Source organism: Natator depressus, chromosome 5, assembly GCF_965152275.1.
Source record: "Natator depressus isolate rNatDep1 chromosome 5, rNatDep2.hap1, whole genome shotgun sequence".
NCBI lineage: Eukaryota > Metazoa > Chordata > Testudines > Cheloniidae > Natator > Natator depressus.
In genome coordinates this window covers 34,701,440-34,832,020 of record NC_134238.1, presented here as the reverse complement: position 1 = coordinate 34,832,020, position 130,581 = coordinate 34,701,440, and the positions used below count along the sequence as shown (strand labels likewise).

Sequence of the window (130,581 nt, the reverse complement as noted above, 5' to 3'; positions counted from 1 at the left end):
CACAGAGCCTTAATCAGAACAGATTATGGCTGCCAACCTTTTGGGTCATCATCAAAATCAGAATTTAAAAAGTTGTATTTAGTACAAACCCAGGCACTATGAATTGCATGCAGTGTATTTATTACAACACCTGCCCCCTGAACCTGCAGGCTCCACACCAGCCCCCAGGGCAGGGGCTTTGCACCCTCTTCACTGTGGGGATGGAGCAGTCCAGTGCTAAGAGGATGCTAAGCCCCTGCCCCCGGGGACTGCTGTGGAGCCTGCAGGTTCGGGGTGTGAACAGACTGGAAATTGCTTACCCCCACCACTCCAGAGCTTAACTGCGGGGCAGAAAGGCTTCCATGTGCCAGCGTTGTGCAGAGCTTTGGCACATGCAGGGCTTGGCTCCTCCTGGCCAGCGCCCCCAGACAGAGCGTCTTGGGCTTTCCGGGGGGTGATGGTCCAGCTAGAGGCAGTGGGGGCAGGAAGGAGCCTGCCAGCCAGGCTGTTGATGAGCTGAGCATGCTGACCAAGGGCTGGTTCTCTGCACAGCACTAGGAGTGGGACATGCCCTGCTGAGGGTAGAAGGGGGATATGGAGGAGCAGTAGGGCTGGGAGGAGGTGAAGGGGCAAAGCAGGGACAGCAAGAGGGGAAGCACGTAAAGGACTCCACCACCAGCCTTGCACATCCACCCCCATTGTCAGCCATTGGATCCCCCCCCCCACTCACCTCTGGTGGGCAGGCAGCTGGTGAGCAGGGATCCGGCCAGCTGCAGGACCCACCAGTACTGATGAGGGGGAGACAGAAAATATGGGACAATTTGCCCGATTTTAAGAAAAAGTCGGGACACCTGCAGGAGGGCTTAAATACGGGACTGTCCCTTTAAAAAGGGACATCTGGTCACCCTACCCTTTATCCGCTTCACTCATCTCGGCCTCTTGCCAGACTCCCTAGCCCAGGGCAGGATCCCAAAGCTTACCCCCCACACACACACTCCCCAAAACCAGACTTCCCCCCCCTTGTCCCTGACAACTCTCCCTCCCTCTAGAGAGTGACTGCAGGCTCCTTCCCTGCAACCTCTTCCCTCTTTTGTTCCCTTCCCTTTTTTTTTTAAGTGGTAAAGCAGATTTAACTGAATGGTCTATAGCCACCACCAAATGTCATTCTTTACTACTTAGCAGTTTATAGTGTCACTTGGCCCTGTGCCCTTCAGGTAACGTAACAATGCCTTTCTAGCACTACCCTATTTCCCTGATACTTTTACTAAATAACATGATGTAACTTGTTCCCTTAAGATGTTTCAATTTCTCAGAAAACTTCTTTCTTTATGAAAGTCCTTAAAACCCATGGAAAGTGACCCATTGTTTCTTTCACCTTCCAGAGTGCACATAGCTGTAGCTCACGAAAGCTTATGCTCAAATAAATTTGTTAGTCTCTAAGGTGCCACAAGTCGTCCTGTTCTTTTTGTGGATACAGATTAACACGACTGCTACTCTGAAAATAGTCCATCTTTGTGTCTATTTATTTGAAAAAGATTTTTGTTTAAGCTGCAATGGCTAGTTAGGACTCTAAACAAAAGCAATTCATTTTTACTATCCAGGTCCTGAAGTATATCATTAGCCTCCATTCTGAGGCACAATTCAAAAAAGTCGTCTTCCTCTTTTTTTCCCTAAGTCCAAATTTTTTGCCATTCCTCTTTTAAATTTTTCTGCAGTAGACTTTTGAATTCCTGTGAACTCAAGGGTCTTTCTATGTCAATCTTTCCATTTCTTTGAGTGTTTTTTGCTGCTTTGTCCGCCATTTCATTCCCTGTTACCCTGATATGCATTGGGATCCAAGTTAATGCTGCAAGAATCCCCATCTGTACTAACTCTCATATTAGAGATATAATTTTATTGATTAAATCACTTCTACATGCTGAGACACCCTTTTTTTAAATTTCCACATGGCCTGAGATTGAATCCAACAAAAGGACCACTGCTGGACACACATCCCAAATTTAATTTAGTGCTAGTGTAATTATTACTAATTTGGCTATCATGATAATTACAAAATTGGATATTTTTTAGATGGACTAATTCCAAATTTTGGTATACAATATGTTGTCCCTACTCTGCCTGGTTTTTCTTTTTTGGACCTGACTGTATTATTTGACAAAACCTACTCCATTTTTCATCTATATCTTGGTACACTGCAGTTTTAATACCTACTGTCTCTTTTTACCCTTAGGTTTATAAAATAAATCTAAATCCACATTTAGACATTTGATTTTCCATCCATAACTAATTTTCCCATGACTAAAAGTATTGACATTGTTCAGTTTTTCCTTGTCTTTTAATTTCTGCCTCTGTACTTCAACTCAAATAGCATGTTGAGTTCTAACATCACATTTTATAGTTTACCTATCAAATTCCCACCAATCCTCATACTTGTTTGGTGCTTTCAGTATTACAATTCCCATTAACTTTGGCCCCAAAAGTTAGGTCCAGTAGTTTCATTCGCAGTGTAACTGATATTTCACTAGAAGCTATCTGTAATGGACATCATCATCACTCCCACAACTGCATTGGTCATTGGGGCACCATCACTGATGAGCAATCAACCTATTGTCTCCACCCCTGACAATTATGTGTCAGTGTTTGAGTCTCTGCAAAGTCCATTCCTGTCCACTCTTTTATGCTGTCAATCCATCTCTTCTTCTGTCTACCTCTTCTTCTCTTCCCTGGTAATAGGACAGATGATCTTGTTACATAGCCGTACCACTTCAGCTTGTGCTACTTCATGGTCGTCAGGAGGTCTTCATATGACCCAGCGCATTGGGTGATGATGTTGCGGACCTCTTCATTAGTGATGTGGTCAAAGTAGGAGATGTCCAGGATTTTACAGAAGTATCTCATCTCTACTACCTGTATTTTCCGTTCAAGTTCTGCCATAAGGGTCCATGTCTCACACGCATATAGAGAAATGGAGCTGACCAATGCGTGCAGCAGTTTCAGTTTGGATTCCATGCATGTGATCCTGCATGCCCCCACCGTGTTGTGTCAGGAAGACATGGTGCCAGGTACCAATAGAGCCAGGGCCATCCCAGGGGGCCAGCCATGCATGGAGGGTGGAGAGAGCTCCAGGCAGGGAGGGTTGGATCAGTCGGTCACCCCCTCTGTGTGAGAGATGTACCGGAGTGTGTGTGTCACCCTTCCCTATGTGGACCATAAAACCTTAAAGATGAAAAGGTAAATAAAAAAAATCCAGCTACGCAGTATTTCTTTTTAACAGGGGCTCAGTCAAATTTGAACGTTTGTACGATTGATTGCCGTTCAACTTGCTTGAATACGAGTAATTTTACCAGGTGTCCTGTATTCAGCATAGGAAAATATGGTCACCCTACTACAGGGAGCAAAAGAAGCTCTGGTGATAAACCCAGAGGGGTAGGAAAGAGTCCAGGGAAACTGCAACTGAGACTGAGCAGACCTGGATTGCTAGTCCTAGGAACCTCGGACTGGAACTGGGAGTTGCGGGCAAGCCTGATTTCCCTACTAACCACTGGGAAGCTGGAATGGAAGACCATCTGAGGAAGCATCTGTACAGCTTTGTCCAGTGAGACTTTGATACCCCGGAAGGGGAGACTGTATAGTGACCTGACCAGAGGGCCTAATAATGAAGAGGGAGCACTTCGAGTCATGAAGAGAGAGAGGGCCACGCTGCAAGCAACCAATGACAAAGAGTGCCATATGGGGCAAAAGCAAATTCCCAGACCTAGCCACAAGGAAGTGCACCTGCTGTGAGTGGAGCCCTTTACATCCCCCTAACCACCTGATTTGTATGTTGTATTCCTGTCCCATCCCCTCACCCACCCTTTGTCTTTCATCTTTTTAGACTACAAACTCTGGGACAGGGACTGTGTTCCTATATGTTTGTACGGCAGTTAGTACAATGGGACCCTGATCCTGACTGAGATAGGCATGCTACAATAAGAACACCACCACTAGGGGTAAGGTTCCCTCAATATATCCAATACCAAACTGAGTCCTTGGGAGATTTTCGTTTGATCACACTTATTCATCCAAGAATGAAACTTATCTGAGAGAGTCTTAAACCAACAGTGACACTTTCAGAAGTGGGTTAGTAGGCAGAAAATTGAAACCTCCTTGCACAGTATGTAATCCTAGCATGTCTGAGTCATATCTGTCTACTTTACTGTCAACGTTTTCCCTACTGCTAGCACTGCAGAACCAATTCAGCCGTGAAAGAGTGGGTTGGATTTTATTCTGCCTTATGCATGATCAACACCAATGTTTGTTTGCTAAATTCTGATTGCAGAATGCTTATTACTGCAAATTATGTAAGAGGGAGAAAGAATTTAGCTTGATTCTCAGATTTCAAATTGAGCTTGCAAAACTGGCTGAAAAAACCTGTTTGGACAAATAAACTGAGTAAACAGGATCTAAAATAAAATGTTAAATATGGAACCCTATAATGTTATTCTTAAGTCACTTTTCTAACTATAACTACACTTTTTAAAAAATGCTACTAGTTAGGATTTGATCTGGTCCACCATATGAAAATATCTATATATAAAATATATTAGCATATGAAGGAAATAAAGAGGAGACATAAAAAGGCAAATAGCAATAGGAGAAGCAGACACAAGAGCCACTAAGGATGAAAGAAAGGAACCATAGAGGACCACAGAGGTTGTCTAAACGAACACTTAGTTCATGATAAGCTAGGATATGAATCTGCCCCATGCTAACTTGCCATGCACTTAGCTGAGGTGTCTTTGTGGAGCCTGTTGCCATGCACTAAAAGTTCCCATGTGCCTTTTGACAAGCAGGGTATATCAAAGTGCATTAGGGAATTTTTAGAGTGTGCTGGCAGGGTCCTATGGACACTTTAGTGTACAATAGGCTAATGAGGGGTACAGTTAGCTCCTGGCAAGCTGGAGTGTAAGTGTTCATTTAGACAAGCCCACTGAATAAGGGCAAAGCAGTGGTGGAGCAGAGGTTAGGAATATAGAAATCAGAGATGGAAAAGACAGATCTCCAAATATGGTGAGGCTTTTGGAGCAAAGATCATGTCTACATCTAGCTTTGTATAGCTCCTGGCACATTAAGGCACCAATCCTGTCTGGAGCCTGTGTACTGTGACGGGGTCGGGCCAGATGGCTATAGGAGAGTAATTTTTTTTTTATAGGAGAGTAATTTTTTTATTTGCATAACACACTTACAAAGTAAAAACAGCAGCATATGCAATGTGTAACACAGCAACCAATCACAATCGTTTTCTCATTAGCTTCGGGGAGGGAAGTGTTCAAACTTGCCTGGTCCCAGAGCGGGGGGCTTCCTTGACTCTCGTGGTGTTCCACCCTTCCGAGTTACCTGGTGGCCCAGAGCAAGGGGGCTTCAGCGACTCTCATGGTCTTCCACCCCTTCAAGTTACCTGGCGCTATGCCCGAGTGTCACCAACAATTCCCTCCTCTGAAAACACCCAACAAGAGGGGCAGGCTTGGGGTGGACAATCCGGGGCGGGGGCACGTGCACCCATGTGTGAAAGGACCCCTCTAAGGTGGTGGTGTCCGCAGCAGCAATGGCTGGGGCCCCTTACTCTCTCCCCCAATCAAAGGGTCAGACAAAGGGACCCAGATGGGGACACCGAGCAGAGAACCTCAGACAGCGCCCACCGCTCCTCAAAAGCTTCAAGGGAGTTGGTGGACGCCACCCAGAGGAACTCCACCCAAATATGTGAACGGACCAAGAATCGGAAAATGGCCCCACAGTCACAGGAAACTCCATCGGCCAACCTCCTCTCTCTGGTTTTATAGATGGCCATTTTAGCCAGGGCCAGGAGGAGGTTAACTAGGAGATCCCGTGACTTTGTGAGGCCACGGATGGGGAGTGCATAAATAAAAAGGTGAGGGGAAAAATACAACCAAAAACTTAATAGGAGATTTGTGAGGAGCTGGAACAGGGGCTGCAGCCTGGTGCACTCCAAATGTATGTGCGCCATGGTTTCCCTCACACCACAAAAGGGACAAGTATCTGGGATGGGGGTGAACCACGCCAAGTACACGCCTGTGCTCACAGCTCCATAAAGGAGCCGCCAACTGATGTTCCCGACGGGCCTCGGAACCAAGGTGGAATATAGGCTGGCCCACCGGGGCTGCTCACCCTCCAAAGGTGGCAGAAGGTCTCGCCACTTTGTGTCAGGGCGGGACACTAGGGTGAGGGCGTGAAGGGTGTGGAACACGAGTGTGTATAGATGTTTCCTTGGCACGGTTTGGAAGCGTACCGGCTGTAGTTCATGCAGCCGGCTCGCAGTGAAGGAGTCAGGGGGTCAATTGGGTCTGCGGGGCAGGGGTCCAATTAAAAGGTCCGGCGGGCCCGGGGTAGAGGGGTGAGCGGGGTGTGCCCTCGAGCAGGACCCGGTCAAGGTAAGCTTGAGCAGCGGGAGGCAAAGCGGCCTTTGTCTCCTGAAGTACGCGCCAGGGGGTGCGAGGTCTGGAGAGCCCCATGCACAGGGCGAGCGTCAGGGGATCCAGCCAGTCTCCCTGGTCGTAGTCCAGGAAGTCTCCGACTCTCGTGACTTCTGCCAGGATCAAGGTCTGGCGCACCGAGCGGGACTCTGCCACCTGCACACGGAGCTGCGGGTTGTGTAGCAGGGGCTCCATGAGGAGATCTACCCCCTTGGTGGCCGCCACAGACCTGGTCGTTAAAAACAGTTTCCAAGTCCGGAGGAGGTCCTGGTAGAAGACGGGCAGCCCTGAGAGGTCTCGTGGAAGACCTCCCGGACAGAGATAAAAGAGCTGCTGGTCATATCGGAGCCCTCGGATGCGGCGCAGGATGGCGTGCGCCAGTGTGCTCCACACCGAACTGTCTGCACCATAGAGGAGCCTGTGCAGGCTCTACTGTAGGGCCTGGAGGCGGAAGACACGGACCTGAGTGCGTAGACACTTCAGGCCCTGTCCTCCTTCCTTCAGGGGTAGATGAAGAACCCCTACAGGGGCCCAGTGCGTTCCTGACCAAAAGAACCCCAGAATCGATATCCGGAGGTTGGTCAGGAAACCCGGGGCTGGGACCAGGTTGTTGAGCCGGTACCAGAGCATGGACAGGACTAGTTGATTAAGCTCCAGCTCTCTCCCTCGGAGGGAGAGACATCGGGGTAGTCCCGTCCATTTCCAGAGCTGCTCTATCACCCCGCCGTCTAAATTTTCCCAGTTCTCCAGCAGAGAGGGATGTGTGGCAGAAAGGTAAGCGTTGAGGTAGAGCAGCGGACCCGCGCTCCCCGGATGGTCTGAAGCACGGGTGGGAGGGAGCTCGCCTGCCGCCAGTCTCCTACCACCAAGCCAGAGCTCTTGACCCAGTTGACCCGGGCGGAGGAGGCTGCCAAATAGATGGCCTGGCAAGCCTCCACCCGCGCCAAGTTGCCGGGGTCCTGGATCACGAGGAGCACGTCATCAGCGTATGCCGACAGGACCAGCTGCAGCTCCGGCTCCCTCAGCACCAACCCTGTCAACCTCCAGTGGAGGAGACAAAGGAAGGGTTCGATCACCAGAACGTACAATTGGCCTGAGAGGGGGCACCCCTGCCGTACTCCTCGCCCGAAGCTGACCGGTTCGGTCAGGGTCCAGTTGAGCTTAACCAGACACTCTGCGGAAGTGTACAGCACCCGGAGAAAACCCACAAACTGCGGTCCAAAGCCAAACGCCTGCAGAGTGCTCAGGAGGTACCCATGGTCCACCGTATCGAACGCCTTCTCCTGATCTAGGGACAGGAGGGCGAACGACACACTGTCTCTACGCCCGAGTTCCAAAAGGTCCCGAACCAGAAATAGGTTATCAAAGATACTGCGGTCCGGGACGGTGTAGGTCTGGTCTGGGTGGATCACATCCACCAGAACAGACCCTAGCTGCAGCAAGATTGCTTTCACTACGATTTTGTAGTCCGTGCTGAGGAGGAAGACGGGACACCAATTTCATAAATTGCGGAGGTCCCCCTTCTTCGGCAATAAGGTGAGCACAGCTTGCCTGCACGAAAGAGGGAGGACCCCGCTCTGCAGAGACTCGGCCCAGACGGTGACTAGGTCTGGGCCGAGGACGTCCCAAAACACGCGGTAGAACTCCATGGTCAGCCCGTCCATGCCTGGAGACTTATTAGTGGGCATACGACAGAGGGCTTCCGAGAAGGTGAGAGGCAATTCTAGCCAGTCTCGATCGCTCGCGCTGACTGTAGGGAGCTCCTCCCAAAGCACTCTGCAAGCGCTAGGGTCGGTCGGATCCGGGGAGAAAAGACTTGCGTAGAAGGCTCAGGCCCTCCCATACATCTCCGCTGGTTCCATGAGGGGGGTGCCGTCTTCTGCCAGGTGACGTGTTTCTTAGCCCCCCTCATTTTCTCCAGGGCATAGAAGAAGCGGGAGGCGGATGCGGGATCGAACAAAGGCGCCCCGGGCCCGATGGTCCTCGAGGGCCTGGAGCTCCTCCCGCTTCTCCTGGCATGCTCCGCAGAGGAGCGGATCTTCGGGGCTGGCAGCCAAACGCCTCTCCAGCTCTAAGACCTCCCATTCCAACTGCTCTATCGCCGCAGTTCTCCGTTGGCTGGTGCCCCGGGTGTAGTCGCGGCAGAAAAGCCGGGCGCGCACCTTCCCCAGGTCCCACCATCGCTGCGCCGAGGGAAAGGCATGCCACTGCCCTCGCCAGGCCAGCCAGAATTCCCAGAAGGACGTCACAAAGCCTTCATCCTCCAACAGGCTGTTGTTAAAATGCCAATAGGCCGGCCCCGGCCTCTCCGCACAGAGAGAGGCTGTTACGGTGGCGGTCAGAAAATGGGGCCAGCCGAATGCTGGAGGAGTGGGCTCGTGAGAGATGGAAGCATGATAAATAAATGCGGTCCAACCGGGAGTGGCTCGACTGATGGGTTTCCACCCGGACAAAGGTGAACGTGGAAGTGTCATCTGGGTGGTGGTCACGCCAGATGTCCACGAGGGAGTGATATTCAACTATCTCCCGGAGGGTGTCCTCAGCGGCCGGGCACTGCTCGGTCCCCGAGCGGTCTTGCTCCTTGAGAGTGGTATTAAAATCCCCTCCCAGGACCAGGAACTCGTGAGAATCTAAGGAGCCGAGGAAGGCGGACGCCTGCTGATAAAATTGCAGCCGCTCCGGGCTCGATGTCGGGGCATAGACGTTAACGAGGTTAACCACGAGCCCCTCTATACGGACCTGGAGATGCAGCAGGCAACCCGGCATGGCCTCGGCGACCCCTAGCATCTTGGGCCGTAGGTCGGGAGAGAACAGGGTCGCCACTCCAGCCTGCCAAATCGTGGAATGGCTAAAGTAGACCCTGTCCCCCCACTCCAGCCACCAACTGTCTTCGGCGGTCAGATCCATATGGGTCTCCTGCAGGAAAGTCAGAGTACCCTCCCTCCCAAAGGAAGGAGAGCACCTGGGACCTGCGGAGAGTCCAGGGGCTCCTCGGAGGTGGTGGCAGAAGCAGCAGTTAGGGGGAGGGAGCATGGGGAAAAGAGGGGTGGAGTGAGGTCACCCAAATCCAGATTTGCTGGCAAAAGGTCGTCCTCCCCCTGGGCGACCGGGGTCAGATCTCCTCGAACATGGAGGAGATGACACTTTCCGCCACGACGGTTGCTTCGGGGTTCACAGGGGCTTCGAGTAGTGTCAGGACAGAAGGGGCTTCCTCGAGGGTCTTGAGGGGAGGGGAGACGCTACCTTCCGGTGCTACCACGTCTTTGCCGGCTGACACTGGTGGATAGGACGCACTCGTGGGAAAAGCAGAAGGTTTGGCATCAGTGTCCCACTTCCTGGTCTTCCGGGGGGGCCTCTGCCTCGGGTAGATGAGGCAGAGCTCGAGCCTTCCGCTTGCCTTGCTTCCCCTGGACTAGGGCCCAGCCCTCCATGGCATCATCTGGGGGCTGGTTGGCAGGGGTTGTGTCAGGGGGTAAAGGCGATGGCTCGGGGACTTGTGGGGGGAACGGTGGGGCGGCATAAGGGAAGGAGGATTCTCCCTGGGGCAGGCTCTCTCCCAGGCCTGGTGGTATCTCTGCCACACCCTCCTCCATAGGCCCCGCCAGATTGTCAGCAGCAAGGGCGGGGCTCTCCCGCTCGTCTGAGCATTGTAGGGGAGGTGTCCCTTGGGCCTGAGCGGGAGAGGTGGTGGTCCAAAGAGGAGGGGGGCAGGTTCGGGTATCGGGCGACCAAGGGTGTCGGCAATGACGGAGCCGATGTCCTGCCGGGTCTCGGGGATCCCAGATGCCCCTCCTTGCCAGGCTAAGGGGCAGTCCCTCCGGACATGCCCTGACGCCCGGCAGAGGTAGCACCGGGCTTCCCCCATGGAGAAATATACCCGATAACAGGCCCCCTGGTGGGGGACTAGGAGGGACCCCTCAAACACCTCTCCGTCACGCACCGCCGACGGCAGTAGAAGCTGCACTTGCCGGCGGAACGAAAAGATGTGATGGAGGGTGGGGTCCTTCAGCCCAACGGGAGAGGGCAGATGACAGAAACAGGTTTCCCCAGGGTGGAAAGGGCAGGTAACAGGGCAGCATTGGGGAGAAAAGGAGGAACAGAGGTCAGGACCAGGTGGACGCCCAGGTCCTCTAGTGGCTCTAGGGGGACAAACACCCCCCCACCGCCAGGCCCCTTTCCACTGCCTCCTGGGCGGCAGCCTCCGATGCTAAGAAGAAATTGACCTTCCCATACATTTTGGAGGCCGCCACAATGGCCAAGGGCCCTACCACCCTCGCCAACGCCCGCACATAGGTCTCCATATGGGGCGAGGCGGGCACCAGGAGGCATCGAACACCGTACTCCGTGTCACACCCCCTGAGTCCCTACAAACACAGTCACAACACAGTCAAGGCCTCCCCCACACGAGAGCACAGTTCGAAAGTTACTCAGTCTTGAGCCCCCTCCACAGTGATTTGTAAGTTCCCCGGGTTGTGTTCCTCTGGTAGACGGCTGTTTCTCTGTCTGTTCCAGGTTTTCTTTTTTGCACTCCAGAAATGCCGGAGCAAGTGATAAGATTCCTCTCAACCAGAGATGGGTCAGCAGACAAACAGCAAGCAGCTGGGTCTGGGGGCTGGGTCCTTCCACTCCCCCCCTCCGGGGAAGCGGGCCGGCTGGCCCCCCCTCTCTTGGGGGGGGGCTTTCAGCTGGAGCAGCAGCAACGTCCGAGGGCGGGCAGGTGCTAACAGCCAGTCGGCAGCCGGCCAGCACTCTAGCAACAGCGGAGAAAGAAAAAAAACAACAAAAGAAAAAGAAAGGGGGGAGAGTGTCTGGCCCGGTCCGGGGGGGAAGCTGACAGCAGGGGCAAAAAGCAAGGAAAGCCCAGGCCAGAGGGCAGCAGCAGGAGAGCAGGCTAAGTAGTTCCCTTTTCCCTGGGTAAGAACAATCAGGAACCTTCTGGAGACAATTAAGACAGGCTGATTAGAACACCTGCAGCCAATCAAGAAGCAGCTAGAATCAATTAAGGAAGGCTAATCAGGGCACCTGGGTTTTACAAAGAAGCTCACTTCAGTTTGTGGTGTGCATGTGAGGAGCTGGGAGCAAGAGGCACTCGGAGCTGAGAGTGAGAACGCGGACCGTTGGAGGACTGAGGTGTACAAGCATTATCAGACACCAGGAGGAAGGTCCTATGGTGAGGATAAAGAAGGTGTTGGGAGGAGGCCATGGGGAAGTAGCCCAGGGAGTTGTAGCTGTTGCACAGCTGTTCCAGGAGGCACTCTAGACAGCTGCATTCCACAGGGCCCTGGGCTGGAACCCGGAGTAGAGGGTGGGCCCTGGTTCCCCCCCAAATCCTCCCAACTCCTGGTCAGACACAGGAGGAGTCGACCTGGACTGTGGGTTCAGAAAAATGGCCAAGCTGAGGGCTGCTGTGAAGCTCCAAGGCGAGAAAATCTGCCAATAAGCGCAAGACCCACCAAGGTAGAGCAGGAACTTTGTCACAATACATACATACAATAAAGTAAATATTAAAAAATCTTCATCAGCTTTTCCAACTCCCAGACAGTACAGAATAATTTCCTGTGTTCGTGAGAATTTTGTCCCTCTAGATGTCAATGACTCAAGCCCTGAAGTTTCCACCACTTTCAGGAAATTCCTCCCAATATACAGCCTAATTTCTCCTTTGCTCAGTTTCATCTGATTTAGTTATGCCACTGTCTATACAATTGCTGTTTGCCATCTGAACAAGTTCTCTCTTGTGTCCTTCAGACACTTGTATACTGTTGTCAGACCAATTTTGGTCATCATGTTGCCAAAGTATACATATTTAATTATCTTAATCTTTCCTCCTAAGTTATTCTCTCCATCCCTTGTCAAGTAATGTTGCTTTTTCTGAATTTACTCTCCTTTGTCAATATCTTTCTGGTACACAGAACTGAACACAGAATTTTAAATAGTCTTACCTGCTCTGAACAGCATGGATCAATGTAACCAAAAGTTAAGAAGGAAAGGGCAATAATGGGCTATGTCTGCTTCTCTCCTCCTGCCTTTCTGTTGATGGTAATTAACCAGCTGTGTAGGTGCAAGCAACTTGGTTTCAGTTTTAGGGATGAAGATTCCTCCCCCTTGCTCCCTTGTAAATCCCACAGTCTTTGTAGTGTCAAGAGTGGACCTTCATTTTTTTTTTTTTTTTTTAATAGCTCAGATGCAGCAATCTTATGCAGACGAAGCTTCTATTTTAACCTCTCTCAATATGAAGTAGGTAATTATATAACAATAGGTACATTGTATAGTGTCTCTCTTCCTGGAAATCATCTGTTGGTTTACGTACACCTACAGTTACTACAAAGAAACATATCATTGGAAGGGTTTGTTGGAAATTTGACAGTAGCAGTTTTTCTCCCCAATATATTTTTAAACCTGTGAACTATGGGCTTCATATACAGTGCTTTTTAAGAAGTCTTGACCACACAGTAGGGAGAAGTCACAAGTTGTGTTATCTGGCAGCCCATGTTTCCTAGTGGAACAAATTTCTGCTTAATGCAGCCTTGTACAACATAACATGCTGCAGTACAACAAATAAGAGATGTCAAAACCATGTGTGAATTCAGAGGAAGTGCTATGTGGTGGTGTGACAGAGTGGACTAGGCCCTTGCTGGAGGCCTCAGTATCCTGCCATATCTGTCCCAGGAAAGGAGCAGTAGAGGATTCCTCCAAGCAGCCTACAGTGGCAGCAGGGAGCAGCCAGTCAGGGCCCAGGGGGGCCATATAAAAGGAGCTGCAGAACCAGAGAGAGTCAATTCCTTGCTGGAGCCAGAGGAATGCAGTTGGTGCTCTTGGCTGGCCAAAGGGATAGCTTAGTGCTGGCAGGGACTGAGGTGGTGAGGCAGAGCTCCTGGTTGGCTGCTGGGCCTAAACTTAGATGAGCCATGAGGTAAGAGTGAAACTTTGGCGAAGACTGGGCCCATGGGGAAACTGAACTACTTAGTGGCCCAGCTGGGGACAGAAGGAACCAAGAGGGCAAAACCATTGCCTGCAGGAAGGAAGCCCTGGGGGCACAGCCCAATACCAGGGTGTGGACTATTTAGACTGCAGACACACCTAACCAGAAGGGGTACTTGTGAGAGGTGGGTGCCATGCTGTTACAGGTTATGAGCAAGTCAAGACTGACTAACATATAATTACAGAAATTAGGGGGCGGGGGGGCTTTGAGTCCATCCTCTCCCCAACCCAGAAACACCAAAAGTTCCTTACAATATGTTTTAAAAAACCCAAGCAATGGGGCTTCCGTTATTTCCCTTCAGAGACTATTCCACGGTGAACAAGATATCATAGGACTGGATCTTCTGCTCGAGTGGAAAACACTCTCTGAGGGAACTCTGTAGGAGGAAAACTCCTCAAGAATCCTATTGTGGAGTTCCTCCTCTGTCATTCCATTGGGGGCTGGGTTTGCACAACCTGTGCAATAGGCTATGAAGTTCTGGGATCTGCAAGAGGCCAGAGCCATCTTCATGTATGCCCTATGCCTCCAATTGGCTCTGATCTCTCACAGCACCAGCCCTTGCTCTATTTCCTGCCCCACCTCTGAAGGGCTGGGTAGATGGGCATCTCAGCATATTTGATGTTTGTCTTAAAGCCCCAGCTCTTGCATTAATTTGATAAGGTGAGGCTCTCCTTTCTTCTTTTAAAAAAAGAAAAAAAAAAAAAAAAAGATTTCTGAGCTTCCTGGTTGTGGAGAAGACCCTTAAAATGTGAGCCAAGTACTCCCTAAAGCAGAGGTGGGCAAACTACGGTCTGCAGGCCACATCCAACTGGGGAGGCTAGCCCCCGACCCCTCCTCTACTGTTCCCCCTCAGGCTCAGCTCACTGTGCTGTCAGCGCTCTGGGCAGCAGGGCTGCAAGCTCCTGCTGGGCAGCACAGCAGCGTGGCTGGCTCCGGTTGGGCAGCACCGGTGCCAGTCCTGCTGCTCTGAGCAGCATGGTAAGGGGGCGGGGAGTGGGGGTTGGATAAGGGGCAGGAGGTTGCAGGGGGCAGTCAGGGAACAGGGAGCAGTTGGATGGGACGGTCAGGGGACGGGGAACAGGACAGGTTTGTTAGGTGTGGGAGTCCCGGGGGGCTTGTCAGGGGTGGGGGTGTGGATAGGGTCAGGGCAGTCGGGGACAGGGAGCGGCGGGTTCGATAGGGGGTGGGACCCTGGGGGGCTGGTTAGGGAGCTGTTAGGGGACGAGGAGAAGGGGGGTTGGATGGGTCAGGGGTTCTGAGGGGGGTAGTTGGGGGTGGGAAGTGGGAGGGGGCAGTAAAGGGGCAAGGGCCAGGCTGTTTGGGGAGGCACAGACTTCCCTACCCGGCTCGTCTTACAGTTTCCGAACCCCGATGTGGTCCTCGGGCCAAAAAGTTTGCCCACCCCAACCCTAAAGGCTCAGAAACCAGAAGACAAATAAAATGAGCCCAACATCTATTTTAAAAAGCTCATGGGGTTTTTTTTTGTTTTTTTTAATGCTTGTGGTTGGCAGCACTCCTCCCACACAGAGAGGTCACAGGGGCAGAGTGGGAAAGACAATCCCATCCATTCTTAGCAAATTTTTCCCAAGAGTCCGCTCAACCTAAATGTTTCCTTTCTTCACCCCCTCCAGTTACTCCAAGTTATATCTGAAAGTTTATATTGGCTTATATGTTCAATTAATGTGAGCTCAGTGTTGGAATTATTAAAAATTAATATGAGACCAGACAATCATGAATTGCCTTTATTAAGTTCAAAGGCCAATAGTATTTTATACAGTTGCTCTAAACGTGTCTAATAGCTTCAACATAAGCAGTCACTACTCCCAATATAGCAACAAACTATTCATAAGCATATGATCAATATAATTACATATAGGCCACACCTAGGGAACACTGGCTCATCCCCGTGTGCTCCAACATTATTGCACAGGATCTGACAAATGAGTCTGAAATTCCTAACTCTTTTTATACCCTTCAACAAACAAATGATGTCATAGCTAATTACCTCTTTAGCTAACAACTCATTTGAGACAGTTTACCCTAATTTTTAACTTTAATCCAGGTAAGATTTACAACCTCCTTTCTTCCAAGGTCTGTTCTCCCTGTCTCATCCTCTCCTGGCTGCTGACCGACAGCTTTTTCATTGCACCTGAGTTTACATAGGCTTTACTTTTAAAATAACACTGGTAGGTGGGGTGAGAATAGTCCATATTTGCATCTTTTCAGACAGATTCTTTTTGTCTTCTTTAAAACCATCTGCATTCACCCCCATCAGTCAGAGGCCTTCTTTTCAGAAACTTTCCCTTATCTTATTACCGTAGTTATTTTTGAACCAGACATCCTCCCTATTCCATTCCTTCTGGCCTTATAACTTATTTTCAAAGCCTTCCTTCTACTTGCTAGTCAGGGTCTTTATTGACAACATATATATTTTCTTAATCAAATGGAAACTAACTCTAATTCTCTAATTTCATATTTATTCTACACTAAGGTATTACATATGGCATAACACCTACTAGACAGTAGATTAAAGTACAGATTACAAGAACATTATTGATGGAAATGGTAAGGGAGATGGCCACGTCTGGGCCCTTTCCTTTGAGTAAATCTGAGAATTTAAAAAATGTTGAATTATTAGTTACATCCTGTCAGCACATCAATATTTATGGAGACTATAACAAACAATATGGAAAGAAACTGTGTAAAGCAATAATTCAGGAAAAGTATCGCTGTTTCAGAAAGGTGTTTTACAACATGCTTAAATATTTTTTCTAAATTGGGGCCCTATGGGTCCTGACTCTTATGAAATGGAAATCTCAAAATATTTCACCTTGTTTAACCTGTTTGCTTCAGTAAATGGGTTTTGTACTCTTACAAGGACAGACAACTGCTTTGTGTTACAGAAAGTACAGTCTGTATATTTTAAAAGGCCACAATCCAGATAAGTTACTTTTATATTCCAATTTGAGACTGTGGTCCAAGATGTTACTTGAGGCAACTCTACTGAATTGCACCATTTATACCAACAGAGAATTTGGCCCAGAATCTATAACCATAGGTGTAAGTTTCATTTTCACTAATAAGATTCAAAATGAAGCAATTAAAACTAGGGTAGATCTGGTACAGGACTGGAACTTATACTAACATTTGCAACTGTCCTGACCTACTAAAAAAACATGTTTCATATGAATGAAAACAAAACTTACTCACATTGTAGGATGCATCATTATTGCACAAAAGTTATTCAATTTACCTGTAAAAGAATGAATCTCTACCACATTATTGGGTTGATGTGACTACTTGTCTCAAATGAGTAACATCTTATTTCTTTTACTTTCATTTGCAACATGAATTTCAAATTATGTGTTTCTCCTGAGTATTCAGTATATGTAAAATAAAATAGCAGCCCTCACTCAATATTACTGTCTTGATGGTCACACAGCAGGATTGTACCCCGGCCCTGAGTAGTGAATCATGAAGACCCTCCATGTACTGATATCCCTGTTTCTGTATGGAAGTGGCTTCAGCCACTTTTACACCACCACTGCCCACACAGACCCTACAGGTACCTTTCCACATATCCAAGCCCCGCACAAGGGTGGGGGATGAGATTGTGTGAACTGGAAGGGACACATCATCCCTACTCCAGACCCATGGAAAATCTTCAGAAAAGATAGTACAGCCAGTAAGCAGTGCACAGTGATAGGGCAGCTCCGTTACAACCACATTAATGAAAATTCATGTGAAGACAGAAAAATTAGTCTTAATCATGAAGAAATTGTTCTATTCTTCTGAGTAACTAATACAAGTACATGGTGTGATAGGATGTTCACCCCCAGTCTTGCCCTGAAGTGGTTAATGTAAACTAAGAAGGGGGCCAATTAACCAGACAGGAAGTCAGGGCACTGTAGTGAAGTAGTCTGCAGTCAGTCCTTGGAAGAAAGGACAGGGGAGTCTGCTTGGGGGCTACAGAGCCAAAGTAGCCTATAGTTAATCTCTGGGAGGAAGATGTTTTGGGCAGGGTGGGTTTGATTTAAATCAAAATCAATTTAAATCCTGATTTTAAATCTCTAGTCAGGAAGACTCTATTTAATCATGGATTTCTACATAAGAAGTGCATTCTTGTTGGTTGGTATAACCTTAATACATATTCTTCACAACTCAGAGATAGATGTAGGTTTAATTTTTAGAAGGTACACACTATACATTTTTAAAGTGATTTATTTTGAAAACTTTTCAGATTAGTTTTACAGCTATATCAGAAAAGGAATGATTGTTTGGTTATTTCATTTACCAAAGGTAACTGAAGAAGATATTTATGAAGTCACTGGGAGGTGAACTATCTCCAAATCAACAGGTTAATAGTTGAAGGATTTTCTTGCTATGCTGTATTAGGAGGAGAACATCACCAGACAAACATTTACATTGATTTATTTAACTAAAACAACAACATTATGTATTCTGGATTTTTTTCTTCAACAGCAAACATATAATATTTTAACAAAACAAGCATTTGAATTTAGTTAAACATTCAAGTTTTTTTTAAAATCAGGTTTGGTTTTGTTAAACAATTTTAACTAAAATAGTTAAATGAAATTTTTTTTTAAAAAAAAATTAAATTGACTGTCAGCCAGGTCAACATGAGAAACTTAAAATATTGGCTTCTGCAGCTAACTCATCATCTTCACCTTCATTTTCCTGTTTGTTCATAATCTGGAAAAGAAAACCCAGCTTTCCTGCTTTTTCAGGTCCCAAATGATTTCTCAATTTGGAATGAATTAATCCAAAGGAAGAAAATATTCTTTCTACACTGGCAGAAGAAGCTACTGCTGTTTAAAAGTGAGATTGTCACTTCAACAGTCTGAATCCAAGTGCTTAAGTGACTTCCACCAGTTCAAAACATCATCAGCAAACATATATTTCTTGAATCGTTCTTATTTCCAAACTGGGTCTCTTTTACTGCCTGCTGCCATTATAGGTTTTCCCTTCTAGTGAGAGAATGGTATGGTAGATCTCAATTCAATGAAGGCTACACTGAGAGAGACCTCAAGACTACTGGAATATGCTGCTCAAACAGTTTAACTTTTGTTTCTACTGCCTGTCCCTCCCTTCTCACATTTTATCTCCAGACTTCTTCTCTTTATCCAGATCTATTCTGCCCCAACAATCTTCTATTCATAGGCGCCAACTTTCCCCGGTGCAGGTGGGTGCTCACGCCCCCCTGCCACTGGCCCTGCCCCGACTCCACCCTTTCCCCGCCCCCATTCCAACCCCTTCCCCAAAGTCTCTGCCCCATCCCTGCCCCTATTGGACCCCTTCCCCAAATCCCTGCCCAGGCCCCGCCTCTTCCCTGAGCGTGCTGCGTTCCCCCGCCTCCCCAGCGCTTGCCGTGTGAAACAGCTGTTTTGCGGCACAAGCGCAGGGAGCTAGGGGGAAAAAGCGGGCATGCAGCGCACTCAGGGGAGGAGGCGGAGGTGAGCTGGGGCGGGGCGGGGAGCTGCCGGTGGGTGCCAATTTTTACCTGTGGGTGCTCCGGCCCTGGAACACCCACAGAGTCAGCATCTATGCTTCTATTCATTGAACTTTTTGAAACTTTGCACTTTTAGAGAGAGGTACAAAGGGATTGACACTCTGTACACAAATAGGGTTGAGGTCTGTTATTTGTCACCTCTATAGATTTTCATTATTTATTTAAAAACATTTTTGCTGTTAACCATCATGTTATCCCTGGAGACACAAATCCACAGTTTGAGAACTGCAAAACTCAGCATCTCTGATGGTATCTTCCAGACTGAGCACTGAATCCCATAGGGTACATAGAAAGATTAACCTAAATAATCTATACAGAAGCCCCTGATACCCCATAAGATTGGGTCTCTAATCCATGAACTACTGGAACTCATTTACAAAGCTTTTCTTAAACATTACATGAATATATAGTCTCATACTATAGAATTTATAATTCCTATTCCATGATGAGATATCTTTGAGCTATAATGTATCTTTATCTTTAGACAGGTTTTTCCCAAAAAGCATTTTATCAAAAAAATCAGATTTAAATTTAAAAAAATCCATTTATTTATTTAAATCATTGATTTTTATCCACCATGGTTTTGGGGCTGGCAAATGCAGAGAAGCAGGGGCCAGGAGATTAGGAAAGGCTCAGGGAGGAAGCAGTAAGGTCCAGAATGGAACAGGCTTTGGCTGCTGATTAGAAGGTCCTTGAACTGGAAGCCAGAGTAGAGGGCAAGCCTGGGTTCCCCTACCCAGGGGCAAGTGGCACCATCTGGGCAGTGAATGGGAAGACTGCCTGAGCCTGTTTGTAAGAAGGGATTTTGGTGCCCCAGAAGGGGAGGGCACATGTAACTTGGTCATAGGGCTAAACCATGAACACAGAGTATCTTGCCAGGCTAAGAGCCAGCAAGAGAAGGCTGGGTGTATAGCGAGAGGCAGAAAGAAGGTGTCAGACCTGCAATCAGCTAATCCCCAGAGCGATCAGGTGAGGCACACTTACGGTGAGCAAACCCAGTGACATGGAAATAATTTACTGTAGAGTCCTTAAACTGCCTGTGAAGTATAACAATTCTTTATCAGGGGAGCCAGGAGCCACCCATGCAACATGTGACTGCAGTCTGATGTAGTGCTAGGGTGGAGGAGGACTTTTTGTTCCACCCCACTCTGGAAACATCAGAAATGGCTTCATAGATTCCAAAGCCATAAGCCCCCTGCCCTGACCCCTGAGCCCTCCCCACACACACCCAGCCCTCTGCCCTCATCCCTGCACCCCCACACACCCCAGCCCCGTGCCCTGACCTCTCCCCCCCGCACAACCCCAGCCTTGACTCCAGCACCCCCCACACATACCCAGCCCCCCCATGCCCTGACTCTTGCACCCCACCCTGAGCACCAAACGGGAGCTTCTGCACCCCCCCACACATTCCCACCTGCACCACTCACACCAAATGGGAGCTGTCCAGGTAAGCACTCTACACCCAAACCTCCTGCCCCAACCCTGAGCCCCCTCCCTCATTCTAGCTCCTGGCCAGACCCTGCACCTCAACCCCCAGCCTGCTCCTTCACCCCCCAGCCCTGTTCTCAGCACACTCCCACCCCTCATCTCCGTGCAGAGAGAGAAAGAGAATGGCTAGAACCAGGGAGAAGGTAGGTACCTACTCTGTGTGGGCAGGGCTGGGATCCCAGACCGGCAGTGGGCTGAGCGGGGCCAGCAGCCAGGACCCTGGCTGGCAGGAGCTGGCGGATGGAACCCCAGACCGGCAGTGGGCTGAGCCGCTCAGCCCACTGCCGGTCTGGGGTCCCAGCTGCCAGCCCCGCTCAGCCCACTGTCGGTCTGGGGTTCTGGCTGCTGGCCCCTTGCCAGCCAGGGTCCCAGCCACAGGCCCCACTCAGCCCACTGCCGGCCTAGGTGAACAGAACCCCAGGCCGGGAGCGGGCCGGCGGTGTAAGATCAGCATTTTAATTTAACTTTAAATGAAGCTTCTTAAACATTTTGAAAACCTTGTTTACATATGACAATAGTTTAGTTATATAATATATAGATTTATAGAGAGAGACCTTCTAAAAAATGTTAAAGTGTATTATTGGCACGCGAAACCTTAAAGTGAATAAATGAAGACTCAGCACACCACTTCTAAAAGGTTGCCGACCCCTCCACTAGAAGAAGGGAGAAACTGGAGAGAGAAGAAGAAAAAAAAGATATATTAGAAGAAACACAAAGGAGAACTAGAGAATACAAGAGAAGTATATACCAGATCCTTGGTCACCTAGATACTCACAGTTGTCACAATAGTTTGCTCTTTCCATCTCGCACATCAGTAGTATTAGAGGGCCTACAGGCCAAGTTATAGCCTTAGCTACACTTGTGCATACTCCCTGCCTCAGATTATGCTTTAAGTGTCACCTGTGTAAACAAACCGATGGCTAATGGGGTAACACAAGCGATCTCTCAGGACATAATCCTAAAACAATGTGGTTGCATAGCTATCACTGAAAGCATAATCTGAACACCAATTAAAAGGTGGCAAATTCAAGACTGATGAAATACTTTTTCGTACAATCCATAGATTGTGGCACTCAGGGCTGCATGAAATAATTGAAGCTAAGAATTTAAATTTGCAAGATTCAAAAAGGATGTGAAGATAGATATATAAGATAAATATCCAGAGTTATTAGTTGATACTAACACATTTTGGAAGGGATGTTAAACCTCATGCTTCAGGGTTTAAGCCCATCTTTAACTGTTAGATCAGGATGAGACCTAACGTGGAATAATCTGCCCTTCATATCTACCCACTGCAGGATTCTTATACTTTCCTCTGATGCAGCTGGTGCTGGCCACTGTTGGAGACTGTGATGAAGTATATACCCTATCCTGGTTCTGAAAGGATTAATGTCAACCTGAGAGGCCAGTTAATCCATGTGGCTGCACATGGAGGTGGACCAGCCCCACTAAAGATGAGTCCCAGCTGGTGAAGCTTGGTGATGACAATAAAGAAAGGACATCAGTAACAGAAAGTTAGTGAGGGTGGGGCTGGAGGTAGCGAAGCCTGGGACCAGACTGATTGTTCTAAGTCAGGAGGAAGCGAAGCCCAGTGATGGTAAAGCCTAAGAGGCATTTGGATTGAAGTTTGAGGCCGCAGGGAGAGAAAAGAACTCCGATGCTCTGGGACTAGAGAGTGGAGAGACTGAGAGAGTTAAGGAGGAAGTCCAGAGGAAGAGCTGGCCCTGGGATCCTCTCCTAGGTAGAAAAGTCAAGCAGGAGGCTAGGAGAGACCCAGAGTAGTCACTAGGGGTGTAGCAGACGCTGGTGGTGAGGAGCCCTGATAAAAAGGCAGGATTTGGACTTCCAGGAAGAGAGCCCTGGGAGGCATTCAGTGGAGGAAGAGAGCAAGGCAAACCTAAAAGGAAAGACAGCTCAAATCTGAGGAGGCCGGAAGTTGGTTTAAGTTTATACCTTCAGTTGGGGATTTGTTGGGGGATTCCAGAGGATAACCTGCCCCTGAAACAGGGGTGAATTTAGAGAAACTATGGAAGAAGCCTACTGACCAGCTATGGTAGAAAGGAGTCTTGGAGACAGAAGCAAGGAGTCTTCAGGAGCAGACCTGGGGTGCTGGCTATAGGGTCCCTAGACTGGAGCCCAGTGCAATAGGCAGGCCTGGATTCCCTTACCAGCCACAGATAAGATGGCGTGAAACCACTGAGAAAGGGATATGGACGACTGGCAGCCCTGAGAAAAGGATGTATGGACCACTGGGCCCAGAATTGTGGGTGGCAGACCAGACAGAGGGATGAGTCATTTGTTTTTGTTGGACTTTCTGTTACCACAAAAAGAGCAGTCTAAACATGCCCTGTCAAAGAGCTGAGTCCTGAGAAGCAGCAGACCACCACAGGACTGAAGTAGCCATCAGCAGGAGACACTAGAAGAAGAAAGCTGAATATGTCACACCAAGCTGTGAGGAGACATGCCAGCTGTGAGTCAACTCTTCCACAGAGATATATTGGAGTAGATAGACCTTAAGTCTGATCCAGTATGTCAATTCTGATGTGGATGCAGAAGTGTAACCAATATAATAATTTAGCCTGCACACCCTCTGTCATAGTTCAGGGCAACTGCACCTGTATTTCCCCTTCCATGGTCCACCGAGGGCAACCACTCTAGCCTCCCAGCTCCTCAGCTGTCACCTCTTGGGTAGAGAACTGTGCCTCTCTCCCTCCTGACCAGGGTTTTTCCAGGCTGCAGTTTTCTGTGATATTCCCACCAAGCCAGACGGCCTCAGAACGGGTTGCATGGTAACTTGTAACTGCTGGCAATTAAAGTTGTTCATGGCCTCTGGAGAAAAAGCAAAGCATCTTAGGCAATGTCTATACTACAGTGGTAAGTTGACCTATGCTACACAACTCTAGTTATGTACCTTAGGTCGAGTTATCGCAGGGTCTACACCGTAGGGGGTCGACGGGAGACTTTCTCCCGTCGATTTACCTTACTCTTCTCTTTGGGGGTAGAGTACAGGGGTCGACTGGAGAGCGATCTGCTGTCAAGTTGGCAGGTCTTCACTAGACCTGCTAAATCGATCACCGGTAGATTGAGCTCAGATCATCGATCCTAGCTGTAATGTAGATATAGCCTAAGCAAACACATTTATTCTTAAGGTGAAAGCTTTACTGAGAAAACATACACCCAAACTCCAACAAGGGCTCTGGTAGGACTCAGTCCTTTACACCCCACAAACGGGTTTTTTTGTGGTTACACATAGGTGACAGTCTTAGCTCAGAACTGGCACACCCATGAATCTTTCCTTTATACAGCTTTGGGCCTTTGAGCTTGAGACTGCACAAGAGGTAATCAGAAGACAATGGTCCTCTCCTCAGGATGTATTTTCAAAAAGCTGGGTTTTTGCATAACCAATGCAAGAAGGGCTGGGGGTCCAATGGGTCCATCTAGCCCACTATTCTGTCTGAAGCATCTGGCAGTAGCCACTGTCAAAGAGAATGAAGAAAATAAGACCATTTCAAGTGATCCATCCCCTGTCATCCAGTCCCAGCTTCTGGCAGTTAGAGGTTTAGAAACATCTGGAGCATAGGGTTGCATCCCTGACCATCCTGGCTGATAGCTATGGCCCTACCAAATTCACGGGCCATGTCACAGACCATGAAATCAGACCTTCGCCATAAAATCTAGCTATTGGAGGGATAGGGCTAGGGGTGCTCCAGCCGGGGGCTCCTACCATTCACTGGGCTCCAGCTGCTATCTGCCAGGCTGGGGAGGGACAGGACTTCTGTTAGGGGGCTTATTCCTTCTCCCACTTACATCCCTGGTTCTTCTCGCATGAACAGAGAGCAACAATACCCGAAGTCCAAAGGTGCAAACAATTTGATGTTTATTGGGGTGAACTTCCAGCAAGCATGATTCCAGTTTCCTTCCTTAGTGTCCCCCTTCCCAGCTCTGACACCACAGAGCCTTACACCTGTGTCCCTGTTCCCATTCCTGCCCTTAGCCAAACATGATTCCAATTTCCCCACTCCCATTCCCTGTTCCCATCTCCCCCACCCACCCCCTCACTTCCTGATTGACTGCAGACTATATAGTAAAACTTGAATTCTGCTTAGCTATACCTTAACCAATCATTTTCCTGAAATTTAACTAACCAATCCTAACATATTGTAACATGATTATGTAACCAATTATATCCCACCACCTTAATTAGTTTACACCCAGCAAAATTAATTATACAGCAGACAGGAACAACCACAGAACCAGACAGAGATTATACAGACAAACAATAGCAAAGTGGGAACTATAATGACAAAACAATACAGAAGTGAGGATTTCACATCCCAGCTATTGATAAGTGAGTTCTTGCCAGACAGGATGCTATCAAACTAAATTTCCTTTTACATTTTCTAGGCACTTCCCTTTCTCTGGAGGTGATAGGAATACAATCCTGTCCTGATAGTGCCTAACAGCCCAATAGCACCTTATTTCAATATGACTGGTTTGGAATGTGAGGATGTGACCGTACACTTCCCAGCTTATGGCTGCCTCTGCTGCTTAGCCAAAGGCCTTAGCCTAAGAACAGGGCCTCAGACTGTCACAGTAAGAGAAGGCCCTTACACCAGCAGACAGTGATTTTGATTTTTTTATATCTCTATAACTAGCCAAGTGATAAGAATACACCTAAATACTTAAAGTACAGGCCTTTGCAGACAAGCCTGAATATCTATATCCTAACAACTTCCTCTTCCCCTGCACAGCTGCTCTTGGGGGGAGAAACTGCAAAGTTTACCATTCATTTGCAAACTTAACACCATTAATTTGGGCTTGAATAGGGACTGGGAGGGGCTGGCTCACAACAAAAAGCAGTTTTCCCTCTCTTGGTGTTGACACCTCCTCATCAATTATTGGGAGTGGACCACATCCACCCTGACTGAATTGGCCTTGTCAGCACTGGTTCTCCACTTGTAAGGTAACTCCCTTCTCTTCATGTGCCAGTATATTTACACCTGTATCTGTAATTTTCACTCCATGCATCTGAAGAAGTGAGTTTTTTACCTACAAAAGCTTATGCCCAAATAAATCTGTTAATCTTTAAGGTGCCACTGGCCTCCTTGTTTTTGTGGATACAGACTAACACCTACCCCTCTGATAAATAGCAGTATCCTCCCACAGCAGCCTGGGTGGCGATGGCATGGCCTAGCAGTTCAGGTATGCACCCAGAGTCCTTCATGGGGTTGCTGGTACTCAGGAGTTAGCCTGGGCTAGCTAGGTTAAAGCTAGCTTGCTATGGACGCCAGCTCCAGTCTCACCAGCTGATTGCAAAGTAGACATACCTTGTGTGACAGGTTTCAGAGTAGCAGCCGTGTTAGTCTGTATTTGCAAAAAGAAAAGGAGTACTTGTGGCACCTTAGAGACCAACCAATTTATTTGAGCATAAGCTTTCGCGAGCTACAGCTCACTTCATCGGATGCATAAAGTGGAAAATACAGTGAGGAGATTTATATACACACAGACCATGAAAAAATGGGTGTTTATCATACACGTTGTAAGGATGTGTACGATAAACTTTATGCATCCGAGGAAGTGAGCTGTAGCTCACGAAAACTTATACTCAAATAAATTGGTTAGTCTCTAAGGTGCCATAAGTACTCCTTTTCTTCTTGTGTGACAAGACATCCCTGATTTCAAGTGGAATGCCCCAAAGACCCTTTTTCCCACCCCCTCCAGTTGAAAGTGGATTACAAATCTATGAAACCCCCTCCTTGGCTACAGGAGGGTTAGCACAGTCCAACAACTGTCCCTCCCCCGCACACAGAGGTCTGCTGGCAGACTCAGAATAATCCAACCCCCACCCCCGTTAGAACCCCCCACAAACGCCTCTGACCCCGCGGCTACAGGTCCGACAGCACGGTCTGACCCGCACGGACAAGGCCGAGGTAGACCCCTAGAACTGCAGGAGGAACAGAACATTCCATACGCATCCCCGCGGATTGGAACGTTCTAAACCCCTCCACCACCCCTCAGATGCAAGAAGGAATAGAACCTTCCGCTGCCCCCATCATACGGGGGGGTAAACTCCTACCATTCCCCTCCACCCGCTTAAGGGCCAGGCAGAATATTCCAAACAGCCGCGTGGGGGGGAGCGCCCTGCAGGCACAATGAAACCGCTGGGGTTCCCGCCTCTCCCGCTAGCAGTGACCCCGCAACCCTAGAATTCTGGCATCCCGGAAGCTCGTTACGGGAAGCCCCGCCTCCTTCGTGACGTCAGGCCCCTGGGGGGCTTGGGCCAATGGGTATCCGAGTTGGGTCTGGGAGGACGACAGTGACCCGTGCTGCCTGTACAGGACGGGATCGGGAATATGGTCCAGGCCTGGGCTGACGCCGCTACTTAGCGAATGGGTGAGCGGGACCCGTACCATGGCTGGGCTGTGAGGGAGGCGGCGGGTAGGGTGGGGGCTACCCAGGAGTGTCAAGGAACTGGGTGGGGGGGTTGGACTGGGGCTGTTTGCGGCTCCTTTCGCCCTGGGGCCCCTCCTCGTATGCTCTTCACGCCCTTCCCCCGCCGTCCGATAACATGCTGGGGCTGCAGGCCCCACAGACTCCCCTCTTGCCGCCCTGGGTGTTTCTGTGCGGGTCCCCGAGCCGGTTCTGCTGGGCCCGCTCGGGGCGGCGCGCGCCTTGGGTGGGGCGAGCGTGCTGGTGAGGAGCCAGTCGAGCAGACCCTCCGCGGTGGCCTTGAGACGGTCCGTTAACTGGCCCCGTGACCCCGGCGGAGCCGGGAGCAGAGCGGCAGCCCCGGGCCGGGGGAGGGAGGATAGGGGGTGTCTGGCAAGCGCCCGCTCGGCCGCCGCGCTGTGCCGCCCGCTGATCGTGCCCGGAGCTGGGGAGCGCTGCCCCGGCGGGCGGGTGCCCGGTGAACTGAGCTAACGGCGTTTTTACTAGTGCTCCCGCTTGCTCTGCCGATGTCCTGACTTCCCCAGTGCGCCTGCACGGGGAGCCGGAGCCTGCAGCCCCGTGGCGTGGGTTTAAAAGGCGACATGACTGCACGCTTGCGAGCCCTTTTTTCCTGTCCCCTTAAACTACTTCTTAATTATTCTGGTCTTTCCATCACATTCAGAAAGGCAGACGTGTAATGCCTGGAAAGAGGCGGCCTGTGACGTCCTCTTCTACTCCTATTTATAACCCAATCCCTGACATAAATGAAATGGCAGCCTAGTTTGGCACCAAAATACCCTCTAAGATAACTTAATGCCCGCATTCATACTGCTTTCATAACAGCCAATAATAAAATGCTACAATGTGTCCGAGTCGCTTGTATGCAAGGTGTAATTAGGCTAGAGGATTTTTTAGTGCTCTGAAAGGGTGATCCTGTAGAGTGGGAAGCTGACCTGGGAGTTGCAAGGCATTGGTTCTGTTCCCAGTTCTGCTGCTTGCCTGCTGTGTGGCCTTGGGTAAATCAGTTTGCTTCTTTGTACCTGTTTTCCCATATATGAAATGGGATTAGCTGTGCTTTGACTTCCTTTATAAAGCTCTCTGACCTTTTTAGAGGAAAAGTGCAAGGATAAGAGACAAGTATGATACTTTTTAATATAGGTAACTTCTGAACTGAAATACACTATGATGTGGTTGGGGGGAGAGAATGGAAATTTAAATGTTTTAAATCTGTAACCAGATCAAGAGAGCACAGAATTGAAAATGGAGATAGATTCCTGGAAGTAAAGTATTAATAAAAAACAAAGCTTCATTATTTAACTACAAATATGAAAATAAGAGCTTTTTCTCTAAGGTGGTGTACAGTTTTTCCTTCTATATACTGTATCTACTTAAAGATAACAAATTTGTATGATTCTACTCTGGGTGAAATTGGTACTATTGTAATCAACTAGCTTTCTGCCTACATCTATTAAGTCATATGTTTACTTCAATAAATTAAGATTATACTACTACCTACTCTTTTTAACATTGGAGAGCTAGTACCACCATATGAGAGGTAACTGATTTTTTTTCTGCCCCCCTTCTTATAAATAAAACTGTTTGCTGATGGATGAGCCCAAAAGAACAAACTCGATTTTCAAATACAAGATTGAATATCTAGGGCTGGTAGTTAGAAAACATTTTTTTATTTGTAAACCGAATAGACTAATCCCTATTGGTGACTTCAAGTTCAAAACGTGTGCTGTTTTTTACATAGTTTAAAGTCTGAAAAGTGACTGCAGTTTACAGAAAGTTATCTGTATAGTACATATGTTATCTCATAAAAAGTGTTGAGATCTGCAGTATAGGGATATAATAGTAGTTGAATTATGTTCCTTAATTTATTGCAAACAAAAATTTAGTGTAATTGACTTCAGTTTGACCAATTTTTAAGGTGTTGGTAATCACTGACTTTTTTCATTATGTCAGTACTGAGATACTATAGGAAAACGTAAGATGACTACAGCATGTTCCCTTTAAAGGAGCTGAAAGAGACAAACTAAAGAACAGTCTTGTGGTAGAAAAGGCAAAAACACTGCTTGATACACATTTGCCACATGTTGATTTGATACTTACAATGTGAAATGGATTTAAGATTCCACCATGAGGTGTAAGGCAAGTGTGTGTGTTGCGGGCGGGGGATGTATGTCTGTATTTATCAGTGAACTCAATCTATTTGAATATACTTTATAGTAATACCAAGAAAATTTATAGAAAAACAACTTTGCAGTAGCATGTAGAAGATTGTCCAGAAAAGTTGAAATGACACTTATATTCTTATTTGAATTCATGAAAAGTTGTCAGAACGTTTACATTCTTATTTGAGCAAACAAGGAAAATAGACCAGTTGGCTAGTAATGGTAACATAACAGCCTTGATCCCTTGCTTGTTAGGCAGACAGAGCTGTGAAAGCAATTTGTGAGGCCCTTGGAATCATCACTTCTTTGATATCTTTTTCCTTTTCCTTCCTTGTCATTTTGTGGCTGACTGAAATAAGTTAGGAAACCTCTTTTTGTGCAGCAGTTTGGGACAATCTAGTATGTATTTGCTTCCTGTCACGCACTGCTGATCCGCACTTAAGACGCCTGTGTTTCTCTGCTGACCAATCAGTTCTGCTCAACACTGAAAATGAAAACTGGCCTTCCCTAGGTTTTGTTCACTGGGCCCTCTACTTGCTAAATTCTCCCTCGAGTTTTCTAGTATCACATTATTTATAGAGTACACATGTTGGACTTTTGTATGTCCTTGACTTGTGAAGTGCACATTAGGGAGCAACTGCTGTTCAGTGCCATTTATTGTACATGGGGAAACTAAGGTGGAAGGTCAGTCTTTTTCAGATGTACCAGTCAGTCAAGACACCCAAAATTGTAAGTAGAAGTCAGATCAGAAGCTTGTTTCTGGGATTGGTGACGAAAAGCAACCACACAACATAGACCAGTGTTTCTTTTTGTCCCAATTGAGTTTGTGGATAAGAGGCAGCAACAGCAATGTCTCTGTTCTCCTCATCCCCAGCATAAAGCCTTAAAGCCACAGAGCAGGATGGATTGATTTTAATCAGAGCAAATTAAATCACTGATTTTAACCATGATTTCAATCAGCAAGCAGGAAACCTTGATTTAAATTATTTAAAGTTTAATCTTGTTTTGCATTTTTACTTTTTGATTATTCTCTTAAAGAGAGGTTGACTCTCTGTTGTGAACCGTGAAAACACATTGAACTAATTATAGTCTTTACACTAAATACTTTTTTGTTAACCAGGAGGATACACTCTATCTATATAGTTATATATCTTAACATACATCTATTCAGATTCTTGTCTTACTTTTTTATGTTAGATAATGCTGAATGATGCATTTCCTATTTATTAGATTAATTTTTTTATTCAAGCTCTATTTGTATGGAAATTGGAATTCAATTAAAAATGCACAAACTTTTTTTATTAAATAAAACTTAAATGCGCTGGATACATATTTTTTCTTATTAAAACATGATTTGCATTTACAATTGATTTATTAAACGAAAAGTATTATGCATATTGAATTGAGCTGAAGACCATGTCCTCCATGAGTTTAGAGCTAATAGATTTTATCTTATACCTAGTTTTTATTCATAGAATGGAAAAAGAAAACAATCTTTCCTACGTTTTCAACTCACAGTTGGTTTTATTTGAGCAAACTAGTCGTTGAGGTGTACTAGTGGAATAAGCAGAAATGAAGAAAATAATCTTTTTGTACAGGCAGAAGAGGCTATTGCTGTCAAAAGCTGGTTTAGCTCTTCAACAAACTCTTGTTCCATGTGCTTAGCCAGTGACTTCCACCAGTTCAGTGCTTTGACTTTCTTTAAAACTTGGCAGCAAACATGTACTACTTAATCTTTTGAAATTATTTTAGTAGTTATAGTTAGGTGAAGCTTTGACATAGATTGTCATAATTTCAAATTTAATATTAAATAGTTTTATTTTAAATTTTTAACAGAAAAAATCTGATGATTTTATTTTTTACCCATCCTGGAGTAGAGGCTCTATCACAAACCCATATTCACTTAAGCATCTTCTCCCTTTCCACCCCAGTCTTTTAACAAGAAATCATGGTCTCTGAATCTAGAGTGGTGTTTGGTTTTTGAAGTGATGAGAAAAGTACGTAACAAGTAATAAGTGAACTGAATGACAAAACATAAGTCCAACCATGGAAGATACATACAAGTATGTCTAGTAGTTCAACACGACTTTATTTTTAAAGACTTAATTTTTAATTTAAAAAAAAAAAAAGGCAGCCAAATTGCTTTTTGGGCATGTAACTTTAACATTCAGAGGACCATTAATAAATCATTTTAAAAAAATGAAATTAAAAAATTCTAACATGGACTACAATAACAGGTTTGCTGATGCAGAAGCTAGTAATTTCAGCCATTCTCATGAGAGAAGATAGCCTTGACATCTAAGATTGTGGGTAATGAATGGGAGGGAGAATCTTTTTGGGGACATGGAGAAATCCTTGCCAGTTGCCTGGATTCAGGTAAGCACTGAGTCATTATAATTATGAAGCGGTAATCCAGTGGAATCACAAACTGCTTGTTTCACTACTGATTTGAAACTACTAACTTCTGTCTCCATGTTCCTCAAAAATAGTTTGTCACTATTTACGACTTTCCTTGAGGTTAAATGTACCTGAAAATTTGTGTACTAGATATACTTGAAAAAAATAGGTTGTAACTGTAGCAATGTTACTTATTAATTTTGTTAGCTTTGAGGCCTCATCGTACCCCTTTTGAAATCAATGAGGAGTTTGCTGCTCGCTTTAGTGAGAGCAGCACTGATCATGATAGACCTGTTTCTCTACTGCCTTTTTACACTTATGCAAAACAAGTGGGGGGGTGAGGGGGAGAGACAATACTGTTCTGATTTGGTAGTGTTTTATAGCCCCTTCCAGGGTGGATTTGATTTAAATCACTAGTCAGGAAGACTCAATTTAATCATGGATTTCTACATAAGAAGTGCATTCTTGTTGGTTGGTATAACCTTAATACGTATTCTTCACAACTCAGAGATAGATGTAGGTTTAATTTTTAGAAGGTACACACTATACATTTTTAAAGTGATTTATTTTGAAAACTTTTCAGATTAGTTTTACAGCTATATCAGAAAAGGAATGATTGTTTGGTTATTTCATTTACCAAAGGTAACTGAAGAAGATATTTATGAAGTCACTGGGAGGTGAACTATCTCCAAATCAACAGGTTAATAGTTGAAGGATTTTCTTGCTATGCTGTATTAGGAGGAGAACATCACCAGACAAACATTTACATTGATTTATTTAACTAAAACAACAACATTATGTATTCTGGATTTTTTTTCTTCAACAGCAAACATATAATATTTTAACAAAACAAGCATATGAATTTTTGAATTTAGTTAAATATTCAAGTTTTTTAAAATCAGGTTAGGTTTTGTTAAAATTGTTTTTAACTAAAATAGTTAAATGAAATATTTAAAAAAAAACACAAAAATTAAATAGACTGTGTCAGCCAGGTCAACATGAGAAACTTAACATATTGTCTTCTGTAGCTAACTCAGTCATCTTCACCTTCATTTTCCTGTTTGTTCATAATCTGGAAAAGAAAAACAAGCTTTCCTGCTTTTTCAGGTCCCAAACAATTTCTCAATTTGGAATGAATTAGTTCAAAGGAAGAAAATATTCTTTCTACACTGGCCGAAGAAGCTACTGCTGACTTTCTTTAAAACATCATCAGCAAACATATTTCTTGAATGGTTCTTATTCCCAAACTGGGTCTTTCTTACCACCTGGTGCCATTATAGGTTTTCCCTTCTAGTGAGAGAATGGTATGGTAGATCTCAATTCAACAAAGGCTACACTGAGAAAGATCTCAAGACTTCTGGAATATGCTGCTCAAACAGTTTAACTTTTGTTTCTACTGCCTGTCCCTCCCTTCTCACATTTATCTCCAGACTTCTTCTCCTTGTCCAGATCTATTCCGCCCCCAACAATCTTCTATTCATTGAATTTTTTGAAACTTTGCACTTCTAGAGAGAGGTAAGGGATTTACTCTGTGTACACAAATTTGCAGAGGGACAATACAGTTGAGGTCTGTTATTTCTCACCTCTATGTATTTTATAATTTATTTATTTAAAAACATTTTTGCTATTAACCATCATGTTATCTCTGGAAACACAAATCCACAGTTTGAGAACTGCAAAACTTAGCATCTCTGATGGTATCTTCTAGACTGAGCACTGAATCCCATAGGGTAGATAGAAAGATTAACCTAAATAATCTATACAGAAGCCCCTGGAACCCTACAAAATTGGGTCCCTAATCCATGAACTATTGGAACTCATTTACAAAACTTTTCTTAAACATAACATGAATATATTGTCTCATACTATAGAATTAGAATTTATAATCCCTATTCCATGATGAGATATCTTTGAGCTATAATGTATCTTAATTAAAACTATCTTTAGGTTTTTTCCTCAAAAAGCATTTTATCAAAAAAAATCCAATTTTAAATTTAAATCTGTTTTTTTAATTTTTTTTTTTTTAAATCATTGATATTTATCCACCCTGGCCACTTCACACTCTGTACAGATAAATGCTCCATTTTGTGCAAATGTGGGCCCACTTCTCCACTATATGTCTACTGGATGGCTATTTGCTCCTTACATTGTAAAGATATGTCTGTTGCCTGTGATCAGCAGAGAGTTTTAGTAGAGTTCTTTGTTCTTCTCATCTGTAAGACCAGGGTTCAAGTCCCAGCCAGCCTGCTGTCTATTCTGGAGAAGTAGTAGGGTCTCCATAGTTTAAGGCTGTTTTTGAACCCCTTTGTAATTGAAAAAAAGAAGAGAGAAATTCTTATGCTTTCAAATCTTTAGGATTAGATCCCACTTTCAACTAGAATACCTTCTGAAATTTTTGAATATTTATTTAAACATTAAGACTTTAAAAGTAGCTTTTTCTAATAATGTTTTCAGTCTAATCTTTGTGTCTGTCTATCTGTCCAGCAAAATCAAATTATCTGTTTTAGAGTTTTGTACAGACCCTCACCACTGTAGCATCTGAGTGCCACTTCTCAAATGCAAAAAAATGCATATTTCAGAACACCACAGAATTAACTCTGGTCCAGAATAAATACAGTTCTTTCATCGTTAGTCTGAAAATACAAATATGGCTCCAAATCCTTCTAAAAATAAATATAGAAACTGTGGGGACCCCTTAATCTCTGCAGATCAAATTGCAGGACTGGGGTCTACCTAAGTTAACATACTGGTCAATGTCAAATGCAGGTGCACATACTTAACTTTATCATAAATTGATAACATTCTGTACTTTCCCACCAATTTACATATACAATATTAATCTCAAGAAACAGCAATTAGTAGTATTTTCTCCCAAAAAATTCTACCTGTGTGGTGCCATTGTGCTAGGTGCTGTACAGACAAATGACAAAGAAGATAGTCCGTACTCTAGCGCCCTCACAATCTACATGACAACGGGTAGCCAAACAGAGTTTGAGCAGGTTGGGATGATGAGAGAACCATATACTGAAGAGAATGTAGCAAAAATGGCAGCTCCACTTAGCAGTTGCCTATCCAGTGTCAGATGAGAGCAATCTGCAGGCATTATGACAGAGGCAGGTTTTATGGAGAGGATGTAAACGAAGACAAGGTGACCAGCTATATGAAGTTTGAGATTTTGCTATGTGTAATTTCTAGGTGACACTTCCTTTCTGATTTATGAAGAATGTGACTATTTATTGTTCTGATGAGTGTGTCTAAGAGGTGATATTTTACTAGCTGTTGGAAAACAGTGGCCAAAGTAAAAAGCATGTGAGTGATCAAAACTGAAAATTTAGGAAAAGGAACCAACTTATTCTTTGAACATGTGTTTAATATGTATGGGGTAGTAAGATTTTTTTTATTGATTTTTTTTTTTCCCTGGAACATTCTCTATAACTTGTGTAGTTTTTTGTTTCTGCATTGAAAAGATTGCTAACAGTACTCAGCAGTTATCTAGTGCTTCGTCCTCATGGGGTTGTACAAATATTAAGTAAGCGTTCCAAATATTTTACCTTGTGAAGTAGCTAAATAAATCCCATTTTTTCCAGGTAGGGAAATTTAGACACATGTCCAGATTTCCAAGTGTACTCAGCATAGGAGTGCTGCTTTAAATTATTCTGAACATTAAAGACCCCCAAGAAGCTATACACCAACTGGGGATTGTTAATATGTAGTTTTGACTATGATGGGGGACTCTAGAGAGTCCTGTAGAACTTGCCTAACATTAGTTCTGTTCCATCTGCCTACTTCTCACACTGGGAAAATCTCCATTGAGGGTGTTTTGCACTGCTTAAGTAGGGCACTGCAGTTGAATCAGCTCATTATCTAGCTCTAGGGTTAAGGGATTTGCTGTGGGCCATGTAGCAAGCCAGTGGCTGAGCCAGACTAGAACTTGTGATGTCTGACTTTTAAAGCCACCCATTATTTTCTCACCCAGAATTCTTTGTGCAATTTTGTCCAATAAAATGTGGGAAATGAAGTTGGATGAGGCCTTCCCTGAGTAAAGGGAGTGCACTGGGAAATCCAGAAGAGAGAATGTGAGTGGGTTTTTTGTTTTAATAATTATCGTGGAATTTTCTCTCTGAGTGTGAAATGTGGAGAGGGTGATAGTGATGTGGTAGTGAAAGTTTACCTATTGCATTGCCAGTCTCCTGAGCTATTCCTTCCATACCATTTTCTAATTTTGAGTGTACTTTTTTAAGGCTAACATTTCCACTTATTCCAGAAAACACTGAACATGAGGGGAAAAAATAACTGTAAACAGAGGTCTGTATGCAGTTCATTGGTCCCTTGCAGAAATAAAATGCACTTTTATAGAATAGCTTGTATTTTCAGTCACTGTAACAATCCTAGTTTGTGGTAAACACTACAGTAAATTAATTGCTGTACACTCCCATACTATGATTGTTTGAATATGCTATTTATAGATTGCAAAGATGAGTGGCCATTGAGTTTAAGATGCATGGAATTTAAGTACAGCCTGGTTTATAACCAAACAGGACTAAATTCTTCCCTACATTGGTTACTTTCCCATAGGAGAGTAGTTCCCCTTCCTACCCCTCTCCCCCTTCCCAGTGAAATAGTCTAGATCCTATCAGCAGAAGCTTTGTGGCCAAATGTCCCCCCTGACTGCAGCTGACACTGGAACCGCCCTCAGTAGTGCTCCTCTAACTATGGGGGGAGAAGACTCTCTGTAGTAATTAGGCTGCTTTGCCATTTGCATTACGGAGTGAGAAATCCAGAATAGGCCTGCTAGCTCCACCCCTTAAGAAGGAGAAGGGTCTGCAACCCATCTATATGAAGGGGAAAGCGTACGATGGAATGCTTCCAGGTCTCCAAATCTAGATCTGGAGCTGCAGGTTGGAAGCAGGGAAGAGCATGAGAGGTTAGAACTTTCAGACTTGGAGGAATGTAAAACGAGTCTACTCAAAGGCTATAAAATGATTGTTATATTTTGAGATTATTAAGCAATTTGTAGTGTGTTTCTCTTTTGTGAACACTTAGCAGTGAAAATTAGCAGACTGTTAGTCACTAAATATGAAGTTTGCCCCCAAACATGAAAAGGTAAATTTAAATTCTAATCATGAATGGGAGGTGTTTGGTTTTGCAGTGGAGTCTTCACCTCTGAAAAACAGGTTTTAAATGGCAATTACTTTAAAAGTGAAGTAACTCTGGTAACCTTAGGCCTGGTCTACAATACGAGTTAAATCCGAATTAACTCTATACCCGTCCACACAACGAAGCCATTTTTTCGACATAAAGGGCTCTTAAAACCGATTTCTGTACTCCTCCCCAACAAGGGGATTAGCGCTGAAATCGACATCGTCGTTTCGAATTAGGGTTAGTGTGAACGCAATTCGAAGGTATTGGCCTCCGGGAGCTATCCCACAGTGCACCATTGTGACCGCTCTGGACAGCACTCTGAACTCAAATGCACTGGTCAGGTGTACAGGAAAAGCCCTGGGAACTTTTGAATCTCATTTCCTGTTTGGCCAGGTGAGCTCATCAGCACAGGTGACCATGCAGAGTTCATCAGCAGAGATAACCATGCAGTCCCAGAATCGCAAAAGGGCTCCAGCATGGACCGAACGGGAGGTACAGGATCTGATCGCTGTGTGGGGAGAGGAATCCGTGCTATCAGAACTACGTTCCAAAAGACGAAATGCCAAAACATTTCAAAAAATCTGAGGCCATGAGGGACAGAGGCTACATCAGGGATGCAACACAGTGCCACATGAAACTTAAGGATCTCAGACAAGCGTACTAGAAAACCAAAGAATCGAATGGATGCTCCGGGACAGAGCCCCAGACATGCAGCTTCTACGCTGAGCTGCATGCAATTCTAGGGGGGGCCGCCACTACTACCCCACCCCTGTCCATGGACTCCGATGATGGGGTACTCTCCGCCATGCCTGAGGATTTTGCAGATGGGGAAGATGAGGAGGTCAATGAGTTTGGGGAGCGCACACAGCACACCGTTCTCCCCGACAGCCAGGATCTTTTTATCACCCTGACTGAAATACCCTCCCAACCCAACGAAGCCGGAGAAGGGACCTCTGGTGAGTGTACCTTCTTAAATATAATATATATGTTATAAAAGCAAACGTTTTTTAATGATTAAGTAGCCCTGAGGACTTGGGATGCATTTGTGGCCAGTACTGCTACTGGAAAACTCTGTTAACGTGTCTGGGGAAGAAGCAGAAATCCTCCAGTGACATCTCCAGGAGAGCTTCATGGAGGTACTCTAAAAGCCTTTGCAGAAGGTTTCTGGGGAGAGCAGCCTTATTCTGTCCTCCATGGTAGGACACTTTACCATGCCATTCTAATAGCAAGTAATCTGGTATCATTGCATGACAAAGCCTGGCAGCGTATGGTCCCGGTGTTTGCTGGCATTCAAGCAACATCCGTTCTTTATCTCTCTGCGTTATCCTCGGGAGAGTGATATCGTTCATGGTAACCTGGTTGAAATAGGGGAATTTAATTAAGGGCACATTCAGAAGTAACCATTCCTACTGGGCTGTTTGCCTGTGGCTGAAAAGAAATCCTCCCCGCAGTTAGCCATGCGGTGGGGGGGGGGGCGGGGGCATGGCATTGGCGCTGAGCTGTTCGCATTTGGCCAGCAGGGATCTTCCCTGATATCAGCCAGGTGGTGGGGGGAGGGGAAAAGCGATCATCCCAGAGAATTGGATGGGGGGAGGGGGTTAGTTTGGTTTCTGCTGCTGCACATTAACAGGAAAACCGCAGCTCTAAATGGCCAACTCAATGGGCTTTGCTTGGTATGGGAAAGGAGGGCGCTGCTGTTATGAAGGTTGCAGAAGCCGAAAGACTGTGGCTTACCATGGCCGCCTGCAAGCCGAATTCTGTTGCCTGGCACTGTGTGTGTGATCTCTAACACCAAAGCCGCAGGCACTCAATATAAGATGCAAAATGCTACCTTGTACCAAAATCACATGTGCTATGTGTTGTTCACCGTGAAAGAGTATAGCCATTGTTCTGTAATGTATCTTTTTAAATACTTCACTTCCTGTTTTTCCTCCAGCAGCTGAAAATGTTTCAAGCCTTTGGGACGGAGGAAGGAGGCTATCTCAGATCAGGCGGCGAAAAAAACGCACATGCAATGAAATGTTCTCTGAGCTCATGCAGTCTTCCGGCACTGACAGAGCTGCGTGGAGGGACACAATAGCAGAGTACAGGACAGTGGCCAGTGAACGTGAGGAGAGGTGGCGGCAAGATCAGAGGAGGCATGAGGCAACACTGGGCTACTGCGGGATCAAACGGACATGCTCCGGCGTCTGGTGGAGGTTCATGAATGGCAGCAGGATCACAGACTGCCACTGCAGCCCCTGCTTAACCGCCCTCCCTCCTCCCCAAGTTCCATAGCCTCCTCACCCAGATGCTGAAGAACGTGGGGTGGGGGGGGAGGCTCCGGGCACCCAACCACTCCACCCCAGTGGACAGCCCAAGCAACAGAAGGCTGGCATTCAACAAGTTTTAAAGTGGCCTTTTCCTTCCCTCCTATCCTCCTCCCACACCCCCACCTGGGCTACCTTGTGAGTTATCTCCCAATTAATAAAGAATATATGTTTTTTAAATGATAGTGACTTTATTTCCTTTGCAAGCAAGCTGTGATCGAAGGGGGGAGGGCAGGTGGCTTACAGGGAATTTAGAGGCATCCAAGGGGGTGGGATTTCATCTAGGAGAAACAAACAGAAGTGTCACACAGTACCCTGGCCAGTCATGAAACTGTTTTTCAAAGCTTCTCTGATGCGCAGCGCTTCCTGCTGTGCTCTTCTAACCGCCCTGGTGTCTGGCTGCGTGTATTCAGCAGCCAGGCGATTTGCATCAACCTCCCACCCCGCCATAAATGTCTCCCCCTTATTCTCACAGAGAGTGTGGAGCACACAGCAAGCAGCAATAATGATGGGAATATTGGTTTTGCTGCGGTCTGAGCGAATCAGTAAACTGCGCCAGCAACCCTTTAAACGTCCAAATGCACACTCTACCACCATTCTGCACTTGCTCAGCCTATAGTTGAACAGCTCCTTACTACTGTCCAGACTACCTGTGTACGGCTTCATGAGCCAGGGCATTAAGGGGTAGGCTGGGTCCCCAAGGATAACTATAGGCATTTCAACATCCCCAACAGTTATTTTCTGGTCTGGGAAGTAAATCCCTTCCTGCAGCCATTTAAACAGACCAGAGTTCCTGAAGACACGAGTGTCATGCACCTTTCCCGACCATCCCACGTTGATATTGGTGAAACGTCCCTTATGATCCACCAGTGCTTGCAGCACTATTGAAAAGTACCCCTTGCGGTTTATGTACTGGCTGCCCTGATGGTCCGGTCCCAAGATAGGGATATGTGTTCCGTCTATAGCCCCACCACAGTTAGGGAATCCCATTGCAGCAAAGCCATCTAGTATGACGTGCACATTTCCCAGAGTCACTACCTTTGATAGAAGCAGCTCAATGATTGTGTTGACTGCTTGCATCACAGCAACCCCCACAGTAGATTTGCCTACTCCAAATTGATTACCGACTGACTGGTAGCTGTCTGGCGTTGTAAGCTTCCACAGGGCTATTGCCACTCGCTTGTGAACTGTGGGGGCTGCTCTCTTCTTGGTATTCTTGCGCTTCAGGGCAGGGGAAAGCAAGTCACAAAGTTCCATGAAAGTGCCCTTACGCATATGAAAGTTTCAAAGCCACTGGGAATCATCCCAGACCCACAACACTATGCGGTCCCACCAGTCTGTGCTTGTTTCCCGAGCCCAGAATCAGCATTCCATGGCATGAGCCTGCCCCATTAACACCATGATCTCCAAATTGCAGGGGAACACAGTTTTAGAGAAATCTGTGTTCATGTCCTCATCACTGCGCTTCCGTCGCCTCCTCGCCTGGTTTTTCAGGTGCTGGTTCTGCGTAAAAGGCACAATAATGCACGAGGTGTTTACAATAGTCATAACTGCTGCGGTGAACTGAACAGGCTCCATGCTTGCTGTGCTATGGCGTCTGCTCCTGCTTGGGCAATCCAGGGAAAAGGGCACGAAAGGATTGTTTGCCATTGCTCTGACGGGGCGGGCAACCGACAACATGGCTTACAGGGTTGGCTTACAGGGAATTAAAATCAACGAAAGGGGTGGCTTTGCGAGAAACAGAATGGTCCCCTCAAGGATAGAACTCAAAACCTCAAAGATAGAACTCAAAACTGGGTTTAGCAGGCCATTGATTCACAGAGGGAGGGAGGAGAAAATGAATACAAAACAAATCTGGTCTATTTCTTGTTTTGATCCACTTCATCTATCTTTATACATCTTGCTGGCAGCAGACTGTGCAGTATGGCTGCTGGCCATCGTCATCTCCTGGCTTCTCATTAAAAGACAGTGCAGTAGGACTGCTGGTAGGACTGAATCGCCATGAGACGAAACTTAAAAGGGTAATGACCTGGCTGAGTCACTCCCATGTTTGCCCAGGCGCCCCGACCTCATCGAGGTCGGTTAAAAGAGCACCCAGGAATATGTCGACGACGGCTACCAGTCATGCTGCACTGTCTGCTGCCAAAAGGCAATAAGCTGCTGCTGTGTAGCAATGCAATACCGCGTTTGCCAGCACCCAGGAGACATACGGTGATGGTTAGCTGAGCGGGCTCCATGCTTGCCATGGTATGGCGTCTGCACAGGTAACCCAGGAAAAAAGGCGCGAAACGATTGTCTGTCGTTGCTTTCACGGAGGAAGGGAGGGAGGCAGGTATGGGGGACCTGACGATATGTACCCAGAACCACCCGCGACAATGTTTTAGCCCCATCAGGCATTGGGATTTCTACCCAGAATTCAAATGGGTGGCGGAGATTGCGGGAAATGTGGAACAGCTATCCACAGTGCAACGCTCCGGAAGTCGACGGTTGCCTCGGTACTTAGAGCATTTGTGTGGGGACACACACAATCAACTGTATAAAAATGCTTTCTACAAAACCGACTTCTATAAATTCGACCTAATTTCGTAGTGTGGACAAGGCCTTAGTCTAATCCTTAGGGTTTTGTTTTAATGATCCCAGAATTCCAAGCTCAAAAAAGAAAGACTTGGAGACAGACAGAAGTCTAGAAACCCAACAGCTTTCCTAAAGAATGAAATACTTTGCTTCCATACTTTGCCGCATATGAAATAGAAGTTTGAATGTACAGACTTGAGTTCAGTGCGTAGACGCACAGTTTTAATTCCATGCCCGTCTATTTATATCACGTAGGCTTGCTGGTTTTCCTGCAGTGATTGGGAAAAAAGGGATGTTCTTTTCCTTCTCCCATCCTGACTTTCTGCACGGTATCAAGGGTTGCAGCAATAAAGGGAAGCTGGTGGTCACACAAATGCAGTAAATGGAAACTACATAAAATCTTTGTTTTTTACAGGAACTGTAAGCAAAATGTCTTCTCGATGGAGCTGGGTGATGAACGCTGTATATATTTTCGTGAGCATTTGCTCTCTTGGAGGTAAGACTAAATGAAAATGTTGGACAAGTCATGGACTTATTAGAGCAGCAAGCTGTTGCTACTGATGTTTATGTTGCAGTAGTGCCTAGTGGTCCCAATGAGGAATTAGGGCACCATTGTGCTAGCTATTTGTAGAAACAAATAATCCAAAGAGACAGAGTTCTCGCTCAATTATGGCAGCTGGCATTGATGTCCTTTTAGCCAGCTCATCTCAAAAAAAAAAACAAATTAAAATTAGTTCCAGGTGCTGCACCTGAAGCTCTGTGGTCACATTTTCCTATGGTCCCTCCCTTGTTGCTGTGGGAAGAGCAAAGCAAAAGGCAGAAATTGACTATACAGGGGTAGCACTGGAACAAATTGGGCACAGTGCTGTCAAACGCAGAGTTAACCTGGAAAAATAGATGTTTCTTAAAATTGTCAGTTATAGCAGTCTTCTTTAATATGTAACATTCTAGGTAAAACATTCATACATACAGAATTCCTCACCTTAAATTACACATCTAAGAACGAAATAAAGGAGAGATTGAGAATTAGTTTTTGGAGGCACTTCCGTCTTTGAATTATACCTCTTAAAAGGTGCTACCGGAAAGCACTTTAATCCCAAAAGATATGGCTTTCTTCCCCTTTTATAATTTTTGTCTTTTTTTTTTTTTTTTTTGGCTCCACCATCTTCTATCTGATCGATAGCAGATGCTGTTATTGATTAGATTAAAATTTAGATTAGATTATTTTTTTGTCTCGTACTGTAATTTTCTGTTTCCCTCTCTGCTTGGTTTTTCACCTCTTTTTTTCTTTCTTTCCTTTGTCCTTCTGTTTTCTCTCTGTCCCTTTCCTACCTTGCAGACACACATGTTGTGTTTTCTTTATCTCCCTAGAATACAGCCTCTAATGCGGGAATGCTGTCCTGCTTAGTTGGCTGCATTACTGCAGCACTTCTGTGTGCTTTGCTCCCTACTTTGCCCATATACTTCCAGCAAAGGAAGGGAAGCTGCAGACTGGGTCACTAGATGTGACATAGTGGTTCTCATGCAGGCTGGCTCACTCATAACCATTGCTTCCTCTTCAGGAAAATTGAGAGCAATATCCTAGTACGTCTCTTCAGTGGGATAATTTATCTGGTGTCATTCATGGATACTAAGGGCTAAGTAGCAACTTTAAATCTGTAATTCTTAGACTAGTGATCTATTAATTTATGCTTAATTTGCATACTGAATAACTGAACAGATTTTTAAAAAGTGGGTTTGTAACTCATTTAGTACCTGAGGCCTACAATAGTATATGTAATCAATAAATCCTGTGCCGGTTGTGGTAATTCTTACATTGGTTCTGCATTTCAGTACACAGACTGTTTGTACTTTTCTCTCTTCAGTAGAGATTTTAGTTATTTTAGGCTCACAATTGTGAGAGTCATGAAGCGTTCCCTTGAAAAGAAAGGAATTAATGTGAGTCAACCGAAAATGCCACATTGAGCGATTGCGCATGTCAATTCCACTGTCGTTGTGCGCGTTCCAGTGCAGGGTTGTCAGTTTTTCCCTTTAGCAGTACCCACCGGGGTGGCATGAGCGTCGTCTGGTGCCTCACGCACTGCATGCAGGCGTTAAGGGCAGAGCCACCCACAACCTCCCATGATGGTTGTTGGAGCTCCCTTTCCTTGAATCTGCAAGTCTTCAGTTGAACTTGTAAATAGTACACATTGTATAGTTAGTGTAGTTTTAGTTGTTAGTTGATTAGTGTGTTAAAAAAAAATGTTGTTTTGGGTACCAGCCCTGTTACCAGAGAGATGCCTCACTCTTTGGGTATCAATCCCTGCCAGTCTTATGGTAAGGTAATGCCTAATAGCGACCTTCACCCCAGCTGCTTTAAGTGCTTGGGGGAGTCTCACGTGAGTGACCAGTGTGGCATTTGTAAGGACTTTAAGCCCCATTACAAAAAAAACCAGGGCAGGGCAGTTAGATTGAAATATATGCTTCTAGAATTGACACTACATCCTCTTATCTGAGACATCTACTTAGGGCCGAGTACCAAGCACCTTGGCTTCGGTCTGTAGCGCACCTCTGGTGTTACTAGTACCACGGGGCAGATTGGCATTGCTGATACCAAAGAAGAGGCATAAGAAACTGGACTCTGTACTGGGATCATTGAAAGAGGTGAAGAGGTCAAGCTGTTCTAAGGAATCATGAGGGGATTCAAAGCGGACACATTTCCCAGAGTACACCTCTAAGCGCTGGAGCCTAGTGCAGGTCTGCAAGACTGGCTCCCAAAACACCCTCACGCCCTGATATCACAGACTGTTTTCCCAGTACCATCTGCTCCTGAAGCATTTGAGGTGTCAAGAGAGTTGTTAAAGCTCGCGGTGCCACTTTCACCAGCAGTTCAAAAGACTTGCCTGGCATCCAAGATACTGAGGTCAGTGGCTTTACCTCTGCACTGCACAGTTCCAGCTGATTCACCTATCAGGGTATCGATTAAAGTGGTACCGTCTAGGGGAAAGCCACAGATGATCTCCCCAGTTCCCCTTCATAGTCTGAACCTTCTTCACCAGTATTGACAGGTACGGTACCACCTTGGTTGCAGGAAGTCATTATCTTCACTGGACTCTGCAGAAGTCTGCGTCCCAACCTAGCTGGCTCCACTGTTGGGGTATACCACCTGCCCGTCCTGATTTCAGCATCAGTACGAGTAAGGGGGTTATTGAGAGGACCTTCGGGCCAGGCACCTTTGGGAACCAAGGCCATAACAGTGGCCCTTTTGGAACTGGTGGGAGTTCCCCCCTCAATCAAGAGCATCCCTACAGCTACCTCAGCTGGGTCTATCTACTGGCTGTCTAGCATCGATGCTGCAAGCACCCTAGCGTCAGTGCCAAGCCTGGCACCGAACAGATTTGGGATCCCTCTCGTGAGCAGCCACAAGAGGAGCAGAAACTGGACCAGCCCTCGGTAACATTCTCTTCATCATCCCCTGATGAAGCAGTTATAGTGGAACCTATTTCTCCGTCTCCTGATTTATTTTAAGACTCATCAGGAGTTGTAGAGGAGGATGGCTATGGCCCCAGACATCCACCCGAAGGAGGTCTGGGAAAAATCCCACAGGCTGGTGGACATCTTGGCATCTGTGGCCCCAGCTAAAATAGCTCTTCCTGTTTATGACATTTTAAAACTACCAAGGTCCTCAAGCAGACCCCAGCTTCCCTGCCCTGACTGCAAAAAGAGTGGAGAGGAGGTTTGAGCACCTATATAATCATTCTCCTCTGGGCTCCCTTGTGTTGGCGGCAGCCAGTGAGAAAGAAGGACAGGAGCACCAGGCATCAGCCCCCTAAAAACAGAGGGCAAGAAGCTAGACTTATTTGAGAGGAAGTCCTGAGAGCAGCCCCCGTCTGTGTCCCTGCCCACTAGGGCATGCAGCCCAGGGCAGGTCGAGGGTCCAGGGTTCCCCACAGCAGCCCAGCTTCCGGCCAGGTCAGTAGGTGGGGCTTGTCACGAAGGGAGAAGAAGGGGACGGGGTGCTGTGGCAGGGGGTGGGCAGCTCAAATGTTCTTTGTGCCCACGGCCCCAATAAATCTTAATCCACCTTTGCATGGGGAGAAGAATTTATAGAAGCTCATCCTTGGAAATGTGCAGTACAGACCCACAGACTGCTGTTGAAATATGATTCTGTGTATTGGGAGTCTGTAGCAAAATTCAAGGACAAGTTACTGCATCCTCTAGGCCCCTGGGGGACCATGAGCAGGTTTCAGGGGGTTTGCCAAGCATAGCTGGCGTTAGACTTGCTAAGGCCCAGAGCAGAATGCCAAAGCCCCGCCACGCAGGACTGCAGCCCAGGGCCCCATCACCCAGGACTGAAGCCAAAGCCTGAGGAACATAGCTTTGCGGTGCCCCCTGGGGCATGGGGCACTGGACAGTTGGCCTGCTTGCTACCCCTTAATGCTGGCCCTGGCTTTTATATTCAGCAAAACAGTTGTGGCACAGCTGGGCCGTGGAGTTTTTTAGCATGTTGGGGGGCTCAGAAAGAAAAAAAGGTTGAGAATCACTGCTCTAGAGAAGAGTTCAAGGCATTCATTGCAGAAGGCTGTCTGGTTGCCAAGATGGCTTTCCAGTAGGTGCTCGACATAACGGACACTGCTTCCAGAGTTAAGGCATCAGTGTTTGATGATCAGGGCCTTGTGGTTACAGAACTGCAGCTTAGTTCTGGAGATCCAGCAGAGCACAGAAAACCTATCTTTTGATGGCCCATTTTTGTTCTCTGACAAAATGGATGAGACTTTACTTTTGTTTTAGAGACTTATGAGCGTCTCCATTTATTAGGGTTTTATACCCCTGCCGCAGCAGCAGCAGCAATATCAGCCCCAGCAGTATTTCTGGCAGGAGCCATATTAGGCAAGACAGTGAGACTACTCCAAGAAGCAGAATAAATAACACAGGAGAAGACCATCTGGGTCTCTAACTTTAATCATTCAGCCTATCCTCCCTCAGCTTCAGACAAGCAGCAGTTTTGATTGTCAGAGTAGCATTCCAGTTGTAAACCTTCTGCCATTTGCAGACAGGTTTTCTCACTTCCACAGTGCTTGGGAAGCTATAACCTTAAACAAATGGGTCCTAAGCACTGTGGGATTAGGTTGTGTCATTCAGTCCTGTCCATTCTCCCACCCCATCCCTTGAGTCACTGCTCCTTCAGCAGGTTTGAACTATGGGAGCCATAGAGGAAATCCTTCTGTAGCACTGGGGGAAAGATTCTACTCACAGTATTTCCTGATTGCCAGATGCAAGGTAGAAGTGAGACCTATCTTCATTCTTGGGGATCTTAACAGGTGCATGAGGTACATGAGATTCTGCATGGTTACCCAAGCTATTGCTTTGAATCACAACTGGTTTGCTGCCCTCAGTGTTCATGATGCCTGTTTCCAAGTGGCGATTTACCTGAGCCACAGGAAGTTGCTGAAGTTTTGTGGTCGTAGGTCAGCATTATTAATATACAGTGCTCCCCTTTGGCTTCTCTGCTCCTCGAGCTCTTACCAAATGCATAGCAGTAATAGCTGCACTTCTCGGGGAAGAGGAATACAATGTATTTCCCTGCCTGGATGATTGACTGGTGAAGATCAAGTCCAGAGACCAACTCCTCCACCATGTCCTGTTCTCTCTGTATCTTTCCAGTCATTTAGATCTGATCATAAACAAAGCAAAATCAACTTTAGTACCAATACAAAAAAATGAGTTAATTTGGGCCCTACTACTTCTATGAGTGTGAGGGCAATTCTGCCAAGGAAGCAATTTCAGACAAGTCATCATCTGTGTCTGTCCCTCCAAGCTCACCCTTCCACCACAATTGGAGTATGCCTGAAATTGCTAGGTCATATGGCTGTATGTACTTATGCAGTCCAGAATGCGAGACTGCATCTTTGTCCTCTTCAGGCCTGGCTCAAGCTGTATCATCCGAACTGGGTCTATTGCCCAAATTGTCAGGCATTGGACTCCCTAGTGCAAGTTGGTCACCCATTCTGCAGTTCCTTGAGTGGTAGACAGACCATATCAATCTTTGCAGGGGTGTTCCCTTCAGCCATTCTCCACCAGTTGTAATAGGAGTGATTGGTGCCCCCACAATAGGTTAGGAAGTACATCTGGGGACTTCGGAAGTTCAGGGACTGTGGCCAGATCTGGAAGCTTCCCTTCATATCAGCGTCCTGCTGCTATGAACCATTTACAGTGCGTGCTGGCCCTTTCAGTTACACGTAGAAGACACAGCAGTTCTCACCAAAAATACTACCGTGGTATACTGTGTGAACGAACAGTAGAGAGCTCACGCCAGCCAGCTTTGTCAGGAGGCAGTGACGTTTTGGCAGTTCTGTGTCAAGGAAAATATCATTCTACAGCAGCTTATCTACCAGAGGTGTGGAATTGCTTAGCTGATCACCTTGGCAGTGTCTTTTCTCAGAATCACAAGTGGTCTCTGAACAGTGTGTTAAGATCCATCTTTGGGAAAGGGGCATTCTGGCTATCGACCTGTTTGCGACAAAAGATAGGGGCCATCTGTTTTGCTCCCAAGCAGACCTGAGTCCAGGCTCCTTGACAGACGCCTTCCACCTGAACTGGGGATCAGTGCTCATGTATGCCTTCCCTCCCCCCCCCCCCACCCCCAAACCTCCCAGATTCCAGTCATCCCAAAGGTCATTCTCAGACTGAAGTTTGAGACTGATTCTCAGTGCACCAGCTTGGCCGAGGCCATGTTGGTTCTCAGTCTATTGATTTGTCTGCCCATATGTCTACCTCTTTATCCTGACCTACTGACCCACCACCACAGTCAGATTTTGCTTCCAGCACTGAACAGTCTTCATCTCATGGCGTGGATGTGGCATGGCTAGATGAAGAGAAGGAACGACATTCAGAAGCTGTTTGATAAGTGTTGCTTAATAGTAGGAGGCCCTCTACTAGGGCTATGCATTTGGCCAAGTGGAAGTGAATTTCAGTTTGGTCGCTAGCTCAGGGGTATTCAGCCAATACTGGCCTGTATTCAGGACATTTTGGAATATCTGTTACGTCTTCAATCTTCTGGTCTCTTGATCAGTTCATTGAGGGTTCACTTGCAGTGATCTCAGTGTTTCATCTGCCCATCCAAGGGAAGTCAATTTTCTCAATCTCCATAGTAGTGAGATTTTTGAAAGGAGTCATTCATCTCCACATTCCTGGGAAAGACGGGTTCAGTTTGTGAGACCTTAATCCAGTCTTATTTGCCCTGATGGGGCCTCCGTTCAAGCCTCTGGCAATATATTTTCTGTCACTCTGTGCTAGAAGACACCCTTTCTTATTGCAATAATATCTACAAGGAGAGTAAGCGAGCTTCAGGCTTTTATGTTGGAGCCCCTTGTACTCAGTTTTTCAAAGACAAAGTGGCCCTATGGTGACATCCAAAATTTTTCTCAAAAATTGTTTTGCAGTTTCCCTTTAACCAAGTGATTTACTTGCCAGCATTCTTTCCTAAACTGTATTCGAATTCACATGAACAACAACTTCAGATGTTGGAGGTGAGACGATGTCTGGGATTTTTCTTAGAGGGGACTAATCCTTTTTCAGGCCTCTCCTCAACTTTTCGTCTCCTATGAAGGGTCAGGCAGTCTCTTTGCAGACTGCTTTCAAGTGGGTATTACCGTGACATATGAAGTATCTTATTATTTGCCCCCACAGACATTACGGTGTCATTTGAGATCCCAAGCAACGTTGAATGCATTACTTACCAATATTTCAGTACTGGACATTTGCAGGTCTGCAATATGGTCTTCAGTACATGCGTTTACCAAACATTATGCTGTTTCTGCAGTATCACTGTCAGATGCAAACTTTAGCAAGACAGTTCTAAAGTCATTATTGAAATGGACTCTGAGCCCCACCTTCTACAAGTACTGTCTGTGAGTCCCTTGAATGGAATACACATCTGCAACCACTCAGAGAAGGCAAGACCGTTCTGTAACTGTTGTTCTTCAAGATGTGGGTGCAGACATGTATTCCCCAACCCATCCTCTGCCCCTCCCTCTCCCCCCCCCCCCGCATCAGAGTCTTTGCCCTTGATGTTCAGTGCAAAGGAACCAAGAAGAGTGCTGCTCTTAAATAGCCTGGGGAGGGGCTAATGTCCACAGGACACAAGCACTGACCCTATGGATATGGCTAGGCAAAGTTCTTTGGCTTCAGTGTACTGGGCATGCTCATGCCTGAGTGGAATACGTGTCTGCATCCACATCTCAAAAACCAACAGTTACAAAATAGGCAAGGTAACTGGCTTTTTTTTGTGATTAGTTGCATGAAATCCACTGCCTTCCTAGTGAGAAGTATGATGACCTGCATATTCCCCATGATTGGGCTTTGCTAGCTGGTCACCAGTTGATTGACTCAGAAAAACAAAAGTTCTTTTGTTTGGTTCATTACATGTCCAGGGGAATTTAGTAGGGAAAATAACTGCTGAGTGGAAATCTAAACAGATATGGATTGTATTCATTATTTTGATGAATATATATTCCATTCATTTCAATATACTAGATCGTGGTGGGCAATAATTTTCACAGGGGGGCCACTCCGTGAATTTTGGCAAGCTGTCACGGGCAACACATTTCTACTATATTAATGGAGAGGGTCCGGGGTCTGGGAGGGAGTTTGGGTGCAGGAGGGTGCTCCAGGCTGGGGCAGGGGATTGGAGATCAGGAGCGGGTGCAGGATCTGGGAGGGAGTTTGGGTGCAGGAGGGGGTTCTGACCTGGGGCAGGGGGTAGGGGTGCGAGGTGCAGATTCTGGCTGGGAGGCGCTTTCCACAGGTGGCTCCCGGCTGGCAGCGCAGCAGGGGTCAGGCAGGCTGCTTGCCTGCCATAGCCCCATGCTGCTCCCAGAAGTGGCTGTGACCGGCTGCTGCTGGCATGTCTCTGCACGTCCCCTGGGGGAGAGGGGCAGCAGGTCTCCGTGTGCTGCCCACGCCCTCAAGCACTGTCCCACAAGGAAACCGGCGAATGGGAGCTGTGAGGATGGTGCTGGGGGTGGGGGCAGCATATGGAGCCGCCTCCCATCCCCCCACCAGGGACGCACAGAGATGTGCCTGCAGCAGCTGGCCACTTCCGGGAGCGACGTGGGGCCACGGTAGGCAGGCAGCCTGCCTGAGCACCCTGCTGCGCCACAGGACTTTTAGCGGCCCGGACTCGGAGATCGCGACCGGGCAGAGGCGGCCGGACAGAAATGTTAGTCATGGCCGTATTTTGCCCACCCCTGTGCTAGATAGAGATTCTTTAAACGAAAAATTTACTGAATTTCCTAAAGATACATTTGTTGTGATAATTGCTACTCAAGCAACTTTTTGGGGGGACGGGACTGAATAATTTCAGAAGTCTCATTTTTGATAGAGCACCTTTTAAAATAGCATGTACAGAATTTTTATAATGGGTATTTTTGTTGTTGTTTACAAAGGTCTTTCCAGCAGTGGGGAGAGGATGAGTGTAGGAGAAAAAACAAAGATACTTAAGCTTCCCATCTTTAACCTCATTTTCTCTGTCTCTGTCATTTCAATTCCAGTTCTTCTGTTGTTACTGGTAACATTCTCTTGCAATACCTGAGGAAGAGTATGCACATGGACTTCCCCTAAATCTGTGCAGGAGTGATTTGCTCATGCTAGTGCATTAGACAAGAAATACACTGTATTGTGCAGGTCAAGTGTAACTGTCTATACACACATACAGCCAGATGCACAAAATAGTCTTCAAAAATATTTTTCCTAATCTTTCAGTAGCAGGAGTGTTAGATTATTTGTAGCAATAGTAATACAAAGATTTCATATGGAAATGTGATATTTCAAATTGATTTTATCCTTTTTTAGTTTCAGGTGGACTTGTGCAGTCATGTGGTTACATCATCCCAGAGTCTCCACTGTTGACCCTTGGCTCCAATTTTACAGCACTGTGCGTTCTCAATGAAAGTTGTCTTGACTTTGGCAATATACACGCCAATCAGATTATCTGGAAAATCAAAAGTTCTATAGTGCCTAAAGAACAATACCGTGTAATAAACAGAACTGTTTCCAGCGTCACATTTAGAGACACCTCTACTTTAGCTACTCCTCTGACATGCAATGTTTTAGCAGATGGACAGATTGAACAGAATATCTATGGAATTGCAGTTACACTGGGCTGTAAGTAGCTTTTTATTCCTCTCTCTTTCTTCTTTGAATATTGTAAATTTTCCATTAAATGTTTACGTACACCGAGATACTGTATAAGGTTGTCAAGAATGTTCCATTTTCTTCTCTGCCTTGTAGAAAATGTTTTTCAAGGACATTTTGGCATATCCTCTTAACCCTTCTTCCTCTCGAACAATTGTACAAAAAAAATCCCCCAAATCTAAACACACAGAACAAATGAAAGTACTTTGAAAAAGATGATCCACAAAGCAGAAAATACATTTTTAAGTATTTCATATACATGAAAGGGTACCAAGAGAACTACACATGCATGAAGCTCTGTGAAGAAAATGTGAACATGTCACAATTAAAATGGTACCTCTTAGAAATCATTGAGCTAATGAAGGGCTTGATAGAAAGAATATGGTTCTTGAACAGTCTGATTTTTCTTAAGCATATTTTTAATGATTGTCCTGCATGCTCACAATATCTGTTTGGTTTTTAACTTAGTTTGTTTTTCCTTTTTAATAAAGTTCATAAAACTTCATGTTCAGTTTCTGATGGGGTTATCAACTGACCTGCTCTTCATCAGGTTCACGGCTGTCAAAATTGCATATTACCATTGGAATGCAGTAGTTGAAGAAAGGAAGTATTCTTGGGACATTATATTGCAACACCACAAAAATCGCAATCCTCTGGAAGTTAGTGGTAGGAGACTAGAATATTTCTAACATATAGAAATGAGAAATCCAACTCCAAGGTTAATTAGCTCAGCCATGCCTGGAGTATCGTGTTGTCTGTCTTAGTACTTGCAAAACGGTGAAGAACAAAATGTAGTGCAGAAAACCCATGCTTAGGCCCCAGACAATAAAAATATCTGGGGATTAGGTGTGGGCTCTCTATATTGGGATGAATTTTACCCATTCTGTACACGTGGTATCTTGTGTATGTGAGAGAACCTATCTATAGTAATAAGCCATTGTGATCTGTTAACATCTTCATAGCTAAAACTCCTGAAATATTATCAATACTACAGCAATGTGTTGTCTCTTATTTCTTCCTTTTCCTTCACAAACAGATCTGCTGCCATCACTGCTGCCTTCCTTTCCAGTGCATTCTGTGCTAGCCTTCTAGGCCTTACGCTGTCCCAAATTTCATTCCATCCCCAGATCATGTTTTCTGTACAGTGATGACTCCTACCACTACACACTTTTTTTCTCAAGGCATCTATGCATTACACTTCACTAGATGTTCTCTATCTCATAATATTTAGCATTTACTAAATGCAACAGTAAATAAATTTTCCCATTTTAACTAAATTACTCTTGCAACAGTGTATTCATCGCTGCTTTCATTGGAATCAAATGTATGTGCACATAAATTACAGACAGTAACTTTTTTCATACAGTGCCCCCAGAGAAGCCTGAAAATTTGAGTTGCATTGTGCGTCAAATGTCAAAAAATAAATTTATTATGATTTGTACCTGGAATCCTGGAAGGGATACATTCCTAGCCACTGATTTCTGTTTAAAATCTCAATGGTAAGTATCTTGTTTAAACTTTATAAAAGGCAGATATATCACGTCTTTATCGTTTTTAGGGTTTTGCATGTAGGCTAAATAAAATTTTCCAATATTTTAAGATCGTTTAAAAAAAATTTTGAAAGAATATATTTTGAGTTAGACTGTAAATTTAGACTTCTGAAGCTGCTGTAGCCTGTTTGTCAGGGTAAAACATTTGACAACTCAAGTTTGTCCTACAGTTTAAGATTTTAAACTTAAGCAAATAAAATGATTTTTTCCAAGACAGAGAAAGTGTAGGGAAGAGAGTCCTGTACAGATCTCATTGGTATTAAGCTATTGTACAGCTTGAACCAGATTTTGTATCAGTTATGGGTATTTCTGTGGCAAGCATCACTGTAACTGATGCTGAACAGGTAAATAAATCTGAATGGTGATAGTCCAGTGGGTTATGTTCTTTACCCTTGAAGACAGCTTTTTTGGTTGGGTGTCTGTCTTTTTTGTTTGTTTGTTTTAACCTTGATTCTGGTTATGGTGAGAAAGCTATGAGCTGCTCAGATTGCTTGTACTCTCCCACTGGTATCACTTCAGTCTTGCTTAGGTTCAGTTTGAACCAGCCAACCGCTTTGCATCCAAAAGTTGATGTCTCTTTTAATCGTAACTAAACTTCACAAGAAAGGCACTGGTAATATCTGTTCAAAATGAGGTGAAAGCTTGGTGGTATGGGTGTCGTCAATGAATTGTTCGCTACAGGGTCCATTACATGTCTCAACCTCTTCAGGAGATTTCATGTAGATTACTGGGGTGGAGATGGACAGGATGCAAGACTCCCCAGCTGATCAGTTTTAGGGAAGAGGAGTAGATTCCCATCCCAATTCTGGGTAGCTTTTGAAAAGAATTGAAGCCATTGTGGTGATGTGTTGTTTATTGCAGCTGTAAGCAAGTCAGCAGCACCTTGTTGCTGTGTTGAAAGCTGCAGAGAAGTAAAGCAGTGTCATAAAACTTCAGTGCTTTTAATGAATATACACAATAGATCATCCATTAGAGCTGTTAATATTGTCTCCATATCATGTCCCAGTCTGAAGCCTGGGTCCCTTTCATGTTATACCTATCACTTCACCTGAAGGACGAGGTCTCTGTAGCTCAAAAGTTTTTCTTTTACCTACAGAAATTGATTCAATAAAAGATATTATCTCACCCACCTTATCACTTTACAAAAAAGTTATGTATTTTAATTCCATAACTAAGGATGGTTGGGCTTCTTGTTAAGGCATGGGACTTGGATTTGAGAGACCAGGGTTCTAGTACCAGCTTTGCTGCAGATTTACTGTATGACTAGGGCTAGATTCATTCCTTTTTAAAGCACTTTGAGATCTTTGGATAGAAAGTGCTTTGTATAAATGCAAATTACTGCTTTATTTTAACCTTGCTTTTTCTTTAACTCTCAATTTAGGCCACTAGAAACCTTGCCTGACTGCAAACCAAAAGGTGTAAATAACTCTTGTGAGATTTCCAATGTTCAGTTTTTTGTCAACCTGGAGGTCTGGGTGGAAGCTAAGAATGCCCTTGGGAAGGCTGAATCTGAGCACATTAATTTTGATCCTGTGGACATTGGTAACTATACGCTTTAATTAAGATCCTGAAGTACTGGAGAATTGCAATAGAACTAATTGCTACCTCTCTGAATATTGTTGAACTAGCGTGTAGATGCTGTTTCTATATTGTAAAACCCTTTAAGCTGTTAGCAACAGTAGTTCTGTGCTCCGAAAAGTAGTATACTATGGACTAGATCCTGAACAGTGCTGGGCAGAAGTCTTGATATGAAAGGTGATGCTGATTTTTCTCTCTCCACCTCACTCCAGATCTTGGGGGGAAGCAGCCTGCTACCCAGCTAATTTCTAATGTAAAGTGTAGCAACCTATTGGACCTACCAGTTCTCACCCCAAAAAAGCCTTTCTGGCAGCCAGTTATCACCAGAGTAGAGTCACATCTACACTGGGACTGGAGGGGTGCCATAGGAACCACTATAGTATAGTCACCTAGTCAGGGATAGTACTACTCCAGCCAGGTTTATGCAGCTGTAAGCAGGACTGGAATCTGGCCTTTCATTTCTGAAAGGTGGAAAATTACAGACCTCATTGTTCAGCTTTTCTACAGTACATCATCTCCTCCAAAGAAAGTGCACTCATCAGGCATCTGGTACTGTCAGTGAGTAGTCTAGAGAATATAAAAGAGAAATGAACTTGTAAACCAGTAAAAATATGCCAGGTGCATTAAATACCATACTTCATGCTATACATATGAATTAAACAGTACAGCACTTGGAAAATTCAGTACTTTCTCATTCTCTTCTAGTGAAACCTCTACCTCCACGCAACTTAACAGTCAGTTCAGGAGAACTACCCACTGTCTTGAAACTGTCATGGGAGAACCAAATCATAGTTGTTGAGATGGAGCTGAAATTTAATATTCGATACAGGATCAGTGACAGTACAGACTGGATGGAGGTAACCTTATTTTAAATGTTTTATTGATTTCTTGTGCACTCTGCCACACTAATCCAGAGTCCCCATTCACCATCATGAGCAACAGAAGCTCATCTGTTGCTTCAGTGCCCTTCCTTGGTACTATATAAGCCATACTTTCCTCACTGTATTGCCACCTCCAGAAGTACTGCTTTACTGCACTACATAACTTATTTCTTTTCAATGACGGTTTCTTTGGGTGTGTGGGGGGTGTTCCATCCCATTATGTATTGATACCTGTGACTGCTGGTACCCTTTCTCTCATTTAGTTCGCTGCTTTACTGCTCTTGGGAAGGGTGTCTCAGCTCTGAGCCTGAGTAGACATTTGAGGAGCAAGAGGCAAGGGTAAACAAGGAGGTGACCCCCTTTTACAAACATTTCATTGTCGCCTGACAAGGCAGTAATGCCACCACTGCTATCATTGGCTGATGACTTTAGGCTATTCCAGTACCTGATGAAGCAGGTCACTGGCACCTTGCAAATTTCCCTGGAAAAAGTCCAGGATTCACCTGGCAAGCTCCTCGACATATTGCACAGCTCTGCCTCAGCATGGTGGTACTGCCAATTAATAAAGCCTTCCTAGAGTCAGCCAAGAACAGCTGGCAAACTCCAGCAGCAGCCTACCACTACTACCCCCACTACATGAAAGCAGGTTAATAGAAGCCCTGGCTGGGACATAGTATTTTTTGAGTTTTTATTCTCTCACCCAGCACCAAATTCTCTAGTTATGGATGCAATCGATGAAAGGGGCAAGCAACATATTCAGAAACCTCCCCTTATAAGAAGGACCAGAAACGTCTGGACCTTTTTGGTCGTAGGTGCTACTTGTCAGCAACATTACAGTTTACAGTTCAGCTAATCACCAAGCGCTGATGTCAAAATATGACTACCTGAACTATGAGTAGTTCAATGCTTTTATTGACCATTTGCCAAAGGAACATCGAGAACAGTACATCACCATAATAATGGAGGGTCAGTTCTCGGCAAAAACACTGCAGTTTTCACTCAATGCAGCAGACACTGAAGCCTGGTCTGTTTCCACCAAGTAGCGATGAGGTGAACTTCCTGGCTTCAGTTGTCTGGGTTTCCACAAGAGGCACAATCCCTAGTGGAATATTTACCTTTCGATGGCAGAAGCTTTTTGCAGATTCCACAGACTACTTGCTTCATACCTTGAAGGACTCTGTGACAACACTTCAGTCTTTAGGGTTATACACACCCTACAAAAAAGAGGACGTTTAGCAGGTCTCAGTCGGCACAAAGATTCTGCTCTGCTCAATTATCTACCTACCATACGCCACCAGAAAAACCAGCTAAGAGGTCAAGATTTTCAAAGAAAAAACCTGAAGCTGAGACTTCATCCTAGTCTCCAGCATTGTTCAAACATGAGTTTTGTTGTTTGGACAGCAAGAATCCAAGCCACCCAATGACCAGATTTTCACAGCTGCATGACACAACTCCCCTTCCTCATTTTGGGCACCTCCTCTCTCTCTTTCATCAAGCATGGGAGGCTTGATGGACAAATAGATATTGGAGGCCATTACTTTGGGTTATGTTATCCAATTTACCTTCTTCCTGCCCTTCCAACCTCCTTCCCTGTCCCTCTTCAGGAACCCTTTATATATTTTCTCCTTTATTTTAAATGTTTTTTTTTCTCACAACAATAGGGAATGAACAACATTTTTAAAGAACAAAATAAAAACTGGCTGGGAGATTTGGCAACTGATCTAGCATCTGAAACTATTTAACTCACTTTTTAAAAATTGACTAGAGTTCAGGTTGTGCAATCCCTTAGGCTATATCTACACTACCACTTCTGTCGATATAACTTATGTTGCTCAGGAGTGTGAAAAAAAACGCACCCCAAATGACATAAGTTACACTGACAGATGCACCAGTGTGGTCAGTGCTGTGTCGGTGGGAGACCTTCTCCCGCCGACAAAGCTACCACTGCTTATGCAGGTGGTTTTTTTTATGTTGACTGGAGAGCTCTCATGAGCGATCTTAAAGCAGCGCAGCTGCATTGCTACAGCTGTGCCACTGTAAGATCGCTAGTGTAGACATGGCCTCAGATAATGTGAATGAAACAGTCTGTCGTCATTTTCACTTTCAGGTATTCACAGTGCTAGTCTACCTTGCAATATTGTTTCAATGCTTTCTTTCAGAACTTCTACCTTCATTAGAAATCTTTCCACAGCACTTCTGCGGAGTTTAAATTTTGTGAGAGAGAGAGAGAATTTGGTTTGACAGTCTCTAACCACACATTTCTGCTAATTGCTTCCATCTTGTTGGATGATATCCAGTGACAATTGCAATAGGAAAATCTAAAATAGAGTGGTTCTTACTTTGCTTTTTACTTTAACATCAGAGAAGGACAATAACAATTTTTACTATAAAGTTCTTGTCCACAAACATTAAGGACTGATGGAATTTGATTCAGGCTAATTACTTACGTGCTCTGAATGTAAACCTGGTTATTCATCTTCAATATGGAATGTGTCACTCGAGCACCCATCAAAGATACATAGATTGTACACAGGATTAATTTGCGACTTTGGTCCTGGTAATGTATGCGTCGTGCTTGATTTTCCAGTATGTCTCATTAGACATGTATGAACTGGTGCTCTTTTAATGTACTTTTGTCTGGAGAATATTTGACTTTTAGATTTAGTTTAGTTTGCAGGTTTATTTCATAATTAAATATTCTGACAAGAGACCCTTTGTCTTGTCATCCGCCCCAAGGGTGTTCTCAAAAATCATGGCAATCATAGCTGCCTACCTCTGTCGTCTAGGACTACGTGCCTTTCCCTACCTTAATGACTGGCTTCTCTAGGGTCAGTCATTTCAGGATATGTGGTCGGCAGTTCAAACAACAACTTCGTTCTGAAGTCTAGGCCTGCAGATAAATGTAGAAATAGATCTTAACCCTCACACAACACATTCTCTTTATAGGAGCATTTCTGGGTTTGATAATGGAGGGATTTGATCCCTCTCAATAGGTTCCTTGCTCTAAAGGCCCTTATCCAAAGAGTGCAGCTCAGCCCTCAAGTTGCAGCAAGGACACATCTGCAACACCTGGGACACGTGGCATCTTGCATTTTTTATTACACAAAACACCAGATTGCACCTTTGATGTCTCCAGGGGTAGCTCAGAACAGTTTCTGTACCCAGCAAACACAGTCTGAACAAGCAGGTATCTGTAGCCAGTCAAGTCATACAGTCACTCACCTAGTGGAATAATCTATCCAAGATTTGTGCAGGAATCCCATTCAGCCAGAATCCCTCTATGGTCATGTTAACATTAGACACTTCCCTCTTGGGATGGAGAGTACATTTGTGTCCTCTCACAGTCCAGCAAAGATGATCCCAAGAAGAACAGCACTTGCACATAAATCTGTTGGAGTTAAGAGTGGTCAGAAATGCTTGCCTTCATTTTCTTCCGTTACTCAAAAACAAGTCCATCAGGATCATGACAGACAATGTAGATTGCATGTATTATCAGTCATCAGGGTAGAGCATATTGCCCCTCACTTTGCGCTAAACCGATAAATTTTTTGAAACTGGTACATAGTCATCTTGGCTTCTTACCTCCTGGATATACAACACACTCAGCAGACATTTCTCCTTAAATTATGAATGGGAGTTGGACTCTCAAGTCCTAAATGAAATATTCATAGCTTGGAGATTTCCAGAGGTTAGCCTTCTTTTTGCCATGGTTCTCAACACAAAGTGTAGGAAATTCTGTTCCAGAGAGTGACTGAATTCCCAGTCTCTTCAAAATGCTTTTCTCATTAAATGGACAAAAGATTTTTTTCTTATCCTCCAACTCCATTACTCTTAAAGGTCTTTATCAATATCAGACAGGTCTTTATCAATATCAGACCACACCAAGGTCATTTTGATTGCGCCAACGTGGCCAAGACAAGTTTGGTTTCCTTACCTCATCAAACTTGACTCTTGTCCATGGCAGCTCCTGATCAAACCTTGACTGCTGTATCAGGATGCAGGTCACGTGCTTCACACCAGTCTGAACATTCTGCAATGGCAAGCATGGTTCATCAGTGGCTCTTGGGACTAAAAGCTGCCTGTTCGTTGGAAGTACAAAATGTACAAAATAGCAGAAAAGAATCTACAAGACATACTTCAGAAACGATGAAGATATAATCTTTGGTGTAACCAGCACCATCTTTCTCATATCCAGTTGTCTCTTTCCACAATCTTGGATTACCCATTGGAATTGAAAACTTCAGGCCTTTGTACGAGTTCCATCAAGGTTCATTTAGCAGCAGTAACAGGATTCCATGTGCCAGAAGAAGGTTTCTCGATTTTCACTCCTCTGACCACAATGCAATTCCTAACAAGCCTTATGAATCTTTCTCTACAGATTAGGGCCCCTACATTGCTTTGGGATTTCAACCTGGTTCCTAACAATCTCATGAAACAGCCCTTTGAGCCACTTGCTACGTGCTAGCTGCTACATCTGACTATGAACAAAGCCTTTTTGGTGGCCATCACTTCTGCTCGAAGGGTTGGGAAGGATGAGGGCTCCTGTGTTCTCCAAGGAGAAGGTATCATTACAATCCCACCCAAAGATTTTACCTAAGGTTTCTTCTGAATTTCACATTAACCAAACTGTTCACTTTCCAGGTTTGTTTGTTTTTTTTTCTTTCCTTCAGCCACATCAATTTATGTAGGAGTCTCTTTCATACACTAGATGTTAAGGGGGCATTAGTCTTTCACTTGGACAGAACTAGGCCATTCGGGAAGACCCATAGACTTTGTCTGTTGCAGAGAGGTCTAAGGGAGCATCTGTTTCCACTCAGAAATTTCTAAATGGATCTCTCATTATTGCCTGTTTATGGTTTCATTGAGGCGTCACCTCCTCATAGATTTGATTGTGCACTCTTCTAGATCAATCTGTCTGCAGCCCTATTCCAGTTGCTGAAATGTACAGGGCTGCAACGTAGCCCTCAGTGCACACGTTTTCCGACCATTGTGCCTTAGGTCATGCTGCAAGATCAGATGCTGCAGCAGGAAACACAGTTCTTTCTTCAGTGATAGACTGATCCAAAACTCCCACCTCTTTAAGGGGTTACTTCTAGGGAGTCACCTAAAGTGGAGCATCCACAGGGACACTTTACTCAAAAAGGAGAGGTTGTATGCCTTCTGCAGCAACTGGAATTCTTTGGGATGTATGTCCATGTGGGTGCTCCACAGCCAACCCTCCTCCCTTCTTCTCTGGAGCTGCCTCTGTGGGGCTTTGCAGTAGAGAAAGTGCTGAGGATGGTTCACCCGCGCAGCCTTATGTAGCCTCAGTATGGGGCACAAAGATGGGTAGAGCACATGCAGAAGCTGAATGGGCACTGCTACCAAAAATCTCCAATCAAAGGTGCAGGAGGTCATGCGCACCTAAAGTGGAACACACATCTCAAAGAACTACAGTTACTGCACAGGGTGATTTATTTCATTGTACTCAGGCGGAGGGGTTAATTTCTTTTCCTCTGAGGAATTTCAGCCAGAAGACTAAACCACTGATGAGCACTTTGAGAGGTCTTCTGTCAGGTGTTCTAATGGTCTTACTCTGAACTCTCAGGGTGTTAATTCTGTGCATGATAAACTGTTAGCCACTTTTGTTGCCATGTGAGGGATTTGCTATGACAAATGTGACTGAAAGTTATAATAGTAGGATATTATAGTCATAGGGTAGATGTGACTTTTATTTATCTGGAGGTTCTGGGCCTGTTATCTGATAATTCTGAGGATTGTATTTCCTGGATGAAATACAAACTTGTTTTATTTTGTTTGCCACTGCTACAGTATGAATATTAAAATGTGTGTGTGACAATTCTGAGACACTTTTATAGAAAGGTCTTTACGTACTACAACATTTCTAAATCTTAACTAAAACACGTACACAATATGTAGTGTAAAGTTTGGATTAATGTGAGTTTTTAGAATGGCCACATTAATCACAGTGGCAAAGCTTATGAGTGAGTTATGAAGAGCCATCTTAAACAAGCATGAATAAAACCTTTATAGCTCTTCACATTGATCTTACTCTGCATGTATATGACATAAATCTTGTTTTCTGGTAATTTTTTAATATCTCTGCTTGTAAAAACTTATATACTACCATGAGTCTATTGTGCAGACTTTAGAGGGAGAGAATGTTTAGATTTTTTGTTTGCCAATTTCTGTGTAAAATTCTAAAAATAGCTTTTATGGAAAACTGTGATGTCATGATTTAAGGTCAAATGTATCCTAAATCAACATGACTAAACCCTAAATACTTTACATCATTGGGAACAGGGTGATTCCTAGCTCTTAAACTGAATGAATTAGGGGTTCATAACATGGATGGCTTGCAGTATATTGGACAGTAAGGTTGTGAATGGGCCAGAGCAAATATTCCTACCTCTGAACCTGGGACCAGAATAATCTTAACCAGTGGGAGGGGGAACTGCATGTATAAGAAGGCAGGGGTGGGATTTCTGCAGTAGGTGTTTTTTGAATATTACAATGAAAAATGTGAATTACTTAAAAACTACTCAGAAATTTTGGAATAATAAAAATAATCCTGCATGAGATGGATTATAATACAAGTGAAGTGCAAAATACATACACCTGTTCATATGGACATCATGACCCTGTATGTATATATTCTGCACCAAAAAAAATATATTAATTCCACTCTGATTGAGAAATGAAGCTCCTGGAAGTCAAAGAATGCAGAGTTGACTGAAGTTTCAGGGCTTGATTCAGTGCTGTGCTAAATCAATAATCCAAGGCACAGGGCTCCTAGTGTTAGAAAGTCTACTCAAAAGAGGATTGTAGTGGTACAAGGGTTTAACTGATCTTGCTGGATGGCTGGTAACATTTTTAAAGACCTCTTTTTTACCTTTGCAGGTTCCTCCTGAAGATACAGCTTCACACAGAACTTCATTCACTGTTCAGTCCCTTAAGCCTTATACAAAGTATGTGTTTTCACTTCGTTGTATGAAGAAAGATGGGTTGGGCTACTGGAGTGACTGGAGTAAAGAAAAGAGTGGGGTCACATCTGAAGCTAGTAAGTAGTATTTGATATTAATGTTTATTTTTCTAAGGAGTTAACTATTGTGATACTCCAAAATACATGCAGATGTCTGGCTGTGGTTGCCTGAAATGTTACCCCTTTTAGCAGGTGTTGATCTTGTTGGGAAAGATTTAAGTGTGTTCTGCTGACTTGGGTCACATGACTAATTACCCCTTGTGGCCAGTGACTCTCAAGAATGGAGGGAATAGCTTTATTGAAGGGTTCTAGGATGTGGGCTGAGTAGTAGGCATAAGGTGGTAACCCTAGAGGGAGCCAAGCCAGGGGAAAAGGCTTGAGTTGAACTCTATCTTCGTTTGCTTGTTAATAAAGCCAAACCCTAAGAAGGGGTCAGGTAGGTTTTTTTTTTAACAATACAGTATTAAATGCAATGCAGTGCAATACAATGCAGTATAAAGGTGCAGTTAAAGAAGCACTTTGGTGCTATCCTTTTTGTGTTAATAGTCTGGAAGTACCTTAGTTTTGGTAGATGTTACAGCTTGACTTGCGTGGAATTTTTAGCAGAGGGTAATTATCCATGAGCAATCTTCTCTTTGAGAGGGACTGTAGTGGATGTAAGTTTATAATGCTTAAAGTGCATTCCACCTTCAAGCTAGTTACACTTACCTGATTTTTAAGGGTTAAAAGAAAGCAAATGTGTATAATTTGACATACTGTTGTCCAGGAATACTGGCAGCAGTCTTGCTAGTTGATGGGAAATGATAGGCTCCTTTTCCACATTCGCTGCCGTAATGGTACAGTGGGGATTGAAAAACTCTCTCTTGCTCACCTCATTCACTTGTCGCTCCTCTGTGCTAATTGGTCTGATACTAGCAGTGACATGAATGCAATATGTGTTGGTGGTTCCCAATGGAACCAAATCTCTGCTTCTCCCATAAGAAGGTTGAATGATCATGGTGGTCCCTTCTGACCTTAAAGTCTATGAATGGCAATATTTGTGTGGTATTTTTTAATGATCAAAGGTCTATACTCCATTTTTTCCAGAAACTTTCCAAATTACTAACAGTTGCCCAAATGTTCACTTACCACATAATGTAAGGCACAGAAGGGGAAAAATCTCCTTCTGCCACCCACAAATTGTTTCCTCTTGGTTGGTTCCACTCCACAAGAGAGGCGGAAAGTGGCCATTGTTGAGCCTCTACCTTGATGTTCTTGGAACCTTGGATAAAACCATAAAATGCAGCAAAGCTGCCAAAAGTTGTAAATCATGACTGGTCTGTGGGTATTTTTATTAATTGCTTTGATTTTTATTTTAAAACATTCGTAGGTGAGATTTCAGATTCCAAGGAATACAACTGCCAGGAGAAATAGTAAACAAAGATAATAGTCATATGTCTGTAGTGATAGTAACCCCTGTGTGGAAGGTCTTCTAAAAGATTGAGCTTACACACCAGGAGGATACTGGCTCTACTTTAAGAAAGCTCATGGTATTATTCCAGTTAACAATCTCTTTTTTTCTTTTGAGGGGAGGGGTAAGATGAGTGAGCTAATATCTTTTATTAAACCAACTTCTGTTTGCCAGAACTTGGGAATGGGCAACGAGGGGAATCATTTGATGATTACCTGTTCTGTTCATTCCCTCTGAAACACCTGGCATTGGCCACTGTCAGAAGATACTGAGCTACACGGACCATTGGTCTGACCCAGTATGGCCGTTGTTATGTTCTGTGGGTGAGAGAGACAAGCTTTCAAGTTTACACAGAAAGGAAAGTGTGGGCCCCTTACTGAATGAGGGAGGCAACCTAGTGACAGAGGATGTGGAAAAAGCTAATGTACTCAATGCTTTTTTTGCCTCTGTTTTCACTAACAAGGTCAGCTCCCAGACTGCTGCGCTGGGCATCACAGAATGGGGAAGAGATGGCCAGCCCTCTGTGGAGATAGAGGTGGTTAGGGACTATTTAGAAAAGCTGGACGTGCACAAGTCCATGGGGCCGGACGAGTTACATCCGAGAGTGCTGAAGGAATTGGCGGCTGTGATTGCAGAGCCCTTGGCCATTATTTTTGAAAACTCGTGGCGAACGGGGGAAGTCCCGGATGACTGGAAAAAGGCTAATGTAGTGCCAATCTTTAAAAAAGGGAAGAAGGAGGATCCTGGGAACTACAGGCCAGTCAGCCTCACCTCAGTCCCTGGAAAAATCATGGAGCAGGTCCTCAAAGAATCAATCCTGAAGCACTTACATGAGAGGAAAGTGATCAGGAACAGTCAGCATGGATTCACCAAGGGAAGGTCATGCCTGACTAATCTAATCGCCTTTTATGATGAGATTACTGGTTCTGTGGATGAAGGGAAAGCAGTGGATGTATTGTTTCTTGACTTTAGCAAAGCTTTTGACACGGTCTCCCACAGTATTCTTGTCAGCAAGTTAAGGAAGTATGGGCTAGATGAATGCACTATAAGGTGGGTAGAAAGCTGGCTAGATTGTCGGGCTCAACGGGTAGTGATAAATGGCTCCATGTCTAGTTGGCAGCCGGTGTCAAGTGGAGTGCCCCAGGGGTCGGTCCTGGGGCCGGTTTTGTTCAATATCTTCATAAATGATCTGGAGGATGGTGTGGATTGCACTCTCAGCAAATTTGCAGATGATACTAAACTGGGAGGAGTGGTAGATACGCTGGAGGGGAGGGATAGGATACAGAAGGACCTAGACAAATTGGAGGATTGGGCCAAAAGAAATCTGATGAGGTTCAATAAGGATAAGTGCAGGGTCCTGCACTTAGGATGGAAGAATCCAATGCACCGCTACAGACTAGGGACCGAATGGCTAGGCAGCAGTTCTGCGGAAAAGGACCTAGGGGTGACAGTGGACGAGAAGCTGGATATGAGTCAACAGTGTGCCCTTGTTGCCAAGAAGGCCAATGGCATTTTGGGATGTATAAGTAGGGGCATAGCCAGCAGATCGAGGGATGTGATCGTTCCCCTCTATTCGACACTGGTGAGGCCTCATCTGGAGTACTGTGTCCAGTTTTGGGCCCCACACTACAAGAAGGATGTGGATAAATTGGAGAGAGTCCAGCGAAGGGCAACAAAAATGATTAGGGGTCTAGAGCACATGACTTATGAAGAGAGGCTGAGGGAGCTGGGATTGTTTAGTCTGCAGAAGAGAAGAATGAGGGGGGATTTGATAGCTGCTTTCAACTACCTGAAAGGGGGTTCCAAAGAGGATGGCTCTAGACTGTTCTCAATGGTAGCAGATGACAGAACGAGGAGTAATGGTCTCAAGTTGCAATGGGGGAGGTTTAGATTGGATATTAGGAAAAACTTTTTCACTAAGAGGGTGGTGAAACACTGGAATGCGTTACCTAGGGAGGTGGTAGAATCTCCTTCCTTAGAGGTTTTTAAGGTCAGGCTTGACAAAGCCCTGGCTGGGATGATTTAACTGGGAATTGGTCCTGCTTCGAGCAGGGGGTTGGACTAGATGACCTTCTGGGGTCCCTTCCAACCCTGATATTCTATGATTCTATGATTCTAACTCTTCTTCAGGTCACCCACCTTGTGTGTGTCTCGTATCCTGGGACCAACATGGCTATAACAACGTTACATACAATCTTTTATTTTTTAAAGTATTTTTTTTGTATCTGTATGGAAGGGTTCCCAAGGAAATACTGAAACACAGCATCATCTAGCTTGGATACACTTTTTTTAAAGAGATGCAGGAGACTAATGATATGCTAAAGTATTATTATTTAAAACCAATGAAAAAAATATCTGCATCCCTCTTAAAATTTTTTTTTTTTTTTTCATATCAGAACCATCTAAGGGACCACCTCTGTGGAGGAAGATTGACATATCTCACTCTCCAAACTCCTGGACTGTTCATCTGATATGGAAGGTAAGTAGTAGTACAAATGATTACCTGATTGCACAAGTCTTTAAGGCACAATAGAAAAAGTTTATAAGCACGCTTTAAAATCAGATTTATTTTTTTTGTGTGTGGAAGTGAAACAGTTTCTTCATCTCTAACAAAACTTGAATATGTAATCAAAATAGTCCATGTTTTATGATGATCTATCACATTCTCTGCACTTACGTTGTGTTACGAAAATAGTTTTTTCATTAATATTTACATGTGCATTGGAGTGTGGATAGAAAAAATAGCTATCATCTGTCTTACTGTATTGGAACTAAGTTAAATGATGTAAATATTAGGTATAACCAGTGAACAGAGTATTCTTTCTAGTTCAGGCATATTCTGACTCCCCGCCCACAGACCATAATTTGCCTGCTTACTGGAGTCAGTTTCTGTAAAATACAAGCTTTCATTAAAAAAGAAAAGTATCACCTTCCCAGTGTTACCCATATCATAGCCTGAAACAACTGTGAGAGGTGTTATTTGACCTTCTGAATGTAACTGGTACATAAACTAAAGACCATGGTGTTACCTACAATACTCTCATCTGCAAGAGATTATCTTTCTTGTTTGGACTAATCAGTCCAAATTTGAGAAACTGGGGACAAGGTAGACCCAGAGTTCTTCTTTTTAACACTCATCTGTTGCTAGCTCTGTCTGGAAAAAGAAGGTGGGAAAAGCTCTTTGGTTGCTCCATTATCTTCTCTATGGCACAACTACCTAACATCTGCAAAGGGGGTGTGTTCACTAGTCTAAACAAGAGGATTTAGAACTGAAATTTGCTGATTCCTTATCTCTATTTAGAGAACATATGTGGTGATGAAGGAGAAGTGGGAGGATTGCTTAGGGTGCTCAGATAGCTGAGAAGAGGGAATATTACAAATAATGTAGAGACAGAAATGTCTTTTTTCCTTCTTTCTGACTAATTATAATACCTAGCTCATATATTGTGCATTTAATGAAAATCTATTTAATGTCATTTTGCATTCCAGTTAAAACCTGAGGCCCAGTCATGCAAGCCTTTTTCACATGTGTAAGGATTTTTGGTGAGAGAGTGCTTTATGGGATTGGACTCTTGGTTTCTGTTGTCACACTTTTTTCATAATTGAGTAGAAATATCACATGCACAGAGCAGAAGAAATCAAACTTTTTAAGACTAAGTAAAGAAATTAATCTTTATTTTTGAAAGGCATGGGTGATAGAGGTCAACATCAATAAAACATGAAATAAAACTAAACCACTTTTTAACAGGAATTGGATCGTTCTGAAGCCAATGGAATAATCTTGAGATACGAAGTGACTGTCAGAGCAAGACCATCTCTGTCACGTCCACCTGAAAAATACAGTGTTAATAGCACAAACCTGACTTTAAATTTAACAAATGGAACATATGATGTGACAGTGACTGCTCATAACAGGATTGGTGGATCTCCCCCATCGGTTTTGCTTATTCCAGCAAGTAACTCAAAAGGTTAGTTTCTTTCTTGATTTTTAAGAAATCAAATGTATTTGTAATTATACAATCAGGAAAGTCTGCCAAATAAGAATTCTCCACAAAAAAAAAAAAAACTTAACTCTCTTGAGATATTATCTTTAATGAGTTAACTTAAGTCTCATAATTGCAGTATAATACTGGAAGACCGTCAGTTTTCTTTCTTTGTATTTAAACTACCACTGTATTTATAAACTGTGAGAATAAATGTGAACACTCCTTGTTATAGGTCTCTTCCAGCTGGGGATTCTCTGTCTCTTTCACAGTGTGGCCACATCTTGATTGACCACAGATCGGTCTCCCTTCCCCATAGTGATTGTGCAGACTACTTCCTGCATAACATCCCCGTGCTAACTGTCATAATATTAAATTATTTGTGTATTTTTAGCCATATGTAATGTGATAAGCTTTTTGTTTTTAGTGGAAAAGTTTAACCCAAGGGTCGGCAACCTTTCAGAAGTAGTGTGCTGAGTCTTCATTTATTCACTCTAATTTAGGGTTTCATGTGCCAGTAATACATTTTAACGTTTTTAGAAGGTCTCTATAAGTCTATAATATATAATTAAACTATTGTTGAACGTAAAGTAAATAAGGTTTTTAAAATGTTTAAGAAACTTCATTTAAAATTAAGTTAAAATGCTTAGCCCCCCGGACCGGTGGCCAGGACCCGGGCAGTGTGAATGCCACTGAAAATCAGCTCGCGTGCCGCAGGTTGCCTACCCCTGGTTTAACCCTTCCATTTCATCCTCCACTACCATCCATGCTGTCACTCTTTCTCTGATCGCCTTTCCACATCATTCTGTGCTACTTGATCACCTTTTCTCTGTGTATGCTGCCCAGGCATTTTGTAATCTAATCTCTCTGTGCTTCCCTTATTTCCTTCCATTTACTGGTCACGCCAGTACCTGTTCCCTCTCCTCTTAATGTATTGGAATGCCCCCTAATAAAGGTAGCATGGCTGGTTCCTCCTTGTTTCCAACCGCTGAGATCTCCAGACTCTTCTTTCTATAGAAGAGCCTGGATGTCACCTGTACAAGCAGCTAGAAATGTGGAGCCAGCATCATGTTACCTGCCAGTTCTCCCCACACTATCAGTAAGGTAAGGTGCAGTCTCTAGACCACTGTTTGAAAACCACTTCTTTAAATGAAAGGTAATGGTTTGAGCAAACTGAAAGGTAATGGTTGGAACAAAACATCTGCTTTTTTTATTCTGCTGCTGCTGTTGTACAGCATTAGGGAAAAGATCTGATTCTCTTCCTCTGAAAGTCACAAGAATATTAGCTCAGGTTCTTAGTGGAGGAGTGGCATAAGGAAGAAAAATAATTTTCCCAACCTTGTGATCCTAGCTTTTTAGGAAAAAGGCACTGCTGTCTCTACATTATTTGTAATATTCCCTCTTCTCAACTACCTTATAACATGGGGTTACTTACTAGTTGATATTTGAAAAGTGCTTGTGAATATGGGGAAGTGCAGAATGCTAAATTGTGTTCTTATTCTACCAAGAAATTGCAGATTAATTTTGGTCTCTAATGAATGTTCAGAAAAACATTGAGAAATCAATGTCTTCTCTCATACGTCCATAGAATCATAGAAATGTAGGACTGGAAGGGACCTCGATAGGTCATCTAGTCCAGTCCCCTGCACTGATGCAGGACTAAGTATTATCTAGATGAGTGGTTCTCAAATTTACTTGATCGGTTCTTTCTTTGTGTCTGTAGTTGTTTAACCCCCCCTCCCACAAGTACTTATACTGCCACCCAGCTCTGAAGGCAGAATGCAGAGCAGCGGCTGCTGGCCAGGTGCCCAGCTCAGAAGGCAGCGCTGCACCAGTAGCAGCACAGAAGTAAGGGTGGCAGCGTGAAAAGTGATATCGCCTTTCACAGCAGACTTAGCACCCCGTTGTCACCTTTACTTCTATGCTGCTGCTGCTGCCCTGGGGCTCACAGCCAGAGCCCCGCCACCTCCAGCTTGAGGGATTGGGCAGGAGAAGGAAGGAGAGCCCTCCCGAGCCTGGGTTGCCTCCTTTGAGGGAATGTGAGGAAGGAGAAGAAGAGCCCAGCAGGGCTCCAGGTGTGCACAGCCCTTCTGCAGGAGCCCCAGCCACTCAGGCCTAATGGCCAGAGCTCTTTTGAAGAAAAAAGAAAAAAAAAAGCCACACACACCTTACACCTCGACACATTCCCTCACCTCCCTTTGGAGGCCTGCCCCATTGTTTGAGAACCTCTGATCTCGATCATCTCAGGCAGCTATTTGTCTAACTTGTTCTTTAAAACCTCCAATGACAGAGATTCCACAACCTCAGTAGGGAATTTGTTCCAGTGCTTAACTACCCTTATAGATAGGCAGTTTTTCTTAATGTTTAATCTAAATCTCCCTTGCTGCAATTTAAGCCTATTACTGCTTGTTCTGGCCTCATTGGATAAGGAAAACAATTTACCACCCTCCTCTTTTCAAATATGTAAAAGGTCATTATAGACTGTTATCATGTCCCTCTCACTCTTCCCTTTCTGACTAAAGAAACACAGTTTTTTCAATCTTTCCTCAAAGCTCATGTTTTCTAGACCTTTAATCACTTTAATCACTCTCCTCTGGACTTTCTCCAATTAGTCTACATTTTTCCCAAAGTGTGGTGTCCAGAATTGGACACAGTACCCCAGTTGAGGGTGTATCTGTACTGAGCTGAGTGGAAGAACTACTTCTCAAGTCTTGCTTACAACACCCCAGCTAATACATCCCAATGATGTTTGCTTTTATTGCAACAGTATTACATTGTTGACTCATATTTAGTTTGTGATCCACTATAACCCTCAGATCCTTTTCCGCAGTACTGATTCCATATGCAGTCATTTCCCATTTTCTATCTGTACAGTTGATTATGCCTTCCTAAATGTAGTACTTTGCCTTTGTCCTTATTGAATTTCATCTTATTTATTTAGACCATTTCTCCAGTTTGTCAAGATCATTTTGAATTCTAATCTTCTCCTCCAGAGCTCTTGCTACCCCTATCTTGGTATCATCTGCAAACTTTATAACTGTACTCTCTATGCCATTATCCAAATCATTTATGAAGATATTGAACAGAACTAGACCTAGGAAGATCCCTGTGGGGCCCCATTTGATATGCCCTTCCAGCTTGACTGTGAACCATTGATACTATTCTGAGTATGCTTTTCTAACCAGTTTTGCATTCACCCTATAGAAGGTTCATCTAGGCTATATTTCCCTAGTTTGCTCATGAGAAGGTCTTGTGAGGCGGTATCAAAAGCCTTATCCAAAGTCAAGATATATCACACCTATTGCTTCCCCATATCCACAAGGCTTGTTACCCTGTCAAAGAAAGCTATTTGCTTGATTTGACACAATTTGTTCTTGACCAATCCATGTTGACTGATACTTATCACGTTATTATCATCTAGGTGCTTACAAATTGTTTGATTATTTGCTCCATTATCTTTCTGAGTACTAAAGTTAAGCGGATAGGTCCATAATTTCCTGGGTTGTCCTTATTCCCCTTTTTATAGATAGGTACTGTATTTGTCCTTTTCCAGTCCTTTGGGATCTCTCCACTCCGTGAGTTGTCAAAGATAATTACTAGGGGCTCAGACATCTCTTCAGCCAGTTCCTTAAGTATTCTAAGATGTATTTAGTCCAGACCTGCCAACTTGGACATGTAACTTGTCTAAGTAATTCTTAACTTGTTCTTTCCCTGTTTTTTAAGCCTCCGTTCCTACCCTATTTACCCTGATGTTCACTGTGTTAGTCATCTGATCAATTTGGTGAAAACTGAAGCAAAAAAGGCATGTAACACTTTGACCATTGCTGCGTTTTCTGTTGTCTTCTCCTCATTGAGTAATTTACCTGGTGTCCTGCATCTTCTTCCTGCTTCTAGTGTATTTGTAAAATGTTTTCTTGTTACCATTTTTGTCCCTAGCTAATTTAATCTCTTTTTTCTTTTGCCTTGGCCTTTCTAATTTTGTTCGTATATGCTTGTTTTTTAATATATTCATCCTTTGTGATTTGATCTAGTTTCCACTTTTTGTACAACTTCTTTGTTTCAGGTCATTGAAGATATCCTGGTTAAACCAGGGTGGTCTCTTACCATACTTCCTAAGCATCAGGATAGCTTGCTCTTGTGCCCTTAATAAAGTCTCTCTAAAAAACTGCCCATTCTCCTGAGCCTTTTTTTCCCCCACTTTAGACTTGCTTCCCAGGGGATCTTATCTCTCAGTTCTGAGTTCTGCTAAAGTCTGCCTTCATGAAGTACCATTATCTTTATTTCTGCTGTTTTCTCTCCTATCATTCCTTAGAATAACAGATTCTTTCATTTCATGATCATTTTCACTCAAGCTGCCTTCTGCCTTCAAATTCTCAACCAGTTCCTCCCTATTTATCAGAATCAAATCTAGAACAGTCTCTCCTCTAGTTGCTTTCTCCACCTTCTGTAATAAAAAGTTGTCTCCAAAAAGTGTATTCCAAGAACTTGATAATCTGTGCCCTACTGTATTATTTTCCCAACAGATGTCTGGGTAGTTGAAGTCCCCCATCACCACCAAGTCCTGTGCTTAGTTTAAAAACCACCTCTTCTTCCTGGTTAAGTGGTCTATAGTAGACCTCTACAATGACATCAGCCTTGTTTTTTACCCCTTTTATCCTTAGGTGGAGACTTTCAACAGGTCTGACTCCCACTTCTATCTCAATCTTAGTGCAAGTGTATACATCTTTGATATACAAGGCAACACCTCCTCCCTTCATTCCCCGCCTGTCCTTCCTGAACAAGCTATACCTTTTTATACCAATATTCCAGTCACGTAAATTGACCCACCAAGTCTCTGTGATGCCACTTACGTCATAATTGTGATTATTCACTAGTATTTCTAGTTCTTCCTGCTGATTCCCCATACTACTTGCATTAGTATACAAACGTCTAAGATGTTAATTAGATTTCCTCTCTCTATTCCCTCTTGTCTCTCCCTTGTCCCTGCTGTGATTGCCCATGTTCCCGCCAGATTCCAACCCCACCCCCAAGTGTCCATGTTCTGGACTTACCTGTTGGCTTTTGTCTCCTGCCCCCGTCAAACCTAGTTTAAAGCCCACCTTATTAGGTTAGCCAGTCCGTATCCGAAGATACTCCTGCCTTTCCTTAGCGGGTAGAACCCCATCTCTGCTCAGCAGTCCTTCTCAGAACAGCATCCCACGGCCAACGAAGCTGAAGCCCTCCTGGCAACACCATCCGCACAGCCATGCATTCAACTCCAGGATGTCTTTGCCTGGGTCCCTACCTTTGGCTGGAAGGATCAATGAGAACACCACCTGCACCCCCCAGCTCCTTCACCCTCATTCCCAGAACCCTGTAGTCATTTCTGATCTGCTCAGGATCATACCTTTCAGTATCATTAGTGCCCACTTGGATTAGCTGGACAGGGTAATGTAGGGCCACATGATCCTCTGCAATCCTTCTGTAATGTTTCAGATATGGGCCTCTGACAGAACATCTCCTGGGATACCAGGTCAGATGGCTGATGAATGCCTCCATCCCCCTTAGAAAGGGAATCACAGACCCACCATCCTTCATTTCCTCTGGGGAGTGATGGCCACGATCCTTCCAGCCTTGTTCATACATAGCTTCTCCTCCTTCACCTTTTGGGGGAGACTTGTTGCCAGGGCACCATACCAGTTTTTCATTCTATGGATGGTGGGCTGGGAGCAGAAGTGGAGCGCTGCCTGCTGTTAGAAGTAGCCAGTAGCCAGGTTCCTCCCTGTGAAGGAGCTGTTTCCTCCTCCCTTGGTGGTGATACTGCAGTCCTCTCCAGCTGGATTGCTTTCTCAACCATGAAGGTCTCCCTATGCATATTTTCAATGAATTCCTCATGTGCACAGATGCTCCTCAGCCTAGCCACCATTTCCTGTAGCTCTCCTATCTGCCTCCTAAGAGAGTCTACCAGTAGGCACGTCTCTCACTAGATGGTCTCCTCAGCCTGTGAGGAGACCTGGAAATGCAAGCCACAGTCTCTGCAAATCCATACCAGGACCTGGGTAGAGGAATCCATTGTTGGATTCTCTGTCTGGACAGAGGTGCAGGTGGAGGAGCCAGGCGCAGTGTTGGTATTAGCAATGTGTGCCTTTCAAACCATGGTGATTTTATTTTTTCTTCCTCTCAAACTCCCCTGTCTGCACCCCCCTGTCCACTAGCTCCCCTTGGTCGCTTAGCATCTGGCTTTTAGCCCATCTCTCCTAGGTCAACCCACCCCTCTCATTAACACACAAGAGAAGGGTGATCAGGGTAACACACAAGGATCAAAGGACAGGAGGCTAGAGCCTTAATAGTGAACAGTCAGCTAGCAGCTTAGTAGGCCTCTTGCTCCTACTCCCACATAGTCTTCCCAAATACAAAATCACCAACAGACTACAGTGTAAGCTTTAAGCAAGCCAAAAGAAAAACCAAACAGACGAACAAGCTCACTCACCCCCAAGAGTTAGTGCTTGCTCCTTCTTCAGGAGGGGATTTCCCTTTCTCCCTCTCCCCTGTTTGCTGCTCCCTGTTCATATGTTACAGAATTGCATCAAAATGGCTTTCTATACCCACTAAACTTTACTCATGTTGAAATTTTGATGGTTTAATTTACTTTGGAGCAAGAGTAACTATGATTCCACAAAAAGAAAAAAGAAAAGGAGTACTTGTGGCACCTTAGAGACTAACCAGTTTATTTGAGCATGAGCTTTCGTGAGCTACAGCTCACTTCATTGGATGCATAGCATATCGTGGAAACTGCAGAAGACATTATATACACACAGAGACCATGAAACAAAACTTCCTCCCACCCCACTCTCCTGCTGGTAACAGCTTATCGAAAGCTCATGCTCAAATAAACTGGTTAGTCTCTAAGGTGCCACAAGTACTCCTTTTCTTTTTTCTTTTTACGAATACAGACTAACACGGCTGTTACTCTGAAACCTATGATTCCACAGAATAGCAAGTTCAGATGCCTTTGTGCTAGGAGAGAGCTATCTAATGAAGATGTTCTATATTAATGGAATCTCATTCCTTTTTTCTCATTCTAGCTTCTGTGAAAGATATTAAAGCATATCCTAAAGATGGCAAGCTTTGGGTAGAGTGGACGGCTCCTGACAATAGTGTTGTTAAATATGTGATTGAATGGTGCATAGTGTCTGACAGCTCGGACTGCACCACAGAATGGCAGCAGGAACTTGGTACTTCTCAAGGCACATTTTTAAAAGGTATATTTAGCAAACAATGTCATATTTAAAAATATTGTATTATATTATTATTATAGACCTTAAGAATAGTCAAGACCTTTCAAACCCAGTAAGGTTTCTAGAATAGTCAAAACCTTTCATCCTTCATACATTTTGGAAGTTTTCAGTGGCTCTTTTGCAACAAACTCACTTTGTGAATAAAGAGGATCTGGAAGAAATGCATACTCTTATAAAACAGAGAGGTAACCGGTAAGAAATAGAAAACGTGCTGAATTGTAAACAGCATGCTGCCGCTGGTGGCTAATGCTCAGTGGGTATCTGCTGCAGGACATAAGTGCCAGGTGGATCTTTTGCAGGCATTTAAAACTGCTGAAAAACCTCAATTTTTTTTTTAAACAAGTTAAAAATTACCACATGATAATATGAATGTTGGTATAATCTTGTGTACTGGCAACTCAGAATAAAACTGCGTATAAATCCTAGGGTTTGAAACAATTCAAGAAGGAAACTGTAGCTTTGAAAGGCACACCATCAGATTAAGACTTCACAAAAAAACCATGTTATATTATCTGCTATTATTAAATAATGAAAGAACTTTAAAATCTAATTTGTCCACTGTCTGTTCTCGTTGTTTTACTCTGGCAATTCAGTTGGCTTGGACAGTGAAACTAGACTTGATATCCAGTTTCGCCTCCAGGTTCTCAGTGGTAGCACTATCCTTTTACAGCAGCACAATCTTGTACACAACAATTGCAGGGAAATAGCTTGTGCTTCTTTTTATAAATTCATTGAAATACATTTTGTTTCATTAACTTTAAAATTTTGGACCTGAACTATCTAATTGATCCTCTAACTAGTCTCTTTTTGAATGATTGATTGGCAATACTTCAGAAAAAGAAATGCAACTGTGTTTCCAGGTGTAAGGTACATTGATAAACTGTTTACCAAAACTGAAGTAAAAGAACTAAATATTTCCTTTTAACTGAAATCTTTACTAAAACAATGTTTTTTCTTACAATTCTTGTATTAGGAGATATAAAGCCATTCAAGTGTTATTTGATAACTGTTTATCCATTGTATACTAATGGTCAAGGAAATGGACAATCTACAAAGGCATATCTTCAGCAAAGCAGTAAGTACAAAATACACATCTTATTTCAATTGACCTTTCTTGCTAACATAATATAGTCATAGAAGTGGGAGAGAGACCTACTAGGTCATGTCGCCCATCTCCATGCACATGCAGGAGTTTCCCCTATCGTACACTTCTTATATTAATGGCTTTATCCCGTCTGTAGTTTTCAAATGACTTTGCTGCTTTCCTTGGGGAAACAGTTCCCCTCTCTTAATATCAGGAGGTATTTCCTGATATTCAGCTTAAACTTTCCCTTTCTTAACTTTATTCCAGTGTTTCTTGTAATACCCACACATTGCCCTAAAAGGTTTTCCTCAGCATTTCCACTCTTCATGTTATACTCCCATTATTCCTTAGGCAAGTTACATTGTCTCATTCATTATACATCATTCTCTCCAGGTTCCTAACAATTTATGGTGATCTGAATCTGAGCTCCCTTCAATTTATCGATATCTTTCTAGTAATAAGGTGTCCAGAACGAAAAGCAGTATTCCCACTAGAGCTGTATAGAGGGGGGCTTTCACGTGCTTGCTGCATGACATACCTTTCCATATACAATTCTCAATTGCATTGATCTTCTTCGTTGGCACATCAGTGGTAAATTCATGTCCAAACTTGTCTATTATTGGTCCTAAACCTATCAGCTTCCCATATTTTTCTCTCCCCCGTTAATCCCTGTATGGATTTTTGGATCACTCTTTCACAGATATTAGTTTGCACTTGTCCACAGTGAATGCTTTCTACCCACGTTTCTGTTCTTATCTCTAGATCCTTTTGCTTTCTTTCACCATTTCTCTTTACTTGCAACTAATAGCAATAGTCTTCAAATTTCATTAAAGCATTTACCACCTCCTAGATCTTTAAAGATGATAAATAAAATCTCCCCTAGCAGATCCTTTTGATACTTCACACATCCGTGCATCAAATGAACTCAGATTTGTCTGAAGTGTGGTTAAACAGAAGACATTATACTTTTTCCATGCTTATTTGAATTGAGTGTAAAACTTCATGAGACGTTATCAACAAATATTTTATTACTGAAGTACAGATATCAGCCATTTTCCTTTTACCCATTCCATAACAAAAAGGGTACTAAATTTCTTTGGCAAGATCTACTTTTGTTTAAATTGTCTCAGAAGTTAAGTGAGACAATTCCCATTCTCCCCTCTTCCCCCCCATATTTTTAGTGTGTTATTTTTTGCAAAGGATAGAAGTTAAAATTATTATGCTGCTATTGCCAAGATCTTTCCTCTTTAATTTTGTTTTAAGATTAGTATCATCCTAGCATCTATCAAACATCTGGTACTTCCCCGATCTTCTAAAGTTCATCAGTTGAACAAAGTTTCTATACCAATCCACTTTGTCTGGATCCACTGATTTGTTAGTGTTTTACATTTTCCAAGTAATCCCTTACTTGCTTTTTATAGGAATTATGTTAAGGTATTACTCATGTCCTAATTGTTCAAGATGTGAGGCTTTATTTTTCATGTAGAAGTCAGGTTTTTAGAGGAATTTGCTGTACAAATATTTTTGTATTTTCTGGAAGTGAAATAACTGACTTTGCAGATAACATCTTCAAGATATTATTCCACTAAAATGTTTGAGCATGGTTTTATGTAGAGTTAAAATGTGTTGTCCATTAACATACTGCTTTTCAGAACAGGACTATTATGTACTCTTAATTGTGGTCTTCTTTTATAGTGCCTGAAAAAGGACCCACTGTTCAGACAAAGAAAGTAGGAAAAACTGAAGCTGTTTTAGTATGGAAACCTCTTGCAGTGGATGAGCAAAATGGGTTTATCAGATATTACACTATATTATACAGAACTATCAGTGGCAATGAAACAGGTAACAAAGGCCAGATAATACCAGTTTTTAGTATTAAAATGTATTTCTTTGAATATTAACTTCCTGAAATATTGAGTTACTGACTACTGCCCAAAGCAAGAGAGAGAATTTTTTTTTTTTTAAGCGAGAAACCTTTTACAGAGAGAAAGTATACTTGGTTCTGCATTGGATCCCCTGTAGCTTAGTTACATTTGAGACCAGAAGTGTCCCTGATAAGAGTACCAAGTGTCTGGTTCAGAACATGTCATACAATGAGATTTAAGGAGCTCAATTTATTTAGTTTATCAAAGAAGATTGAGAGGTGACTTGATCCTAGTCTTTATTGTCTACATGTGGAAAAGACCTTTGGTACTAGAGAGCTATTTTATCCAGCAGACAAAGGTACAACAAGATGAAACTAAACACATTCAACGTGAAAATAAGGTGCACACTTAACAGTAAGGATAATTAACCCTTGGAACAAAAGTGGTTTCTCCATTGCCTTGAAGTCTTTAAATCATAACTGTATGCATTTCTAAAAGAAATGCTCTTGTTCAATCACAGATTATTGGGCTTTATACAGGAATTGCTAGGTAAGATTCGGTGGCATGTGTTAAGCAGGAGGTCCCACTAAATGATCAGATAGCCTTAAAATCTATTAAATGGAAAGGGGTCAGTCACTATAGACCTACACTTGTTTAAATGTCTATTGAACCTTATGGCATATAGGTAATTAGAAGACTTGTTATCCACAACATCACTACTAACCTCTAAAATTCTGTCTCATGATCTCTTTTATAGCTACTTATTATTAAGGCTGTGATTTAGTCACAGCAGTCACGGATTCCGTGACTTCTTCCGCTTCAGCTGTCAGCAGCTGAAGTCGGGGCTAGTGGCGGGACTGTGCACCCCTGCCCCGCAACTGGGGCTGGATGGCTGGAACCAAGACCCTGCAGGGTTGTGTGCCCCTGTCCAGCAGCTGCAGTCAGCTGCGGAGAGGGAGCTGTGCACTCCCTGTGGCTGCGCCCGCGGCTTCTACCGGGAGCTGCAGCTGGGACCGTTGCCCCTGTCCTGCAGCTGCAACAGGGGCTGTGTATCCCCCTTGCAGCTTCCAAGGGCCATGCGCTCCTCCCACCCCTGTCCTGCAGCTGCGGCCAGCTCTGGAGCGGGGGCTGTGCGCCCCCTGTGGCTGTGCCCCCTGCTGCGACTGCTGTATCTGGGACTGTCAGTTCCCCCTCCCCCACATGAAACCCCATTCCTCCCCCCTACTTAGCCCTGCGCCTGGTTATTTTTAGTAAAGTCACGGACAGGTCACGGGCGCCGTGAATTTTTGTTTATTGCCCGTGACTTGTCCGTGACTTTTACTAAAAATAACTGTGACAAAATCTTAGCCTTACTTATTACATATTTTAATTTCTTTTCAATGCCTTTATGGAAGATAAGATTTAATGATGGGAGTTAGGCATTTAGGCATACACACTTTTGCATGTGGAATATAGAAACAAATTTCAGTAATTTTTGTTTTACAAAATCTAGCCTTTGAGTCCATTTTCAATACTATGGAAGAGTGTAACTTCCCATTAAATTATGTCTTGAGTACTTTGTTCCCATATATATATATATATATATATATATATATAGTAGTGTTTTAGTCTAACATGTTTGTTGATATTAAACAGGTTGTACCAGATAACTGTATAAACCTTTCTCTTCTAGCTGTGAATGTGGACCCTTCCAAAACAGAATATACCCTCTCCTCCTTATCCAGTGACACTTTATACATGGTGAAGATGGAGGCACATACAGACGAAGGAGGCACAAGTGGTCCTGTATTTACATTTACTACACAAAAGTTTGGTAAGAAGTGATCAGATAAAATGTATAGGGACTCATTTTAAAACGGATTAGTCATGCAGTTGCTCTCTTATTTTATGCAAACAATTTTTGTTTCTTCTAGTAATGCCTAAGGCCCCAAACTTATACAGCTCCTTTGTACAATGAGTTCTACAGACATATAGAAAAGGGCATTCTTCCCTAAACGTTCTGTGTTCGTAATTTAAAATAATATGTAACAAATGGGGTGCTGAGAAGGGGAGAGGATCCCATAAGAGTAATGCAAGTATTTTTTTTTTTTTCCATAGACTAGCTATGTGCACAGTTTTGTAGGTATAGTGTCCTTTTCTATTGCAGGCAGATGGTTGGATCTGTGACTTAAAAGTCAAGTACTGCTTTCTTAGGTGCTTTAAATATGTTATGAACTCTTCTAAACTGCAACTGAAGATTCTCCCCAAATATCACAGACTCACTTCAGTGCTATATTTCTCTATGTTCCTATAATGAGAAGGTGCTGAAAGTGGGATTTCTTTGTTACCCCTACTCATGTAAGTTCATAGTTCTTGTAATGTATGCAGGGATGATACAATAAGCAAAATTAGCTAAGAATGTTGGCTATAAAAAGACTCACTGAGACTTTAAAGATAACAAAATAGATCATATTTCAGTTCAATTCTGCTAGGGTATAATCTTGTAAGCTTTATGACTCATGACAAGACAACACTGTATGTACTAGTCTGTTTTTTCCTTTTGGAATGATTGTCAGAGAAAGTTCTGCTGAGCACCTTTTCCAAAAACTAAAGTTGCTTTTTTTCCCTTTTTTAGGAAAAGGAGAAATAGAAGCCATAGTTGTACCTGTGTGTCTGGCATTCCTGTTGTCCATCCTTCTGGGAGTATTGTTCTGCTTTAACAAACGGGATTTGTAAGTACATATAGCATGTATTTCTATCACATTTTTACTATATGTGAGCATGACAGTAATATTTCACTGTAATTCACGTATCATGGGCCTGAGTCTCATCTCTCACTGATTTGTATCTGTGAGAAACTCCTTTGAAGTAAGTAAAGCTGCACCATATTAAAACAGGTTTGGGAGGAGGGCAGGAATTGGTTCCGTGTTCCTCTTCGAGATATGGAGACTTTTGCTATAACAATGCTGTAACAATACTTCAAAGAGCTCTTTTTAAAACGATTGTTCAAGCCTATTAACTGAATGTGATAGGAAATTCTTGCTTTTCCTTGCTAGTTCTTGATTTTCAGTATAAACTGAAATTTTTGATCGCCTGAGTTTCATATAGTTAATACACCATTAAGGAATTCTTTACATCCCACCAAAAAAACCTATTTTTCACAATCTGTGTAATAAAATGAGTTAAATAACGTAAGCCAGCTTTTTCTGAATGGGGAGGCAAAGGCACCACACCACTGGAAGATGTCTCCCTCTCTCTTCCTTGTAGCTTTTTCTGTCCTGTCTTTTATCTTTTTCAAAAACTCTGCTCCAAGTAGTAGCTGCTGGGATAGACACTGATTTTCTGAGTTCCCTGGGGGTGCTTGACTCCCCGTTCGATTCCAGGCCCCGCCCCGCCCCCACTCCACCCCTTCCCCAAAGGTCCCACCCCACCTCTTCATGCCCTGTTCTGCCCCCTCTCCCAAGCACACCCCGCCCTCGTTTCGCCTCTTTCTGCCCCCATTCCTCCCTCTCCCCCCCCAGCGCCTCCTGCCTGCTGCTGAACAGCTGATCCTTGGTGGGCGGGAGGCGCTGCAGGTAAGGGAGAGGAGCTGATCGGCGGAGCCTGCCAGTGGGTGCTGAGCACCCACTTTTTTTTTTTTTTTTTCCTGTGGGTGCTCCAGCCCCAGAGCACCCGCGGAGTCAGCGCCTATGGCTGCTGGCACGTTGCCTTTGGCTCGGGAAATATATAAACTGTCTCTATGCCTGGTCACTTGGCTAAAGAGTACCCTTCAGATATCCCCAACAAAATTAATTTTTTTCATAATGGGGCTCTACCAATCTACCTTTACTTGTCCCTCCTAGAGCTGCCTCTCAATGGGCCTTAGCTGAAAGACTATCTGGCAATGCCTGTTAACTAAAACTATTTACTTGTCAGGGCATATTCTCTTCCCTTTCTTTAGCAAAGAGGTTTAAACAGCTAGGAGCAGCCATCACATTGTATTCTATAACTGTTTTAATATTTGATGGTCTTTACAAATTACTGGGTTTTGATAGCGGGTTATGTTTAAGGAGCTTGTCGCTATTTCATCAGGAAAAATGTCATGAACCAGTTTCAGTTGGATTGTCTTTAAATGTGTGTGCATTTTTTCTATATTTTTTTCTATTTATTTATATTTTTAATTGCAAAGTCTGTCTAGACATTTGTGACACTCCTCACCATGGCATCAGAGCATCTCTGTCAGCATGGTCCATATATGTGTTTTAAAAAAAAGAAAAGAAAAAAAAACAGAGCCAAAGATATTTACTTTTTCCAGTATATTGAGTAATGCTCATCCAGTGAGTTTTAACTGTCACTCTGTGCCTTCAAAAGTGCTATAGATTTATTTTATGATCTCTCCCAAACCCCCTACTATTCTGTTTTGCTTTTGTTCATCTTATTTTATGTGGGTTGGGGAGCCCCAAATAGAAATGTCACAAAACTAGGCTATAAAGCCAATCTTCTCAACTTGCCGTGAAATGAAGTGGCAGTGAGCATGAAGCGTTCTAGGTATGACTTTGCAAATGAGCACACCAGACGTCAAATGTGACAGGACAAAATCGGCATCTGTAACACTTTTGTCAAATATTTTAAAAGACCAGTAATTGTACATTAAGAATATAAAGCACAACTGTAACCATGTTTGCAAGTTTTGAGGGTTCAAGAAATGTATTTTCCTTTCTTTCTTTTTTTTTCATCCTCTTGTAGAATTAAAAAGCATATCTGGCCTAATGTTCCTGATCCTTCCAAAAGTAACATTGCTCAGTGGTCCCCTCAAACTCCAACTAAGGTAAGAGTGAATCTTTATGATAGTACATAAAATACCTTAAGAATAAACTGACCAGTAGGAGCCCTCTAAATGGATATTCAAAGAGAACTTGGATTTTCAACCTGTTAATCCTGAGATATAGGAGGAAAATTTTATTTGAGTACCATCAATGTGTTCAGCATTAGGCAGATACGGTCCCTGTCACAAGGAGCTCACAACCTAAATTGGATTCTGTTAATATGGGGCTAATTTTAAGTTTCGTAGGTTTAAGGTTCAGGGCTTGATTCTTTTCTCACTTTCCAAAATGTGTAAATCATGAGCAACTACGTGGAAATCAATAGAATTGTTAGAGAGTTGAGAATTGGAAATATAATGAAATATAAATACAAAGAGAGGGGTACAGCAGATATTCCCATCTGTGTGTGGAGTGGCAACAAGCTGGCATGCTACACAGTAGTGGAGATGGAGAAATTTTGATCAAGAAATCAGGACAAACTCTAATGAAAATTCCTATGAGATATTTAATATGCAGGTAGAGGAGATAGCATTTCTGTTGTAAGGCCTTAATCTGAAATAATTCTGCAGGATGTAATGCATGGTGCTCAGTTTATTCTCAGTATCACAGAAAAGTAAGGGTTTGGGTATACCCTTCATGAAACTCTGGCTCCAGGGAGTCTGTGTACTTAAGACTTTGATACTTGGAAATGTAAACCACATTTTCCATCTTATGGCAAATACTCAAGAGGAACTGCCAAATTCTGCAGTGAGCAGAGCCTGTGGGAGTCTCAAAGTGCATAAAGAATAGAAAGTGAGACACCGTGACTCTGTTTCCCTCATAGGCAACACCTAACTTCTTTTTTTTCTTTTCTTTCAGCATAATTTTAGTTCCAAAGATCAGATGTATCCAGAAGGCAGCTTTACTGATGTAAGCGTGGTTGAAATAGAAGCAGATGACAAGAAGTCTTTTTCAGAGCAAGATCTAAAACCCTTCAACTTGCTTAAAAAGGAAAAAAATACTTCAGAGGGGCATAGCAGTGGTATTGGAGGATCCTCATGCATGTCTTCTCCTAGGCAAAGTGTTTCTGACAGTGATGAGAGTGAATCTGCTCAAAACACTTCAAGCACTGTACAGTATTCAACTGTAGTACTCAATGGCTACAGAGACCAAATTCCTTCTGTTCAAGTCTTTTCAAGGTCTGAATCCACCCAGCCGCTGCTAGATTCAGAAGAGAAGCCAGAAGATAACCCAGGAGGAGGTGAAAGTGCAACTCCAAGGCAGCAGTATTTCAAACAAAATAGTGGTCAGGATGAAACCAATACAGATGGGTCACATTTTGAAAGAGCAAAGCAAGTTACTCCTCCAATAAACGAGGAGGATCTTGTTGGACTTACACAACTACAGATATCAGATCACAGTTCACAGCGGTGTGGCTCTGGGCAAGAGAAAAATAAACCTGAATCTGCTTTGGCAGATGTGTTAAGCCCAAGTACTGAGGGACAGATTCTGAGACTGGAAACGATGGGGATAAACACAGCAACAGTTGATGAGATACCAAAAAGTTACATGCCACAAACTGTAAGGCAAGGGGGCTATATGCCCCAGTGAAAGGAGAGAGACTGGCTCTGTTAGGCCTTCACTAGTGCCTGATCCATTTCTTTTTCCCCTGTGTTTCTGATGAGTTAAGCTAAGTATTTTTATCTGATTTCAGATAAAAATATTCAGATTCATTTAGTGAAGAGAATTTGATGGAGGGTACATGAGTACTATATTTCATTGGGATATTTCCAGTCCAGAATTACTGGAGGTCCTCCTATAAGCACTACATAGATTCTCTTATTTGTCTGAATAATTGAACAGGCCTTTGTGCTGCCTTGCAGTTTTGTTTGTCTTTGTAATGTCACATTTAAACTCGATGGATTGAAAGTAGCAAGTTTTATTTTGTTACATAGGCCAAGGGGCATCTAAGAGAAAAATACGAGGAGCCTTCTGGCTGTGCGTGATATTAAGATGCCTATTTTGGATAAGCTTGATTTAGACCAGAGTTTGTTCCTCCAAAGGGAAAAAATGAAAGTACAGTATTCTATATTTTTAAAAAGTTATCCAGTGACCAAACAATTTCAGCCCACCTTCATCCCTGACTAACTCTGTTGACTTCAGCGGAGATATAGAAGGGATGAATTTGGCCAATATTTGTAATGCAATAGCATCAGACTAATGTCTCAAAGTATTTTAGGCCTCATATAAAGAACTGTAAAACAAAGGACTGAAGTACTTGTCACAGATTGCAATCAAAATGCCATCACTGTTTAACTCCCTATGAATGCTAGTGTAGTCATCAGTATTCTGCCCCTCTCTCTCTCTCTTTCTCTCTCTGTCTACACACACACACACACACACACACACACACACACATTTATATACACTCACCCGTATATAGAAACTAGACATAAAAACTACCGACCTTATAATCTGAGCCAAATGCCTGGCAATTAAAATTTCATATTTAGCATTAAAAACTTTGAAGGAAAATGTAGGTAAGAAAAACTCCCCTGTAGGCGAATTGAAGTGTTTATTTAAAAATGGATATCTGTTTATCTCAAATCACTGACTAACCATACCATATATCTTTGTTTTAGAATTTGCCCATTTACCATACAAGGTTTGGGCAGGGAAAGGCAAGAAGTAATAAAATGTAATATTCTAAAATGAATTAGCATGTGTAGGTTTAGCTTTTACAAATGGTTTAGAAAAAAAGTACTACTTCCTTTTTGCTGTGCTGCCAATACTGGGATTCTACGCTGTCCTTGCTACAGTGTAATGAGCTCACTGAAACCAAAAGTGGCATAAGGAAAACCATACCTTGCTGTAGTAAGGCACTGATATTGCTGATACTTCGAGAAAAATCTAGAACCCTGAACTTGGAAGTTGACAGGTAAAAACATCCTTCCATTTCTCATTATGAGCCTGTAAGCAAAATATCTAGATCCTGCTGCTACAATTCTTGACACCTACCTCTTTTCTATTCTTCTCCTTTCCAATTCTCTCATCCTAGAGAGGATACAGTTCCTGAAGACAACAATCCTTGATATCCTTTCTTATAGATCTTGTTACTCTGATAAAGATTTTTTTTTAAAGTTTTCCCAGATACCATCTGATCAGCTTTACAACGTTATCTTCTTGTAATTATATCTGAACATAGTCCATTTAGTTTTTCAGTCTGGTATTAATAAGTCATGCTCGTCTCTAAATCTTTGATTCTCAGGTAATTCAGAAACACTACAGGCTGTGTTTGGAAAAATAAAACCTCATTTCATATTTAACAAAATAATTATTTTTTCACAAGATCTCTGTACATAAAAATTCATCTTCCTGTAGATCCTCAAATGCAGTGGTTCCCAACTGTGGCCCATATATCACTGGTCTGCAGCGTACTTGCTGGTGGGATGTGGAGAGCTATAGTTTTAACTTTGCTCATCTCCATCTGCTAACTCACGTTGAAGGGCAAGTTTAAATTTACCTAACTCTCCATGTAAGTAGTTGCTATCATTGCCACAGGGAAGTTACACGGTAATGTTAATGAGATTGTTGACATGGTCCATGAGACTCTCTTTAAGATGCATTCCACACTGTGGAAACTTTAAGATCATCTGTACTAGGATATCTGGAAAACCTTTTGTTTTATTCATTTAGTGCTGCAAAATTCCTTATCCTACTGACATGTTTCTCTCAGTAATAATGTATCCTATCTTTGGTACCCAGAAATGTAAGGGTTGCAGTATTGCTGTTGCAGCACACTCTGGTTTTGTTTTTCAGAAACTCCTCCATAGCATTTCAGTTGGGTGGTCTGCCCATCTTGAATTTTTTTTCTGGGGACAAGGACCCAACAGCATCCAACAAGCCTTTAGAGCTCCCCAGATGATGTAAATCTGCAATATGAATCATAGTACTCCAAAGGCCAAACTGTACCCCTTTACTAGAATACATCTTTGTCGCACATAAATTAGAATTTAGGAACTAATTTCTTCTTCATCTGGTATGTGTAGAAGAATTGCCCATTTCAGAGGGTCCTGTGAAGCTTGCAATTGAAGCTGTATATTCTGTTTTGAGGGTTTCCCTAGGTAAAGTACATGTTGGCCAAAAAGATGGATCAGACAAACCCTGAAAGTATGTGTGTTAAGAGCCTCAGCATCCACATTCTTAATGCTGCAGCCTTTGTGCTCTTGTCCCATTAACTTCTACTGAGACTTAACCAATTAGGTTGCTGGTTTCTGACTTTCACAAACACTAGTGTTTAGGTTTCAGAGCAGCAGCCGTGTTAGTCTGTATTCGCAAAAGAAAAGGAGGACTTGTGGCACCTTAGAGACTAACAAGCTTTAAGCTTATGCTCAAATAAATTTGTTAGTCTCTAAGATGCCACAAATCCTCCTTTTCTTTTTAGTAGCGTTTAGAGACCTGAGTGTCTTCAGATACAGTTTTAGGAGCTCTTTCCTCAAGCCAGTGATACAGGCTCTTTATTTCATAGCACATAAAGTATTTTTGAAGGATGAGAGTGGATGACCATTTACTCTTAACATTGCAATCATGCTCTGATTTATGTAAATGGAAGCCATTTCAGACTCATTGTTTTAAATCCCAGATCACCTCCTGCCATAATTAAATGTAATCTCAGAAGAAAAGAGAATCCCATTTTTAAGAGCAGCACCCAGCAATGATAGTTCTGAGCTAGTACTAGTGGTATCTTATATTCAGCATTACTACGGATTAATAGTAGTTGTCTTGCTATTGTGTGAAAGACACACACACACCCCCGCCTCCAGGAACAAAGCTCTGTGTTTCTCATTACTATTTAAATTTCAGTATTTAGACTGATGCAGAAGATAGAAATAAAAGGAAAAGGTAGTAAATCCACATCTATGTAGATGAACTCATAAAATTCACAACAGGTAAAAGCAATGAGCAGTTACAGCCTGTTCATGACATTTTTGTCTGTGCCAAAATTATACACTGTGCAGTGTTCAGCTTTTGACCTGAAATAGTTAACTTTAGTTTTGTACTTTTAAGTCTGGAAAATACTCTTACACTTAATTTTATATTGGACACTGTATCTTGCAAGCAGTTTTTTAAATGTGGATGTGCATTAACAGTCTACCTAGTCTTCTGACTATTACTATACACACAAAGGCAGACTTTTTTTTTTATTATGGTGCACTTCAAGAAAAAATAAAGGCATTATTAAAATAAAACTACACTTAACACTGACATTGCTGTGTGCCCATTTTGATTAATTGCCTAGACTGGCATGCCTCAGATGGGAAAGTAGAAATCTTGTAAAGTATGTTATTTGTTCAACAGCAGGGAACATGGAGAGTTAAGAATAAGCATCTTTTGTGCACCAGCACGCTTCGAATGTCTGCGTGATGCAAATTAGCTAGTTGCTTGTCTCTTTATTCCTACAACTATAAATGTTTTTTTAATACCATACCATAATTAACCATGGCTTGGTAATATTCTGTCCAGCTGCAGCTGGGATCTGTTGGAGATCCTTTATGTCTAAATAGTCAACCGAGACAAAGCCCCAATCCTTGGCAGTAGCCAAGGATTGCAAGGCATAGCCTGGGGGCAGCAGAGCAGAAGTGATTTTAAGCCACCTTTGTGTTCCTCAGAATTGGGCTGGCTGTGCACCATGCTAGGTGCCTGGCTTAAGTTACAGCAGCCTGAGGATCACACTAAAGTTGATTGTCAGGGGTGGCTGGGATATTGGAGTGTGTGGCTGGGGATTCCTTATTTTGGCATTTGGGAGAGGGTTGGCACAGGGGTGATTATATGAGTTATTCAGCACCAGGGGACCCCACTGCAGTTGGCGTGGAAGTGAGTCTCCTATGGCTGGGTTTAGAATCCTTCTGCACCAGCAGCGCAGCTGAGGATTGAAACCTAAATCAGCCTTTTGGTGTGTGAATATGATGTGCCTGCTGCTGCAAGCCCTCTTGTTGACTTCAGTAATAGCTGTCATGCAGCTCTTTGGGGGTACAGAGCCCTAATCGTTGTCTGTGTTCTTATATCATTCACATCATTGCAGTGCTTGAACCCTGTTGACTCAGCTGAAAATAGTTTCCCAAGCTGTTTATGGTCCATGGAGACCTGACTGAACATGGGATGTTCTTCCTTGTTTCTAGTTATTTAATTGCATTAAAAAAGGCTAAAGTAAATTTCCTGATATTATTTTTCCATATAATCAGTTGCTACCATTGGGACTGTCTGTCATGTGAACCCCATTCCTCCCAATCTCTTTGCTAAAATGTGCTCCCTCCTAACGGGCAAACATTTTGACAGCCTTGTCTTAACCATTTACGTCTAACTTTACTACTGCACCAAAAGTAAATTTGACACTAAAAATGCTGCTATTTCAGTTTTCTTTGGCTGTCACAGGGATCGGCAGCCTTTGGCCCGCACCCGTGCCGCTTCCTGCAGCCCCCATCGGCCTGGAGCGGCGAACCACAGCCAGTGGGAGCCGTGATCAGCCGAACCTGCGGGCACTGCAGGTAAACAAACCGTCCCAGCCTGCCAGCAGATTTCCCTGACGGGCCGCGTACCAAAGGTTGCCGATCCCTGGGCTATAATAGGCTTGCAATTCATTTTAAATATAACAAAATGCATTGCTGAAGTCTCTATTTTAGGCATCATCCCATTTCAATTAAGGGCCAAGCAGAAACTTAACATTTTCTCATAAACTTGGTTCATGAAACAGAAAACTGCACTTTGTGGAGTGTGGGGGAGGGGCGAGAAGAGTTTTTGAAGCCAGGGACTCATGAGACTCTTGATTCATAAATCTTGGCTATGCGCTCAAAAAAATAAAGTAAGTAGAAAAGGTGAAGCTATTGTTCTACCAGCCTATTCTCAATATTTGCTTCCTCATTTATCATTATTTTGCACACTAAACCATTCTTTAAGGGAAAGCAAGGATTCTCCATTTTCATTGTATTGAATCTAATCGAAAAGTAATTTCAACATGTCTGTTCTTGAGAAGCTGATACTTTGTGAGGGCCCAATCCCAAAGGGTGCTGAGCCTCATCTCCTGTTGACCTTAGCGTCCGTGGTTGCCAACACAGCAGAGAGCTCCTCAGCATGGAGCCCTTAGCAATTTCACATTTGCTTTAAAGAGATCTTTGCAAATAAGGAATGCAATAAAAGTGTCAATACTTTAGAAACACATTTCTTCTGCAATGGATTTAATATAAGTAGATAACACTAGAGCTGTGATAACGATAATGAGTAGAACGGTTTGACTTCCATCTTGTTTTATGGACTTAGATGTCTTCCAGGCAGTACATTACCTGTAATGGTTACATTTCTTTGTTGACAATTACAAACTTACTGGCTTTTAAAGCAGTAAATGAGCAGCCTTTGCTATTTCGTTTCAGATCACACCTCTTTTTTGTCTTTTCCGTGTCAAACTTATTCCTTAAGGGGACACTATCAAAGTGCAATTTAGTGGGGGGGTTTTGTTTTTTGTTTTAAGTTAAGTAGTAGCAGGTGCTACACCTACCCCTTAAAACTTTGCAGTCACATTTTCCTAATTATGAAATATTTTCCTGAATGTGTGAAAAAATGCAATAAAAGGGGAAACTGTGAACCTGAGGATGCAAAGTATTTTTTTGCCCACTCTAGTGCTCTTCATTGTTCCAAATCAAATGATTTTTTAAAGGTTATTCCTTTTAGCATGTTGCCTGCCCTCTGACAGGTAGACAGGAAAGGAGTGCATTTCAAATCTAGGTGTGAAAGCACATGCACAATACTTATGCTTCTCTATACTCAGTGCAGTAAAAATTTAGCCTAAAATATTGATATGGCAATGAGTTACTAAGTAACAAACTGGCTGTAATATTTTCTTATTGGGTTCCAAAGGCAAGACTACTAAATATTAAATACTGGTGGGTGATTATATGGGCATCTAGACAACCTCAGGCATAGGCCACAGACGCTTTCTTGTTAATGAAAATGTCCAACACAATTTCAAGACCTCTGTAACATTTGACAGTGAATGTAAATACCAAATGGAGTTTAATACTGTTTATATATTCAGAGTAATTATGGCTTGCAAAACTAATATTGATTTTGTATGCCAGCTCTCAGTAATTCATTTAACCAGAATTTAAACTCATAAGTGCTGCTTAAGCCTCCTCTGTATAGCAACATGCTGAAATCACATTCCAGTATTAATCCCTTTGCAAGCTACTGCATGTTTATTGTTATGTAAGTGTTGTGAATTGTGCTGTCAACAATTTTTATTGTAACTTTGAATGTCTGTCTCCTCTTTACTGTATTGTACCTGAACGTTGCTTTTCTATAACTATATTTTATAAAGTAAAAAAAAAAAAAAAAATCCCAAACCTGCCATTACTCTATGTTTGCATTTGTCAGTGTTGTCCTAAGATTAACTATATGTATTGACATTGAAGACGAAGAAGTTTGAACTTTTTTTTGGCTTTCTACAGTTGTTATGCAACTATTGCATCTTGGCCACTGTACCCATAGGCTAAAATCAAAAAAACTTTCCAGAGGTGGAGATGTGTTTTTAACATGAGATTGAGCAAAAGCATGTGAGTATATATTGGAGCACCGGCTATACTGGTGGGCACTGAACTCTTTTCTAGTTGCTTATGTCATGCCTTTTACCACTCTGGTACTATGTGACAATGGCAACTGGTCTGTGAGACAGTGTAGCCTAGTGAAAAGAGTCATAGGCTGGGAGTCAGAAAACCTGTGTTGTATTTGTGGGTTTGCTTGACTAGATGTGACACTGTGGGGGCAAGTCAGATAATAAACTAGGTATTGTCAGGAAAGAATATGCCATTGGCTGATAGTTAGCAGAGAACTTGTTGAAAGTTTGAGGATAGAGTTCCAGGCAGCGTCGTTTGTGACTAAGTTTAGTGGGAGTAAGGATGTCAAAATCAGGCCTTTACTGGAAGGCTACAACCCTAATTGAGTAATACAGACAGATATGCTTGTTTTCCAGCATGTTGGGCTTCTCCCATGGAGGAATTATAATAGTCCATGTAAAATCTAACTTGTTCTGATCTACATGCGATGCATCCTCAGCCAAATTGTGTTCTGACACTTGACTTCGTGTATGACCAACAATGTGGTGGGGGTGCAAATGGCTGTCATTTAGGACAGAGTGTGGCCTATTGAGAGTTTTTCCGGCGGGGCAGTGGGTTGCGTAGCAGCACCGGGGCCGGGCGGGCTGTGGCCGACTCTGAGCCCTGCAGGGTCCCAGAGCAGCCTGAGGAGCCGGGGCTCGGCGTGGTACGTCGGGGGGGGGTGGGAGGGGGAAGGGGCGGGGGGGGTCTGGGGAGGGGGGAAGGGGCGGGGGATCGGGAGAGGGGGAAGGGTCTGGGGAGGGGGGTCGGTCAGGGGAAGGGGGATCGGTTGGGGGAAGGGGCGGGGGGGCTGGGGGAGGTGGCCAAGGACAAATGGTCTGGTGGGGGGCTGTGGAGAGAGGCGGAGAGGGGGCCCTTAGGGCGCTGTCCGGTTATACAGGGCCCCCCCAGGTGTGTGGGGTGGCCACAGGGACCTGGCTCGTTCAGGGCAGTGACTGGGACACTTGCTGCCAAAACTGTTTTTTTACAAGTTTAGTGATTAAGCAAATAACCCGATTTAAAAACCCCAAGATCCTTCCCCTGCCCTGTGCGTCGGCCCCAGGAAACGAGCTCTAATTCGTCCTGACGAGTGCCCTCTGACTTTAATGTCTGGTAATATTTCATATCCTCCACATCAACCTGGCCCAGGCTGGTGGAGTCTGAGCTGCTTGGGCTGCTGCTAAATTGTTCCTGAGAAAATGGGGTGAAATCACTGTGGTTTGGGGAATAGGGAGGTTCTGCCTCCTTGTGTTGCATCATAAATGCCTGGTGCCGCTCACAATAAATGCTCTCCCAATAGGTTCCCACGGTTACTTTTTAATTGGGCAGGGAATTGTCGCTGTTATGGTGAATTATTGAAATGTGTAGCCTCTAGGTGCTACTTTAATTCAGGCAGGATTGTGGCCCTTTTTTTTCTATACCCCCCTAGGCAAGCACAGTCTAGAACACAGTGGCATACAGAGACAAGAGGTGAGGGAACTGATCAAATATATACAGTGTCTATATATGAATTATATAGACACTCTACACTGATAAAAGGGAATGTGGAGAACATTTAGCACAGGGGTCGGCAACCTTTCAGAAGTGGTGTGCCGAGTCTTCATTTATTCACTCTAATTTAAGGTTTTGCGTGCCCATCATACATTTTAACATTTTTAGACGATCTCTTTCTATAAGTCTATAATATATAACTAAACTGTTGTTGTATGTAAAGTAAATAAGGTTTTTAAAATGTTTAAGAAGCTTCATTTAAAATTAAATGAAAACGCAGAGGCGCCTCCCCTCCCACCCCCCCACCGGTGGCCAGGACCTGGGCAGTGTGAGTGCCACTGAAAATCAGCTCGCGTGCCACAGGTGGCCTACCCCTGATTTAGCACGTTGTGGTTTTCTAAGTGCTGTATGAATCTGTTGTCTTTCAGAGCTCAGTTGTTTGCTCAGGCCTTTGAGGAAGGGTCTGGGGCGCTGTTCCCTCTAAGCTGTGCGCGCGCACACAGATCCTAAACCCCACGCGCACAGCAAAACACCACGCGCACAAAATTTGGCACAGAAGAAATTTTTTTGCGCACACGGCCTGTCAAAAATTAAAGGGAACGTTGGTCTGGGATGTGGGGAAGAGGGGACTGAAGGGGAATAGAGTTTATGGAGGGGGTGGTATGATGGCATAGCCTAATTTTGGCAATTAATTGATCTTTGACTATTAGCGGTAAATATGCCCAATGGACTGTGATGGGACACTAGATGTGGTGGGATCTGAGTTACTACAGAAAATTTTTTCCTGGGTGTGTGTCTGGTGAGTCTTGCCCACATGCTCAGGGTTTAGCTGATCGCTATATTTGGGGTCGGGAAGGACTTTTCCTCCAGGGCAGATTGGCAGAGGCCCTGGGGGGGTTTCGCCTTCCTCTGCAGCGTGGGGCATGGGTCACTTGCTGGAGGATTCTCCGCACCTTGAAGTCTTTAAACCATGATTTGAGGACTTCAGTAGCTCAGACATGGGTCAGGGGTTTTACAGGAGTGGGTGGGTGAGATTCTGTGGCCTGCGTTGTGCAGGAGGTCAGACTAGACGATCATAATGGTCCCTTCTGACCTTAAAGTCTATGATTCTATGAGTGCAATAAAGCGGAGCAAGAAAAAAAATGAAAAGCTGAAATAGTACTTCTAACAGCATTGAGGACGTACGTAAAATACCTGGAATGGGAGTGAGTATAAAGAGCTGAGGAGTGTAGCTCTTTATACAGAGGAGAATACATTGAACACACTAATAACGAGGAAATAACTTATTCATAAAATTCTGCTCTTAAAAAGTTAGACCCAGTGTTCATGTGCTAAAACTTTTACCCACTTGTTCTGCATTTACTGTACTCTCCCTGCAAATGAAGTGATGGAGACACACAAAGCAGACTAAATAGCCATTTGCTGTGCAATCACAGTTACAGCACTTGCAACTGTAAAATTTATATCTATGCATGGAAGACCACAGGCTTCCCTTCCTTAAATTACCTGCCCACTAAGAATTTGGGACTAAATAGATAATTCTTTGTGGCTGCAATTCTGTTGATTTCTCAAGACTGATCAAATCTCAGTATACCAGGGCTTGCCTTTCTTAGACATCTTTTTCTGCTTTTTAGGGGGGGAACCCTCTTACGTTAAGATAAAACCTTAAATAATGTATTTACTATGGTAGTGTCTATTGCCATGGCAGGTAGACATTTTGCTTTATATATCATGAGAATGGAAACTAGGGGCAGAACAAAAAGCAATGGATCATATTAGAGGCAAAATAAATGTATCTTAAGACTTAGTTAACATGGGGAATGTAATCTAAAAAGTCTATATGAAGAGAGATGGTAGCTAACATACGTGACTGGGACAAAGGGAGTCTGGGTGCTCCTAGCTATGCCATCAACTTGATGTGTGACTTTCTGTAAATCACTTAAACTTTCTACATCTCGGTTCCTTCATCTGTAAAAGGGGATGTCCCTTACCTTCTATGTTGAGATTAAAATCATTGTTTGCAAAGCATTTTGTGATCCTCAGACAAAAGGTGCTGTCAGTGGCTTTCATTTTCAAGAGTGGCAACTGAGGACAAGTATGGGGTGGGAGAAAGTGGCAGTTTTCTCTCTAGCAGGGTATTTTCTGACTTCAGTGGGGTTGTGTAACTTTTTACCGAGAGCTGAATTTGACTCATCTTTAACACTTGACTTACATGTAGTCCAATCATGAAAACCACTCTTCCCCCACAGTTTGTATTATTTCTATCTCCCAAATGTCTTATACCACCAAGTAAAATAAAATGGAACAGTGTTGGATCATATTAAAGAAGTTCTGTATTAAAATCACAAATGAGTTTGATTCCCCATAGTTTAAATTCCAGGGTATTACTAATTAAGAGGTCTCTTGGGTTTTGGTACTGTTTCTCTCCCTCTATGTGTGAAACTTGCAAGCTGCTAATTGTGTTAGTACATTCTAAGACAGAATCTGTTCTCAAAGCAATTCACAGAGACTCAAAGCAATACTCTAACAACAGAAACAGCACCCAGAGACTCCCCGCCCTTTTGTTGTATTAACAATTGTGATTAAAATAGAGATAGAGGATGTATGTGGACGGATGCTTGGTGTGGATAACAACTGAATGATCAGGGAGGTGCCAGCCTAAGAATCCAGTGTCCATCGGCTGAAGAAGGCGTCAAGTGGAAATAACCAGAGGACCCCCGGAGGGCAGACTGGAATCCACCCAACAGCCTCAAGAATGGGAGAACCAAAGAACAAGATAACTTCTTGGAGCCGTCAGGAATGTGCTATCTGCTGATTGATTCAGCAACAGCATGATGAAGCAATTCCCATAGACTGGCATAGGAAGAAATTCCTATAAAAATAGACTCTTAAAAAGTGAGAACTTTGGGGTCTGATTCTGCAAACCAACTTCCAGGAGCATCAGATGAGCATCTGACAAGGCCCTGCTCCCTCCTCATGTCCAGGCCACCTGGCCAGTGGCTTGGCATGAGCAACTCTAAGGCTGGTAACTATGATGACAACCTTGCAGAACCTGTGTGTGTGTGTGAATGTGTGAATAAATATGAGATTGAATGGAATGTTATAGCTATAACTAACTGGTAACTATGATGACAACCTTGCAGAACCTCTGTGTGTGTGTGTGTGTGTGTGTGTGAGAATGTGTGAATAAATATGAGATTGAATGGAATGTTATAGCTATAACTAACTGCTTACTATGATTCTTTCTGTATTCACAATAAATGTGGTATTTTGCCTTTTTCCCTTTAATAAGATCCTGCTGGTTTTTAATTTATTGGTATAACAACAGTAAATAAAGTTCACCATAAATTGGGGTACAGTCTATACTTCAGTGTTAATTAGCATATAATTCAAATAGACTCTGACCCTTTTCCCTTTATAGATAATTCCTGAGAAAGTCTTCAGGTTTAAAATGCTGCTGTATTTTTAGTATGTCATCTTGGTAACCCCTTCGTTCCAGCTGGGACTCCTTAAGTAGCTGCACTGGCATCTTTTTATTCTGTATATCGGCATCGTCCACTCTCAAGAAGCAATGCAGCTCCTAGGCAGGGTGTGAAACCAGTTAGTCTTCATCTGGACATACGATGAACACAGCTGCACTCTGACTGCGTAGGCACAAGATCAGCAGTTAGTTTAATGAACAGGGTAATAGCTAGTGAGTGCTGGAAACTTGAACCTACTTATTTAAACAGTTACTGGAACCCACAGAACTGAAAGTGAACAGGGAGTGACGGGAAGGGTTTGCTTTCTACAGGAAATACATACTGATGTAGAATACTCATCAAAACAGTATAACCGTGCCAGCTTTCAGGGAGTACAGATTTGGCTCCATTAACATAATTGTGGAAGAAAGGAAGCAGGCAAGCAAAGTACAAGTAGGTAACCCTTAGCTCCTCTAAGGGACAAAGTTGGTATAGCAGGCCAGTACTGAAATAGCTGTATTCACAAAGAATGTTTTTATCTTAAACCATCAGTAACATTATCTACTTATTTGTCTAAATAGATGCACTGTTTATAATTTTTTAAGGTAGTCACCATGATACACGAAATGACTCCCTGGTCCTTCATGTTCACAAAACAAGAACTAGCTTGGGCCAGCAGCCCCATAGTGTATAGAAAATTAACTCGAAGGTTGAGATTTTTTTCAAAGGAGATGATGGCATTACAGGCCTAGCTCCCTTTGAAAGTCAGTGGGAGCTGGGTTCCTAAGAGTGGTCGGCACATTTAGCAAATCCCAGGCCAACCTGGCTCTGTTGTTCTTCAGCGTGATGGGAGGATGAGCCAGTTACTGCCAGCTGAGCAGGAAAGAGAGCAGTTGCCTTGGAATAGCTCCACGGGTCTACTCTATGTTACTGAGCCTGCCTACTGCCAGCCACTCCCCGCGACTGTGATATTGTTCAGCACTCTGCAGCCTCAGGCTACCAGGGGGAAACACTGTTTGGACTTTGCAGCACATCAAATGGATACAGAACCTGTCCCTACAAACACTACACAACACTTGGTTTTATGTGTGGTGCTGAGTATTAAACAGCCTAGACACCACAATTACCCGGAGTGGGGGCTGTTCTCTCTTTTCCTGTCAGCACAAAGCAACCTAAAACCTGTAGGTTGCAATGAAGATCCTGTGCCTAGCTCTAGAGACACATTTCTATGCACCCTTTTGTCAGAGACAAGATGGCAACTTAACCCTCACCAAGACGAAGGATCAGACCCCTCCTCTCCCCCATTGCTGTGCTCCCAGGCTCCAGTAAAAACACTTAACCAGATGATGGCAAATAGTCTGGCTGAAGTTCAATGCTCAAGTAAGTTGAGTCCAGGCCCATTGTTTGCAAAATTGGGCTGTGCTGAGTTCTAACTCCAGGGGCATATTGCAGCTTCTCATGTATGGCTCCATGTAAGTCATGATGAGAGGCACCACACAGGGCCAGTGCCAGGATCTTAGAAGGTGGGTCACATTTCAATAAAATAAATGGAGAGGCTAGGGAATGGGGTGGTGATGATGTCTTTATCCCGTAATCTTTGCAGAGGAGGGAATCTTGTCTTCTATTTATTACTAAAGTGATTAGACAGCTTGGCCTCTAAATCAAATACTATGGCCCATTCCCCTGGCGGTGGGCGTGTCCTATAACACCGAGAAATTGAAGCGAGGCAAATGCAGCGTGGAAATAAGTCATACCTTTTTAACAGTGAGAGGGATTAACCGCTGGAACACTTTACCAAGGGGCGTGGTCTTTTGCTAAAAGATTATGCTCTAGGAATTATTTTGGGGAAGTGCTACAGCTGGTATCATGTAGGAGGCCAGTTTCAACGAGGACAATGGTCCCCTCTGGTATTGGCATCTATGCAAAAGTCTCTGGTCCAAATCAGGCAGGGCAGAGCTTTGACTGTGGGGCTCCTGGCCATTGGGATTCTCATTTGTCATAAGAAAGGGCTGCTCTGGCTCAGAGCCCTACCATCAGGCAAGGGTTCATGGCTGAGCATACCAAGCCTCTATCTGACCTGTCCTTCAGACACCTAAATAAGTGTGAGGCTCAGGGCCTAAGCCCTGCTCCATTCCTCTTCACGTCACTGCTGCCTAGGTGGGGGTAATGTCCAGCTCAGCTTGCTGCCTTGTGAGATGCCCTGAACATGCCCCATACACAGCACAGAGCAGCTGGGCACCTAACTCCTGGCTAGGAATTCCCCTCTGTGAGTGGGCGTTAGGTGCTATGATGCCTTCGTATATTGTAGCGTTAGCCCTCAATCTTTAATACACAGAGCACGCAGGGGCGCTAACTGGGTTGCACGCGCCGACCTGCTCACTTTGTCAAAGAGCAGCTTTTCAATTTGTTCCCCAAGCCTTCACTTGCACTGGCTCACAATGATGATGCTGGTCGTGCCAGACTCGGGGGGCAGGCCCTACGGATTATTGCACTGACGTCAGAGCAGGTTCAGGGGAGGGGGGGGAACAAGTGGCCCATCCCAACTACGTTTTGAACCCGAAGATTAGGGAACCAGAAATGTTCATGTCAGTTCTGTACTGGTAACACCAGCCACAGTAGGTGGCACCATGGACCTACTGTGGTCGTGCCCGTGGTCAATGAGTTGTTGTGCCTATTGCCTCCATTGTCAGTAGGTGGCAGTGGTACACTCAGCATATCACCTGCCTAGCCCAGCTGCTACATTTAACAATGATCCATTTTACCCTTAGTATTTTGTTCCCTTTGTTTTAATTAATTGCTCTCATTGTCAGTCAGAGCTTTCACACAAACCCCACCCCCCCCGCCTGAATGCATAAGTCAGTCCAGGCCCCTGTGTGTGGGTCTGGGTGGCACCAGTAGTGGTTGGCCTGGTTCAAGGAGGCTGGATCATGCCTGGCCCTGGGGGGGAGGAGGAAGGGGGGGGCTGACGCGCATACTGGGAGGCTGCGAGCATGGAGCTCTGGCTCAGACATTGCTAACGAGCCAGCATGTTCTGGCAGCGGTAGCTAGCTGTAAATATTGTCATGCATGTAAGGAGCAAGGTCCCTGGTGTGGAGGCTCCATTTTTTTGGCTCAGGCCTGTGGCAGCAGGACTCAGACGCTTCCTGCAAAAGTGGCTGCAGCTTTTTCCCTTGTGGTCACACATTTCCCACTAGGCATGACCTGCAGCTATGTGGAGGAGCGGGAGGTGACATACAAACCCCCCACTACCGTCTCTGACCAGGGCCCTGCCCACCATGCCTGGGTAGGGCTGGGGCAAGGGGGAAGGTGCTGCTTTGCAACAGGCTGGGGAGAAAAGTAGGGGACCATGCAGCTAGGCACGGATTTTTTTTTTGCAAGTACAGTGGTCATCCTCTAACAGGTGTCCTTGGCTGCCAGGTAACACAGTGGGGCTTGGGCTATGACCCACCCAGCCCCAGTAAGGGTGAGTTGTTTAGCATGTAAAAGCCGACACTGGCTATGATTCACTGTGCAAAGGAGCAGGCGTAGGGCTTGCACTGGGGAGGGGCGGGGGACAGGGCTAGGTGCCAGGCGATAGGGTGCACTCACACATCATAGTCAACATGGCATTGTCAGGAACAAATTATGCAAATCAACCTCATTTCCTTCTTTGCCAGGGTTACTGAGGGAAAGCTGTATAAGTGTTATAGCGTCTGACACACCTACATGCAAACTAGAGACCTATGGTCTCCATGAAATTACTATAAGGTGAATGCATAATTGCTTGAAAGACCATACTCAGAATGGCTATCAATGGTTTGCTGTCAACTGGGTGGGTGTGGCTAGTTGGTCTTGCAGCGGGGGTCTGGTACTGGCCAACATTTTCATTAATGGCATGGCCTGGTTTGTAGACATATAAAATTTGCATCTGAAAACAAGCTGGGAGGGGTTGCAAGCACTTTGGGGACCAGGACTTGCAGTCAAAATGACCTTGATAAACTGGAGAATGGGGCTGTAACAACCTGCCAAGTCAATAAAGACAAGTGCAAAGTACTTCCCTTAGGAAGAAAAAAATACAAATACAAACTGGGGACTAACTGTAGTACTGCTGAAAACAATCTGGAGGTTATAGTGGTGCAAAATGATGCAGTTGTGAAAAAGACTAGCAAGGTAATTGTTCCCTGCACTTGGCACTGGTGCGGCCTCAGCTGCAGTGTTGTGGCCAATTCTGAGTGCCACAGGGTAGGAAAGATGTGGCCAAATTAGGGAGAGTCCAGGGGAGAGTACCAAAAATGACACAAAGTTTAGAAAAAACCTGACCTATGAGGAAAAGTTAAAAAAACCCTCTGGTCATGTTTAGTCATGCAACAAGAAGATTGATGGGGGGACCTGATAACAGTCACCAAACATGTTAAGGACTGAAACAAAGATGACAATGATCAGTTGTTCTTCATGTCGGCTGAAGTTAGGACAAGACATAGTTTAAGCTGCAGTGATGGAGATTTAAATTACATATTAGGGAAAGCTTTTAACTGTAAGGGTAGTTAATATGCGGAACGGGCTCCCAAGGGAGCTTGTGGAATTCCCGTCCTTGGAAGTTTTTAAGAACAGGGTTCGGACAAACACCTGTCAGGGCTGGTCTAGGTTTACTTGGTCCTGCCACTGTGCAGGGGGCTGGACTAGACAACCACCAGAGGTCCCTTCCATTCCTAAGATAACAGGAAGAGTCTCCTGCCCAATCAGCTGTTAGGGGATGGGAGTCCCATGCAGAACGTGACCGTGCCTCCTGGAGTCTGGGGCACTCTCAGAGTTTAGGGCTGGTGCTGCAATCCCAGCCAGGTTGGCTAAATGAATTCAGCCCACAGCACAGCTTGGCCACGGTGGGTTTTTTTAAATAGAAGCCTGGCTTTAGGCTGAAATAGTCATAGTTAGGCAGCTAATTGAGTGGCATGTTGGCTAACAAGTGCTGAGCAGCTGCTACTGACACTACACCCATCTGTTAAGATCCTGGCCCTACTCACTGCAGCTGCTGTGCCGGGAGAGTGAGCTGGGGTGGGCAGGAGCCTCCTGCCACTCACAGTGCCAGCAACTCCTTCCAATTCACCCTGTTCTCCCTAGTGATGGAGCCTCCAACCTGCACCAGACTTTGGATCAGGCCCAAAGTCACAGGCCCGACCACACACCAGAACCCCTCCCTTCCTCCTTCCCACACAGAAGACCCCCCCTTTCTACCCACCAACGCAGAGCCCTCTGACTTCTCCCCAACCCAGTGACCTTCTCTTGTTTCCTTTCTACCACCACCTTCTCCTAAGCTGCAGCCCTTCCCTGTACCCACCAACCAGCTACCATTGAGTCCCCGTATCCCCAACAGGCTCATCACAGAACTGATCAGCTGCCATTCAGGCTCTTATCCACCCACTCCTCCTGCTACCCACCTAGCCTGCCTAACACTCACTCAGCTGGGCTCCCTCCCAGCCTCTCATCCACTCAACCCCCACTTGGCACCTGTCCATCCTTCCTATCTCCCGCCCTCCTTCTCAACAATGACATCCCTGGAAAGTTTTCCAAATCCTTGTCAGGCAGCGGCTGGCCCCGTGAAGTGCTCCAGAGCACACGCACACACAAACACATACACACTGAATGGGACACCACTCACCCACCCCCATCCCAGCCAGCACAACAGGGCCCAGGTTTACCATGTTGAGAATCAGGTTAGAATCATAGAATCCCAGAATATCAGGGGTGGAAGAGACCTCAGGAGGTCATCTAGTCCAACCCCCTGCTCAAAGCAGGACCAATCCCCAATCAAATCATCCCAGCCAAGGCTTTGTCAAGCCTGACCTTAAAAACTTCCAAGGAAGGAGATTCTACCACCTCCCTAGGTAACGTATTCCAGTGTTTCACCACCCTCCTAGTGAAAAAGTTCTTCCTAATATCCAACCTAAACCTCCCCCACTGCAACTTGAGACCATTACTCCTCGTTCTGTCATCTGCTACCACTGAGAACGGTCTAGATCCATCCTCTTTGGAACCCCCTTTCAGATAGCTGAAAGCAGCTATCAAATCCCCCCTCATTCTTCTCTTCTGCAGACTAAACAATCCCAGTTCCCTCAGCCTCTCCTCATAAGTCATGCGTTCCAGACCCCTAATCATTTTTGTTGCCCTGCGCTGGACGTTTTCCAATTTATCCACATCCTTCTTGTAGTGTGGGGCCCAAAACTGGACACAGTACTCCAGATGAGGCCTCACCAACGTCGAATAGAGGGGAACGATTACGTCCCTCGATCTGCTCGCTATGCCCCTACTTATACAGCCCAAAATGCCATTGGCCTTCTTGGCAACAAGGGCACACTGTTGACTCATATCCAGCTTCTCGTCCATTGTAACCCTTAGGTCCTTTTCTGCAGAACTGCTGCTGAGCCATTCAGTCCCTAGTCTGTAGCGGTGCATGGGATTCTTCCGTCCTAAGTGCAGGACTCTGCACTTGTCCTTGTTGAACCTCACCAGATTTCTTTTGGCCCAATCCTCTAATTTGTCTAGGTCCCTCTGTATCGTCTCCCTACCCTCCAGCATATCTACCACTCCTCCCAGTTTAGTGTCATCTGCAAACTTGCTGAGGGTGCAATCCACACCATCCTCCAGATCATTTATGAAGATATTGAACAAAACCGGCCCGAGGACCGACCCTTGGGGCACTCCACTTGATACCAGCTGCCAACTAGACATGGAGCTATTGATCACTACCCGTTGAGCCTGACAAGCTAGCCAACTTTCTACCCACCTTGTAGTGCATCCATCCAGCCCATACTTCTTTAACTTGCTGACAAGAATACTGTGGGAGACCGTGTCAAAAGCTTTGCTAAAGTCAAGGAACAACACATCCACTGCGTTCCCCTCATCCACAGAGCCAGTTATCTCGTCATAGAAGGCAATTAGATTAGTCAGGCATGACTTGCCCTTGGTGAATCCATGCTGACTGTTCCTGATCACTTTCCTCTCCTCTAAGTGCTTCAGAATTGATTCCTTGAGGACCTGCTCCATGATTTTTCCAGGGACTGAGGTGAGGCTGACTGGCCTGTAGTTCCCAGGATCCTCCTTCTTCCCTTTTTTAAAGATGGGCACTACATTAGCCTTTTTCCAGTCGTCCGGGACTTCCCCGGATCGCCAGGAGTTTTCAAAGATAATGGCCAATGGCTCTGCAATCACATCCGCCAACTCCTTTAGCACTCGGCTGCAGCGCATCCGGCCCCGTGGACTTGTGCTCGTTCAGCTTTTCTAAATAGTCCCGAACCACTTCTTTCTCCACAGACGGCTGGTCACCTCCTCCCCATGCTGTGCTGCCCAGTGCAGTAGTCTGGGAGCTGACCTTGTTTGTGAAGATAGAGGCAAAAAAAGCACTGAGTACATTAGCTTTTTCCACATCCTCTGTCACTTGACTTTCTTCTTGTTGCTAACATACCTGAAGAAACCCTTCTTGTTACTCTTAACATCTCTTGGTAGCTGCACGTCCAGGTGTGATTTGGCCTTCCTGATTTCACTCCTGCATGGCCGAGCAATATTTTTAATACTTTTCCCTGGTCATTTGTCCAATCTTCCACTTCTTGTAAGCTTCTTTTTTGTGTTTAAGATCAGCAAGGATTTCACTGTTAAGCCAAGCTGGTCACCTGCCATATTTACTATTTCTACACATCGGGGTGGTTTGTCCCTTTAACCTCAATAAGAATTCTTTAAAATACAGCCAGCTCTCCTGGACTCCTTTCCCCCTCATGTTATTCTCCCAGGGGATCCTGTCCATCAGTTCCCTGGGGGAGTCAAAGTCTGCTTTTCTGAAGTCCAGGATCTGTAGTCTGCTGCTCTCCTTTCTTCCCTGTGTCAGGATCCTAAACTCGACCATCTCATGGTCACTGCCTCCCAGGTTCCCATCCACTTTGTTGGGATGCATTTAAAAGATGAGTGCACTCACTGGAGTGTGAGACATAGGTGCTGACTTTTGGTTTTGCCTGTGGGTGCCCCATCCCTTCCCCAAGGCCCCGCTCCCAATCTGCCCCACGCCACCTCTTTCTGCCCCTGCTCTGCCCCCTCCCCTTAAGTCTTCTCCCCTGAGCATCTCCTGCCCCCTGCTCACGCCTTTCTGCCCCCCCACACACCTTGAAAGCGAGGTGTGTGTGTTTGGGGCGGCTCAGCCTCTCCCCAAAACTGGCAATTTTCAGCATATTTATAGACTTCTTTTATATTCTGTCACTGAATGTGTCTGTCATTGGCATCTTAACAATGTATCATTTTTAAAATAGTAATGAAATATATCATTACCTTATCATGAATTACACTATATTAAAAACATTACACTCAGCTACAAGCTGTCTTCACTAACATCCCTGTTTAAAGACATTATGTTCACTCTGGGCTTCACACCTGCTTAGGGCCTATTTGGGAGCTGAGGCCACTGATGGCTGTGGGAAGAAGGTGGATGGGAGGGCCAAGCAATGGAAAGTCTTTCCCCTCTCCCTTCCCCTTTCTCCTCTCCCTTCCTTTCGCTCTCCCTACCCCTTTCCCTTGTTTCTTCTCTAAGCCCTTGCTCCCCTTCCTGATGTTTCCCCCTTCTTGCTTCCCACTCATGTCCCTTTTCCCATCTCTCTCTGCTCCCCACCTCCTGGTGGCTCTCTCTAGTGCCTGCTCCCACCCACCCACTCAAAGTGGCAGAGGAGGTTCCCGCTCCTTGGGTGGGAAGGTTGCCTAGTAGTTAATGCACAGGCCTCAGGCTCAGGTGTTCTGGCTTTGATTCTCTGCTCTGCCACAGACTCCCTGCTTAGCCTTGGGAAAGTCACCTCTTAGATCCCACCTGCCAAATGGGGCTAATGCTGATCCTGCCTCCTATGCTAAATCCATTCATGGCTGTGATGATGGGGGAAATGGAGATACCGAGGTGGGTAGATTTGGGCTGAATTTCTCCACAGCCAGAGAATGAGAGCCAGCTCCGCGGGGGGGATAGGAGAGAGAGGGGTTCAGGCCAGCTCCTCACAGAGTGGGGTCAGGGCTTCAGCTCTGCACTTCTGCCACTAGGGTGGCTGGGGCTCCGAGCTGGGGACTTCAGCCCCACATGTTCTGCCAGGGTCCAGGGCTTCTCCTCCCCCCCGCCCTGCACGGCTCCTGCTGGGGTCTGGGGCTTCTCTCCCCCGCAAGCACGTCTCCTGCCAGAGCTTCTCCCCCTCAGCATGGCTGCTGCCGGTGTCTAGGGCTTCTCCTCCCTCCCTTCCCCCTCAGGGAGGCTCCTACTGGGATCCAAGGCTTTTCCTCCCCCTAATCCACTACCGCACCCAGCCCTAGCCTAGCTGGGGTCCCTTGGGTCACCTGGTGCCTGCTGTGGCCAGAGTGGAGCCTGGCTGGCAGGGAGCAACCAGACACGTGGAGGACATGGCCATCAGCCCAAGAGATATGGGGCAGCAGAGGGTGAGCAGGGGCTGGCAGTGCTGCTGCTGATAGCCCAGCACTCCTGCCCACGCCTAACACTAAGGCTTTTTTTTTTTTTTTTTTTTTTGATGAGACTCACTCAGCCCTTGCTGGAGCAGGGAGGTGGGAAACAGCTGATCTGAGCCTGCCCGCCAAACAGCTGATCGCAGCTGTGCACAGGCTGCCCCTAGGAAACAGCTCAGCTGCCGAGGCACCCACAAAACAGTTGATCCCTGGCTGCCAACAGCTGGCTGCTGTTGATCCCTGGCTGCCAACACCCATCCCAGTGGGTGCGGAGCACCCCCTATTTTTTTTTCCGTGGGTGCTCCAGCCCCGGAGCACCCACGGAGTCGGGGCCTATGGTGTGGGTGGGAGGGAGGAAGGAAGGGCGGGAGGGTTGATGGAGAAGTGGTGGAAGGAATGGGGTGGAGGAAGGGCATGCTGAGTTTCCAAGCCACCTCCGTTGGTTTATTTAACCAGGGGAGTGATGAGAAGTTGCACCCATTAGAATCCCCATCCTCCTGGGATGGTGCAGTTGTCACCAAGAGGCAGTCAGGTTGAGTTTGGATTGACTTGGTAAGCCTGCCTCTCTTCCTTGCCCTTTGCCCAGCCTCGGCCCTTCTCTCTGACATGCTCTCCTCTCTCCCCAGGCTGAGAAAATCCAGACCCTTTCTCCAGGATCAGGGGCTCTCAACCTTTTTCTTTCTGAGGCTCCCTCAAAAGCTCCAAGGCCCACCTGTGTCACAACTGGTTTTCTACATATAAAAGCCAGGGCCTGCATGAGGGGGTAGCAAGCAGGACACACCACAGGAGCCCCTGTAAAGCTACAGTCCTCAGGCTTCAGCCTCAACCCTGGCTAGTGGAATTCAGGGCCCCAGGCTTCAGCCTCATGCAGTGGGGCTTCGGCTGGCCCTGATTGGCAGATCCCCTGAAACCAGCTCACGGCCCCCAGGGGGCCCAGGACCCCTGCTGGAGAACCACTGTCCAAGACCACAAAGCAACACAAAGATGAGAGGGAGCTATGCTTGCATCATTTGAGAAAGGTACCTGGTAACAGGAACACATGTAGCTGCAAACATGCTAGGAAAGGAGTCCAGGAGAGCTGGCTGTATTTCAAGGAATCCCTGTTGAGGTTACAGGGACAAACCATCCCGATGAGTCAAAAGAATAGTAAATATGGCAGGCGACCAGCTTGGCTTAATGATGAAATCCTAGCGGATCTTAAACATAAAAAAGAAGCGGAAGGTTGGACATATGACCAGGGAAGAGTATAAAAATATTGCTCGGGCATGTAGGAATGAAATCAGGAGGGCCAAATCGCACCTGGAGCTGCAGCTAGCAAGAGATGTCAAGAGTAACAAGAAGGGTTTCTTCAGGTATGTTGGCAACAAGAAGAAAGCCAAGGAAAGTGTGGGCCCCTTACTGAATGAGGGAGGCAACCTAGTGACAGAGGATGTGGAAAAAGCTAATGTGCTCAATGCTTTTTTTGCCTCTGTCTTCACTAACAAGGACAGCTCCCAGACTGCTGCGCTGGGCATCGCAACATGGGGAGTAGATGGCCAGCCCTCTGTGGAGAAAGAGGTGGTTAGGGACTATTTAGAAAAGCTGGACGTGCACAAGTCCATGGGGCCGGACGAGTTACATCCGAGAGTGCTAAAGGAATTGGCGGATGTGATTGCAGAGCCATTGGCCATTATCTTTGAAAACTCGTGGCGAACGGGGGAAGTCCCAGATGACTGGAAAAAGGCTAATGTAGTGCCAATCTTTAAAAAAGGGAAGGAGGAGGATCCTGGGAACTACAGGCCAGTCAGCCTCACCTCAGTCCCCGGAAAAATCATGGAGCAGGTCCTCAAGGAATCAATCCTGAAGCACTTACACGAGAGGAAAGTGATCAGGAACAGTCAGCATGGATTCACCAAGGGAAGGTCATGCCTGACTAATCTAATAGCCTTCTATGATGAGATTACTGATTCTGTGGATGAAGGGAAAGCAGTGGATGTATTGTTTCTTGACTTTAGCAAAGCTTTTGACACGGTCTCCCACAGTATTCTTGTCAGCAAGTTAAAGAAGTATGGGCTGGATGAATGTACTATAAGGTGGGTAGAAAGTTGGCTAGATTGTCAGACTCAACGGGTAGTGATCAATGGCTCCATGTCTAGTTGGCAGCTGGTGTCAAGTGGAGTGCCCCAGGGGTCGGTCCTGGGGCCGGTTTTGTTCAATATCTTCATAAATGATCTGGAGGATGGTGTGGATTGCACTCTCAGCAAATTTGCGGATGATACTAAACTGGGAGGAGTGGTAGATACGCTGGAGGGCAGAGATAGGATACAGAGGGACCTAGACAAATTGGAGGATTGGGCCAAAAGAAACCTGATGAGGTTCAATAAGGATAAGTGCAGGGTCCTGCACTTAGGACGGAAGAACCCAGTGCACAGCTACAGACTAGGGACCGAATGGCTAGGCAGCAGTTCTGCGGAAAAGGACCTAGGGGTTACAGTGGACGAGAAGCTGGATATGAGTCAGCAGTGTGCCCTTGTTGCCAAGAAGGCCAATGGCATTTTGGGATGTATAAGTAGGGGCATAGCGAGCAGATCGAGGGACGTGATCGTTCCCCTCTATTCGACATTGGTGAGGCCTCATCTGGAGTACTGTGTCCAGTTTTGGGCCCCACACTACAAGAAGGATGTGGATAAATTGGAGAGAGTCCAGCGAAGGGCAACAAAAATGATTAGGGGTCTGGAACACATGACTTATGAGGAGAGGCTGAGGGAACTGGGATTGTTTAGTCTGCAGAAGAGAAGAATGAGGGGGGATTTGATAGCTGCTTTCAACTACCTGAGAGGTGGTTCCAGAGAGGATGGTTCTAGACTATTCTCAGTGGTAGAAGAGGACAGGACAAGGAGTAATGGTCTCAAGTTGCAGTGGGGGAGGTTTAGGTTGGATATTAGGAAAAACTTTTTCACTAGGAGGGTGGTGAAACACTGGAATGCGTTACCTAGGGAGGTGGTAGAATCTCCTTCCTTGGAAGTTTTTAAGGTCAGGCTTGACAAAGCCTTGGCTGGGATGATTTGATTGGGGATTGGTCCTGCTTTGAGCAGGGGGTTGGACTAGATGACCTCCTGAGGTCCCTTCCAACCCTGATATTCTATGATTCTATGATTTCAAATAGGACCTTGGTTTTCAGACACTGGCAGCTGAGTTCAAAACTTTGACCAGACAGGTCACAGCTGAAGGGACAGGTGCATTGTGGGATTGTTGTTGGAGGAATGTTTGTTGCACTAGGACACACAATTAAGTATGGACGCATGCCGGGTTGTACCAAACCCAAGGCAAATTTTGCCAGTCAAACTTTCTAGCATAGACTCTGCCTCTCTCTTGGACAGCAGGCTAGGGCTCTAACTCCCTCTTTCTGAATACACGGCTACTCTGGGTTCACTTGTGTTGTGGATATATTCTGAGTGATCATTTTAGATTTTGACCCTTGATTTAAATCTTATAATCAATGCCATGAACACTCTCACATGTTTTCAATCTTTTTTCCTATGGGGCCTGAGGTCACATTAATAGTACCGTTATTTACATTCTTTACCATGGTCCCAGGCTCCATTAGACACACACTTTCACACAGAGTCATGTTTCTCCTATAGATGTTTCTCTAACATAAATGCCACATTCCTAGGCTACTTGTGGCACCTTAGAGACTAACAAATTTATTTGAGCATAAGCTTTCGTGAGCTACAGCTCACTTCATCGGCTGTAGCTCACAAAAGCTTATGCTCAAACAAATTTGTTGGTCTCTAAGGTGCCACAAGTACTCCTTTTCTTTTTGTGAATACAGACTAACACAGCTGCTACTCTGAAATCTGATTCCTAGGCTACTCACTGAAGGCACCTACAGTATAAATAATGTGTTCTCACAAATAGGAACTCAGGCTAAAATTTTCCAACTTGGGTTCCTAAAGTCAGGCACCCAAAGCCACATCAGCACCTAAATAAAGATTGGCCTGAAGTTCAGAGGTGCTGAGCAGTTGCAACTCTCATTGATTGCAGTGTGTCGGGTCAAAGGATCTTGATTTGGGGGCCTGGTTAAGGGTGGGAGTATGTGTTTAGCTGGCAGACTTCAAACACCCAAGTCTGAAAGTTTTGACCTCTTTGTGCTATTTGATTGGTTAATGTTTGAACAGCACTATGAAAATGTGGTTATGGTTTTCTTAAGGAAACACACAGGTCACTCAGGTACTAGTGTTTAAACCAAGTTTAACTCAGTTCACCTTAGTATTCACATTAATCAAACCTTGCTTTAATTTGCGGGTATTTTCCACAGATACACTCTTTGTAAAGAATTTGTGAAGGAAGGAGAGACAAGAAAAGGACCATGGGTTTTTTTAGATACACCAGGAAAGAGTTGTACCATATTCAGCTTGTATTCTTTATACAATTTGGAGAGTAATGCTTTAGGAACTGTCTACACCATGTGTTTACACATATGTTTTAGCCAATATGTTGAGATTAAACAGATTCCAAAACAGTCTCTTTACAGAAGAGGATCAGCCAAGAGGAAACTCCTCCTCCCACCTCTCCTGTTGGAGAGCCTTTAAAGTCTGTTTCCAGAGCTCATTTTCATGGTTTGATTCAAGGGAGATTTACATAACACAGTGGTTTTAATTAAATAGCAAAATGTCAATGCACTGGCTTTTCAACCTTGTAAACAAATGGAAAATAAAATAATCAAACAAGCATGGGAAAAGTTCATATAAGTTTTAAAATTTTAAATACAGAAGTTTAAGACACACAAGCTCCGTATACTTTGGCTACATGATAGAAATTCTGTAATCAAATTGTAAAGATATCAAGTAACTTAAAGGAATTAAATGGGTAATATTTACTTTATAAGCTGAACCAAGACAACAAACTAAGCACAAGCACAAGGAATATCTGAAAAAGGTACAGAATTAGAATTCTGATAACAACTCGGAGTTCTGACTGAGAATAGTGTGTGTGACAGTTCTCTTTAGGATTGCCACCTATCTGGTTTTTACCCGGACAGTGGAGTTTTTGGCTTGTGTGTCTGGGTGCCATTTAGCATTGCCAGGTGCCCGGTTTTCAGGGATCTGGCAACCCTAAATGGCACCCGAACCAAAAACCTGGTTACCGCGAGGCCAGGGGAGGCGCTGGATCATTAACTCACGCCAGCCCCTGCTCAGCCAGGGTTGCCTCCCACCAGCAGGGCAGGTTCCTTGACATGATCCTGCGAGGAATTGGGGGAGGAGATGGGGGAGAGAAGTGCATGACAGGGGCAGGGCCTTGGGGGGAAAAGGAAGAGAAGGGGTGGGCCTGGGGGAAGAGGCAGAGAAGGAGGCAGGACCTCAGGGGTCCAGTTACCAGGAATTAGAAAGGTACACTGGCAACTCTAATTTTCTTGGGAAATGGAAGATTATACAGGAGTGTTAGAACCTGCAAAGCCCCATTGAGAATAAGGAACTTTTATCTTGAAATGCTAACAAAGAAGTGAAGAAGAGGAAGGACCAATCAAAATGGCAGCAAGCAGGAGACACTAAGGAAACCAGGAAATCCAGCCTTAATGTTACAAGAAACGTGAAAGAACACTAGTCTTGCAAACATTAAAACGATAGGAGATAAGTTACGATTATCATTCCAAATGTCCCAAACATTTGAAAGTAAGGAAATCCACAGCTCAGCTCAAACAGCCTGAACTCTGCTCCCAGGGTGATGCTAGCCTCCCTATCTTCCCTTCATACTGGCTTGGTAAGGGTGTTATTTTTGGATCCAGGGCATTTCCCTTGAAGGCTTAGAGAAGTCTATATCCTATGGCCAAGATGTGCAAAAGTTAGTTATTGGTTTTGGCTGCCTCTAATTTTGGATGTCCAACTTGAGACTTCGTAAAGGGGCCTGATTTTCAGAAAGTGCGGAGTACCAGTGCCCACCCTCTGATAATCAGGTGTCAATCTGGGCAGCCAAAAATGGGAAATACCTATTCACTGTTGAAAATCCTGGCCACAGGCTACAGTCATCTTACATCTGGAGAATCATTGGACTGTATAATTTGTGCTTTTCAAATATTAACCAGTTCATCACTTTTAAAATTGGCTTTATACATAAATGTGTCTGATAAGAAGTAATATTTTAGCATGTAAAGATGAGGAAAGTAAATTCTGTAGTTTCCTGGTCCAGACTATGGTTCCATTGATACACTAGCCCCATGTCTGAGGACACACTTGTAATTGGTGGCACAGGCTGTTTGGATGAAATCCTGCCCCCAGTGTTTTGCCATGGACTTCAATGGGCTAGGATTTCACCCTTTGTGAAAATTTATAACAATCTAAATTATAAATGATATTTTTAAAATGTCTCACGTCAGAGTCAGAGCTGGTAGAGTAGCTTATTTGAATTTTACAATTTTACTAAAAGTGCTGTTGACAAAGAACAAAATATGGAATATAATAAAATTGTATTTTTATTCATGAGTTTTCTCTTCTATATCCAAAGTGACAAACACTCTGTCATTACCAAAAATTACTTCAGTGTTAACACTGAAAAGTTTAGCACTCCAAAACATTAATATAGTTCACATTTCATATACACAATTTCACATTGTGCTATTAACATATCATTATTAATTTTGTAATGCAACATTTTAAAACATAAGAATTATAATCCATGATCCAAAAATCACATGGCAATTATCACTGAGTCCCATTATTCAAACTCTTTGAGGATGCTTTCGAAATTACAATGTTGGGGAAAGGGCGTCAGAGTTAGTTCTTTGAATGTAATAATAATGGGTGAATTCAACTATCATCATACTGATTGGGTAAATGTCACCGCAGGGCAAGATGCAGAGATAAAATTTCTACCCACCAGTACTGACGGCTTCTTGGAGCAGCTACTCTTGGAATCCACAAGGGGAGAGGCAATTCTTGATTTAGTCCTAACTAGAGCAGAGGATCTGGTCCAACCAGTAACTATAGGTGATCTGATCGATAATAGAGACCATAAAGTAATTAAATTTAGCATCCTTGTGGGGAGAGGAGGGAGTCAAAAAAAAAAAACCCACAAACCCATCACAGTAACATTTTAAAAGGGGAACTACACAAGAATGAAGATGCTAGTTAGATAAAAATAATAAAGAGCAGTCACAAGGGTTAAATGCCTGCAAGCAGCATGGAAACTATTTAAAAGCACCATAATAGAGGCTTGGACTAAATGCATACCCCAAATCAAAAAGAAATGGGAGGACCCATTTCAAAAAGAAATGGGAGGACTCTAAGGAAGGAGACAAATCTCCTTCCTTAGAGGTTTTTAAGGTCAGGCTTGACAAAGCCCTGGCTGGGATGATTTAACTGGGAATTGGTCCTGCTTCGAGCAGGGGGTTGGACTAGATGACCTTCCGGGGTCCCTTCCAACCCTGATATTCTATGATTCTATGATTCTATGACCAAAAGAATAACACCATGGCTAAACAGCAAAGTAATGGAGGCCATTAGAGGCAAAATGGCATCCTTTAAAATTTGGAAGTCTAATCCTAATGAGGAAAATAGGAAGGAGCACAAAGTCTTGCAAGTAAAATATAAAAGTATAAGGCAGCAGACCAAGAAAGAATTTGAAAAGCAACTTGCTAAAGATGCAAAAATGAACAGTAATTTTTTAAAGTACATCAGAAACAGGAAGCCTGCCAGAAAGGCAGTGGGGCCACTACACATTAAAGGAGCACTCAAAGATGACCAGACCATTTCAGGGAAGTCTAATGAATCCTTTGCAACAATCTTCACTGCAGAGGATGTGGGGGAAGACACCCACATCAGAGGTATTCTCTTTGTGTGACAAATCTGAAGTACTGTCCCAAATTGATGTATCAATAGAAGAGGTGTTAAAACAAATTGATCATCTAAACAGTTATAAGTCACCAGGACCAGATGGTGTTCCCCCAAGTATATTGAGGAACTCAAATATGAAATTTCCAGAAACACTAACTATAGTGTGTAAGTGTGGCATGTAGTATGAAAACACCAGATGACTGGACAGTAGCAAATGTAAGGCTGATTTTTAAAAGGGGCTCCAGAGGCGATCCTCGCAATTACAGGCCAGAAAGCCTAACTTCAGTACTTCAAATTGGTTAGAAACTAAGGTAAAGAACAGAATGATCAGACATGTAGACAAAGATTATTTGTTGGGAAAGAATCAATACGGTTTTTGTAAAGGGAAATCATGCCTCACCAATCTATTAGAATTCTTTGAGGATGTCAACAAGCATATGGACAAGGGTGATCTGATCAATATAGTGTACTTGGATTTACAGAAAGCCTTTGATACTGTCCCTCACCAAAGGCTGTTAAGGAAACTAAATAGATATGGGGTAAGAAGGTCAGTCTTGTGGATCAGTAACTGCTTGAAAGATAGGAAACAAAGGTCAGTTTTTTCAATGGAGAGAGGTAAACAGTGGGGTCCCCCAAGGATCTCTACTGGGTGGGACCTGTGCTGTTCAGCATATTCATTAATGATATGGAAAAAGGGGTGAACAGTGAAGTTGCAAAGTGTGTCGATGATACAAAATTATTCAAGATAGTTATGTCCAAAGCCAACAGTGAGGAGTTAGAGGGATCTCACAAAACTGGCTGACTGGGCAACAAAATGAGAGATGAAATTCAACATTGATAAATGAAAAGTAATGCACAGCAGAAAAAATAATCCCAACTATGCATATATAATGATGGATTCTAAATTAGCTATTACAACCAAATAAGGAGATCTTGGAGTCCCATGCATGGTTCCTTGAAAACTTCCGCTCAGTGAATAGCAGCGATCAGAAAGACTAACAGTATGTTAGGAACTATTAAGAAAGGGATAGAAAATAACAGAAAATTTCATAATGCCACTATATAAATTCATGATGCAACCACAACTTGAGTACTATGTTCAGTTCTGATCACCCCATCTCAAAAGGGATATAATGGAATTGGAAGAGGATCAGAGAAGGGCAACAAATGATCCAGGGTATGGAACAACTTCCACAGGAGGAGACGCTAAGGAGGGAAATAATAGAGATCTATAAAATCATGAATGGTATGGAAAAAGTGAATAAGGAAGTGTTATTTATCCTTTCACACAATATAAAAACTAGAAGTCACCCAATGAAGTTAATAGGCAGCAGATTTAACACAAATCAGAGGAAGTACTTTTTCCACTTGCGCATCTAACCTGTGGAACTCACTGCCATGGGATGTTGTGATGACCAAAAGTATAGCTGTGTTGAAAAAAGAACTGGAGAAGTTTATGGAGGACAGGTCCATCAATGGCTATTAGCCAAGATGGTCAGTGACAAAAAACAATCCCATGCTCGGGATGACCCTAAACCTCTGGCTGCCAGAAGCTCCATCACTCCATAATTGCTCCCGAAGCTCTGGTACTAGCCACTGTCGGGGACAGGATGCTGGGCAAGATGGACCATGGTCTGACCCAGTATGGCAGCTTTTACATTCTTATCTGTTCCTGCGAGGTTTCTTTTAGTACGCCGAACCAAATGATTAAAATACTTAATCAACTCCAGCAGAAGCAGTTAACACTACTTTCATGGAACACATTGGGTACACTGCATCACAGGATTTGGGCCATAGATAACATGATCGCTGATGTTCTTTCCTTTCCTGTATTTTGACAGTAATAAAATATGTGCAGAACAGCCCTACATTATTACATTCATATAATCTTTTGGCTTGCCAAGTTCTCCTCAGCTTAGCTATACTGGCTGCATTGTTCAGCAAAAAACTAGTCATGTGGCATTTACTAAAGATGTGAGAAATAATATATTGCTACTGATTTTATTATTGTTAGTACTGTTATTATTTATTGTTTGCATTGAGGTAGCTCCTAGGAGCGCCTGTCATAGACCAGGACCTCATGGACCACTGTGCTAGGTGTTATACAAACACAGAACAAAAAGATGGACCCGGCTCCCAAGAGCTTACACACTAAGTAGTTTACAATCTCAAATGAATGAAGATGACCAGGGGTGTAACTGCTTGTTGCACAAACAGCTCCTCCCTCTGCAGTTACTGTAGCACACATAACAGGTTCATTGTGAATGTGACCCCACCCAGCTATGCTCCGACGCAAGCATTCACCTCACTGGACAGTGTCTCACACCACTCCGGGTCAGGTTCTCAGCTGTTGTGGAGCAACACCAGTTTACAGCCGTTAAGGCTCTGGCCATTAGATTTCTCCTCTTGAAACATTTAATCCAAATGACATCCTGCCAGTGCACATTCTGAAGGTGTGTGGCTAGGTCAAAGCATTTCACCTGTCTTGACTTATGGATGTTCAGTATATTGGAAGGTGGTATTGCTTACAAGGATAGCACAAGCTGGTTGCTTATCAGTTTCACATATGCATTTGTGTTGGTCTCACCCCAGAGGATTCCTTGAGGCCTTGATACTGGCCTTTTCAGTACAGATGGGCATTAAGTGTGAGGCTTTCTAGCAGAGAAAAGGCTCTATGTAAAATCTGAAATTCTACTAACAATTAGGGGAGTAATTAAAGCAGCAAATACAGAATATCCATATTATTAATTTAAGACTAGAATATAAGTAGTAAAGAACAAGCAAAATGTGAATAAATCTATTGATTAAAACCAATTCTTTTAAATCTTTATTTTTATCCAGGCTGCTTGAAATCAAGGTAAGATCCACAGTGCAAACAGCAGCTTTACCTGTCTACAGCAGAGGTGATAATGGTGCAGCTACAAGCTGGCTGTAATTGAGGTGGATCCCCAGTCTAAGTCTCCCTTGGGGGAGAATTAAACTTGACTGTGAACTATTTGTAAATAGCATCTTTCATTTTCAGACCTCAAAGCACTGTACATTACATCTCACAACATCACTGGGGAAAAATGGAGTTAGAGAAGCGGGTTTTGCAGAACAGAGAGCTTAAACTACTGACCAAAGGTAACACAAACTCCGTGGCAGAGCCAGAAATAGAAGCCATGAGTATCCCCAATCCTTTACTCAGACTAGATCCCAACTGCACGCAAACGTGCACCTCTACTTTATGAGAGATACCATGCTACAAACTAAGGGCTAGTCATGCCACCCTTATGAGTTAGTGCTTACCAGAGTCAATAAAACCTGAGGAATCTAGTCATAAACAGTTACCAGTTATTTCATAGGGATAAGATCTGCTCATCTTGAGACCATTTTGCAGGCATAATAAAATATAGCATCTTATTTACAATAAAATACATACTGTGGCAAAATGATAACAGCTAACTTATTAATTAGCACCAGTGTATTTTTTTCTATCTGGATGATTTTAGGGGCAGGAGGAGAATGGGAATATTCCAGGGTTTGCATTTGCACCTACCTGTAACAAGTTTATTATATTACAGAGAGCTGTTTGTGGGATTCCTGCTGAAATATTTGGAATTCTGGAGGACAGAAGAGGATTAAGAGCTGTATATGTATAATCTCATAGGTGGCGGGCATAAGAATCTATTAATATGTGAAGAGTGTAAACCCCAAGGAGGGAGAGGAATCATTTAGTATGGTACCCATAGATATAAAAGTACAATTATCAAGAAGAACTAGGAAGTAGCATTTTTCAGGATGATATGAAAGTGTGTTATGGGAGTAATGAGATGAAATTATGAAAGTAAAAATTGAGAAACAATCTCAGGGAAAACTTCCTAGAAGTGAAAGTCTCCAGCTGTGACAATCTTCCAAAGGTTAGTCACCTGGGATGTTTACATCTAGATTAGATAAAAGACAATAGAAATGTTACTCTGGGGAACAATGTAGGTTAGAGAAACATCTGGACTGAATGACTTAATTGTTTTCTCCATTTCTAACATCTGAGATTTTCAAAGGGAAAACTGTGGTATTCAGGAACAATGGCATCCAGGGTACGTCTAGAGTAGTGTGTGTGGAGTAAACAAGTAAGGGAGCAATGTGTCGTATGTAAAAAATGCTAGTGCACTGCTGGCAACCTGCCAACATTTTGTCCTATGATTGAACTGGAACAATCACACATTCACAAGACTTATTCTGATGGACAAAGAAATCTGGCTTTGGATGAAAGGCAGACTCCAAAGGAAACCAGCAATTCTAAAAAATGCCTGATATTTGCTAAACAGATGTTTTTTCTCAGAATTAGAAGAGAAGTGTCTTGTACTTGAGTCTCAATTTTCTTTCCTAATTTCATGCATATTAACTTACGCTGCAGGCAACAAAACTTTTCATTTGACCTCATTTCCATTTAACTATTCTGGTTCACCATACTTGTTTGAAAGACAGAACTTTAAAATTATTTTTAAAAGATAGAAAGGACACTCTACTGGCTGCAAGCAACCCAAACTCTCCTCAACTCAGCGAAAGAAACCACTGCCCACGTGCCTGGAGCACATCAGACAACGGACTTGGCATTCCAAAATGTACATGAAAGAGAACAAGAGAAATGGCAGGACATACTGAGTCACCTCACAGCAGTGCTCTTGGCTCTGGTAGATTGTGAGCTTTGGGTGGCTGAAGAGCATTTGTCAATGCACAAAAGGAAAAGATCTGAGGGAAAGGTCATCTGAAAAAAAGAAACCCAAGCCAGGTCTACATTACAGAGCCATATTGGTATAACTGTGTTGCTCAGGAGTGTGAAAAATCCACACCCCTGTGCAACCTACTTATACCAACCTAAACCCCCACATAGAGAGTGCTATGTCAGTGAGAGAGCTTCTCCTGCCAACATAGCTACCACTTCTTGAGGAGGTGAATTAACTACGCTCTCCCATCAGCATAGGAGCATCTTCACTACAGAGCTACAGTGGCTCAGTAGTGGTGCTGTAGTGCTGAAGGTGAAGGCAACCCCCCAGGATGCCATCTGGAAACAAGTCAGCTTAAAGAAATATGAGGATCTTTATATACAGGAGTTAATCTAGGATCACTTCCTTTGGAATCACATCTGTACCAGAGAGTGGGCTAGCGGGAACAAGGAACTAAACCATTAGAGCATGAGACATTTTAGGCATTTCAGATCTTGCTGGAGGGCCATGGGAGAACCCAAAGCCTGCTATAGAAAAGGAATGGTACGCTATATTGCCATTCAAATACCTTGAGTCAGGCTTCAAAAATCATGAGATTGTCTTAGAAGTCATAAGATTTTTTTTAAAATAGTGTTAGATTCTTTTTCTTTGACTTCTGGTTTCTGAATCTGTAGGATCATGTTTTCAAGCTTTTCATTACAGCCACGGGGGCTAGAAACATACAATTTTTAAATGAAAAAACTTCTCATATAATCACTTGACTCCAGGAGCTGGGGCATTAAGGAAAGACTCTATATTGTGAGAGCTGGCAACGCTGGTAGAACCTGCTGGTACTAGATTACAAAGATAATTCAGAAAATTGGACACAGACACAAAGAATGGGGTAGATGAGCTTGATTTTGCCAAACAAAATCCATTAACTATATACAAATAAAACTTTACACTAGAACAGAAGAGTTGGAAAGAGCTTTCTGGGAAAACAGACAAATGGACCATCCCCTGAGGGATGGACGCACCATACAGAGCCTGCAGCTGCCATGCAGCTTCTCAGCCATCATTGAAAGAAACCTACAGTTGAGCAATTAGTGGTGATCAGTCTCTCCAGCAAATGCAAAGTCGTTAACTCCTGCAATTATATTAAAAGTCTTACGATATTTGGTGGTGGGTGTTGTCATGCTCCTGTACCAGGTATTGAGTGGCTACAGAGCTTCCTGATACACACCAGATGTGTTCGTCATAAGATCCTTCAACGCTCTGCCAGGCTGCAGATGAGGTTAGCTGAAATAAGGTGTTTTACACACCGCACCACCGAATGGCTGAACAGTAATACAATTTAGCATTTCGTTACATCTCCCTTGTTAAGTTCTACATTCCTGCCGTTTCCAATATTTACGCTATCACACTGTCTTTGAAGTTCAGTATGTATCAGTCTGTTAAGTGTCTCTCATTTCAAATTACATGACGAACATGAAACAACTTGGTCATCTGGTCATCCATTAGCTGCAATGATTGGCTGCAGGGCTGTCCCTAGACATTGTGGTGCCTTATGCACCGCCCCCATGGGAGGGGGGGCTGGCATTTCCAAGCCTCCATGGGGCAGGGACTGTGCCCAAGGTCTGTGGAGGGCAAGAGCAGGCTTGGGGGGGCAGGGGGAAAACCGCCCCCCAGCACGAGCCGGCAGAGTGGAGCGGAGCGGGTTGGGGCTGGGTCAATCCACTTCCCGCCGCCTGGTGAGTGCAGGGCCCGCCCGACCCCTGCTGCAGTCCCCCGGGACGTAGCTCAGGGGAAGGGGTGGAGTGGGGCAGGGCTGGGGCAGAGCAGGGGTGGGAAGAGGCAGGATGAGGGTGGAGCAGGGGTGGGGGCTATGGGTAAGGGGTGGAGTGGGCTTGGGGTGGGAGCAGGGGCAGCTTTCCTGGCTGGCTCAGCCGGCCGGGGGATCAGGCTGGCCCCGCTGGAGCAGCACGCAGCTGCGTAGGGCACCAGGAAATTTGGGGCAATTTGGTGCCCCAAATTTCCTGGTGCCCTACACAGCTGCATAGTTTGCGTATGGGTAAGGACAGCCCTGACTGGCTGTGATCAGTCTGGAATCCCTGAGTCACCTTGTTCTGCATCTGCCAGCTGTACAGTTTGCTCTGTTGATTGTTCTTTCTGAGGAACAAGCTGTAGATGCCAACAGTTCCTGTTGAACTCTCCACTGTCGGTCTTGATCACAGATGGTGCGGGCGCTGAATTCTTTTTCTTCATAACAATTGGAACTGTCTATCCCTTTTCTCCATTCAGTTTGACAAACACACTCACCAGGTTCCAGACCCAACAGTTCTCTAACTGAGTGATGTCTGTTGTAAAAGCTCTTTCAGCCTTTTTATCCAATTTGGCTACTCTCTTCATATCTGGCCAATTGGGAGAGAAAACTAGCGTTCCAACTTTGGAAAAGAGCCTAAGTCATCTTTCTATCAGGAAATCTGCTGGACTAAATCCAAGAGCGGCTGTTGGTGTTGATCCATAACTCAGAAGATCAGGTAATAGATACTCCTGCTGTAGGACTTTCTTGGCTATCTGCACAGCTCCCTCAGCCTCTCCATTCACTTATGGGTAATGTGGGCTGCGAGTAATGTGATCAAAACCCTATTTCATTTGGAATGACTTAGATACTGCTGCAGCGAATTGTGGTCCGTTCTCCGTCACTAGCCGTTCGGGAGGTACCAAAGGAGGGAAAACGTGCTTCAGTTTCTCAACAACGTGCAATATGGCTTTCAAACACGTCACTGCTATACAGCTGGGAAAACAGCCCCCAACGACCGGGTAATGTCGCCCTCTGAATCCGTGTAAATCTGCAGCTAGTGTCTTTCAAGATCTCTCTGATAGGTGTGTTTGTACCCCCATAGTTTTCAACATTGGCTCTTCAGTTGATTTGCACTGGATCTCCTTTCAAAAAGTTCAGTGTCACCAAATCCCTTCTCGCATTCTTCCCCCTTTCTCACTAGGCCCATCATGACTGCCACGCTACGCCCAAGGAGGCTGCTGATCACATGCTCGCTGAACGCCTAGCTTTTGTCTTCGTAAGTCATTTCTGTGGTGAACTGGCCCATGCAGTTCAGAGTACCTCCAGGGCAAGTCAGAGCTGTGTCAGGTGACTTCAGCTCTTGGAGGGGTTGAAGGCAATTGTAAGTCACTTCAGAGCTTGCTTATCCACAGCAGATTTGATCCTCATAAGGTAAGATCCTTTCATTAGGGTGACCAGACATCCTGTTTTTAAAGGGACGGTCCTGTATTTAAGCCCTCCTGCAGGTGTCCCTACTTTTTCTTAAAAATGGGCAAATTGTCCTGTATTTTCTGTCTCCGTGCCATCAGTACTGGTGGGTCCTGCTGCTGGCTGGATCCCTGTTCGCCAGTTGTCTGCCCACCAGCAGTGAGTGGGTGGGTCCACTGGCCAACAATGGGGGTGGGTGTGCAAGGCTGGTGAGGGGGCAAAGATGACGCGTGTGGGGCCAGCTGCTCCCCCTGCTGGTCCATCAGCACAGCCCCTGCTGCGTGCTGGCTCTCACCAGCAGGGCCCTGCCCCGCATCCCATTTCCGGCCAGCACAGGCTGCGAGCTGCAGTGGTTGGTGAGTTTGGGCAGGCACCAGGTGGCGGCCAGTTCTGTGTCACCTCTGCTGCCCACCCATCAGCCCTTTATGTGCTCCCCCCCCACTCCCTGCTTTGCCTCTCCCCACCAGCCCCACTTCTTCTCCATATCCCCTCCAGCAGGATGTATCCTGCTCCCAGAGTTGGCAGAGAACCAGCCCCTGGATGGCAGGCTCCTTCCTTCCCTCATTGCCTCTCTGGCTGGTCTGGTGCTCCAGGAAACCCCAAGACCCTCCAGCTTGGGGTGCTGGCCAGGAAGAGCCAAGCCCTGCATTACCCAAAGCCCCGCCCAGCACTGGCACAGGGAAGCCTCTCTAAGCTCTGGAGTGGCAGGGGATGAAGCAATTTCCAGCCTGTTCACACCCTGACCCTGCAGGATCCACAGCAGCCTCCAGAGCAGGGGCTTAGCACCCTCTTCACCCGCATCTCCCTCCCCCTGCCCTGGGGCCTGTCCCCAGGGAGCGTGGGGCTGCTCCATCCCCTAGGCACACTCATCTGCTGAGCCACCTCTCTGGCCTGGTTCACTGAAGTTCCTGCAGTCAGGTTTCCGGGCCCTGGTGCACAATGGATCCTTAGGGCTTAACCCCTTCCTGCCCACGCTGTAGCCAGGGGACAGGAGGCGGCTGGGTTATGTTGGTGGCCAGCGGCAGCCTGGAGGTGTTAGCTGCCTTTAGATACTGTGTGGGCAGGAAGGGACAAGCTGCTTCCAGCCCGGGCCGGGAGAGGGGGGTGAAAAAGAAGAGATGAGCTCTACAAATACACAGGGCAGTTCATCCCTCACCTTCCCCACCCCTGCCCCTGCAGCAGCTCCTGTCCCTTCCTTCCAACACAGTGCCAAAAGGCTGCTACTGACCACATTCTGGTGCGAATCCTGGCAGAAATCTGGGGATGGGGGACATGTGACCCTACGTGCCCCCTTCCCCCAGTGTGTTGCTTTGGGAAGATGCGGTGACAGGCAGTGTTTCCTCTAATTTTTTACGTCCATGTGCGGAATTAATTTTATGTGCACCAGTGCGGAGGTAATAGTGGACATCACCTTCATGTTGGTGCACATAACAAAATTCATGTGGTGGGGGTGGGGCTGAGGGGTTTGGAGTGTGGGAGGAGGCTCAGGGCTGGGGCAGAGGGTTGAGGTGTGGAGGGGATGAGGGCTCTGGCTGGGGGTGCGGGCGGGGGCAGAGGGTTGGAGTGTAGGGGGGGGCTCTTTGGTGGGGCCAGGGATGAGGGATTTGGGGTGCAGGCTGCCCTGGGGCTGTAGTGGGGAAAGATGACTCCCCCCCCCCCCCAGCCCTCTCTCACCGCAGCAGCTCAGGGCTGAGAGAGAGGCGCCTCTCCCCAGCCGCGGAAGCTCCAGCGGGGCTGGGCTGGGACAGGCTGGGCCCGGACAGGCTGGGCCCAGGGAGGGGCTCCTCTCCCCAGCAGCTCTGGCAGGCCTGGCCGAGCTAAAGAATGGGCTCCTCCCCTGGCCGAGGCAGGTCCATGCTGGGGCTGGCGGGGAGGGGCACCTCTCCCCACCGCAGCCCTGAGGGGGGCTTAATAGGCAACTGTGCAGCCACAGAGTTTAGAGGGAACTTAGGTGCCAGGTACCAGGAGACGCTGGTCTGTCCCGGGGGCCCAACCAGGCACGGAGGGCGGAGAGCTTTGGACAGGGAAAGTCAGGTCAATCAGTTATTCCCCGTGTGTGAGAGAAGTGTACAAAAGAGAGAGAGAGAGAGAGAGAGAGAGAGAGAGAGAGAGAGAGAGACTCTCACCTCTCCCCATGTGTTTGGGGGGGGGGGAAGGTAGGTTTTGTTTGTGAACCCTAAAGATAAGAAGAATCCAACTACACAGTATTTCTTTTTAACAGGGGCTCAGTCAACTTTATGTTAATTTGAATATTTAAACGATTGATTGCCGTTGAACGTGGTTGAATACGAGTAATTTTACCAGGTGTCCTCTATTCAGCATAGGGAAATATGGTCACCCTATCTGGAATGCTCTCCCAGGTATGGCCAGGGTTCATTTAAATAAGATATTTTACACAGGGTGCCACCTACTGGCCAAACAGTATAACACAAAAAAGAAAAGGAGTACTTGTGGCACCTTAGAGACTAACCAGTTTATTTGAGCATGAGCTTTCGTGAGCTACAGCTCACTTCATCGGATGCATAGCATATCGTGGAAACTGCAGAAGACATAATATACACACAGAGACCATGAAACAAAACTTCCTCCCACCCCACTCTCCTGCTGGTAACAGCTTATCCAAAGTGATCATCAAGTAGGGCCATTTCCAGCACAAATCCAGGTTCTCTCACCCTTCCCCCCCTTCCCCCCCCCCCCCCCCACACACACATACAAACTCACTCTCCTGCTGGTAATAGCCCATCCCTCTTTGAAACCTCTCTTTATAATGCGCATGATAATCAAGGTGGGTCATTTCCAGCACTAATCCAGGTTTTCTCACCACCCCCATACACCCCCCTCCAAAAACCACACACACAAACTCACTCTCCTGCTGGCAATAGCTCATCTTACAATGTACACAGCAATAATCCAAATTTAACCAGAACGTCTTGGGGGGGGTTTGTAGGAAAAAAACAAGGGGAGATAGGCTACCTTGCATAATGACTTAGCCACTCCCAGTCTCTATTCAAGCCCAAATTAATAGTATCCAATTTGCAAATGAATTCCAATTCAGCAGTTTCTCGCTGGAGTCTGGATTTGAAGTTTTTTTGCTTTAAGATAGCGACCCTCATGTCTGTGATTGCGTGACCAGAGAGATTGAAGTGTTCTCCGACTGGTTTATGAATGTTATAATTCTTAACATCTGATTTGTGTCCATTTATTCTTTTACGTAGAGACTGTCCAGTTTGACCAATGTACATGGCAGAGGGGCATTGCTGGCACATGATGGCATATATCACATTGGTGGATGTGCAGGTGAACGAGCCTCTGATAGTGTGGCTGATGTTGTTAGGCCCTGTGATGGTGTCCCCTGAATAGATATGTGGGCACAGTTGGCAACGGGCTTTGTTGCAAGGATAGGTTCCTGGGTTAGTGGTTCTGTTGTGTGGTATGTGGTTGTTGGTGAGTATTCGCTTCAGGTTGGGGGGCTGTCTGTAGGCAAGGACTGGCCTTTCTCCCAAGATTTGTGAGAGTGTTGGGTCATCCTTCAGGATAGGTTGTAGATCCTTAATAATGCATTGGAGGGGTTTTAGTTGGGGGCTGAAGGTGACGGCTAGTGGCATTCTGTTATTTTCTTTGTTAGGCCTGTCCTGTAGTAGGTGACTTCTGGGAACTCTTCTGGCTCTATCAATCTGTTTCTTCACTTCCGCAGGTGGGTATTGTAGTTGTAAGAATGCTTGATAGAGATCTTGTAGGTGTTTGTCTCTGTCTGAGGGGTTGGAGCAAATGCGGTTGTATTGCAGAGCTTGGCTGTAGACGATGGATCGTGTGGTGTGGTCAGGGTGAAAGCTGGAGGCATGTAGGTAGGAATAGCGGTCAGTAGGTTTCCGGTATAGGGTGGTGTTGATGTGACCATCGTTTATTAGCACTGTAGTGTCCAGGAAGTGGATCTCTTGTGTGGACTGGACCAGGCTGAGGTTGATGGTGGGATGGAAATGGCCCTACTTGATGATCACTTTAGATAAGCTGTTGCCAGCAGGAGAGTGGGGTGGGAGGAAGTTTTGTTTCATGGTCTCTGTGTGTATATAATGTCTTCTGCAGTTTCCACGATATGCTATGCATCCGATGAAGTGAGCTGTAGCTCACGAAAGCTCATGCTCAAATAAACTGGTTAGTCTCTAAGGTGCCACAAGTACTCCTTTTCTTTTTACGAATACAGACTAACACGGCTGTTACTCTGAAACCTGACAGTATAACACAGTTTAGCATTCTATTACAGTGTGGAGGTTTGGTTTAAGTTTCACCAGAACTCATAATTGCTAAAGTCAAACTCAAAACACTTCCTTTAGTTAATAATGGCCATCTCCCATTACTTTCAGTGGGATTTAAACCAAGCTGCTCATCAGTTCCCTGGTCTTTAAACAAGGGAATGAGGGTGCTCTAATCCAGTTGTTCTCAACCAGGGGTATGCATACCCCTGGGGGTACACAGAGGTCTTCTAGGAGGGGGTACATCAACTCACCTATTGGCCTAGTTTTACAGCAAGTTACATAAAAAGCACAAGTCAGTACAAACCAAAATTTCATATAGACAATGACTTGTTTATAGGGCTCTATATACTATACACTGAAACGTAAGTACAATATTTATATTCCAATTTATTTTATAATTATATGGTAAAAATGAGAAATTAAGTCATTTTTAAGTAATAATGTACTGTGTCACTTTTGTATTTTTATGTCTGAATTTGTAAGCAAATGAGGTGAAATGTGGTTTACGCAAAACAAAGACTCCTGAAAGGGGTACAGTAGTTTGGAAAGGTTGAGAGCCATTGTTCTTACCAAGACAGGTGCTGCTCTCTGGCTACATCTACACTGTGAACTACGAGCGTGATTCACAGCTTGTGTAGACGTACTTGTGCTAGGTCTCATCTCAGCTAGCATGCTAAAAATAATAAACGGAGTGTTTTTTTCAAACCAGTACCTTTCCCATGCACATACCACTTACCATCTCTGAGGTTCCCCAAGACTGGGAAGAATCTCAGGGAGGTAAAGTCACAAACATATATTACAAAAATGCTATCATGGCCTGTCTGGAAAATGAACAATAATCAGATTTTGTTTTCATACTCCAAAAGCTACAGCACCTGCAATGGCCAGACCATCAAGGACAGGGCCTCTATCAAATCCCTGGCCAACCTGGAGTTCCTGGCCTGGAGTGCCTGGCCAACCTGGGGGGGCAAAAAAGAAAGAGTCGGGATGAGACATTTTCAGACTTCATAGCAGTGTCTTCCCCCCCCTTCCCCCCAAATCAAAGCTGGGTGAGAAGTGGAGGCAGTACTGAGGACCCACAGGGAGAAAGAAATGGAGCTCATAAATAAGACTGTGACAGTGGCCGAGGATAGCACTGCAGTCACCAGGGAAAGCATTACCATAGCCAGAGAGAGCTTGGAAATGGACAGGGAGATACAGAGACAGTTTATGGAGGCTATATCAAGCCAAAATTCACGGCTTCATCACAGGCTGATGCTAGGACAGCGGGTGCTGCAGCCCTGTGTACTGGGACCCAGCCATGTTCTTCAGCCCCTCAACAATACAATATTGGGACCACCCCGCAACTCCTCCCCGATCTACCCCTGCAGCAGTGGTCCCAGAGGCCATTCTCCTTGTAGAGTCAACCTCTGGGCACAGAGGACAGTTGCACCAGGGACCCCAGCGCCCCTGATAACTTTGCACTGTGCCACTCAATCCCAGAAGTCCCGTGAACAACAAGAGGCAGAACCAAAGCACGTACTCCCTGGGACTTTCAGGCCCTCCACCCCTTAACTGTTGTTCTGCCCTGCATTGCATCGTCAATTTTAGCTGCACTATTGTTTTGTTAAATGTATGTTTGACTAAAAGTTGTTTTAGTATTGTTTCTATAACAACTTTATTTTTGGTCTGTTACATTACTGTTGTTTCATAATAAAAAAATTAAAATTCATACATTATGACTCATTATTGCATGAAAGTCAGAAACTCTTAAATAAAGTTAAAATAATGTGCAGAGTTTTTAAAAAGTACTTGAACAAGGCGTCACTTGCATCACCTATAAGCACTGCACACAGTGAACCCAAATCCCCCCTCCACGGGCTAATGGCTAATTTTTCAGGGATGAGACTCAAAATAAGAACAATAGGCATCCCTAACAATATTTCCCCTTGTGTTTCCATTTACAATGGGACATCTGCTGTTCTTACCACTGAGCAAATATTCTCACGAATATTGTGCAGAATACAACATAGTGATATAATGGGTTGGCATGTTTCTTTCTGCTGCTTCCAACCTATTACACAAATGGCACCATCTCCCTTTCAGACATCCAAATGCATACTTGACTATCGTTCTGCAACTACTGAGTCTGCAATTAAAAAGTTCCTTCCTTCAGTCCAGACGGCCTGTGAATGGTGCATTAACCAGTAGGGACTAAGTTAGGTCTCCCAGAATAACTGAATGAACTAGAGACACTTAATTCGAATTTATATGTCCCACCACTAAAACCTGGATCCTCAAAAACCATCAGTACAGCTACATTTCTCATTGGAAATTAATGCTACTTTATATTTGACTTAGCACTTTTTATCCAAGGATCAAAATGTGCTTTAAAATATAGTCTCACTACTCATTTGACAAATAGATATTTTACAGAAGAGGAAACTGAGGTATGGAGAGACTCATCCAAGATTACACAGAAAGGGGAACAGAGCCAGTCCTAATTCCCAGTCCTATGCCTTTCTCACCAAAACCCATCCTTCCTCACTTCTCATTGCTTAGAAAATTTAAGGGTGTGTATTCACATGCTCGAGCAGTAAAAACAACCAACCAAACACAAAAACCCCACTACTACCTTAAAATTCTTACTGATTTATTTTTTAAATAACTGATACAGAGCAGATGCATTCAAAAATAAATGAAAACATCTGAATAAAATAGTGCATTAGATATGATAGTTGTGTGACTGCAATCACGTGGCTTTTTTATACACAAGTATTTGACTGTATGGAAAAGATTACAGATTATTGGTCTTGTTCATGCAGTACATGCATTTATGCATACAGTCCAGTATTTAATAAAGATTATAGTGTAGACTGTCCTACGTTTTAGACCACTTTCTCTAACTGGTCTATGAACCAATGCTGATCTGTGAAGCACTTACTGTGGTCTTCAGAAAGCTGGTCACATGTTTGTCTCCTTATTTCCAGCAGCTAAATTGCATTAATACTTCCCTAATATCACTTCCCCATGTAAACAATTGATACAGATGCCACAATGATATTATTTGATGGTCAATGGGAGGGAAGATGGTCCAGGAGACAATCTCTGCATTCACACTGAATAAGTTTGAGCAAAGTTCTAGGCAATTTGGTGTTTGCAGGAATATGTTTTCAAAGTTTTTTTAAATAGTAAATGTTAGTATCCATTAATTATACACAACAGGCAATGCACACTTTCCCACAGTCTCAATAAGCAGCCTCAGCTCTGATTTGGAGGGATCACCCCTAAGAGTAAGAGGATTAAGTTGACTCTCCATGCACATTCAGTACCCCAGATGAAGAATGCCAGCCAGGATGATGATGATGATTACTGTAGTGCCTAGGAGTCCTAGTCTTAGGATGCCAATTAATGCAAATTCTGGTAGCCAGCAGACCAACAATTCATTTCACATTGGTCTCCCAACCCTTCTCACATTGTAACAATTTCTGGGTACTGCCAATGTGGGCTACATTCAATTCACTGGTTTCAAAATTAATGGCTTTATAACCCATTATCAGTCCCTGGCACCATTGAGAATTTATCTACACTGCAGCTGGAAGCATGCCTCCCAGCCCAGGTAGACACACACACACTAGCTCTGCTTGAGCTAGCATGCTAAAAATAGCAGTGTGGACATTGCCGCACAGGACAGCCACCCGAGTACAAGCCCACCCAACCGCTTGGATCTTTACTCAGGTAGCTAGCCCATGCCGCTACATCCACACAGCTATTTTTAGCCTGATAGCTCAAGGAGATCTAGCACACATCTGTCTGTCCATGTGGGCTGGGAGGAACACACTTAGCTGCAGTGTAGACATACCCTCAGTCACCTTTGTTGTGCTATTGGGATAAAATGCAAAGAAAATGAAAATGGTTAATATCTTGAAAATAATCAATGGACAAGCCACGTATCTCATTAGGCCTGGCTGCCCAAACCATGAATGGGGACTTGAACACTTGTCATTTTAACTTTTAATATTTTTTACTGAGCTCTGTCAGTGTGATTGGATCTATACAAAAACAGAAGGCGGCTTGGCCTTTATTCTAACTGACTTTTTGATTCCATTTTTCAGGTCTATAAAGAACCAGTCCCCTTATGAACATTTTTCTCTTTTGATTTTTAATGTGCCTCTGGTGTAACCACAAGAGTTTCCCTCTTCCATGCTCAATAGGTTTGCTTATTTGATTTGTCAAAAACATCTAATACACTTGGCATATTACAGTAAAAACATTTTAAAAATTCAGGTGAATTATTTCCAACATTTACAACCCATCCAAAAAAAATTCTTTCCCTTCAAACATTTCACTGAGACCAGTTTGAGTAACCTGCTCAGGGAAAGCCTGGAAAGACAGGCAGGCCTTGCAGCATGTCTTGGGATGTCAATAAATCGGATCAAGGGGCAGAGGCTGAGGGAAGTCTAGAGTCAACGAGCCATCAC

The 130,581-nt window shown here is 44.3% G+C and overlaps 1 protein-coding gene across 1 annotated transcript; it reads left to right on the top strand.

Annotated features, from left to right (window-relative positions):
• The first annotated feature begins 26,731 nt into the window (after positions 1-26,731).
• IL6ST (interleukin 6 cytokine family signal transducer) lies at positions 26,732-92,023 on the top strand. Its single transcript, XM_074952559.1, has 16 exons — positions 26,732-26,839; positions 41,890-41,970; positions 51,306-51,617; positions 53,014-53,146; positions 54,579-54,739; positions 55,481-55,632; positions 62,557-62,716; positions 66,485-66,567; positions 67,837-68,056; positions 75,136-75,312; positions 76,322-76,423; positions 78,128-78,274; positions 79,970-80,110; positions 80,912-81,008; positions 83,002-83,083; positions 83,937-92,023. Exons 1-16 carry the CDS (start codon positions 26,836-26,838, stop codon positions 84,666-84,668), a joined length of 2,784 nt encoding a protein of 927 aa, XP_074808660.1. The 5' UTR covers positions 26,732-26,835; the 3' UTR covers positions 84,669-92,023.
• The last annotated feature ends 38,558 nt before the right edge of the window (positions 92,024-130,581 follow it).

What these genes read in the sequence shown, in the direction of transcription:
- IL6ST (XM_074952559.1), top strand. An exon ending in TGGGGTCACATCTGAAGCTA is followed by an intron (nt 62,717 to 66,484) that starts GTAAGTAGTATT and finishes TTTTCATATCAG; the next exon opens with AACCATCTAAGGGACCACCT. An exon ending in TATCAGTGGCAATGAAACAG is followed by an intron (nt 78,275 to 79,969) that starts GTAACAAAGGCC and finishes TTTCTCTTCTAG; the next exon opens with CTGTGAATGTGGACCCTTCC.